Below are 126,510 nucleotides of genomic sequence, written 5' to 3'. Positions count from 1 at the left end.
AAAACCATTTTCTTTAATCAAATACACAAAAATCAAAATAATAAGAAACTAATAATATACAACTACATACATAAGTAAATTATTCACATTCAAATATACAACTACATATATACATAAGTAAATTATTCACATTCAATCTAATCTAAAATTCCTAATTAATTAAAATTATTCACATTCAAATGTTCAAGTACATGCATAAGTAAATTCACATTCAAATATAAAATACATACCTTGGTAATTAGATATGATAATTTTGTTTCTACAATAGGATTATGTAACCTACAATGAATAAAAAAAATCAAAATTAGTATTAAAAAGACTAAATCCTTAAAACACAATGAAGCTATTCTTGAAGAACTTAAACAAAGATTGAAAAATTTGTACCTTGAAGAAAAACAAGACTTAGCCCTAATTTCGTGGCTTTTGAATAAAAAACAACAATGGTGGGTTGAAGAACCTAAACAAAGATGGAGAAGGAAATTCGTGCAATGGGTGGTTATTGAAGCAACAAATTTCAACAACACAGTAACAATAGAGTTGTGGGGTTTGGAAGATGATGAACGAAATGAAGAGAAAAACACAGTAGAGTTGTGAGTTTTTGAAGAATTTGAAGATCTTGAAGAGATTTTTCGTGGATTTTTGGAGAAATTTTTGAAAAAATTTTCTGAAATTGAAGAGCTAGAAGATAGTCGTCGTTGTGGGTTTTAGGAATACAACAGTTATATGAGGGTTTTAAGCAATTGAACGTTGACACGCGGGTTTTAAATTTTTTGGACTGACTATTTGTTGCGGGCGTGATAAAAACCGCAACATATACGTGTTTGGAATCACTATTTGCTGCAGGCGTTCCAAAAACCGCAACATTTGTATTACATTTTTTTTTTTGCTTTTTTTTTTTTGCTATTTAATGCTGCGTCTAAGGAAAACCGCAACAGATACGTTTTTGTACAAATAGAAATTCAACTTTTTTTTTTGTTTTGAACACTAATGTGTTTTTTTTTATAGTTAATATTTTTACTAAGGATCTTTTCGGCTCAAGATAGATTATTAAGTAAGTTGTTACTTGTTAGTCATCTAACTAGATGTGGGTAGTTGTATGTATAATTGTAATTGATAGTCGTAGTTGTCTAATCACTTGTGCAACGTTTAGCGTTCGATAAAAGTAATTATTAGAATATGAATTGTTATTTTATTTCATTCTAAAAACGTAATTATTTAGTTGAATATGCTCAAGATTATTTGATCTAATATATTAATCAAATAACATCAATTCACAAAATATAATAAATACTATCCGAATATAAAATATTAAATGTTAAATAATAGTGGAATCGTCCAACTCAAAATAAATAATGATAAATCAAAGCAAAGAATAATACAATCACCTTAATAATATTTGAATAATAATACAATCACCTAAAAAAAGTATGAAATAAATTTTGTTTAGTAGTAAAAGAATTTAAATTGTTTAGAAAGCTACTTTTGAATTAGAAAATTTAAACTTTAAACTTTTAATGTTTTACAAACCCCTACTAATACACAACCCAATTATTAATCAGTATAAATTGCTACTTTATCAAACACTAATGTTTTTTGTAAGGTAATTATTTATAGTGGTGAGATATTTAGCTATCTAATTAACCATATAAATTATTTTTGTTGGGTAACGGTTGTGATAGTGATTTGAACATAATTCATTAAAAAAAAATCTTAAACAATTACTTTTAATTTGGAATGCTATATGTTATAACATTCTGAAAACATATATCTTCACCACTCAATAATTGCTATGTTATCGTTTTAATATATTCTTTTCAGATAGAATTTATGAATTTTATTGTCAAACTTTGATTGTGATTTTTCAACGATCTATGTAAAAAAACATATTCATGTGATATTTTGATAGATTCATCTCAATATATACTTTCTAAATATTTGTAAAATTATTTAACTTTAAAGTTTATATTGAATCCCTGAAAAAAAAAAATGAATAAGAAGAACAAATCAAAATAGCGACAGTATCAATTCATCTCAATATCCATTCACCCTTCAAGGAACAACTACTCTTAGAGTATATAGTATATCCCGGAGACTTAACCATCAGCTTAAGCTTTTAATTGAGATGGTTCCTTGACATGGTATCAGAAGCCAGCGTGACAAAATGTTACAGGTTCGAATCTCAACCACCCCTCATTTAGAGTGGAATATTCAGCGTCAGCGCCAGGTAGGAGGAGCGTATGTATTGCATCCACATTTCAAGCCCACAAGATTCTCGTGTGAGGCTTATTGTGAGAGATCGTCTCTCTAAAAATCAACCTCAAAATAAGAATTTCACATTATTATTTTCTCTTTAATTTGTATTAATTTAATTCCATAAATATGCCTTTCTCACAAATAGTGTCCCTCACGATAATTTGTGAAGCGGTTAAAAAGACAAACTTGAAGTTTGTTGACTGATGTGTTCTGCGGCCGCAAGTTTAACTCCGCAGCCAACATTTTCTATTTCTCCCCAAATTCAATCATCATTCCTCATTTAATCATCGTCCTTCCGGAAATTCATACCCAAATTAAAGTTACTGATTTTGTTGATTGATTTTAACGATGTGGTACCCAAGATCAAAACTATTGAGGAATTCACTTCATTGCAATTGTTGGGTTACCTTCAGGTAATGCCTAAAATGCTTACTAGTTCATGTGTTTGTTTGAAATGTGGGAAAAAAGCAATGTTATTTTGGGTCTTTTTTGTTTAAAGTTTGATTCTTGTTTAATGGATGCTAGCAGAAAGAATCGTACTGTGTTTGGAAAAAAAAAAATGTGGTTCTGGAACCAAAAAAGCAATAAAGAAATATATTGATTCTCTGATTCTGATTTAAATCTTGATTTTCCTAAGATTTTTTAACTTTGGACTTTGAATTTGGCAATCATGGCTTTTAAGATGGCTTATTTCAAATTATGGGTCATATTTCTAAGTTGCAAATGTGAACTTTTAGGGGGTGTTTGTTTGAGAAACTTGGGGAAGGGGAAGGGGAATGGGAATGGGAATTTATTAAAGAAAGTCCTAAATCCTTGTTTGTTTTCAAGGGGATTAGAGAAGGTACTTAAATTTGATCAAAATCCTCAAGAAAATTGTCTTTAGGGGCCACAAAGTCTCAAGTATATGGGCAACCTAACAAGGCATAAAGTTTCATCTAAGTCTCAATTTCACAAATTCCCATTTCCATATGCCAAACACCCGAATTTTAAGGGTTTACTTTATATTTGGAGGTGTTCGAAACAGACACGATGATCCGATATTCACCCAACCTTGGAACCGAACCCGACTTCAAAATAAATTTAAAATAATGTAAAAATCAATGTGTATACAAAACTCGATTTTAAATTGACCCAAAACACTCAAACAACTGACCGAAACTGACCCAATAAACCGAATAAACACGTCTATCTATATTGATGGTTCACTTAAGAACTCAGTATTTTCAACTTCTAGTTTTAACACATGGTACTACTTGGGTCTTTGATCTTTCTAATTTTTTGTTTTGTCAAGTGTATAGGGCTTGTTTTTCCCAACTTATCTTAAGTTTACTTCATTTTTCTATCATTTTTGTTCTCATAATGAGTAATGTGAGGTTGATACCCGCGCGAATTGGGCCGCCCCACTCATAGTCTCAATTTGAGACGGTCTCGGCCAAGACCAGCTGTAGTTTTTTTACACCTTTACAACGCGGGAAATATCAGTTCGTTTATTCTGGAAACCTTTAAAACGCGGTCGATTCGATACATGCGGCCTTGATTTTACTCTATGGTCTTGATTTTACTCTATGGTACAGATTTGTACACTTGGATGTCCCTAGGACCTGTTAATTTCCCTTGTCTTGATTATGATGTTCGGTTGTTATTGTATATTGCAAGTTAAAATTGAGATGATATGCATAATGTGTTAATGCTTAGTTGCTTCATGTTACATTCTGCTTGACTAGGTTATCACTTATCACTTGTTTCCTTACTCATTTGACAATGTAGTACTTTGTTCGTAGCACTACCCATTGATTAATTGCGCCTTCTTTGAAATAGGTTTTAAGGCGTTGAATATGTATGCTATCAGTTCAATGGTCTTGACAATTCATATTGAAACATCTAGTTTAAGGTCATTTAATATTTACGAGTTAGAATATATATTTATTACACGTCCCTGGGAGCAGTGGTTTGAGCACGAGATTCAAAGGAAAATTTACAGAGCTTGATTTAGGTTATCTTGTTTGCGGGTCTAAAATGTAATCTATGTCATGGAGATTAACACTGTGTTTGGATAGAGAAGAATGGAGGGAAAGGAAGGGGAGAGATTTAGAAGGATGGAAGATTCCTTGTTTGGATAACAAAATGGATGGGGAGGGATTTGGAGGGGAGGAATTTGAAGGGAAAATATGAACAAATTTTGTTACGAATACACTCATTTCCTTCCTTTTCCCTTCCCTTCCTTCTAAACAAACAAGGTGTACTCTCCCTCCTTACCTCTCCCCTTCCTTTCCCTTCCTTTCCTTCCCCGTCCATTCCTTTCTTTTCTCTCCTATTTTGCTATCCAAACACAGTGTAATTGTTGATGATGAAGTGATTAATGCGAGGAAGATGTGCAATGTACTTGTGTGTAAAAATGTGTACTTTTTCTAGTCACTGTTGTTCATAAAGCTACCCTTCCATTGCTTGTAATGGAAACTGGAATATTGACAGAATATACATAGACATTATTTGATTAAATTACATGATTATATGCAAGCCTTTTTTGACATTGTTCAAATTATTGCCAAAATAGAACTTTTTGCTATTAGAAGGTATCATCTTTACTTTGTTCAGGTTTTCTTTCAAACACTTCATGGTTTCTTTATGCTGCAGGTCTTGCAATAAGTGGGTATCAAAGACTTGGAAACCTCCCTGAGTTGGATACACATTGGGGCATCTGATTCGATCGACTTTACAACATGCGTGTTGGTTCATTAGATCTACCTGGAGATCATAAAAGTATGTTGCTTTCGTCTTCCATGTTAACTGTTCTGCAAACGAATAAATGAGGTTCGTCTTGTCATCTCTATGCTCGACTAATACTTTGACAGCATGGCCATCCAATTTCTGATTGGAGCCATACTGTTGGAGGAAATGCTAAGTTATGATTGGCTTTGAAGTTAAGATTCGATAAATAAGTTCCTCGCTTTATGCCCTTTAAATCTCATTATAATCATCATCATACCCAGTGTATCCCGCTCATAGGAACTATGATCAGGGTCTGGGGAGGAAAGAAAGGCGGCAATTCATATCCATAAAGGAGGGTGCAGCCAAAGAGTCCCTCAGCTCGAGAAAGATGCACAAAGTCCTTTAAATTTGTTAGCATATACTTCTATTGTTTTCATTATTTGGGCTTCCGAGCTTAGAATGGACGGAATAATTATCCAATGTACACATTGTAGGTTAGAGCATTTTATAACCAAGAGAACTAATTATCTTTATTGCTTGAGATGCCATTCCCTAATTCCTACACAAACAAAATTTTTGAAGAACACAAGTCAGAAACATACTCAGTTGCAAAACATCAAGAATTCAAGTCTAACCAATTGCACGTTCGAAAATAGCAGCCTCTACGGCATTTCTGGGTCATCTGAATACAAGTCGTACCCTAGAGGCATCTCTGTAGTTAGGCCAAAAACTACTTTTGCATTTTTGAATGCATGCCCAAGAGGCATCTCTGCGGCTAGGCCAGGGAAGCGAGCACTTATATGTGGCGTGAGCTATAAGAATCAAAAATACAAGCTGAAAGGAACTCTTACGGATGTCTATAATATAAAGCAACTTCTTACAAATCGATATCATTTTCCGGAGCAGGCAATTAGAGTCCTTACAGGTAATTTGAAATTATGCTACCGTAATTTTGTATAAATTCGGCAGCTGAACCAAACATCGTTTATGTCTTTCTGTTAAAAGCAGTGCTTTAACTTTGAGAAACTAACTGATTTTTTTTGGTGCTATTATCATATGAATACACATTAGAGGAGAATGACCCAGATCGAGTTCCGACCAAAGCAAATATGGAAGAAGGATTGAGATGGCTTGTTGACGGATGCAAATCAGGGGATTCACTGGTGTTTTACTTTTCTGGACATGGGTTCCGCCAGCATGATTTGAATAATGATGAACTTGATGGTTTTGATGAAACGTTGTGTCCTGTTGATTTCAAGACCGAAGGAATGATCATCGATAATGATATTAACACCATGATAGTTAAGCCTCTGATAAAGGGCGTTAGACTTCATGCAATCATCGATGCTTGTTATAGTGGAACCATCCTCGATCTTGAATACTTGTACAGCCTGAAAGAGTAAGAATCTAGCATCTTCCTCCTTTCCACAACCAATAATGTTTTATTTACGTCGTACAAACGGATCTATATACTGTAGTTTAGTGCTATCAACATGTGCTCTAAACATTTGGCCCAGCTGGTAAAATTCTATTATTCTGATCCCGTACTAGATGTTAGCTGCCTAGCTTTACAGCACACATGGACTTTAAGTCTATAGTAAATGCTTCAATCTTCATTGTTAATAATAAACAACCTCTTTGTTTTTAGTTTTTACAAGGATAAAGATGCATACATCAAATTCCCTAAACCCCTTAGGTACTAGGATCTGCTAGGTAGGAGCCACTTAACGACGTTGAGCGATGAAATTTTGTGATTCTTAGCAAGTGGTAAGTACTTAATGGCTTGTTCTTAGGAGAATATTTATGGTATACATTAGTTTTCTTTACATTGTGAAACAAATGTGTTGATAAACTGTTATGGTCCATTGCAAGGTATGAGACTTGACCCACATCGGTTGTGTATGCAATTGGTGTGGGGTTTATAGGTAATTAGACTCTCTCACTTAATAGGTTAGTTTTTTGGGTGAGCTCTCCTGCTTGTCCTATAAAATAAACTCAAAGGTCAAGATGAAAAATTGATGTCAACTAATATCGGCAAGTCTTATATATCTGTCTTAACCTCTTACATGTAAGCAGGAGGAAATGGTTGGACAACAGACCTCCTTCCGGTGCAAGGAAGTGTACAGGGGGTGGTCGTGCCATCTGTTTTAGTGCTTGTCGTGATGATGAACAGGCCACTGACAGCAATGTAAGGATTATATCTTGTTTTATGTTATTGTTTTGGAAACCTTGATTTCATTTGAAAATCTCAATTTGGTTCAAATCTAGTTTTTGGCGAATTAAAAAATTTAAATTTGGATTTAAGTCAATTTCACCTTTACTTTATAAAAGTAGTAAAGGTTGAGATTTTGAGAATGATTACTCAAATCTTATCTACTTCAAATTCTTCATTTATGATTTTATAACTTAAATTTATAATTTGAAATGATGTATTTATTCCTAAACACAAACTAAAAGTCATTTGAGTTTGATGTTCTTGATGAAACGTGAAAGTATATGTAACAGCTGTTTTAGATTCTTCAATTCATAATGTTTTCGGTTTCCGAAGTACATTTGAGATGTGCTGATTGTAAATCACCATCTTGATGGTTGATTGATTTATAATCCCAACACTATGGGTTGGAGTATAATAATAATTCCAATGACAAAATCTTAATCCCCAATAATGCCGATATACCAGAGTATATAATATAAAATAATTTGCGAATTACAATCTTAAAATTTAGGAGTTTTGCAAACGACAGCCTTAATACTTAGTTTTTGCGAATTACAGCAACCAAAGTATCAAAGTCTACAGCGCTTCCGACAACTTAACCTAAAATTGCGACCACTAAAATGGTCTGAATTATATGATTTGGCCTAAACGATGTAGACTTCGATACTTTGATGACCGTAATTTGCAAAAAATAAACATTTAGACTGTAATTCGCAAAAGTCCAAAACTTTAAGACTGTAATTTGCTAATTGTTTTAGAATTATATCTCTTCAGTATGTACCGATTTGAACATGCAATGCTGAACTTTGCTGTTGAGTCTTGTTTTGAAAAAATTTTCTTTAACATTCCGAATCAATCGGTTTCAAATTGCTTTCTTTCTTCTTCTCCGCATAGTTCCTATAAGTCTATTGTTGTTAAGTGCAGGTTTTTACACACAAGGGCATGAGTGGCGTGATGACACATTGTTTCATCCAAACCATTCTGAACAAACCAAAGTTGACGTACTTTGAACTATTAAACTCGGTTCGAGAGACCATTCTGAAGACCTCTCCATCAAAATGCATCAGTTCTAAGATCATTGATAAGTTGTTAAAACGTAAAATATCACAGGCATGTTTTTGTTTCTTTCCAACTCGAGTTTTGGCAGTTTCATTTGATGGAAGTCTCTTCTATGTTTCCAAATCTATTCCAAAACTTAATGTATATTTTCCGTTTTCTTCATCTCCAGGAGCCGCAACTATCTTCTTCCGAAGTGTTTGATATTGAAAATACAACGTTCCTTTTGTGATCAACTCAATAACAAAGTAAGCTTTGGTCAATTTTTTACATGGCTGGAAATTCTGCTGATTAGAAATGTTGTGTATTATACTTTATTATTTGGAATATGTCTACTTTTATCGTCTATTTTGTCGATAAATATTCGTTGTATCATGTCGAAGTTACCCACTAATCATTCATTAATCCTACTTAGTTGTTTGAACAACTTGCCAATCCTTACTTTCCCTCTCTCCTTCGAATGACTTATGAAACTACATTGTTCTAATTGTATTTGGCCAAAGATTCATAGCTCTTTGGTTTTGTAATATAATCACTAGTGGAAAAAAGCTATCTACCTTGTTATATATGCTGTGATTTTTTTGTTATGCAGCTGACTGAAAAAATTAGGCGAAGTTGTAATGATATTTGTTACCAAGGGTCAATCAAAGACAACCTATTTGTTATTACTAGCAACGGTATGGTTGCGTACATCCTGACTAGAGATGTTTAACGGGTCGGATTGGGGCGGGATGGGACAAGGGCCAGGTTGGGGCGGGTTATGTCAATTGTTAAAGGGGCGGGGCAAGTCAAAGTCTGCTTAAATCCGATCCACTTTGACCCGTTTTTAAAAAGTTTATAAAGTAGTTTTTTCATTCTACTTTATGGCCTATTGGGTCGACCGACCTATGTATATATAATATCATAAAAATATTTAAAAATGATAAAAAAAATTTTACAACTAATTCCTATAATTATCAAGTCTGACCCGCCCCAACACACCAAAGCCTGTTAATGACCCGCCTTGTTAATGACCCGATTCGCGAATAATCTGTTAAAATGTGATCCGACCTTTGATCCATTGGATCGACCTGACTCCCAAACTCCCCTATGGAGTATTTAAGAAAAAGAAAAACAATATTGCCGTAGAATTATGAATGTTTCGCGTACTCCTAGTACACATTCTTGAGGAAAATTAATAATACAATTACATTTGAGAGAAAAAATCTAGACTATCCTCTGCGAGCAGATGCTTGCGAGCTCTACTGCACCACCGTAAGTAGCATCCATGGAGATTAGGCCAATCTGAGGAAGGACACTGAGCAAAGTGATGGAGCCACAGAGATAGCAGTTTTTCTCTGTTTTCATTATTCTCAATCATGTCTATTATTTCTTCCAATGCTCTCTCGATTTCTCCTCGTTCGCTGGTGCTTAGGGTCGGTGCATCAGTCCCATTGCTGGCTCGACACAGCAAAGGAAGCCATGTTGTTAACAAATTCATTTTAGTTTCCTTTTGCTGTTGTGTTTTACCCAAATCCTTGGCATGCTTGATCAGGAAGGCTGCAATTTTGAAAATATTTCAGATCATGCTTAACAGTTCTTCTCTGCAACTTAAATCACAGTAGGATAATATTGCATTGTAAAAAGTGTGTTGAGGTTTTCATGCTTAACTGTTCAATGTATGTTATAACTCCATTCAATCCAAATGTGTATGTTTTTTTTGTGTCAAATGAGGATCATAACTAAGAATTTTGAAGGTCAAGGGTTTGATTCTAGTTCAAAGCAAAATTTCAAAATTTTGTCAGAATGTTGGACTTTTGGACAGAATCATATTAGGAAGATGGGAATAGCGGAAATACGAATGCTTCGATGGACGAGTTTGCATACCTTGACGGATAGAATTCTAAATGAAGATATAATAAAGGGTTTAAGAGTTGCGAATATTGAGAAAAAGATGAAAGGAAATCATTTAAGATGGTTTGGGCATGTACAAGACGGGGTATAAGCGAACATGTACGGATGATTGAAAGTTGAAGCTTGTGAGACTTGAAAAGAGGGCGAGGTAGACCATTTACGACTTGGTGTACAAGAGTGGAAAATGATATGAAGGATCTACAAATTGAGATGGTAGAAAATCGAAACAAATGGAGAAGAAGAATCCATGTGAACAAGCATTAAAACTAATATATTGGTTCATTTAGCCGACCTAATCTTTTGAGATTATGACTCTGACATTGTTGTTGTGTGTTAAATGAGGATAAAAACTTGGAATCAAAACTCGTCTATATCAAGTCCCTTTATGGCTCTATATACCCATAAGTGATTAGACAACGAAAGACCTTTCGACCTGACCACCTGTCATGATTTTGATCACATATAAAATGGACCACAAAATACTTGAAAATTCAAGCCAATTAGACATAATATCAACCAAGAAACAAAAGGAATATTCTTAGAATGAAAACGGTGCAAAGGAAAAAAGAGTGTTCTTACCTGTAAGCTTGACCAGTGAAGTTTGGACCCTTGGCTCAGCCGCCAGAGCCGCCAAACCCAAATTCCTAGCATAACCCCATTTCTCTACCACCACCTCTCCGCCACCACTTTCCTCCAACTTCTGAGCCAACCACAGCAGCTCAACCGCCATCTTTTCTACAGTCGGCTCACCACTCTCCTTCACTTGATACCATCCCTTAGCCACCCTCATTACTCGGCCCAAACCAAAACTAGAACTTACTTCCCTTTGATCAAGTGCAGATGTATTTTCTTGGTCCAACAAGGCGGTTTCTATCTGTAAAAGCGTACTAGCAAAGGCTTTAGACATAACAACACAATTGACTTGTCTGAGGAGTTCAGACCCTTCTTGGAGGTTTTCGTCGATCAGATTCTCAGCCAAGGAACGCACGACTTCATATTTCCTTGAGCTGGTTGGGATGCTGTTCATAAGAGAAAGCAGCTGGTATATGGTGCGAGCAATGGCTGTGTCCAAGGTTATGCCGCTGTTTATCAGCTGCTCATGATCATATATACCATTATCATGATGTTTACGAACTTTAGAGAAGAAAGGAAGGTGAAAGGCAAGGGAATGAACGAGGTGGAAGATGATCAAAAAGATGGAGACAAACAGATAACGGATGATATGGAGAATCTTGGATTTACGAGGGAGGAAGATATGGGATTTGTTTGTTGACATAAGCAGCGGCATGATGAGGTTGCGAAGTAGTAAGAAAGGAGATGAAGGGTTCTCCATTGTTACTTCTTTGCATAAATTTTATTTTTATTTTTAATTTTATTATGGGAGATGAAATAAAGAAAGGTTGTCTTGGTTGAAGGGTTATATACTGATAATGTTTTAAGGAGAAAATGCGGAAGATAACAGGGTTGGCTTATAGTTGGTGGGCTATAAAAGATAACTAATTTCTTGGAAATCCCATTAAAGCTAGTTTTAATATCTAACTTGTTGAATTTGTAGCTTCCAACAATACATATTTCATAAAAATTTGTCTATCCAAGGTTTTTTTTACTGTGCAAACTACGTTTAGTAGGCTTTCTCCATATAGAAACTGAGCCCTATGGACTATGAGGTATTTGAGCTTAAACATTTTTTTTTATTATAGGGTAGATCGAGGAAAACTGAGGATTAGATGAAAATTAAATCCTTGAACTTATATAAGAAAGTGTTATTTGTTTCAACTTAGACATGATTCGATTATCAGATGTAAATATAATTAGAAACACAAATAAAGCTTTAGACAAAAATTCTGGAAAACTCATTACTCAGTCTGTTCGAGTTAATTTATACTCAATTTTTGTTTATTGTTGATGCTTTTAAGAAGAAAATTTTGAAAATATAAAAATACGTTGTGCTCATGCTAATTGATATTTAAAAAATATCAAATTGGTTATTAATGTTTTTGATAGTAAGATGATTGAGGTGTTTGATAATTAATTGTTGGTTGATTCAATTTGACTTATTAAGTGATATGCTAACAATAACCTTTTTATTAGGAGTAGCTATGAACTTAGTTATATAAGCTAAATGTTAAGGAGATGATAAATAAATATTAGTTATTGACTTTTATTAGAGAAAAAGGGAGTCTTATACTGTATTTAAGTATTTATCCAATTAACAAGCTAAAAGTTAAAAGAGTCTACCAAAAATATCTAGTCAAAAAGCAACTTCACATACACCATGCACAAGTGTACATTTTAGTTTCAACAAGTCTTTTGGGATTAAGGGAATGATATCATAAGACTATAAACTCTAAATTGTACTCCCTCCATTTGTTAAAGAAGTTCTTATTTGTCATTATAAAGTGTTTAATTTGTTGTTCCCATAAAGAATTTTTTTATTTATATCACAAATATTAGACAAGAATAACATTGTTCATCATTATTAAATAATAATGTTTATAGTCCCTACATATTTTCCACTAATTTCATCTTAACATTTTTATATTCTTTATCTTTGTAACACCCCTGAATTTCCAACCCCTTAACGAAACCAAAACCGTAAAGGATAGGAGGAAATTCGGGTGTTACATAAAAGAAAAGGAAAAGAATTTAGATAAACGTTAAACATTAACTTTAAAAGGGTGAGTGGAAATTTCGGCAACATCTCTTCTAAAAATTGCACATGTGGTAGAGCAATCAACACAATAAAACATTAAACTAATCTACGACATCATTGCCTTTAAAATCTCACACCATGGCGGAATGATTCGTCGCCGGTTTCTTAAATCAACATGCCAAGCATGGATCGTGGTTCCGGTGTCGACGTTTGCGTTTAAAAAGACTTAACTCCTTAAAACCATACAGAGTTATAAACTACGCAACAGAAATACAAATATACAAGGGAGGACACCAGGCCTCATAACAAAACACATACAACTAAAGTTTACAACAATAACAAGAGCTACAAAATCGAAAGATAGCGGTATGACACAGGTTATGCTTCGCCCTTATCACTCTCCCTATGATCCTCCTGCTGCTCGACATTAGACCAAAGGCCAATGTGTCATAGCAGGACAATCATAGAAAGTCATCAACAATCAAACATAAACACAAACACGTACACGTCAGTAACTAGCATCAAATATAATAAGGCCAACTACTAGATAACATTATATTATAAAACAACATAAGATGATTTCATAAGACGCAAGCACAGATTGTAACCGTTTATCGTTTCTTCACATTAACTAATTTTGAGCATATTGGCTCGCGTTACCCAAAAATAACTAATCACAACTAAATCTTACAATTTTAATATAACATTAATATAACGATAAGGCAAATCTTAGAGTTATCATATCGGGATATCATTTGTTACATTCTCCAAAGCTATTAAGAACTATAGTCAAACCAACACGACAAATAACTTTAGGAACCATCGACGATAAGTTGACATTATGCTCTTGGCTTACTAATATCATGTATCTATAACTTCAATAACAACCTAATAAGGGTATTTGTAATTCACAACAATCAAACCACAACAATTACTAACTATTATTCCCAATTTAATCAATTAAAATCACTTTCATAGTCAACTAACATCATCACCATTACTAATTATTCACAACAATAACCAATCGACCAAATCTTAAAACAACTTTTAAAGTTATTTAATCAATCATCACCAAAATATAGTATAAAACACACATTATTAGTAATTTCATCTCTAAATCCAAGCCCTAATCATTTCGTGTTCAAAGATAACATATTTAATTACTACCCATACTAAGATTCAAAGAAACTAATACAAAATCAACACACAACCTATAGTTTCAAATCGCACTTCAAACCCTAAGTCATAAACATGTTTAATTCATCAATCAAATTCTTACCCACAAAAAGATTCAACGAAATTAACACAAAACCAACATCAAACTCTATACACTTAATAAAACTCCAATTAGAGATGGCTTACTAAGATGAAACAAGAGAAGGGTGAAGAAGGGAGGAGTTGGTATGGTGGTGTTGGGCTGCTACTGCCGGGAAAACCACCACGAAGGTGGCTGCCGCTGCTTGGAGACTCACACTGCTGCAGGGGGGGAGGAAGAGAACAAAGCAGCCACTGCTGCTGGGTGTCGTGAGGGAGGAAGGCGGAGTGCTGCTACGGTGACTGCTCATCTGTGGAGGAAGAATATGTGGCTGGTGGTGGTGTGTCGCAGTGGAGGGATGAGAGAAGGGAAGAGAAGAGGAGAGGGAAAGGGGAGGCGTGTTTTGAGTGAGGGAAGGAGTACTCACAATCCTAACCCATCCTTTTATATTATTTATACATTTATTTATTTATTTATTTTCCTAGGTTCATCTTCTTGCGAGGCCCAACTAAGAAACTCACCTTCGTGAGCTCACACATTTTAATAAAATAATTATTTTGATTCAAACCTCTTTATTTAGAAATCGTAATTGAATTTTTAATATAAATATATGTTAATACTTAAATTCGTATATGAAAGGAATTTATTAAAACTACTTCAAAATTAATTTAATATAATTACAAAATACCCAAAAGTTATTAAAATATTAATTAATAACGTCAGAAAATCTTCAGGTGTTACAATCTTCTTCACTTGTTTTCCACCAACTTTATTTTTTAGTCCTTAATTTTCCTCCATCAAATTTATTATTCAATAAAATAATATATCTACTATCTAAAAAATATTTTTCTTAATTTTCGTGAACATCCTTGTGGGAACATTATTAGGGAATTGAAGAAGCACTATTTATCCTGCCCATTTTGTTACCATATAAAAGTTTTTTTCTCTTAAATGATTCAAAATGAGTGAAGCCGAGGAGTAAAAAGAAAAGCCTTTATCACCAGATGCATCACTTACACGATTATCCTCTTGAAAAGTATGCTTTAGCTTTGAGTAATTTTTCATGCAATGATCTTCTTTAGAGAGAAGGTAATTTCTATTTAACAACTAACGAAAGTTAAAAAATCTTTTTACTTGTCTCGAGAAAATGATGGCATTGAAAGTGAAATCAGGTACAAAATACATTATTAATTGAATTAAAATATGTGTTTAATTCCACCATTCAATAGTAGTAGGATCCTTAGCAAGAGGTTTAGGAGGAGGATCAATCAGAAAAACTTTCAAATGCTTTACAAACTCCCTTGATTTTTCTAAGTTTACAGCATGTCCTGCATTCTTGATCACCACTAACTGAGCATTACTCCCCACGTGCCTGTACAAATATGAATTTCATCATCATATTTAATAGGTGGTGACAATTTAACCACGTTACCAAGCTTAAATTTGCAAAACAAATTCATGTTAATGACAACAATCAACAGTGTCAGAACCTTAATTACTATAGAATGAAATCGCCAATAAGAACCAATGTATCCATCCATATGAATTCTTTTCTATTTATTTTGATTTATATCCTTTTCAATTTGTAAGTCTAAAAGTCTCTCATATTCCTTTCAACTTCTTCATACATATCATTTTCAGTCTTCTTCGTCCTCTTTTTTAAATATTTTAAATTTCAACTTTTTTACTTCCTCATTCGCTTACCCGTCTATAAATAAACTTTAATTATTTATGTGTTTTTCTTTTTTGACTTTTATAGTGGAAGTTTTTGACTAAAGAAGAAAAAGTTTAGGGGTAAGATAAGAAACGGAGGGGATTGAGGAGTTATAATTTTGTGCATGTAAATGTCTAATATTGATGAGATTTATTATCAAAGTCCTCTCACCCCAACAATATTGAAGCTAACTATTACCTGAAATTATATCTTTTACTAATTTGCTTGTTTAAAATGCTACGTTTATATATGTCATTAATTTAATAAAAAATACAAATATTGAATTTAATTTAACGATAACAAATAATCATTTATAATTTAAAAGGGAAGACGGGTATATATACCGTTGCAATCGATAACCCAATTCTATTGGGAATATTTGATCTTGCTCTCCCCATATAATCATCGTGCGCTGCATTAACATTGGATTAGTAACTAATATAATTACTATCATTATACAGTTATATTATTCCTAAAAGAAAACGAACGCTGGTCAATTAGCACTTGAAAGATTATTTTATGTGTTAATTATTCAACAATGACTTTTTAATTTTCTCATTTTCACTATATAATATAGGTCATGTTAAATTCACCTTTAAAAAAAATTGTAAAAATAAGTTTTAATTCGTGAAAATTAGTTATAATCAATAGACGATTAATCCACAACTTTATATTTTCTCTGATTTTTATTAGTTGCTACAATTTTATTTTCCATGCTATCATTATGCACAATTTTATTTTTTATATCTTTAACTTAATATAATAAAAGAATCTAAAAAGTTAATATTATAAAGAACATGCATCAAAACGAATCAAATAAAAATTTATTTGACTATATTTTATATTATACATAAAAAAAATCAAATAAGATTAGTTGATGAATAGTAGTTGTTATGGTGATTGTAGCAAGTGATTAGAGGAAGTATATTTTGGTTATGATTAAAATAAGAAAATTCCACGTGGTAGCATCGAACTTTCATGAAACACCAGTAGTAGCACTTTTGTAAGATTTTTCCACATTGTACCATTCAATTTATGCCTTATCTAACTGCCGTAACATTTTCCGTTAAATTCTTGTCAATTTTCACGTTTCTACCCCTAAACATTTGAGAGCGTTGATGAATTAAACGTCAAAATGGCAAATTAACATTTGAGAGCATAAAAATGGTTTAGGGCAAATTATAAAGACAACAATAACACTTAATAAAGTTAGAAACTTCAAAATGGTAAAATAAACGAAAATTGACAAGAATTTAACGGAAAATGCTACGGCAGTTAGATAAGGCATAAATTGGATGCTACCATGTGGAAAAATCTTACAAAAATATTACCACTGGCGTTTCATGAAAATTCAATGCTACTGTGTAGAATTTCCCAATAAAATAATATAAGTTTTTCATTTATACATAAGAGATCCTTTATCTATTAGGAGTATTTTACCTTGAATACAAAAAACGACCATGTTATGTTACTTTAAGAAAAATAAACAACTAAGTCGTGACACAATACGTTATTGTAATGGTATTTAGTAAACACATTAATAATGACATTATATAGCTTTACTCGATAGTCAATTCATTAATAAACACGAAACCACTTACGTGAGAGATCTTTGGTAAAGTTGACAGTTGCCGATTTTTGAGTATTTCTTCAATCAATTCTCTCTTCTCCTTCACATATTTTTTGCACATAATCTGCATTAAATTTGAACATCATACATCTTAAGCCACCTTTTACACATTAAATGATACTTCTATATGTCAACATTATAATTAAATAGAAAAATACTATCTTTTTGAAATTTGATCATGAGAAAATTCTATCTTCTTCACATCATTATAATCTTTACAATTTTAGTTCTTTTTCTATAATTAACCACTCAATTAACCAACTTTAACTGTACAGTTATTAAAAATATTTAACAAGGTTGACGGCATTATAATTTTAATTGACGGCATTTAATAAGGTTGCATTCGCCCCTGTCAAGAACAATACTCTCCACGTCCCATTGAGTTTGCAATATATCTCTTGTAAAGCTCTCACATAGAGATCTTAAATATTGCATCCTTTAAGGACATATGGGGTATCTCTTTGCGAAACTATGAGGAAACATCAATGGTGATCCTTCTCATATAAACTTTATCCTTGACATATGCTATGGCACATAAAAAGAGCACGCAAAAGTGAATTTCAATAAACAAATTGTAGCAAACTCAAAAGACAAAAGATGAGTAAACTAAAAATACTCACATTTATGAAATCGGTCAAAATCCAATCAGGAACAGCCTTGGGAGGTTTAACAAAGGAAAGCTTCATCAATTCCCTCAACATATCAGGAGTTTGAGGCATTAAGATCTTGCCTGCTTCCTCCAAGTCCCTGACCTTAAACAAACCTTCCTGTAAATCCTTCTCTTCGAGGCATACACCTGTACAACAGAACACCGCCTTCTCCACTGCCTCCGGAAACTGAACAGCCATGCTGTAGCATACAAACCCGCCATAGCTTATTCCTACAAAGCTCAATTTGTGGACTCCATGAATGTTCATTAGCTTCATCAAGCACTTTGCTTGGAATGTTTCTGTTCTTTCGTTTAGAGTGGTGTAAGACCTTCCAAAGAATAAGAGATCTGGCACATATACCTACACCAATATTAGCAATGAGCCAATGATAGGTTGAGACGTTGAGTGTTCAATAATGAGGACATTTCCGATTGATCTTTAACAAACAATGATTTAATGATTCAATAAGCATTTTAATAAGGTGCACATGATTGAAGAGTAGAGAAAAGTTTATTTTCCCTCTCACAATTTCCGATTTAATTCCCGTCCTTGTAAAATCAAACAACGAAAAATGTTATATTCCACAAACCAAACAATATGCATTTTACAGAATCTATTGCAACTATTCTTACATAAACATTTGGAAATCCAGTAATAATACAAAAGAAAAAAATAAATGATTGCTTACATTGTATTTGGGAATAAATTGATCAAGAATATCACAATATTGCCACATAGCATTGGCTCCAAAACCATGCACCAAAATTAGGTTAGGTTTAGTTTGCTGGTGCACCTTTGGAATCCAACAATGCATGGTTGTTCCATCGCCCAGATCCGACGAGACTGATTGAAGACCGGCGATCGAAAATCGTATTCGGTACCACCAATCTCTAGAAGCAGTGAAGCTTAAGGTTTTTATGATATTAGGACTAAGCATTTTGTTGGAATCAAGATTATCAGAACAATTTTTTCCCCAAATCTTTCGATAAAAACCCTAAATTGATTGTTTTTATTGATGATTCAATATTGTTCTAATAAAACCTGTTTCCAACATTTGCTAAGATTTTTTTGCAAGATAATAATAATTTGGATTTTTGTGGGAAATATGTTTTGACAGTTTGAGTAAGATGGCTGTTTTTGTTTTATTCTTTGCGGTTAATAGCAAATGCCGGGATAAAATGGAGCGGTATATATATATATATATATATATATATATATATATATATATATATATATATATATTCTTCAAAATGAGAAAATGGTACTTTTTTTTCTTTTTCAAATGTTTCATTTAATTGAGCACATTTATCAATGTACTAATACCATCCATACCTCTAAATCTAATAATGCATGATTAAAATTATAAAAACTAAATATTAATAAATTTTATATTAGGACAAATCAAATAAGATTTCATTTAATTATGTTTTAACTTATAGATTAAAAATAAAATACAAATTAAGAGTGAATGATAAATAATGTAAAAAAAACAAATAGGATGTTCTATAAGAATCAAAAAGAGTATTAATTATCAATTTAGGTATTTAGTAAAAAAAAATTATTTTTATTTACTCCTCACTTCAAAAAAACTTTACTCCTAGAGTTATTAATGTTGAAATATATTTAAAAATTTAATATTTTATTTAGGAATATAAAATATTTTGTATTATTGATATTGTAGATGAATAAATTCATTAATTTTTAGAATAATTTCTCATTTATCATTTTCAATGTTGAATAAATTAGATGTAAGTACATTTTATTTTTACATTATAAAGTCCAAAACTTGTATTTATAACTTTATTAATTATTACTATTCTCCATAGTTAAAATTAAATTAATAATTTGCATTACTTAAATTATTTCTAGTTAATTATCTTAAATGAGTTATTCAAAAGAAAAGAGTAGGTTAGCATGAGGCGCAAAACAAGCACAGCAAAACATATACTCCCTCCGTTCCTTTTTGATCTTCCACATTACTATAACGGGTAGTTTCAAAAGTTCTTCCACTTTAGAATACTTTCTATTTTTAGAAAGTTTTTATCTCACTTTTACCCCTTAAAATCCCCCTTTTCTTTTAATGTACCCATTTTCTTTTATTTATAATTATTTTCTCTCTCATACTTCCAATACAATCATTACTTTACACTACTATTTAATTAAAATAATACCCACTACAACCTCATACTTCCAATACAATCATTACTTCCCACTATTATATAATTAAAATAATACCCACTACCACCAAAGATTCTTTTTTTCTTAATCTTTGTGAAATACCCAAATAGGAAGAACAAATAGGAACGGAGGGAGTAACTTTTCAAGGGTTTGTGGCATATGGACCGCTCTACTTTTACACAACACTACAAATCTACAAAAGTATCTCCATTGATGTACCATTTTATGAAATCTGCTTAAAATTTGAGTACAGTTCTCCGAAATATACAGAAATTCAAAAGAACGGAAAATATATCTCGAATCCAATGCTATGTTTGTATAAAAAGAATAGAGAAAAAGAATGAAACCGAGATGAACGATACCATTTCCTTGATTTAGGTACCAAAAGGGGAGAATTAGAAAATAGAAGGGAATTAGAGGGGAGAAAAATCCCGATTCGGAAGGATCATACATTGATCTTCCCTCCACTCCCCTTTCTTTCTTTCGTAAAATGTTATTCAAACACACTCTAAATGTATTTCTATAAACACCGTGTTCTTTTCATATTCGACTATTTTGTCCAGTAAAATTATATCGCCTTCTCAAGTGGCTTCCTTCCGTGCGTAGAGTAAGCGAAAGATGATCAACTCATAAGCTTCCTCAACCGCTTTTCTCCATTACTCGCAACCTTGTTATGTGGCTCAAGAACAAGAGCGTGCTTGAAATCTGCAAATTAAAAAGTTTAATTTAAGCTAAGCTGCACAAACTCTTCATTTTACATCAAATACCGGTGTTGAAAGATTATAAAGAGTAAAGACTCGTACAAATAAGCATTAGCAATATTGATAGATCTAAAAGCATCGAGTAGAAGTAGAACCTGCAAAAGCTTCTTTGTATCGCATAAGCGACTCTCTAGCAGTTCCTCTTCGTAAATATGCCTTGACATTCTGTAACACATATTACTAATCAAAAATGGTGTTCACATTAATGGAAAATAAACTGAACAATGTCACTATTTCACATATTAATATGATAGCTTTCCTTTTTCGAAAAGAAAATATCTCCCATATGATAAATACTAACACTATATTTTGTTTCGGATTACAATAGACTATATTGAAATGACTCTTTATAACATTGCACTTCTTATTTATGTGAAGTGGCTGATGATGTTTGCTACCAAGGGTCAATCGAAACCAATCTCTTTAGCCCGTGTTTGACTAGGCAAGCAGACAAACGACCCTGCATCTTGTTTATATCTCCTTCCTTTTTTTTGACTTTTAACGATATGATGAGATTTTTCAAAATTTACTTGCTGCTTACAATTCCAAAAACAATTAAAAAGAATCCTACTAATTCACTAATCTTGAGGAATCTCAGAAGTAGATTAAATTTTATATTATAAAACAATTCTTGATCATAATTTCCGGTATGTTATCACTAACAAGGTTAAAGTTGCGCGCATCCCACTCCTTCCCCCGACCCTGCCTTAGTGGGAAACCAATTAATGGCGTTAGGATAATGGAATGTTGTTGTGCTAATGTTATATCATGTCTTTCAATAGAATGGACCAATTGAGTTAATTTGAACTACCAAAACAACAATCAGAGTAGTTGCAGATAAAATTGTGAACAAATAAAAAGCATTTGTAAAGAAAAAAAAATTGTTACCTTTTTATCAAGTGATATAGCTTTCGTGCAATCCTCCTCGGCTTGCAAGAAGCTTCATTAACGAGCATAAAAAATATTCAGTAACTCATTTCACAAGTAGCTTTCGGGGAAGTACAGAAAGTAATGGCCATCAATGCTTTTAGCCATGGAATCTAAAAGTTAAGTTTTTCAATTATTGATGATAGAGGATATATTATACTCCATAACATTATAAAAGAACAAGACAAAATGGAGATAGCCCTCCTGCAATGATACCGAAATCAACAGTTGACCATTGAAAGGAGCTCCATACACCGGGGATGCTCAGACTCGTCACTTTGTCTCAAGTACCCTTGTCGCATCCTAGGCGCTTAAAGATGAGTAAGACACTTGGACACTTCAAATTGGTTCAAAATCTTGGAATTTTTTCATTAAATAGTCGTCGTAAATACACTATTACACTTCTACACATGTGTTCAACATGGGTATACGACCGAGTCAAATAACATACCCATTCATTAATCACCACATCATCGTTCTTTTTCTCTCTTTTACCTTCCTTTGTAATCTAATCATTTTCTTGTTGATATGAAAATTAACACGTGGGAAACCAAAATAGAAAGAAATATTACTTACCATGCCTGTTCCAAGTATGCAGCTGCTCGGTTGCAATAGTAAGTTGAATTAGCCCCGTTCAATTTGATAGCTTCAGTGTAGTAGCTGACAGCCTTGTTCCATTGTTTTCCCTTGTATGCAGCATTTCCCTGCCAGCAGGTTTGACAAAAGACTGTAAGCATAATACAAACAGATTGAAATTATTGTAATAGAAATCCCAACATAAAACATGTGAAAGTGCAAGATTTGGATACTAGCTTGTGTGATATGGTATCGCCGTGCAGTTCATCCGAGTTCAAATGTGCAAAATTCACTTCAGTGACCCAATTTGTTTATCTTTTGAATTCTAGCTTTTAATTGTTGTCATCAAGGGCCTAGATTAGAAGCTAGGATTTCGTTTCATGCTTTGTAGTTCAACAATCACACTTAGCTAAGTGAAACAATTAAGAACTTGAAGATTGAGTGGTCTCCTTACACAAGGTCATTTGAAGATCATCCTCACGAAAACTTACTCCATCGTGAATTCAATCTTCAACTATACAACATGAGTGAAGTTCATGTCTCTTGTTTATTAATTATCCAAAACCCTAAAAATTAGTGATTTGTCCTCGGAATTGCTCAAAAATCGAAAAGGATTGGAAAACTCCATCATTGATCATGATCTCCGGCTTCCATAAGTTCATTATACGTTAGTGCACAGGAAAAGCAATATAATCTCATCACAATCAGCAACCATGTCTCTTATTGGAAAAAAGTCTACTCTCAAAAAAATTCCAATATATCGAAAGGACTAAGATATGCAGAACATACCCACATCCAGAGAGGAAAGAGATGATCATCAATTTCCTTCGTTATGAATGTAATGAATTTTCAACTGGCATGTTGATTGAGCATACAGAGAACAAGATTATCATAAATCTAATTTACTTTACACAAACCTCGCATTACCAACGTTATAAAAAACTAACCTTCTCTTTCAGCAGTTCAGAAGCATCCAAATGACCGTCAGCATCGGGCAATGGCATATGCTCGGAGGCAAGTTTCACTTGCTCTTGTAGTGTTGAGTAGCAATCCAACATAGTATCAAGCAGAAATTTGTCAGCTCCATGAAAAGCCATAAATGAAATAGAAGTTGGAAAGCCATCCTGCTCTCCCAATGGAACCGTGATCTGGAAAAACAACAAACATGTAATTTTCCACAAATATAAGCAAACTTTTTTAGTAAGTCAAAAAAAAAATAATTTGAACCAATTTTGTACCCGAATGCCTACTCCCACAACCTACAAAAAGAAAGGAAGCTTATTATTCAATACCTGACAGCAGCCGGACATGCTTGATATGCTGGATAAGACTAGTGATCTATCATAAAACTCTGTAGACAAAGCTTTTCTTGAGTTGCGTTTAATTGGATTATCGGCTATTGTGGGAAGAACCAGCAGCCCGTCTCCCTAAAAAAAAATACAAATCATAAGATAAACGATGAAGCTGGAGGGTGACCGAGTCAATAGAATCAAAATTATCAGGAATTTGCTCAAATATGAAAAGACCCCCGTAAAGAAAATAAAAAGGAACAACTCAACGAATAAGATAAGTGTGAGCTGAGTAACATAAGGCCATCTCAGACTACAAAGTTATCATATCAGTGTGAAGAAACCTAACAGCACATAAACGTACAAATTGCAACTGAGAAATATATTAGAATCCTTCACCTACAACTAGAACACAGACGTGAATCAGGGTAACAGAAACACTTTTCCAGTAGAAAGTAGCAGGGCCGGATCTTAGCATATTCCGGGTAGCCGACCGCCTACGCCCCCAAAAATAAGGGGCTTCAAGTATTAAATAGTGTTATTCAGGCCCGGTACTGAGCAATAATTTTTGAGCGATTGTTTATAAACTTTTTTTTTATATTTGAAGTAATTTTAGAATATAATGTTACAATACATTTTATATACCTTTAAGAGGTTCTGTAATGCTGCACGCAATTCGGTCCTCACTTTATACAGTATCTTCACATCATCAGGTATTGAATTAATTGCTGTACGGATACGTCCACTTACATCAGCCCCCAACTTTGGTCTGGTTGATGTAATCCATTCTTCGTGATTTGTTTTGAACTCATATCTGATATGCATTCAAAAGCTGATCAGCACAAAATAGAAGCATCAAAAATAGCACCTAGAACAATAAAAAAAACGGACCTTAAAAACCAAAAAATCAATGATGAGAAAAAGGAACAGAACAGAACAAGATGAAGAACGAGTTTAATTCTACAGCCCAATAAGACTACCAATGCTCAATGTAAAATAGACTTTTAGAAATTCATTAACCATGCATTGCGCATGTAGACCAATAATAGTCGGATAGTTTCATGGTTTATAAATTTTGTTTTTCCAATATCTGATGATATCCACATTGTACAACCGCAGGCTTTCTATAAGTTGGTATATGGTATCTGGGGGTCTCAATTAGGCAACAAGGGTATTTGTCAGCCACAAAACAAAGATAGCAGACCAGTTGTGATAATCTGCTCCAATAGTCCAACATTAATAGTAATTCTTGTTACTTGAACATTGGCTCTAGGCATTACACATTTTCAAGGAATTGGATTCTCAGGTCTCACTGATGTTTGCATCACTCAGTTCGAAATTGCACTACCGGTCCGCGTTGATGCTTTCTTCTAACATAGAACGGATCTTACAGATGTTATTTATATCTCACGGCTTCAGCATATCACTTACCCCAATTGATCTTAGGTGCAAGAGAGCTCGGTGAGTGAGCTGCTATGCTCCCTTTCAAGGGTGGCTGCCCATAGGCAAGCCTCCTAGCTATCTCTTGCACTCCGTATCCCATTTATCATAGAGTAGTCATTCAGCGGCATTGGCTAAATCTAGGTTGTTCCCTTCTCAACGATGAAGGTTATCCCCCACCATTATACATGCAATTTCGACCATTTTATTTTGAACGTTATATATAGTTTTGTATTCTGCCTAAATTTGATGATGACAATGCTTTTGTGGGTGCTAAGTTCAAATTTCGCTAGCACCCAACACCTCATGCTATTACCTATTCCCTTTCCTCCAAAAATAAACTCCATGGTCGACTTTAGCATAGATTGTAATTCTTACTTCATCCATGAAAGCTTCATTTTGTGATTGGTTGTTCCAATAGAGAGAAACGAGGAATTATGAACAATAATAGCCACGAGTGGCTACAATTCGAATCCATTAGCGTTTAGAAGCAACCCAATTTCTTTATAATTTGATGACAGATCAATGATCTAAAATAACAATTTCAACCACGTAAATTAAACACATATTTATAAGATGATACCTATGAAGTAAAACCATAAGAGACGAAAGAGCACGAAGAGCTCCTACTCCACTTTTCATATTTGAAGACTCTTCACGAAATGCTTTCAAACTAGGCACATTAGAAGCAATATACTGGCCGATATTTACATGCTGGGGGCTTTGGTCTGCAAAATTAATGAATTAGAAGTCGCCTATTATAACCCAAAAAACACCCTACAATGTAGCGCACCTCTATATCAAATCATAAGATTCTTGTCAGCATGCATAATATTCTAAGCATTCAAACTTAACCAATTACAACAATAAAGAAAACTTTACAAATATAAATGAATAATCCCACTTACACCCAGATAAATTTTCTGTCGTCTTTTTCAAAAAACGTGTTGTTTTAGGTTTTGAAGCATTTGAAATTTCAAAAAGATCATCTGCAACTACAAAGCGCCTTGACCTCCTAGGCTCAGCCTTCAACTGCAGCAACACATGCCCAACACAATGTAAAACTTTGAGATCCCGAGCAAACCATCCTGAACAATAAAATTGAACAAAGCCATAAGCATTGGTAAATATTTACAGTTCATACTACGGAAAGCATTTTGAGAGAGAAAGACAAGGAATCAAGGATATATCAATAAATAGCAAGACCTTTGAAACCTGATACTCATCAATAAGATCAACAGAAATACGGAAAACATTTTAACAGAATGGTTCTTACCAATAGTATCTAGACTCTGAGAACTTGGCAGGACTCCATCCATAGAAACAACCCCATGAGAAGGTCGAAATCCAAAAATACCACAAAACGATGCTGGAATTCTTACGCATCCAATTGTATCAGTGCCTGGAAGATTATATTTTTGGTCAGAAAATCTAACCAGAAGAAATTCATGTTATTACATCAAAAAGAAAACCTAAATGGCTAAATAGTTGTTTCAAGTCAAAGCCAACTTATGCTAAGCAAAATTCAGATTGCATGCTTAGAAAGCTCAATGACACTCCACACTTCACATTAATGTTACTGTGAATTGAACAGCCAAATAAAAAAGCATTCAGACATAGTGAAATATTCCTAAAAATGTGAAATATATACAACATGCTAAGACTAAGAGATTAAACAAACCAAAAAATAGACAAAACATAAGAAATGATGAAGTAGACGGAATGAAAAAATAAGCAAGTATATTTATGAACAACATAATTCTCTTTATGTAATGCATTTGAGTAGCTATTTTGTAACAAATTTTGGCTACCTAATAATATCCATCTTTCCATTAATAAAAAGATAACTTACTGATACAGACACTAAGAAAGAGACTCATACCAAGTGCAAAATCAACAAGCTGAGCAGCAACAGCTACAGCCGAGCCACTTGAAGACCCCCCAGGAATATGATGTGGTGTCGACGGATTAGTAGGAGTACCATAATGCAAATTTTCACCGGTTATCCTGAAAAAGCAACACTACTTCATGTCAGCAAACCTTTTCAGTCATAGAAGAAAAAGGCAGCAAGGTAGAGTAACTAGTTACTTCACAAAAAACATCAAGCAAGCAGAAAGCAAACATTGATATTAAGCTAAACGAATTCAATATTAATTTCATCACTTGAACTGGTAAATTGCACATGATGTTTGCTAACATGTGACAATCGGAAATAACCTATGTTAGTTTTATCATCAACAAGGTAAGGTTGCATACATACGACCCTCCCAAACCTGACCCTAGGTGAGAGCTACTTAATGGCATTGAGGTAATGAAATGTTGTGTTGTTGTTGAACTGCATCCCAAAACCAAGCGCAAGAATGTTACCAATTCCATTCCATAACCTCAATTCCATTAAACAGCTCCCACCAGGGATTTTAGAAGTCGGATATGCATAATGTTACCCAAATAAAGAGGTTGTTTCTAATTGATCCTTGATAGCAAAGACTACAACCTCACGTGAATAAATATGATTTAATGAGCCACAAACTCCAAAAAAATATCAACCACACTATAGCTTAAAATCACAACTTGGCATGTTTGATCACTACTCTCGAAATAGAACATGATCCCAAGACAAATTTCGACCTAGTATCTACAATCAAACTAGGGCAAATGCATAAGAAAAGGGTCAAAATTTGAGAAACCATCAACCACAACACAACATATTATAACATTGAATGCAAAATTTCCATATACAAACAAACTAATAGGAGTACTAAATAAACAAAATACATGAAATTTTGAACAAAATGAAATGGGTTACCCAAATGAAAGCTCATCCAAAACAGTTGACCCGACACAAGTAGCCCCTTTCTTCAGCAAATTAATAATAACCTCAGCTGTCTTCTCTCCCTCTTCATGAGTCTTCTTCCAATCCGGGCACCCAAAACCGGTTACCCGACCCTTAATCTCAAATCTACAACAAAAACACAACTTTCCGATCAAAACCCATTTAAAATTCATCAAAAAGAAAAACTTTGAAATTGGGAAATGACAAACATGTCTTTGATTGCAAATGAGAGCCCATTGAGAGGCAAAGGAGCAGCAGGAGGTGGCGGTTGAGAAAAAGGGAAAAGTTCAAAACGTTCAACAAAGGCTCCAAAATCCTCTCTTTCTAGAAACTTCTTCTCATTCCACCTCTTTCTCTCTTTATAAACAACAACCGCAAGCCCTGCAACTCCTGCACCAATCAAAATCCAAACTTTTGGGTTATTTGCTAGGGTAATTTTTAAGGAATCTGACATGATCAGACGAAAATATCGATTGAATTTGGTTAAAAATCTTGACTTTTTGTGTTTTTGAAATGGAAGAATGGAGATGGTCTTTAAAAGTTGCCGAGTTTGATCATTGCATTTGTTATGTCCAAACTCCAAGGTTTAACGAGGGTTTTAGAAAGAGGAGAGAGAAGGGAACTGACAAGTTTGAGGGTTTGGTGAGTGGGAGATTTACGGCTTCTAATTAGATCCGAATCCGACCACAATCACACATTCAGACACAGTCCGAGGAAAATATGAGCAAAAAAAATGGACTTGGAGGCCGATAATATAATCTATCTTTGAATCAAAATCAAATCGAAGGTGAATCTCATAAAAAAATCAGTAATTTAACTCTGACTCTACTCCAATTCTGATTCGATTTAATATCTAATTTTAACTCAAATTTTATCTCAATATTTAAGTGCATAGTTTATTTTATGTAAATTTTTATATCTTAGGGATGACAGAGACAGAGACGCATTCATGTGTTTATGTTATGCAAAATTTTTTATTCTAAGATTTTACCTAGATTGGCCAATCAATTAGAGTCTCAAACTTTTGATTGATCAAGTTTGATCCATCAATTAACACAAAAATTAATTTTAAAATAAGGTTAGATCAATCAAGTAAAATAATTCATAATTAATTATTGAAAGGATTGATAGTCTAAAATCAACATAAGCTAAACCTATTTAGCATATAAATAAAGTTTTAATGGATGACTCTTTAAATATTATCTTGTGTATAATCAGATTCACGAAATATTTGAATAGTTTATTGTGTCTGGAAACCAAGTTGGAAATGTTAACTCCATCATCCATGTAGTTCAAATTGCATAACATATTAGTAAATAAATGATCATAATGGTACACTAGTACTTATCGTAAATTATAAATTTTTGTATGAGACGATATTATCAAGAGACGCATCGCGTCTTATAAATGAGCTGAATTAATTAGTTTATCTAATATACAATATGAGAATATGAGCTTAATTTTTTAAATCGTCTCACTGAAAATAATCTCTTATAAAAATAATTCAATTTGTGGTGCACATTCATAGTAGTAAAGATATTAGCCGAGTAAGAGCATGTCCTAATGAAACATCCACATTGTTCTTCCAACACCTATACTTCCCTAGCAATATATGGTAAGGGTTCGTGTCACTTAAACCCACGTAGTACCAAATGATTTTTTTGCACTTCGATGTAATTTACACTACATATTTAAAAACTCATGCACAATTAATATCGACCTAAGTTGTTACACCTAAATTTCATAAAGTCAATTGACTATACATAAATATTATAGATTGTTGAATCAAGAGCCAATTCCCATAACCTTGGTGATGGATTTGATTACTTGATTGCTCATGCTTTATATTGCATTCTTGAGAGTGAAGATGTTGAGCTATAGAGGATTAAAATTTGGATCACTTGATGAAGTGATCAAGGTGAATGATTTGGGGTGTCTTAATGAAGACAAGGCACGAAGATTGGGAGGTCTCGAAGACTGCTTGAGTGGTTGAGCTAGAAGGGCTCGATCGAGCCAAGTTGAAGCATCAAGGCAGTGAGTTCTAGTCACTCGCTCGACCAGGTGAGCAGAGGCGCTTGACCCGAGTGGAGATCAGCACACACGAAACAATAGCATTTTGTTTTGTATTCGGTTTTGTGGGTCTTTTAAGCCTTTTGCCTTAAGGCTCCCAAACATGTCATGAGACTATATAAGGGGTCTTAGGAGTTCATTAAGGTTTAAGAGAGAGTCTAATATTAAAAGTTAACTAGGGTTTTAGCCAAGAGAGTTTACTCCACATGTATCAAGGCATTTGAGAGAGATTGACATTAAAGGTTCAATCTTTTGCTTTGAGAGGTTGTTCTTGAAGCTTGTAAGGTGAGTCATTAATGTATTGTTGAGTATATTAATGATAAAATACTTTTTTTGAGGGGGAGGTATCCTTATAGATACCTCATATATTGTGTGTTTTTGTGTTCTTTATTATTGTGCGCTATTTTGGTTGTTTTTCTTTGCACTTATTTTTGTTATTGTTTCTTCACCATTACTATAGTCCATTCACAACATAGATTGATTCCACAAATTAATATAAATCATTATTTACACATTTTATTTTCAATTGCAAACACATTAAAATCTTTCCAATAGATTACTCATCCTAAGCATATTATAAGACAAACACACTAACCAATTGAGTTTTCATTAAATAAGATTCCTTGAAAATATGCATCTGGTTGATATGTATAATATAGTAATAAAGTTAATCATTTTAAAGCTTCTGTATTGTTTTCGTAATTCAACTCAGAATATTACATGACAAATACACTTAATAATTGAGTTTTCATAAATAAAATTTCTTTGGAGTAAGAGATTCTATAGTCACCACCAAATAAAAAATAAGAAAATTTTATATGGAAATCCTAAATTCATAGCAATGAAAAAAATATATCGCGAAGGCCCATAATTTAAGTTTCACTCTAGGCCCTTAAAAACTCAAGGCCGGCCCTAACCTTATAAACATATTTTTTCGAAAGCATTTAATTCAACTTTTTTATCTGCTACATGAAAAAATTAATAAGTCAAAATTACTATATAAATTAAAAAAATTCATCTACGATATAAAAAAATTTAAAAACTTAAAATTACCACGTAAAATTTCCCAAACTTCCCAAACGAAATAAACCCATGCCACTAACCCTGTTACCACTTACCTCCACCGCCATACTAGTACAGTAGTACTGTTTTGTAAGCAAAAATAAAACAGAATAAAATCGGGCAAATCACATATACCCAAAATTTTTGAACAGAGAATACAATAAAAAGAGAATCACTCTCAAGTGATGAAGTGATCGAAAAATGAGCGGCACCGTGGGCTACCCAAATACCGAATGTCTCTCTAACCTAACAACACAATGTGCGATTTTGCATGGTGGTGCAATTTTCATGGCTACCAAACAATCTTCGAAATTGCATGATGGAAGGCAAGTTAGAATTCTATTAATTCCTTTTAGTAATGTTTTGTGTCGTTTGTTGTCTTGGAATTTGATGCAATTGCTATAATTTGTTGTCAATACTCAGTAGTGTCTTTATTTTATTTGACGTTGAGCCGTTGATCAGATACTTATAGGTTTTGTAATGGATATAGTATTTCTGAAATGGAAATGATTTTGTTTTATATTGATTTGGAATTTAGTATAAGGATACATGAATACACTCTAAAATTGGGTTTTGAAATTAGGTTTTCCCATTATGGGCTGATATGAAGTGTTGATGATCTTTTTTTGTATATAAGAAGTGGGTTTGCTGGTGATTATGCCATGTTATTGGGGTTTGGAGTTTCACAAATTTTTGTGAGAGACCATCTCTAATTGGGTGAGCTCATTATATATTTAAAAGTAGGCATTAAGGATACGGTAAGTAAGCATTAATAATAATGTAAGTAGACATTAAGAATACGGTAAGTAGACATTAATCTTAATGGGTTGGGTTTGTGATATGTCTCTCAACGAGACTAGCCGTTGGAGTTTTTGTTTCGGGTTTTGGTTGATGTTAGAGTGATGTGAAATGTGTTCCTTGAAATTGATCTAATATTAGACAAAGAAAAATTGAAAATTGGAAGGGTGAGGCCATTTTTACTTTGTATATTCAACAATTTTTATAACTTTTCTTAAGAAATTAAGTACAATTTATAATGTATGGTGGGCACGTGCAATCCCAGGCTTCTGCCAGCTATTGTGGGTTTCCTTGTAAGGTTTGTGGGTTATTGACTCATTGTTTACTTATCCTTCGAGAAAAACTTAGGACTTTTAATAGAAATACAAAATGTATTTGTGAGTAGATGTAGTTAAATTCTTACACTTTAGCTTCATATTCTTCAAAGCCACATTCACCTCTGATTTTTGTATTCTTAAGATATTTCTCTATTTTTATTTAAGGGATTGATTGTCATGTCTCCAAGACGAAGTATTGGTTGAATTAGATTTGTTTTTAAACGCACTAAACCAACTATTCACGCATCTAAATTATTAGGTAAAGCGTCATTATTGATATTTTTATAATAAAGGATAAAAGATTACTTAGACAAATACTCTTAATCCAATGAAATACATGATTGTTTTTAATGATTACTCATATATCTAGCACTGTTCTAAAAAAAACCTCAAGATAAATTGGCCTACAAATTTGTATGCACCTTTTGAATTTTATATGTGATAAATAATGCTTATTATATTTTTGTGACTGTTGAAATAGAAGCGTATGATTGCCTGAGGAAATGAGTAGAAAATAAAGTACTATTATTTTTGTCTCATCTCAGAGACTATAATAGTGATTCCCAAATCTTTAAACACCGCAATCCTTTTCATTTTATTGCCACCCCTTTAAATGAAATTACGAATTTGCTCCTGGACTTTTAAAAATTACAACTTTGCCACCACCCTTAAAATTTCTTATTTATACTACTAATAATAATAATAATAATAATAATAACAATAATAATATTTTAAAAAATAAATTAAATATAATAATTAAAACAAAAATGAAAATTTAATAATAATAATAATAATAATAATAATAATAACAATCACAATAATAATAATAATAATAATAATAATAATAATAATAATAATAATAGCAGCAACAATTTTTTTTTAAAAAAAGTTATTATTAATTTTATTTATATTATTATTGTTATTATTATTATTATTATTATTATTATTATTATTGTTGTTGTTGTTGTTGTTGTTGTTATTATTATTATTGTGATTGTTATTATTATTTTTTTTTGTTTAAATTATTAGTAAAAAATTAAAAATTAATTAACAACTAAATTTTAATTAATATATTATTATTATATTAAAAAATAATTAAACATTCAAATAAATTATTAAATTCAAAACTAATTATTATAATTCATAATATAATAATATATTAAAATAAAATAATTTATTACAACATTTATTAAATGACAATAACTTAAAAAATAAATTAATTAAACAAAAGAAATTTTATAATTCGAAATTCAAATAAAAAAAAAAAATAAAAAGAAAAGGCAGTCGCAGGAAAAACCGCGAGCCAATCGCACTTAATAACACTATTATCATTTTAAAAACATTAAATTTAAAGAAGAATATAAAAAAGTTAATAATAATAATAATAATAATAATGATAATAATGATAATAATAATAATAATAATAATAATAATAATAATAATAATAATAATAATATTTAAAAAAATAAATTAAATATAAAAATTTAATAATAATAATAATAACAATCACAATAATAATAATAATAATAATAATAATAATAATAGTAATAATGATAATGATAATAATAATAATAATAATAATAATAATAATAATAATAATAATAATAATAAAAACAATAATAATAATAATAATAATAATAACAATAATAATATAAATGAAATTAATAATAATTTTAAAAAAACGAAAAAAAAAACCCAGTCGCAGGCGCGGTCCAGCCGCGGTTTTCCTGCGACTGGGTAATTTTTTTTTTTCGTTTTTTCAAAAATTATTTTTAATTTCATTTATATCATTTTTTTAAAAATTGTTATATTTAATTTATTTTTTAATTATTATTATTATTATTAGTATAAATAAGAAATTTTAAGGGGATGGCAAAGTTGTAATTTTTTAAAGTCTAGGGGCAAATTCGTAATTTTATTTTGGGTGATGATAAAATGAAAATGGGTGGCGAAGTTTAATAACACCCATTATCTTAGCTATTATTCACTTTTAATTGGTTATTTAAAAAGGAAAAAGGCAATATGATCACTGACCAAGATCAGTCACTTATATCAATCCTTGAGATGAATATAACACTACTAAATATTGCTAGTGTTTCCTCTTCTTTTTGTCAATCAAGCTGTAGTATAATAAAAGAATAAGAATAACATTTAATGTTCTTGCTGGAAATTTGAAATTAGCTGACATAACTTCAGAAAGCTAATGCTTTTTGATTGATTTTCTCAAATACCCTTTCTTGGAATTTGTTTTGTGTAATAATGATAAGTAATATTCAATCTTTTCTTGTGAGTTTGTGCAACTTATCATTTTGGGTTATTTATGTGAAGGCCGAATGGGGCTCGCCCCCCCCTCAAAATTTTTTAGTTATTATATAAAAGCAAAATGTTGTATGATTGTTTCAATAAAATTATGTGGCTTTAGTGGTTAAGAGTATATTCTTTTAACGAGAGGTTGAGGGGGTTCAAATCTTTGCCCCCCTAATTTTTTTTGAAGGATAACTTCGACCCCCTCTAAGGGCAAAATCCGTCACTGAAAGCAAGTAATCTCAAAGGAACGGTGAAGTATCTATTGCGGAGAGCAGGGTACAATCCAACTTCTGAAAGGTCGTTTTAGTAACTTTGTTTCATGTTTGTTTTCTCCTTGAGACTTGAAAGTTTTTTCTAGACCAAAGGAAGTATTAGTTACACATGGAATTATGGAATATTTCACACCTGAATCAGACATACATCCTTTTCCTTCTGTATTCACAGTTTCTGTAACCGACAAAATATCTCAAAAATCCTGTACCATATAATGTAAAAATAAGACTTTAGGTAGTAGTAGTAGTTGTGGACGCAGAACCAAAGTCTTTGCCTTGAAATATTAAAAAACGTTGAAAAGCAAGTTGTCTGGCCACACTAAGACTAATCAGCATGATTTTGCTACAGCTGCTTCCGTTGCAAACTTGTAATCTCAGGTTGTCACATTCTATAACCATAATTAGTACCTTAAGACTGAAACATTTCATGCTTATAAAAACATTAATTTTGTATAATAAAGCATGTAGAAGAATTTGGCTTACGTATAACACATTTCTCTCTATAAAGAACAATGGCTTGCTGTTTCTTTTTCCTATACATTGCCTTCCTTTCCTTCATCGTCTTCTTAACTATTCCACTCTCAAATGGCGAGGATACAAAATTTAAAGCTTGCAATACTCTATATTCATGTGGAAAAATGAAAAACTTAGGGTACCCTTTTTGGGGAGACGATAGACCGAAATTCTGTGGGATCCCTGATCTTAAGCTTAGCTGTAATGATCCAGATCATCTGCCTACTATGATCGTACTTCATACTGAATATGTACAGGTACCATTAGATGTGTTGGGGATCAATAAATCTTCCAACACCATTGTCTTTTCCCTGAATAAGCTGCTCAACACTTGTCATTTAGAGCCTTATAAAAATTTGACCATGCTTCCTACTTTGAAACTAGACGGCAATTATAGGAACATAACCGTATTCTATGGTTGCCATGGCACTAATAGTAGTTTCTTCAGGTATCATCCCAAGAAGTCATTTAACTGCAACAAATATGATGGTACAAAGGATTTTGCATATTATTTTGATCAACAATCAGACATCAACAAGATACCTGAGAGGTCACAGTTGTGTAAGAACAACATTACTTTTCTCGTAAATAAGAGAGGGTTGGATGAAGTGGGAGCGAATTGGCTTGTTACTGCAGAATACAAGGTGAACTTCTCAACTTGTTCCCAGTGTGAGATGTCTGGTGGCAGATGTGGGTCATCAGACGATCAGTCTTCAGATAATTTTTGGTGTCATTGCCGTGACGGATCTCACCCACTAGTGTGTCCTAGAAACGGTATGTTATATCTTCAAGTTTTCCTATATTTTTTAATCTGGAGTATACTGTATCTAACTATTATATGTTGGTAATACTGTGAGAAAAGGGGCTCCCCCAATATTTGAAATTAAGAATAATTAAGAGTAATACTAAAATTCAATCTATTGATCATCCCTATTCAGTTTGAGTATGATTTTAAAGGCTAGAATTCTGTATGACTGTATCCCTTGGTTCTTTGTTGATTCAGCCATCACACACCTTTTTATGAAAAATGGGGCTTTATCTTAAAAACTATGTAGCAGGAGTGGTTGCAGTCTAGTAGCTACTGGGAGAATAATCACATTTTACACCAATGTTTGCAGGGTTTTAGCTTCTGCACTTACATATGCTGCCATGTTATTCTCTAACAACTTATCAAATCTGACTTAGATTTTTCTTTGCAGTAAAGAAGAAGTTAATCCTGGGACTAGGTAATCAATTACATAATTTTCTCATTTATCCTAAATCCATCTGTTTGAGTTACAAATTTAGTTTTTTAGCTGACACAAGCCTTGACAACAGGTGTTGGAGGAGCTGCGTTTGTTGTTATAGCAGTCATAGTCTTTTGCCACCGTGAAAAGCTAAAATTTAGTCGCTCAGAGCTCACAACTAAGAGTGTTTCGTTCGATTCTAGTGCATCAGACCTCGAAAATGGATGCATGTACTTCAGTGTGACACTCTTTTCCTATAAGGAACTCTTGGAAGCCACTGACAATTTCAATCAATCTAACGAACTTGGCAATGGCGGCTTTGGGACAGTGTATTATGGTAACAACATGAATTGTATCACTTTTGGATAAAACATCTCCTTTTCAGTATCACTGCAACTTTATAGTTTTTGTTTTTGAGGTTTTGAAAAGTTATCTGACAAGTTGTATGAAAATTAACTTGAGTCAAAACACTAATCCTATGTATTCTGTAAACTGACAGTAACATATTATTAGAAACTACTTTTTCTCTATTTTGAGTAAAACTGCTAATTTTAATGACCAACCATAGCCTGCTTTTTCTTCTTAGGAGAACTAAAAGATGGAAGAGAAGTAGCAGTGAAACGCCTGTATGAGAAGAGCTACAAAAGGGTGGAACAGTTCATGAACGAGGTTCAAATACTTACCCGTTTGAGACACCAAAACCTAGTGTCTCTCTACGGCTGCACTTCCCACCACTGCAGGGAACTTCTCCTAGTGTATGAGTTCGTGAAAAATGGAACAGTGGCTGATCATCTTTATGGTGAAAAAGCAAAATCAGGATCACTTCCATGGTCTATTCGTCTGAGAATTGCTACTGAAACAGCTTCTGCACTTTCTTACCTTCACGCTTCTGGCATCATACACCGTGATGTCAAAACTAATAACCTTCTCCTTGACTGCAACTTCAGTGTAAAAGTGGCTGATTTTGGGCTTTCGAGACTCTTCCCCAACGTTGTAACTCATGTTTCAACGGCTCCACAGGGAACTCCTGGTTACGTAGACCCAGAGTATAACCAGTGTTATCAGCTGACAGTCAAGAGTGATGTTTACAGTTTTGGTGTTGTTCTCATTGAGCTCATTTCTGCTATGCCAGCAGTTGACATCAACAGGCATAGGCATGAGATCAACTTATCTAGCTATGCAATGAAACGGATCCAACGGTGTGCATTTGATGAGTTGGTGGAACCCCAACTTGGGTTCGCATCAGATTTCAAGGTTAGGAGGATGACTACATTGGTGGCAGAGCTTGCATTCAGGTGTCTACAACATGACAAGGACTTCAGGCCCTCAATGGACGAGGTTTTGGAGGCTCTTAAGAGGATTGAAGGCGCTGATTATGAAGCATTAAAAGAAGAAGAAATGGCCAAAAAATCTACAGTTGGAGGATTCTGAAACGCTGCAAGCAGAAGTGATGGCTAAAAATGCAGGGGTGGAGGTGGTCAAAATGCTTTCTTGTAAAACACTATGTTTTCCTGCCGAGGATGATCCTGCACAACCTTTGAGTAATCATAGGAAGTATTCATCTTCCCCAATTTCTGTGACGGAGAATTGGGTTAGTGGATCCACGGTGTCTAGCATCGGCAAATAAGGTAATAATTTTTTTTCTCTACTTGACTACTTGTATAGTTGTATTCTTCCCCTTTTTGTCTGCTGTGTACATAATTTTTAAGATTTCGTATAAGATATGTTAAGATGTCATTAAAGCTTGTTCATACTACATAGTTGCTCTGTTCTACATCTTTTCTTGATAATGAAGATCTGTGTGTTTATTACACTTTCGCAAGAGTTATATTAATTCTTCTTGAAGTACATACCTATTTTTTGAAATTTATGATGATTGTTTTCAGTTGCTGGAAGATATCATGCTCAGAATATAAATGTGTATAGGTCTTCTGCATGAGACTCATCTAAGTAAAACAACTCGAATTCCGAACATTTTTTGTAAACAAAACGAAAACCTGAGATGGGGTTGTAAAGCCCTTGCACAAAATAACCAAATGCCAATAACTTTTTGAAAGGTCTAGGATAGTAGTAGGGTCTAACCATTTAATGTATATAGATCAGGTCATTTTTGTTTTATGTCAGGTTTTTCGAAAAAGTGATGGATTGATCAGAATTTAGGATATTAATGAGCTTGCTAGATCCATCCACCGGGTACCCACAACTAATAGGTATCAAGAGGTAGTGAGATCCAACTCATCAATAACAAATATATTTTATTTTTCTATTGATAGTGGGTACTGGGTAGTTTACCCTCCGGGTTATTTAAGTTTTTTTTCTAATAATAATAGAAGGTGGGTTGTAAAAAAGAAATAGCGTTAGAAGTTGTTGGATCTCTAACCGGAAAGGTCAAGGAAATTGGTAGGATTTAATGTATAGACCAGGTCATTATTGATTTATGATAGGTTTTTCAAAAGGGTGATGGATTATAATTAGGGAATTTAGGATATTAGTATAAGGTGAGTCAAAATAGAAGAGAAAAAAATAACATTAACAATTGTTGGATCTCTAACTTGAACTCAAGGCTCTTTGAAATAGTCACCTTTGCAAGTATATTGAACTAACTCAAACTCTTTTTTTGTCTTATATGTTACACAGTTTAATATAAATAGAGTTTTTGACAATTTAATATGGTGCAAACTTAAAAGGGGCATAGGGCGAAGATTGATGTTTATTCATCAACTTATTTAGATCACATTAGTTTCGATCATTGTGTTCAGTCCCACATTTTCTTTTTCAGGCGAGTTCAGTTCGGTTCCATTAAGTTGGGAAGAACCGGCTCTTGAAGCAGGGAATATACCAATTATTTGATTGGGTCTTTTTCAAACAACCTTATGTCTAGACCAAAGTATTACTGTAGTTAGGACTTAGGAGTCAGGGGTATCACACAGGTCCCCCATCAATCTAAAACAGACCATCCTATTGGTTGATATTTTTCTATAGCTGTCAAAATGGCCTCAGATACCGTACCTTACACTTCTCTATAGAATTGTGCAATATGAAGATAAAACCTTGGGTAAGACTCAGCATGAATTGTGGACCATATTGTTCTTGAATTTTCAATGACCCTAAATAAAATACTTCCTCTGGTTCAAATTAGAGTCTGCACTTCTTGTTTTCACACTATTTAATGCAAAATGCATTGATAGGATTCAAACAAGATCTTATCCGACTATTTATAATATTGAACAAACACAAAGTTTTGGGTTATATCCAGCATATAAAATAGTCTACCCCATTCTATTTAAAATGACTTTGTAAAGTCAAGTTTTTGTCTCGGCCACTCCGATGATTAAGCCACCGTTGCTTAACATTATTAGTCTACCCCATTGCGCGTTAAGAATGTGTTTGAAAAGTCTTCTATTTTGTATATGAATTATGCACTCCTAGTCTACATGAACTTTAGCTCGCAAGATTTTAATCATTCATTAAGAAATATGGTATCCTGCTTGTTTGCTTTGCACTTTCCCTTCATAACCTTCTTCATGTTCTTATCTATTTCCCTCTCAAACGGCGAGGATGCGAACTACACAGCATGTTCTAGAACATACTCGTGTGGTAAACTCCAAAACATAGGGTACCCCTTTTGGGGGGACAACAGGCCTAAGTACTGTGGAATCCCAGAGCTAATGCTCAATTGTTATGCAGGTGAAGGTCCCCCTCATACTATTATGAATGTTATTCGGAATTATAATAAATATGTTTCATACTCTGCATTAACTGTGCTTTGGATTAATACACATTCCTACACCATGAGTTTTTCGTTACAAAACCGGTTGAACACATGTTATGTGCAGAGTTCTAAAGGCGTAGCCTTGCTTCAGACTCTGAAGCCAGACACCAATACCCGGAATATTACCTTATTCTATAGTTGCAATCGCAGTCTAATTGATATAAGTTTTTCCAGGAATCAGCACTTCTATGCTTTTAACTGCTCCAACATTGATTATACCAATGGTTCTGCTTATTACTTTGTTCAACAATCAGATATCAGCAAGATGGCTAAGTTGGCCTTGTGTGGGAACAATGTTACTTTTCTGGTAAATAAGAGAGGGTTGGATGAACTGAAACGCACAAATTACTCAAGTTTGAGTGTCTTGACAGAATGGCCCGTTACAATGAACTACACGACACACTTCTCAGCCTGTTCTGAGTGTAAGAAGTCTGGTGGCAGATGCGGGTCATCTGGAGATCTTGTTTCATATTCTTCTACGTTTCTATGTTATTGCCGTGATGGACAGCAACCATCTGTATGTCAAAATAACAGTGAGTTTTTTTTACATGGAGTTCTTGTTATTTTATATATTAATGCTGTGTTTGGAAATGATAATTTCATTTGGAAATCTAAAATTGGCTTAAATTTAGTCTTTGGCTGATCAAAAAGAATTCATATGTGGATTTGAGCTAATTTTTACCATTGTTTTAAAAATAGTTGAAGTTGAGAATGACTTTCCGAACCTTAGCGTTCTCACATTCATCATTTATGATTTTAATAATTGAAATCTCAATTTGAAATGAAATACTTGTTCCCAAACACAACATTGTTGAATTTTCAAGTTTTGGTATACCTATTGTTCATTCTCGATGAAGCCAAAAATTTTAATTCTTTGATTTTGGATTGTAATGGAATATTCTAAAATGGCTCATACAATCAACTTGAACTGATATTATCTAAAGTTGTACATTATGTTTGCAATAGAAAGTCTAATATAAACTACCTTTTTATCATCACAAATTCTTGTGAGACACTTTTTTTTTCTTTTTTTCTTTTCTTTTTTTTGGGGGGGGAGGGGGTTGCATAGAGCTATCGCTCTCCTGTTTTTGTGTCTGACCGTAGGCTCGCTTGGGGGTCTCTTGTTGGAGTTACTTTCTAACATGAGCTTTTGTTCCTCTTTTCCTTTTGGTATATAATACAAATTAATTGCAAAACAAAAAACCTATTGTGAGAGATGGTCTCTTTGAGAGACAATCTCTAATTGGGCCGGACCATAAAGGAAAATGTAGAGTAAGTTACTCGGTGGGCATTAAGGATATTGTAACTAGGCATTTAAGATTTTAAGTACTGTACGCTTACTCGATGGACATTAAGGATATTGTAAGTAGGCATCAAGGATACATTAAGAATGATGTCAGTAGGCATTAAGGATGATGTAGGTAGACATTAAGGATACTGTAAGGAGGCATTTAAAGATACTATAAGACATTAAGGATATTGTAAGTAGGCATTAAGGATATGGTAAGTAGGGAATAAAGATGATAAAAGTAGGCATTTCGGATGAAGTAAGTAGGCAATAAGGATATAGTAAGTAGGCATTAAGGTTTAATGAGTTAGGCTTGATAGATGTCTCTCAGCCCTCAGGAGACTGGTTGTTTTATTATTATATGTAAGGATAAAGTTCCGTACATTTAACACTCCGAGCCCTTCTAATTTATAAAGTTTTTAACGAAGTTGGAAGGCCTTGGCCAAAGTGAAGCTACAAGTCTGAAGCTATGTATTAGATTATATCCTCACCTCAACCAACAACTGATAATTAGTTTACTACATGTGTTTTCTTCATCAACAATTGAATATTAGTTTACATGTGTGTTCTCCATGTGAAAAAATAACTGACAGTCTACGCGTCTCTTTGCAGGGAATAAAATGTCAGTATTGTTAATTCTGGTACCAGGTACTTCTATATATTCATCTAATCAAATTCATTTAGTTGTGTGGTTTACTTCATACCTCAAGAATTTACTTGTCAAACTGAAACCTGACCTTAATCTACCATCAGGCACTGGAGTTCTAGTTGGAGTTGTAGCTATCATAGTCTTCTGGCAACATAAGAAGAGAAAAGTTGGTCATCCAAATTTAATGACTGAGAATGATTCTTTCGACTGTAGTCCATCAGAAGTTGAAGAGGGAAGCATTTACCTTGACGTACCACTCTTCTCCTACAGTGAACTCATTGAAGCCACCGACAATTTTGATCAATCAAAAGTACTTGGCACTGGTGGCCACGGGATAGTATATTATGGTAATAATCTTGAATTCTTATCACCCTCAAACAAAACATTTTAATTTAATGACCGTCAGGTTTTAGTTGTAGGTTTTGAGATTTTAGAAAGTAATATAGTAGAAGTATTTAAAAACGGGATTAAACGTGTTTTTAATGAGACTAATCATGAAGGTTTTTTGAGGACTGATGACTGAATACTAGAAGTGGCAACGGTGAAGCATAGGTGACTTTTGACAACTAACAGAAGTTGATTTGTGCTTCTTAGGCAGACTAACAGATGGAAGGGAAGTAGCTGTAAAACGTCTGTGTGAGAAGAACTGTGAAAGGGTTCAACAGTTCATGAACGAAGTTCAGATACTTACTCGTATGAAACACCCAAACCTTGTGACTCTTTACGGCTGCTCTTCCCGGCACTGCAGGGAACTACTCCTTGTGTACGAGTATGTGAAAAACGGCACAGTAGCCGATCACTTGTCTGGTAAAAATGCAAAATCAGGATCTCTTCCATGGCCAGTTCGCCTGAGGATTGCAATTGAAACTGCTGCTGCACTTTCTTACCTTCACGCTTCTGGCATCATACACCGTGATGTCAAAACTAATAACCTTCTCCTTGACTGCAACTTCAGTGTAAAAGTGGCTGATTTTGGGCTTTCGAGACTCTTCCCCGACCTTGTAACTCATGTTTCAACGGCTCCACAGGGAACTCCTGGTTACGTAGACCCAGAGTATAGCCAGTGTTATCAGCTGACAGACAAGAGTGATGTTTACAGTTTTGGTGTTGTTCTCATTGAGCTCATTTCTTCTATGCCAGCAGTTGACATCAACAGGCATAGGCATGAGATCAACTTATCTAGCTATGCAATGAAACGGATCCAACGGTGTGCATTTGATGAGTTGGTGGAACCCCAACTTGGGTTCGCATCAGATTTCAAGGTTAGGAGGATGACTATATTGGTGGCAGAGCTTGCATTCAGGTGTCTACAACATGACAAGGACTTCAGGCCCTCAATGGACGAGGTTTTGGAGGCTCTTAAGAGGATTGAATCCATTGATTATGAAGAATTAGAGGCCGAAGAGATGGCCAATTCTGAAACACTGCGAGCTGAAGAGACGTATCAAAATGCTCAGACGGAGGATTGTGAAGTATTGCAGACAAAAGAGACAGCTAAATATGCCGTGGTAGAGGGGGTGGAAACGCTTTTTAGTGATTCTACTTACACACGAACTTCTGCGGAGGATGATCATGCACTTCTGTTGCGTAATTTTCGACAATATTCATCTTCCCCAAGTTTAATGGAAAATTGGGTTAGTGGATCCAGTACATCTAGCATATGCAAATAAGGTAATCTATTTGTTTCTCTACTTGTAGACTGTAGTGTATTCTTAATTTGACAGTAGTACATAATTATATATATATATATATATATATATATATATATATATATAGATATAAGGTAAATGTAAAGAGGTCATAAAAGCCTGTACATAGATCAACTCAAATATATAAAGCTTTATAAATTATATGTTGTGAAATTTGATTATTTGAAAGAAGGCGGATCATAAACCATGGTCCGTTCCATACTCGTCGTGACCCAAATGTACTCGCGTGCATCTAAGATCGGTGTATTACAAATACATCAGTCGGACTTGTGCAAGAACAACGTCATTAATAGGGTAAACTAAGAAAAGGTTGGATGACCTGAAACACACAAATTATTCATTTGAATGTGCTTACGAAATGTCCAATTACAGCGGGATACAAGGCCAACTTCACATCGGTATCCTGGTGCCAGATGCGGGTCAACTGAGGATTCATCTTCACTCTTCAGATAAGTTTCGGTGTCATCGCCGTGATGGACCTCAGGCTCACGCTCAGTCAAGTTTGTCCTATAAGCCCCTGTATTATACTTTGCTGTTTGCTTATTTTACTACTTTTTCTGTATTGTTCATATCCTCTTTGTTAAATCATATTCCCTCCTGTTATGAATGGTATGTGTGACTTGAGTGCACAAGTTAATGTGTGTAATCATGTGTGTGACTCTTGGTTTGTGGAATGCAAATGGATGTAATTATGTGGAGAGTATTCATGATGAATTATGGGTGTTAATGAAGATTAATGAAAAAGAAGAAGGGACTTGATTTATGGTAGCTCGATCAGAATTCTGACAGAAGGATCAGAAAGGTCGCTCGACCTACCCGCTCGACCGAGCGAGTCATATTGGTAGGTCGAGCGGTCAGACAGAATGCTCTAGAAAGTAGCTCATGTTCGCTCAACCGAGCCGCTCGACCGAGCGAGCTCCCTGTTTCGGTCGAGCGGATCTTCTGATATGCATGGGATGCTGATTTTCGACCTTTCAAGTTCTTGGAGTTATTTCATATTATTCATTACTTAATATTAACTATGTATTCAAGTGAGCTATTGATATTCTAGTACCTAGTACTATATATAGGGCTCTCATACTCACACATCAAATACATCAAACACAACCCCTAAGCCAAACACATAGCCTTTTGTTTTTTATCTCTTACTCAATTGTAATTCTTCATTTAGAAGTGTTGTTTATACTCATTCTTGATATAATATAAACATATTCTACACACCACGGAGGACGTAACCATCATTGGGTGAACCTCCTTAAATCCTTGTGTCTTTTTGATTAGCTTACATTGTTAAACGTTGTTTTGTTCATTGTTGTTTGTATTGTTCTTAGCATCGTAATGGTTTTGGCAAACGTTTTCAATTGGTATCAGAGCCAAGTTGATTTTACGGTGTCTTAAGAAGTTGTTATTTGAGAATCATGACTACAATGAAGCTTGACATAGAGAAATTTGATAGAAATGTAAATTTTGGCTTATGGCAAGTCAAAATGAGAGCCATTTTAATCCAAAATGGTGTGCATAAGGCCATTGATGGTGTAGATAAGATGCCGGAAGGAATGACCGCATCAAGGGGGGAAGATATAGACTCAAAGGCATTGTCGGCAATTCAATTATGCCTTTCCAACGAAGTACTAAGAGAGGTTGTTAAAGAAACAACAACCAAGGATATATGGGAGAAGTTGGAATCACTCTATATGGCCAAGAGTGTTACCAATAGGCTACTTTTGAAAAGTAGACTTTACGATCTACGCTTGGAGGAAGGTAAATCCTTGAAACCTCACTTAGATGAATTTTATTCCATTGTTATGGATTTGCAAAACATTGATGTCAAGCTTGATGATGAAGACTTGACAATTTACCTCTTATGTTCTCTACTGATCCAAGATCAAATACGTTATCTCATGAGCCGATTGCTTTAGTTCTTGAAGTACTTGGTTTTAATCCTTTTAAATCTGAATTTGTTACATGTCTAACTTGGGTTGAAGATTAAGTGAAGCTACATATATATTGGTTGGACGTCACTTTGATAGGTCCAAGTTTAGCTATGTTTTTTAAAGTCTTTTTACCACTTAAATCTGATTAATTAGCTACTGCATGCTTAGGGAACAACTTAAATCAGCCTAATGCATGCTTTGAAGGCTATTTAATGTTGTTTTGTGAGTTCCAATGCTTGTTCCCCATGCTTGGACGTCCCACCTTAATTTCTCTTGCTTTTTAGCTTCCTTTTGCTGTTGTAACTCTATTTAAAGAGAGCTATTCATGAATGAAAGTTCAGACTTGTTTTATGAATCAACCTTTGTGTTTTCTTCTTGCCTATCTTTGTGTTTGTCCAAGGTTAACAAGAGTTCTTTAATACTTTGAGTGTGTTCTTGAGTATTAAACTAGGGGAGATTGAGTTTGTCTTGTCTCTAGCCTAAATACTATTGCATTGAGTTTGTTCTTGTGCTTTGGTTGTCCTATTTTCATTCAAATATACATTCTGTCCAAATTACTTCTTCTTTCTTTTCTTTTGTCCTTCTCCTTCCTTAATCATTTAGGAAGTCTTGAATTAGCATTTACATCATTTGGTATCAGAGCTTTGGTATTTTAAAGAGTGTTTCAAAGTGTTAATTCATTCAAAATAAACACAAAATATCAGACTTGCTGTTGTGTTGCTTTCGGTTTTTCGTTTTAAAAAAAAAAAAAAAAAAAAAAAAAAAAAAAAAAAAAAAAACTATGGCTGAAGAAAACCTCGCTGAGCTATTGAGATCAATCAATTTGAGGTTAGAAAGAATGGAGAAAAAAAATGAAGAGCGTGAGATTGAAAAACAAAAGCAAGATACAAGAATGGATGCTATGGCTGATATGCTTTTAAAAGCTACAAGAAAAATTGGTGAGATTGAAAATGAGGATTCTAGTAGTGGAAATAATTATAAATCTTTTGATGAAGATAGGGGGCTTAGAATTGATCTTCCAGAATTCGATGGAGGTCATGATAGCGAATCATTTCTTGATTGGCTAAGGCAAATTGAAACCGTGTTTGAATATAAGGAGTATGATGATAAAAAGAAGTTTAAGCTTGTTGTTCTTAAACTCACTAAACTTGCTGCCTTATGGTACGAAAATGTTAAAGCAAATAGAAGAAGAGAAGGAAAAAATAAAATGGACTCTTGGGAAAAATTTAAAAAAAAGATGAGGGATAAATGGGTGAGTAAGGAGTATGAGCAGGAGCAATACTTGAAACTTACACATCTTTCACAAGAAAATGAGATGAGTGTGGAAGAATACATTAGAGAGTTTGAAAAACTATGTTTGATTTGTGATTTGCAAGAGAAGGAAGCCTTTAAAATTGCTCGTTTCATTAAAGGGCTGTCCAAAAATATTTGTAGAAAAGTGGAAGTTACTCATTATGCTTCTTTTAGTGATGTTTGCAAATTGGCTTTGAAATATGAAGCACAATCCAAGGAAGAGAAAGAGAAGGAAAAGCCTAAGTTTCCTTACAAAGGTACTTCGAAGTTTACTCCTTCCAACTCAAAAGGGAGTACTTTTCAAAGTAAGGCTTTCCCATCTAGTTTTATAAGCGAAAAATCGAAAGAAAAGGCTGTTGTGTCGCCTAGTGAACTTGCAACAAGGAGGAAATGTTTTAAATGTCATGGAAGAGGACATATTGCTAGTGAATGTCCTAGCAAGGCTGTTTTAACATCTACTCAGTGTGCTATTATGGATGAAGAGGAAAAAATGTATAATTTTGTGGCAAATGAAGTGGAAGATTTGGAGGATGATTATGAGGAGGAAATACAACCAGAAGATGAGTACAATATGATGGTGGTTCGAAAAGTGCTATTTAGTGAGCCACAAGCTGATTTGAAGCAACGCCACAATTTGTTTCATACTAGATGCAAAATTGGAGAGAAGACTTGCAATGTTATAGTTGATAGCGGTGCACAAACTGATGTAGTATCATCTGAAGTTGTGAGTAAGCTGAAGTTAGCTACTAGAGATCATGAAGAACCTTACAAGTTGAATTGGTTGAATGATAGCACTGGAATAAGGGTGAGGAAGCAAGCTTTGGTTTCTTATTCTATTGGAGGCTTTGAAGATGAAAGATGGTGCGATGTAATTCCCATGGATGCTTGTCACTTGCTGCTTGGAAGACCATGGCAATTTGATCACAATTCGGAGCATAGAGGAAAAAGTAATGAGTATATTGTAACAAAAAAAGATGGTAGAAAAGTCAAATTAATTCCCTTACCCCCTAAAGTTGCTAAGAAAGAAAAAGACAAAAGCAACTATCTTGTAACATGTAATGAGTTTGAAAAAATAGTGGATGAATATGGTGGTGGTTATGCTTTGGTTCTAAGGACCAAAGATCAGATTAGTACTTCTTGTGATAACTCATCTTCCTTAAATGAGTTATTAGAAGAGTACAAAGATGTATTTCCAAATGACTTGCCCAAGGGCCTCCCACCAATAAGAGGCATTGAGCACGCCATTGACTTGATTCCTGGAGCACCTTTGCCAAATAAAGCTGCTTATAGATGTAACCCCGAGGAAAGTAAAGAGCTTGAGAGGCAAGTGAGTAAGTTGATTGAAAGGGGCTACGTGAGAGAAAGTCTTAGTCCTTGTGCTGTCCCTGCCCTTTTAGTGCCTAAGAAAGATGGCACTTGGAGAATGTGTGTAGATAGTAGATCCATAAATAACATAACCATCAAATACCGTTTTCCTATGCCTAGGTTGCAAGATATGCTTGATGAATTAAGTGGAGCCTTAGTCTTTTCAAAAATAGATTTAAGGAGTGGTTATCATCAAATGAGAATAAGGGAAGGGGATGAATGGAAAACTGCTTTTAAAACAAAACAAGGGTTATATGAGTGGTTAGTGATGCCATTTGGGCTTTGCAATGCTCCAAGTTCTTTCATGAGGTTAATGAATGAGGTTCTCCGTCCTTTTCTTAATAATTTTGTTGTTGTTTACTTGGATGATATTCTAGTGTATAGTAAAAACAATGAAGACCATATGGTGCATTTGAAGAGGTTGTTTGAAAAATTGAGGGAAGTAAAGTTGTATGGAAAGCTTGAGAAGTGTTTTTTCATGACCCCTAGTGTGTCATTTTTGGGATACATTGTGACTAGAGAAGGAGTGCAAGTAGATCCAGAAAAGGTTAAGGCAGTTAAGTCTTGGTTGGCTCCAACCAATGTGCATGAGGTAAGGAGTTTTCATGGGCTTGCTTCTTTCTATAGGCGGTTCATTAGAAACTTCTCTTCTATTATGGCTCCCATTACCGAGTTAACAAAAAAGGGTGAATTTGAATGGACTGAAAATGCTCAAAGGGCTTTTGATAAAGTCAAATACATGCTTTGCAATGCACCTATACTTGTTCTCCCTGATTTTAACAACGTGTTTGAAGTAGAGTGTGATGCAAGTGGGGTTGGAATAGGGGCTGTCCTTATTCAAGAAAAGAAGCCAGTAAGTTTCTTTAGTGAGAAGTTAAGTGAGGCTAAATTGAATTACTCTACTTATGATCGTGAATTTTATGCCATCGTTAGAGCTCTTGATCATTGGTCTCATTACCTTAGACCAAAACCCTTTGTTCTTCATTCTGATCATGAGGCTTTAAAATTCATAAATGGGCAACAAAAACTTAATAAAAGACATGCAAAGTGGGTAGAATTTCTTCAATCATTTACCTTTAGCTCCAAATATAAAGATGGAAAAAGTAATATTGTAGCTGATGCTTTATCTCGAAGAGCATACTTGCTTTCTATGGTGGATGCTAAGGTTTTGGGTTTTGAACAACTCAAGGAGTATTACAAAGATGATCCTGATTTTGCTAATGAATTTCCAAAGCCATCGAAAGATTACGTTGATCAAGATGGTTATCTTTTTAAAGGTAACAAGTTGTGTGTTCCTAAAGGTGGCATTCGTGAATTGTTGGTAAGAGAAGTTCATAGTGGTGGATTGGCTGGTCATTTTGGCATTCAAAAGACTCTTGATATTCTTGGTGAGCATTTCTATTGGCCAAGGATGATCAGGGATGTTACTTTAGTTGTGGAGAGATGTGCTACATGTCAAAAGTCAAAAGGGCATTTCACAAAGGGGCTTTATACTCCATTACCTGTTCCAGATTCTCCTTGGGAAAGTGTTAGCATGGATTTCATTGTTGGGCTACCGCGGACTCAAAGGGGTAGAGATAGCATTATGGTGGTGGTAGATAGATTTTCCAAAATGGCTCATTTTGTAGCTTGTAATAAAACAGATGATGCAGTAAAAGTGGCTGAATTGTACTTCAAGGAAATTGTCAAACTACATGGCATTCCTCGAAGTATAGTTTCGGATAGGGACTCCAAGTTTTTAAGTCACTTTTGGAGGACCCTATGGAAGTTGGTTGGTACCAAGTTACTATTTAGCACCTCTCATCATCCCCAAACTGATGGGCAAACAGAGGTGACAAATAGAACTTTGGGTGCTTTGTTACGTGGTCTTGTGAGCAAAACGCAGAAAGATTGGGACACGAAACTAGCCCATGCGGAGTTTGCTTACAATAGGGCTCATTCTTTAACTACTTCTCGTTCTCCTTTTGAAGTAGTGTATGGAGTGAATCCATTTGTGCCTGTTGATTTGATTCCCTTGCTGAAAACTAATATGGTAGAAAAAGATGCAAAAAAGAGGGTGGAAACCTTTCAAAAAACCTGTGAGCAAGTAAAGAAAAGAATTGAGGAGATGAATAAAAAATACCAAGAGAGAGCAAACAAAAAAAGGAAACAACCCATATTTAACCCTGGGGATTTGGTTTGGCTTCATTTGAGAAAAGAGAGATTTCCGAAGCTTCGCAAAAACAAGCTCATGCCTCGTTCTGATGGTCCGTTTAAAGTACTTGAGAGGGTAAATGATAATGCATACAAGATTGAACTTCCTGATGAGTTGATGGGTGTTAGTGCTACTTTTAATGTGGGCGATTTGTCACCGTACTTGGATGATTCAAGTTTGAGGACAAACTCTTCAAAAGAAGGAGAGAATGATCCAAGATCAAATACGTTATCTCATGAGCCGATTGCTTTAGTTCTTGAAGTACTTGGTTTTAATCCTTTTAAATCTGAATTTGTTACATGTCTAACTTGGGTTGAAGATTAAGTGAAGCTACATATATATTGGTTGGACGTCACTTTGATAGGTCCAAGTTTAGCTATGTTTTTTAAAGTCTTTTTACCACTTAAATCTGATTAATTAGCTACTGCATGCTTAGGGAACAACTTAAATCAGCCTAATGCATGCTTTGGAGGCTATTTAATGTTGTTTTGTGAGTTCCAATGCTTGTTCCCCATGCTTGGACGTCCCACCTTAATTTCTCTTGCTTTTTAGCTTCCTTTTGCTGTTGTAACTCTATTTAAAGAGAGCTATTCATGAATGAAAGTTCAGACTTGTTTTATGAATCAACCTTTGTGTTTTCTTCTTGCCTATCTTTGTGTTTGTCCAAGGTTAACAAGAGTTCTTTAATACTTTGAGTGTGTTCTTGAGTATTAAACTAGGGGAGATTGAGTTTGTCTTGTCTCTAGCCTAAATACTATTGCATTGAGTTTGTTCTTGTGCTTTGGTTGTCCTATTTTCATTCAAATATACATTCTGTCCAAATTACTTCTTCTTTCTTTTCTTTTGTCCTTCTCCTTCCTTAATCATTTAGGAAGTCTTGAATTAGCATTTACATCATTTGGTATCAGAGCTTTGGTATTTTAAAGAGTGTTTCAAAGTGTTAATTCATTCAAAATAAACACAAAATATCAGACTTGCTGTTGTGTTGCTTTCGGTTTTTCGTTTTAAAAAAAAAAAAAAAAAAAAAAAAAAAAAAAAAAAAAAAAAAAAAACTATGGCTGAAGAAAACCTCGCTGAGCTATTGAGATCAATCAATTTGAGGTTAGAAAGAATGGAGAAAAAAAATGAAGAGCGTGAGATTGAAAAACAAAAGCAAGATACAAGAATGGATGCTATGGCTGATATGCTTTTAAAAGCTACAAGAAAAATTGGTGAGATTGAAAATGAGGATTCTAGTAGTGGAAATAATTATAAATCTTTTGATGAAGATAGGGGGCTTAGAATTGATCTTCCAGAATTCGATGGAGGTCATGATAGCGAATCATTTCTTGATTGGCTAAGGCAAATTGAAACCGTGTTTGAATATAAGGAGTATGATGATAAAAAGAAGTTTAAGCTTGCTGTTCTTAAACTCACTAAACTTGCTGCCTTATGGTACGAAAATGTTAAAGCAAATAGAAGAAGAGAAGGAAAAAATAAAATGGACTCTTGGGAAAAATTTAAAAAAAAGATGAGGGATAAATGGGTGAGTAAGGAGTATGAGCAGGAGCAATACTTGAAACTTACACATCTTTCACAAGAAAATGAGATGAGTGTGGAAGAATACATTAGAGAGTTTGAAAAACTATGTTTGATTTGTGATTTGCAAGAGAAGGAAGCCTTTAAAATTGCTCGTTTCATTAAAGGGCTGTCCAAAAATATTTGTAGAAAAGTGGAAGTTACTCATTATGCTTCTTTTAGTGATGTTTGCAAATTGGCTTTGAAATATGAAGCACAATCCAAGGAAGAGAAAGAGAAGGAAAAGCCTAAGTTTCCTTACAAAGGTACTTCGAAGTTTACTCCTTCCAACTCAAAAGGGAGTAGTTTTCAAAGTAAGGCTTTCCCATCTAGTTTTATAAGCGAAAAATCGAAAGAAAAGGCTGTTGTGTCGCCTAGTGAACTTGCAACAAGGAGGAAATGTTTTAAATGTCATGGAAGAGGACATATTGCTAGTGAATGTCCTAGCAAGGCTGTTTTAACATCTACTCAGTGTGCTATTATGGATGAAGAGGAAAAAATGTATAATTTTGTGGCAAATGAAGTGGAAGATTTGGAGGATGATTATGAGGAGGAAATACAACCAGAAGATGAGTACAATATGATGGTGGTTCGAAAAGTGCTATTTAGTGAGCCACAAGCTGATTTGAAGCAACGCCACAATTTGTTTCATACTAGATGCAAAATTGGAGAGAAGACTTGCAATGTTATAGTTGATAGCGGTGCACAAACTGATGTAGTATCATCTGAAGTTGTGAGTAAGCTGAAGTTAGCTACTAGAGATCATGAAGAACCTTACAAGTTGAATTGGTTGAATGATAGCACTGGAATAAGGGTGAGGAAGCAAGCTTTGGTTTCTTATTCTATTGGAGGCTTTGAAGATGAAAGATGGTGCGATGTAATTCCCATGGATGCTTGTCACTTGCTGCTTGGAAGACCATGGCAATTTGATCACAATTCGGAGCATAGAGGAAAAAGTAATGAGTATATTGTAACAAAAAAAGATGGTAGAAAAGTCAAATTAATTCCCTTACCCCCTAAAGTTGCTAAGAAAGAAAAAGACAAAAGCAACTATCTTGTAACATGTAATGAGTTTGAAAAAATAGTGGATGAATATGGTGGTGGTTATGCTTTGGTTCTAAGGACCAAAGATCAGATTAGTACTTCTTGTGATAACTCATCTTCCTTAAATGAGTTATTAGAAGAGTACAAAGATGTATTTCCAAATGACTTGCCCAAGGGCCTCCCACCAATAAGAGGCATTGAGCACGCCATTGACTTGATTCCTGGAGCACCTTTGCCAAATAAAGCTGCTTATAGATGTAACCCCGAGGAAAGTAAAGAGCTTGAGAGGCAAGTGAGTAAGTTGATTGAAAGGGGCTACGTGAGAGAAAGTCTTAGTCCTTGTGCTGTCCCTGCCCTTTTAGTGCCTAAGAAAGATGGCACTTGGAGAATGTGTGTAGATAGTAGATCCATAAATAACATAACCATCAAATACCGTTTTCCTATGCCTAGGTTGCAAGATATGCTTGATGAATTAAGTGGAGCCTTAGTCTTTTCAAAAATAGATTTAAGGAGTGGTTATCATCAAATGAGAATAAGGGAAGGGGATGAATGGAAAACTGCTTTTAAAACAAAACAAGGGTTATATGAGTGGTTAGTGATGCCATTTGGGCTTTGCAATGCTCCAAGTTCTTTCATGAGGTTAATGAATGAGGTTCTCCGTCCTTTTCTTAATAATTTTGTTGTTGTTTACTTGGATGATATTCTAGTGTATAGTAAAAACAATGAAGACCATATGGTGCATTTGAAGAGGTTGTTTGAAAAATTGAGGGAAGTAAAGTTGTATGGAAAGCTTGAGAAGTGTTTTTTCATGACCCCTAGTGTGTCATTTTTGGGATACATTGTGACTAGAGAAGGAGTGCAAGTAGATCCAGAAAAGGTTAAGGCAGTTAAGTCTTGGTTGGCTCCAACCAATGTGCATGAGGTAAGGAGTTTTCATGGGCTTGCTTCTTTCTATAGGCGGTTCATTAGAAACTTCTCTTCTATTATGGCTCCCATTACCGAGTTAACAAAAAAGGGTGAATTTGAATGGACTGAAAATGCTCAAAGGGCTTTTGATAAAGTCAAATACATGCTTTGCAATGCACCTATACTTGTTCTCCCTGATTTTAACAACGTGTTTGAAGTAGAGTGTGATGCAAGTGGGGTTGGAATAGGGGCTGTCCTTATTCAAGAAAAGAAGCCAGTAAGTTTCTTTAGTGAGAAGTTAAGTGAGGCTAAATTGAATTACTCTACTTATGATCGTGAATTTTATGCCATCGTTAGAGCTCTTGATCATTGGTCTCATTACCTTAGACCAAAACCCTTTGTTCTTCATTCTGATCATGAGGCTTTAAAATTCATAAATGGGCAACAAAAACTTAATAAAAGACATGCAAAGTGGGTAGAATTTCTTCAATCATTTACCTTTAGCTCCAAATATAAAGATGGAAAAAGTAATATTGTAGCTGATGCTTTATCTCGAAGAGCATACTTGCTTTCTATGGTGGATGCTAAGGTTTTGGGTTTTGAACAACTCAAGGAGTATTACAAAGATGATCCTGATTTTGCTAATGAATTTCCAAAGCCATCGAAAGATTACGTTGATCAAGATGGTTATCTTTTTAAAGGTAACAAGTTGTGTGTTCCTAAAGGTGGCATTCGTGAATTGTTGGTAAGAGAAGTTCATAGTGGTGGATTGGCTGGTCATTTTGGCATTCAAAAGACTCTTGATATTCTTGGTGAGCATTTCTATTGGCCAAGGATGATCAGGGATGTTACTTTAGTTGTGGAGAGATGTGCTACATGTCAAAAGTCAAAAGGGCATTTCACAAAGGGGCTTTATACTCCATTACCTGTTCCAGATTCTCCTTGGGAAAGTGTTAGCATGGATTTTATTGTTGGGCTACCGCGGACTCAAAGGGGTAGAGATAGCATTATGGTGGTGGTAGATAGATTTTCCAAAATGGCTCATTTTGTAGCTTGTAATAAAACAGATGATGCAGTAAAAGTGGCTGAATTGTACTTCAAGGAAATTGTCAAACTACATGGCATTCCTCGAAGTATAGTTTCGGATAGGGACTCCAAGTTTTTAAGTCACTTTTGGAGGACCCTATGGAAGTTGGTTGGTACCAAGTTACTATTTAGCACCTCTCATCATCCCCAAACTGATGGGCAAACAGAGGTGACAAATAGAACTTTGGGTGCTTTGTTACGTGGTCTTGTGAGCAAAACGCAGAAAGATTGGGACACGAAACTAGCCCATGCGGAGTTTGCTTACAATAGGGCTCATTCTTTAACTACTTCTCGTTCTCCTTTTGAAGTAGTGTATGGAGTGAATCCATTTGTGCCTGTTGATTTGATTCCCTTGCTGAAAACTAATATGGTAGAAAAAGATGCAAAAAAGAGGGTGGAAACCTTTCAAAAAACCTGTGAGCAAGTAAAGAAAAGAATTGAGGAGATGAATAAAAAATACCAAGAGAGAGCAAACAAAAAAAGGAAACAACCCATATTTAACCCTGGGGATTTGGTTTGGCTTCATTTGAGAAAAGAGAGATTTCCGAAGCTTCGCAAAAACAAGCTCATGCCTCGTTCTGATGGTCCGTTTAAAGTACTTGAGAGGGTAAATGATAATGCATACAAGATTGAACTTCCTGATGAGTTGATGGGTGTTAGTGCTACTTTTAATGTGGGCGATTTGTCACCGTACTTGGATGATTCAAGTTTGAGGACAAACTCTTCAAAAGAAGGAGAGAATGATCCAAGATCAAATACGTTATCTCATGAGCCGATTGCTTTAGTTCTTGAAGTACTTGGTTTTAATCCTTTTAAATCTGAATTTGTTACATGTCTAACTTGGGTTGAAGATTAAGTGAAGCTACATATATATTGGTTGGACGTCACTTTGATAGGTCCAAGTTTAGCTATGTTTTTTAAAGTCTTTTTACCACTTAAATCTGATTAATTAGCTACTGCATGCTTAGGGAACAACTTAAATCAGCCTAATGCATGCTTTGGAGGCTATTTAATGTTGTTTTGTGAGTTCCAATGCTTGTTCCCCATGCTTGGACGTCCCACCTTAATTTCTCTTGCTTTTTAGCTTCCTTTTGCTGTTGTAACTCTATTTAAAGAGAGCTATTCATGAATGAAAGTTCAGACTTGTTTTATGAATCAACCTTTGTGTTTTCTTCTTGCCTATCTTTGTGTTTGTCCAAGGTTAACAAGAGTTCTTTAATACTTTGAGTGTGTTCTTGAGTATTAAACTAGGGGAGATTGAGTTTGTCTTGTCTCTAGCCTAAATACTATTGCATTGAGTTTGTTCTTGTGCTTTGGTTGTCCTATTTTCATTCAAATATACATTCTGTCCAAATTACTTCTTCTTTCTTTTCTTTTGTCCTTCTCCTTCCTTAATCATTTAGGAAGTCTTGAATTAGCATTTACATCATTTGGTATCAGAGCTTTGGTATTTTAAAGAGTGTTTCAAAGTGTTAATTCATTCAAAATAAACACAAAATATCAGACTTGCTGTTGTGTTGCTTTCGGTTTTTCGTTTTAAAAAAAAAAAAAAAAAAAAAAAAAAAAAAAAAAAAAAAAAACTATGGCTGAAGAAAACCTCGCTGAGCTATTGAGATCAATCAATTTGAGGTTAGAAAGAATGGAGAAAAAAAATGAAGAGCGTGAGATTGAAAAACAAAAGCAAGATACAAGAATGGATGCTATGGCTGATATGCTTTTAAAAGCTACAAGAAAAATTGGTGAGATTGAAAATGAGGATTCTAGTAGTGGAAATAATTATAAATCTTTTGATGAAGATAGGGGGCTTAGAATTGATCTTCCAGAATTCGATGGAGGTCATGATAGCGAATCATTTCTTGATTGGCTAAGGCAAATTGAAACCGTGTTTGAATATAAGGAGTATGATGATAAAAAGAAGTTTAAGCTTGCTGTTCTTAAACTCACTAAACTTGCTGCCTTATGGTACGAAAATGTTAAAGCAAATAGAAGAAGAGAAGGAAAAAATAAAATGGACTCTTGGGAAAAATTTAAAAAAAAGATGAGGGATAAATGGGTGAGTAAGGAGTATGAGCAGGAGCAATACTTGAAACTTACACATCTTTCACAAGAAAATGAGATGAGTGTGGAAGAATACATTAGAGAGTTTGAAAAACTATGTTTGATTTGTGATTTGCAAGAGAAGGAAGCCTTTAAAATTGCTCGTTTCATTAAAGGGCTGTCCAAAAATATTTGTAGAAAAGTGGAAGTTACTCATTATGCTTCTTTTAGTGATGTTTGCAAATTGGCTTTGAAATATGAAGCACAATCCAAGGAAGAGAAAGAGAAGGAAAAGCCTAAGTTTCCTTACAAAGGTACTTCGAAGTTTACTCCTTCCAACTCAAAAGGGAGTAGTTTTCAAAGTAAGGCTTTCCCATCTAGTTTTATAAGCGAAAAATCGAAAGAAAAGGCTGTTGTGTCGCCTAGTGAACTTGCAACAAGGAGGAAATGTTTTAAATGTCATGGAAGAGGACATATTGCTAGTGAATGTCCTAGCAAGGCTGTTTTAACATCTACTCAGTGTGCTATTATGGATGAAGAGGAAAAAATGTATAATTTTGTGGCAAATGAAGTGGAAGATTTGGAGGATGATTATGAGGAGGAAATACAACCAGAAGATGAGTACAATATGATGGTGGTTCGAAAAGTGCTATTTAGTGAGCCACAAGCTGATTTGAAGCAACGCCACAATTTGTTTCATACTAGATGCAAAATTGGAGAGAAGACTTGCAATGTTATAGTTGATAGCGGTGCACAAACTGATGTAGTATCATCTGAAGTTGTGAGTAAGCTGAAGTTAGCTACTAGAGATCATGAAGAACCTTACAAGTTGAATTGGTTGAATGATAGCACTGGAATAAGGGTGAGGAAGCAAGCTTTGGTTTCTTATTCTATTGGAGGCTTTGAAGATGAAAGATGGTGCGATGTAATTCCCATGGATGCTTGTCACTTGCTGCTTGGAAGACCATGGCAATTTGATCACAATTCGGAGCATAGAGGAAAAAGTAATGAGTATATTGTAACAAAAAAAGATGGTAGAAAAGTCAAATTAATTCCCTTACCCCCTAAAGTTGCTAAGAAAGAAAAAGACAAAAGCAACTATCTTGTAACATGTAATGAGTTTGAAAAAATAGTGGATGAATATGGTGGTGGTTATGCTTTGGTTCTAAGGACCAAAGATCAGATTAGTACTTCTTGTGATAACTCATCTTCCTTAAATGAGTTATTAGAAGAGTACAAAGATGTATTTCCAAATGACTTGCCCAAGGGCCTCCCACCAATAAGAGGCATTGAGCACGCCATTGACTTGATTCCTGGAGCACCTTTGCCAAATAAAGCTGCTTATAGATGTAACCCCGAGGAAAGTAAAGAGCTTGAGAGGCAAGTGAGTAAGTTGATTGAAAGGGGCTACGTGAGAGAAAGTCTTAGTCCTTGTGCTGTCCCTGCCCTTTTAGTGCCTAAGAAAGATGGCACTTGGAGAATGTGTGTAGATAGTAGATCCATAAATAACATAACCATCAAATACCGTTTTCCTATGCCTAGGTTGCAAGATATGCTTGATGAATTAAGTGGAGCCTTAGTCTTTTCAAAAATAGATTTAAGGAGTGGTTATCATCAAATGAGAATAAGGGAAGGGGATGAATGGAAAACTGCTTTTAAAACAAAACAAGGGTTATATGAGTGGTTAGTGATGCCATTTGGGCTTTGCAATGCTCCAAGTTCTTTCATGAGGTTAATGAATGAGGTTCTCCGTCCTTTTCTTAATAATTTTGTTGTTGTTTACTTGGATGATATTCTAGTGTATAGTAAAAACAATGAAGACCATATGGTGCATTTGAAGAGGTTGTTTGAAAAATTGAGGGAAGTAAAGTTGTATGGAAAGCTTGAGAAGTGTTTTTTCATGACCCCTAGTGTGTCATTTTTGGGATACATTGTGACTAGAGAAGGAGTGCAAGTAGATCCAGAAAAGGTTAAGGCAGTTAAGTCTTGGTTGGCTCCAACCAATGTGCATGAGGTAAGGAGTTTTCATGGGCTTGCTTCTTTCTATAGGCGGTTCATTAGAAACTTCTCTTCTATTATGGCTCCCATTACCGAGTTAACAAAAAAGGGTGAATTTGAATGGACTGAAAATGCTCAAAGGGCTTTTGATAAAGTCAAATACATGCTTTGCAATGCACCTATACTTGTTCTCCCTGATTTTAACAACGTGTTTGAAGTAGAGTGTGATGCAAGTGGGGTTGGAATAGGGGCTGTCCTTATTCAAGAAAAGAAGCCAGTAAGTTTCTTTAGTGAGAAGTTAAGTGAGGCTAAATTGAATTACTCTACTTATGATCGTGAATTTTATGCCATCGTTAGAGCTCTTGATCATTGGTCTCATTACCTTAGACCAAAACCCTTTGTTCTTCATTCTGATCATGAGGCTTTAAAATTCATAAATGGGCAACAAAAACTTAATAAAAGACATGCAAAGTGGGTAGAATTTCTTCAATCATTTACCTTTAGCTCCAAATATAAAGATGGAAAAAGTAATATTGTAGCTGATGCTTTATCTCGAAGAGCATACTTGCTTTCTATGGTGGATGCTAAGGGAGGTCACAAGAGAAACTCTACTCTATGGTAGAGATAATTTGAGTAGTGATGAAGTGAAGAGTGCCTTGACACAAAGGGATCCTATCGATTCACAATTATCACAAAAGTCACAAAGCAATGCTAGTGATGGTTTGTTTGTGAAAGGGAGGTCACAAGAGAAAGGTTCCACTAGTGGGAGTGGAAACAAGGGTAAAGGGAGGTCCAAGTCTATTAGGCCAAATAAATAAAACTTGTAATTATTGCAAGCTTAAAGGCACATCAAGAAGGATTGTTGGAAGTTGAAAAAGAAAAATGAGGAGGCTAGGGAAGGAACTAGTAATGCAAATGCTAGTTATGTGAATGATAGTGATGATGGTGATGTGTTAATTGCCACACATAAGTACAAAGATAATGATGAGTGGATTCTTGACTTGGGGTGCACATTCCACATGACTCCCAACAAAACTTTCTTCCATACATTTGAAAGTGTTGATGGGGGAAATGTTACCATGGGGAACAACACGATTTGTAAGGTTGTTGGGATTGGGAGCATTAGAGTGAAGATGTTTGATGGAATTGTGAGGACCTTAACCGATGTTAGGTATGTTCCGGGTTTAAAAAAGAATCTTTTGTCTTTGGGTACTCTTGATAAGATCGGGTGTAGAATCACTTGTGAAGGTGGAGTTATGAAGGTTGCTAGAGGTTCACTAGTTGTGATGAAGGGTAAGTTGAATGGGAGTTTGTATGCTCTTCAAGGTTCAACCATCCTTGGCTCGGCAAATATTTCCACAAGCACAATGTCCGATCATGACACCAAACTTTGGCATTTGAGGCTTGGTCACATGGGAGAAAGAGGTATGTTTGAACTCTCTAAACAAGGTTTATTTAATGGGAAGAAATTTGGGAACCTTGGTTTTTGTGAACATGTGTTTATGGGAAACACAAAAGAGTTAGTTTCAAACCCGCCATTCACAACACTAAGGGAATTTTAGACTACGTCCATTCCGATTTGTGGGGGCCTTCACGAATGCCCTCTCTTAGTGGTTGTAATTACTTGTTGACCTTTATTGATGATTTTTCAAGAAAAGTATGGTGTTATTTTATAAAACATAAAAATGAAGTTTTTGATGTCTTCTTGGAATGGAAGAAGATGATTGAAAAGAAGACCGGTAGGAACATCAAGACCTTAAGAACCGATAATGGTCTTGAATTTGTTGATAATAATTTTCTTAAATATTGTTCTAATGAAGGCATTGTTAGACATAGAACTTGTGCAGGTCGTCCTCAACAAAATGGTGTTGCGGAGAGGATGAATAAAACATTGTTAGAGAGGGCGCGGTGTATGCTAAAACAAGAGAATTTGGGGAAGCAATTTTGGGCCGAAGCGGTGGCTACGGCATGTTATTTGATCAACCGCTCACCTCATACCGCCTTAAAATTCAAGTCGCCACAAGAAGTGTGGTACAACACTCCGGTATATTATTCTAGTCTTAGAATCTTTGGTTGTCCAGCTTATATTCATGTAAATGATGGTAAGTTAGAACCTAGGGCTAGAAGATGTATTTTTGTGGGATATGGAGTGGGTGTAAAGGGGTATAGGGTGTGGTGTAATGAATCAAAGAGAATAATTGTTTCTAGAGATGTTGTTTTTGATGAAAATAGCATGTTTGTATCTAGTATAGAAAAGTCCACTGATAATAATGTAAATGATGATGCACAAGTGGAGGGTTAACCTCCCAATATTGAAGATGAGAAAAATGATGATGATGTTCAACAAAGGTCTCCTTCTTTGTCCACAACTAGGCAAAGAAGGAAGATCGTGGCTCCAAGGAGGTACATTGAAGAGTGTGATTATGTGGTATATGCTCTCAACATTGCTAGCGAAGTTGAAGGGTTACATGAACCAAGTACGTACAAGGAGGCTATGGCCTCAAATGACTCAAGCAAGTGGTTGATGGCTATGAAGCAAGAGATGGAGTCTCTTGCAAAGAACGGGACTTGGGATATCATTGAAGCATCAAAGAAAAAGAAAATTGTTGGGTGCAAGTGGATATTCAAGAGGAAGGAGGGTCCTTCAAGTGACATTCCTCCCATCTACAAAGCAAGGGTAGTTGCAAAGGGATACTCTCAAATTGAGGGTGTTGATTTTCATGAAGTTTTCTCACCGGTGGTGAAACACTCTTCTATAAGGGCATTGCTTGCTTTGGTGGAGATGGAGGATTTGGAGTTACATCAATTGGATGTAAAAACGACTTTTCTTCATGGTGAGCTTGAAGAGGAAATTTTTATGAAGCAACCTGAAGGTTTTGAGGTAGCCGGTAAGGAAAATCATGTGTGTAGATTGAAGAGGTCATTGTATGGGTTAAAGCAATCTCCGAGGCAATGGTACAAAAGGTTTGATTCCTTTATGATTTCACATGATTTTATTAGAAGTTCTTATGATAGTTGTGTCTATCTTAAGAAATTTGAAGATGGTTCTTTGTTATATTTGCTCTTATATGTTGATGACATGCTAGTAGCATGTAGCTCTTTGTTTAAGGTGGAGAACTTGAAAGAGTTGCTTTCAAGTGAATTTGATATGAAGGATCTTGGTGAAGCCAAAAAGATTCTTAGGATGGAGATTTTGAGAGATCGGGCTAAGGGTATATTATACCTTAGTCAAAGGAAGTACATCGAGAAAGTTGCGCAACGTTTCTCTATGGATGACGCTAAAGGTGTGTCTACTCCTCTTGCTTCTCATTTTAAATTATCCAAAAAGTTGTGTCCACAGACAAAGGCGGAAGAAGAGCAAATGGTAAGAATCCCATACACTAGTGCCGTTGGTAGTGTTATGTATGCCATGGTATGTTCTAGACCCGACATTGCTCATGCGGTGAGTTTGGTGAGTAGATATATGTCTAATCTGGGGAAGGGACATTGGGAGGAACTAAAATGGTTATTAAGGTATTTAAAAGATACTTCTAATGTTTGTCTTATGTATGGGAAGAATTCAAGCGAGCTAACCGGGTATTGTGACTCGGATTATGGTGGTGATCTAGATAATAGAAAGTTCACAAGTGGGTTCGTGTTTACTTTGGGTGGTTCGGCGATAAGTTGGCAATCATCTTTACAAGATGTGGTTGCTCTCTCAACAACCGAAGCGGAATACATAGCCGTGGCCGAGTCATTCAAGGAGGCAAAATGGCTTAAAGGTCTTGTTGGTGAAATGTGCAATAAGGTGTGTGAGGTAAGTGTGCATTGTGATAGTCAAAGTGCAATTCATTTGGCTAGGAATCAAAACACATTTCATAGAAGGTCCAAACACATTGATATTAAGTATAATTTCATCCGGGATGAAGTTGTGCACAAGAGGGTGATATTAAAGAAAATTAACACTACGGAAAATCCGGCCGACATGATGACAAAGTCATTACCTACAACCAAGTTTGAATTATGTGTTGACTTGGTTGGTTTAGCTCCTTGCTTGAAATAATGTCTTTGGGGCATTTGAGGTGTGTATGTTTTTCTTTTATTCATGAAGTGGATTGATGAATGTTTTTGACTTGGGTGAACTCAAGTCAAGGTGGAGATTGTTATGAATGGTATGTGTGACTTGAGTGCACAAGTTAATGAATTATGCATGGGATCTTCTGATATGCATGGGATGTTGATTTTCGACCTTTCAAGTTCTTGGAGTTATTTCATATTATTCATTACTTAATATTAACTATGTATTCAAGTGAGCTATTGATATTCTAGTACCTAGTACTATATATAGGGCTCTCATACTCACACATCAAATACATCAAACACAACCCCTAAGCCAAACACATAGCCTTTTGTTTTTTATCTCTTACTCAATTGTAATTCTTCAGTTAGAAGTGTTGTTTATACTCATTCTTGATATAATATAAACAGAAACTACACACCACGGAGGACGTAACCATCATTGGGTGAACCTCCTTAAATCCTTTTGTCTTTTTGATTAGCTTACATTGTCAAACGTTGTTTTGTTCATTGTTGTTTGTATTGTTCTTAGCATCGTAACGGTTTTGGCAAACGTTTTCACCTCCTATTCATTATTATAATAGTCAATTAAGATTTTGTTTGATTTGTCTTGATATTTTATAATTTATAATTTTTAATTAAACGCAATTTGAGATATTTGCGATTTATTACGTGCATTGACAAACGTCTAAAAATCTAATGGGACAATAATACTCCCCCTGTTTTCAAATGTTCTTCTCATTCATTTTTTCCGCAAATCTCAATACAAGCTTTAAAATCAAATAATTTTAATTGTGAGTTTTTAAAAATTCTAAAAAGTTGATATTTAGAAAATACATACTGAGACGAATCTAACAAGATTCCACGTGAATATGTTTTTTATGGATCGATGAGAAATCGTAGTCAAAGCTTGATACTAAAATTTGTAAATTCTCTTTGAGAAGAACATACGAAAATGAAGGGAGTAGTATTATAGGCATTTCATCTTTATCCATTTTAAGTTGATAATGATGTTTGTTATTATAAATCAATCAAAATTAACCTCTTGATCAAATATTTTCGTCTGATAATGATTTTTAATCAGTCAAAAAGTTTTTTTGGTCAAATTGAAAGTGCTGGTCTATGAAACTTTTTACATTAGTTTTTCGGCTTGGTGACTTTCTTTTATCTTTCTAATAAACAACTTACAATTAATATATATTTTATCAAACATTTATGTTAACATATAACTTATTCAAAAAACTTTAACAATCTATAATAGCAGCTAATGCTAATAGCTAATAAAATAAGCTAACTATATATATAAAACAACTAATTGTCAACAATTAAATAATTTTCAAATACCAATTTTTTACGTACACTCAATACATAAACGTAAAATATTATCTCAAATACATCATATCTTAATATTTGCCCCATGAAACCTACATTTTTCGCTGTGTTAACATTTTTAAGAGATTGAAGAGTGATACTTCAAATTAAGAACAAATAACCCAGTAAATACTCATTAGTTATTTTGATTATTTATATATTTAACTATATATATCAAAGAATTATAAAAAGTTAATATTATAAAAATATGTAATTAGATGATTCAAATAAGATCTCATTTGATTATAATTTTTCTTACACATTAGTCACTAAATATAATAAATGCTTGAACGATTTAATAGTGTTATAAACCGTATAGACTCATCACATTCTACTAATGACTATTTCAGAACGGAAAAAGTAGTAATTTTTCCTTTTTTGACTTGCATTCAAATTGATTTTCCACAGTTTGTCATTCTATGGTGTTTTATGTACATCTTCATATAAAATATAATTATATAAAATTTTATTTATTCATCTTATTATATATTTTTATAATATAAATTAATTTTTAATCATATATAACTCTACACCATATAATCATTAGAATGTGAAAAGATGTTGACTGGACTAAAAAAACAGCGAAAGTAGCTTCCTAGCAGGAATTCAATGTTACATGAAGACTAGTCAATTTTTGCATCATAGTCGTGGCTAAATTTGGCTCTATAAAATAATTTTTTCTCTAATTTGTTCTTTGTTTTATTTGTTCTAATAATTCTAATTTTTATTTTAAGATATTTTCTCCTTTATTTCTAAATAAATACACTATTATCTTAATTCATTAAATTTAATTTTTTAAACTTCGTGCCAAATATAAATAAGGCTAATTCATTGAGATCTAGAAGAACATAATACTCCCTCCTATTCACCTTAAGAGTCTCATTTGACTTTTCACGGATTTTAAGAAAAGTTAAAAGTGGGACCCTAAGGTAAGAAAGAGAGTGGTATTATGGGTTTTTAATGTAAGGGAGGAAAATTAGTATGGGTAATGGAGGGTATAACTGAAAATAGAATAAAGAAAATAAAAATAGGACAATTAAAATGACTTGACCATAAAAGAAAATGGAACACATAAACTGAATGGGAGGGAGTACTAATTTAACGGCCAGAGATATAGAAGAAAAGAATTAATCCTTAATTTTGTTAATAAACAACAAATCTATTGAATGATATCTTTTCCTTATTTCCTATACAAAGGAAAGGAGTAAGAGATATATATTTCCTGTAGTATTTACTCCATTTCCATTCCCTTTCTTTTTTTTTTTTCTTCAAAAAATATTATCCAAATGAGGTGTAAAATCTTTATTATTAGTCATTACTTAATAAAGTACGGTGTGTATGTAATTATCAATAACAAGTATAAGGTTTTTTTAATAGTATTGTTTATTGTCAAAGATTAACAAAAAATAATCTCATTGATTATCACTAACAAGATTAAAATTATATGTATTAAATCATTTAAATAAATCATTTGACAATGCAGCATTAAGATAGAAGAAGGCGATGATATTTTTTAAAAATTGTTTTAACATAGGATATCAATTTAATCTTTTCCTATCAATTAAAATGATGCTGACGATGATAATTTGGGTCAAATAAATGTCATTGTCATAGTAATTTTGATTATGGGACATTGAACAATTCCAACATGGATTAAAAAGGTATTTGTTTTATCTTTAAAGTTAAAATATGTTATAATTATCTTTTTTTATCCTTTGAGTTTGCTACTAAAATCAGTATTTTTCCTCACAACATGTCATTGTTATTAATTACGATCACCCAATAATAAAACGAAAAATGTAATTTAGAGTTTTTATGAGTAAATTATGTTCGATATTAACACTGTTCATTTATATCTGACAGGAATTTTGTTGCTCGGACTTGAGCTAGGTAGGGATGGAGCAAGGCCACAGCTCAAAGGGAGGGGTGGTGTGCGGGTAGGGTAAGGGCTGATCCGGGCTCAAAAAATTGGGCTCAAATAGGCTGGGCCCTTTCAACCCGCTCCAACCCGACTTGACCTGTTTATAGTTGAGATGTCTTATAATTTAATTACTTGTATTTGTCATTTATAAACAGAGTATTGAACTATTGTAAATCTTTAATAATGTATCATAATACAAACAACAAATGATTATAAAATCTCGTTTAAGATCGGCATAGAGTTTATTTTTAGTCTATTTTATTTATATAAATAAAAAGGCCATTTAAACCCGATCTGTTAAACAACTCTAATCATGACCCATCAATTTATGAATGTTCCTTCTTTGGACAATATGCTACTTTTCTTCCCTTTTTCACCTAAGATACAAACAAATGAACAATAGTCTGATTTTCAAACTCTTACCTAAAATCATGTCTTGGTCTCTAGGATGCATTTAATTAAGAATATTACTATTTGAAGTACTGAAAGTCTTTGGTTTGAAATGTTTAAGTCTTTATATATAGGCTACCAATTAAAGTTACGCCATTCTAAGCACGCCAAGAATAATATAATCACATATCTGTCTTGACCATTTTTATTATACTATTCCAATGTAAATTTACTTTTTTTTAAGTGATCACTTATAATCTTAAAGTGATCACAAATTCTTAAATAATAGGGTCTCATATCTTGTGGTGAAACTATCTCTATTAAGCTGATCCATGTATATTTACTTATTTAGTCTATTGAAATGATCATTTATAATTTTACAGTGATCAAATAGAGAAATAGATTAATAATATGGGTCCGTGAGAGTTGTTCAAAACAAACCTGATGACCTGAAATTTACCCGATCTACTAATAGAAATCGATTTGACCCGACTTCCAAAATAATTTACAGTTATGTAAGAAACAATATGAACACAAAATCCGATTTTAAACCGACCTAAAACACCTAACTCAAAATCAACCCGTGACCCAAACGAACACCTCTAGGTTCGTCAAATGGTGAGACCCTCTCACGTTAAACGAGTTGTAAAGTGATCACTTACAGGTTTAAAGTCATAACATTTTATTGCCTTAGAGTGATTAACAACAATTTAAAATAATTAGTTAGAGAAATTGACTAATTATATAAATCCGTCTTATAGTGAGACGGCAATATAATATCATGGTCAAGAAAAACTGAAATTTCTGCATATTATTAAGTACAGATACAAATACAAGAACGTGTTCTTGACGTCCATCAACCAAAATGCCTTCCTATTCCATTTCCCTACACTTCCCTTTTATAACCTTCATCATCCTCTTATCTCTTTCGATTTCGAATGGCGAGATTAATGCAAACTACTCAACATGCTTGATTCCATACTCATGTGGGAAGATCAAAAACATAAGGTACCCCTTTTGGGGGGATGACAGACCCAAATTCTGTGGGATCTCAGAGCTAAAACTTAGTTGTCAGCAGGATCATACTACTTCTATGAATGTATTACGCAATGGAAGTTTCGATTTCACTGTTCTCGATATCAATACATCTGATCATTCCTTGGTTATTTCAAAAGAAAAACTGTTTAAGTATTGTTTTGTGAAAAATACTACTGAATCTTTTCTGCACAGTCTGAAAACAGATACTAGTATGGAGACTATACATATATACTATAATTGTGTTCATTGTAGCGCCATAAATAACTTCAATAATAGTTTTATCTGCACGAGTGAATACGATCAAGTCGATTATACTGCTTATTATTTTGGTAATCCACCGAATCTGAGCAAGTTCGGGAAGTCGTGTGTGTGTAATGGCAGTGTTGATATACTGATGGATAAGCGAGGGTTAGGCGAGTTTAATAGGCCGAATAATTCACTTGACAATGTGTTAAGACATTGGCCTAATGCTACGTTGAAGTATTTCGCGAACTTTACAGCATGTTTCGAGTGTGAGAACTCTGGTGGGCGCTGCGGATCATCAGGAGATATGGATTCAGAACAGTTTTTGTGTCATTGCCGGGATGGATCTCAGTCATGGAAGTGTCTGCCTTCTAAAAGGGGTATGCTATATACTGCTTATGTCTCTTAGATTTTTGGTTTATGGATGGTTTTATCTGTTTGGAGCTGAGTTTATTGTAGTGTGTTCTCTTGTTTTTGCTGTCAAGAAAAGTAATACAGAAACAGAACAATCCTGTATTCATAGTGCATATAGCAGGCATTGTTGATCATACGAAAAAGAGAAATATAGATGACATAAGTAAGAACCTGTTAGAGTATATAACATATCATGGGGCCTCAACCATCAGCTTAAGCTTTTGGTTGAGTTAGTTCCTTAACATGGTATTCAGCGCATGTGTGCATCCACACTTCTGGCCCAATTGGCTCTCATGTGAGAAGGCGTGTTAGAGTATATAGCATATCGTGGGCCTCTACCATCAACTTAAGCTTTTGGTGGATATGGTACCTTGACAAGACCTTTATTCGTGTTCAAGCTTTTATTGAGATTAGTTAAGGTTTGAGCTTGCTCGAGTCTGACTGAGCTAGGCCAACCTTAAATAAGAAATCTAGAAGTTGTAATCTATTGTCAATTAAAAACTAAGGGATGGTGTGAAGGAACCAACTCAATTGAAGCTTAAGTTGATGGTTGAAGTCTTATGATATGTTAAATACTTTATCACGCCCTCTTACACTAGAGCCACCTCCTCAAACCTGCCGCTAAATATTTCACTTTTAATAAGGGATGTATGAGATTTGAGTCCGTGATCATTTTGTCAATAAACCAACTCAAGTCTAGGGGTGTTCAATGGGCCGAGCCCCCATTTTGAGCCCTTATCCGGCCCGTTTCTAGAAGGGCTTTGTAAGGGTCAGACCGAAAACGGGCTATACTATTAAAATGAAGCGGATTATAAAAGAGCTTAATAAGAGCCGAAAACGAACCCTTGTAAATAGTATACTTAATGTATAATTTAAATATTATAAATGACAATGTCGGTGAAATTATTAATATTTTTTCAATCTAATTTTTATAAATGATAATTTAATTGTTATAAATTGATAAATGAGGATTAAAATAATTTTTAGTAGTAAAAATGGGCCAAGTTGGGCTGGACCGGGCTTGAAAGCCCGACCTATTTAAAGCCCATATTAATTTTAAAAGGGCCTTATTCGATCCATTGAACACCCTTAAATTCAACCAAAAATTTAAATTAATGGGTATGATATATACCCAATGAGCGGGATAATGGAACACATGTATGTTACTAATCATTACCTGGGATCATAGGTATTGGATAACTTCCATGCTTTAAGTGACATTAGGCCTGCTAAACAGATCAGGTTGGGTCGGGTTCAAGTTTGAGTCATATATAAACAGGTCAGAAAACCCTTAACCCAAACTCAACCCATTTAGTTAATTGGGTCGAAAATAACAACCTTGACCCGTCCTGCAACAGATCAGGTTGACCTGATTTCGACCCACTAAACCTGTTTATAATTTTTTTGTTTTCATTTTAAGGTTTTTAACGTTAATTAAATCTAATTTTTTAGGCTTTAATTTTAACTTTAAGTTTTTTATTGTTTATTTTGTGTTTACTATGAAAAATATGAAAATATTAAATGAACTATATTTAGCTTAAACTTATTGATGTAACTCGGAATTAACACATTTAATTAAATGGCTTATATAAGTTTTTTTCAGATTTAAAATTTTGACCTGAACCTAACCCATTTAATAAACAAATCAGGTTGGATCGATCCACTTAATTAATTGGGTCAAAGACTCAACCCAAACCCACTTATTTCGTATTCAACTTTTTTGCAAGCCCTAAGCGACATACTGTAAATGTGATATTGCTCAGCTTCATCTAGCATATAAGAAAATTAAGCTTAAGCGAACTTTTTAGGCCGATCATTACACTATAAGCAGCAGCAGAATTCATCTTTCCTTGTAACGGAACTGACTGTTCATTTGTGTTCCTTTGCAGAAAAGAAAAAAGTAATCGTGGGACTAGGTAATAACCATCTTGTAATCAAGTTCTTACATAGAACACCTCCAATTTTGTTGTTAGACTGAAACGATTGATATTGATCATCAGGCATAGGAGGATTAGTTCTTGTGGTTGTAGCTATCACGGTCTTCTGGCTGTGTAAGAAGCTAAAACCTGGTGACTCACAGCTAGTAACGCGAAATGTTTCTGACAGTGGTGCTTTAGACCGTGATGAAAAGGGAAGCATGTACTTTGCAGTGCCGCTCTTCTCCTACACTGAACTCAAAGAGGCGACTCAAAATTTTGATCGATCAAAAGAACTTGGCGAAGGTGGCTTTGGAATAGTTTATTATGGTAATAAGTTAGAATTCACATCATTCTCCAATTATACATACTTATAAAATTAAGGAAAAATTATCTAGAATAATCTAACCTTATACTGATTTTTTTATAATAATCTCAATTTTTTATTAACCAAAAATAATCCTAACTATGAATAAATCATTTTGCATAAAAAAAAATTAATTGAAAAATTTTTTAAAATAAAAAGGAATCAAGTAAGTTAACTTTTTGATTTTAACTTTAATTTTAAATATATTTTTTTTTATTTATTTTTTCTTTTTTTTTGTAATTAACCTAAATCGGTCCCATTTAGACAAAAATATTCTTTGATACGTGATATTAAGATTCAGATTATTTATAGTTAATTAAAAGTTAGAATTATTATAGAAAATAAAAAATTAAATTATTCTCGACAAATTTTCATAAAATCAATAACTAAATAGTTTCTTTCGGTTTTGATTCGCAGGAAAACTAAAAGACGGAAGGGAAGTAGCAGTAAAATGTCTGTATGAGAAGAATTACAAAAGGGTGGAACAATTTATTAATGAAGTTAAAATTTTGACCACTTTGAGACACCAAAACCTTGTATCCATTTACGGCAGCACCTCCCATAACTGCAGGGAACTCCTCCTTGTGTACGAGTATGTGAAAAACGGCACATTGGCCGATCGTCTTTACGGTAAAAACTCGAAATCAGGCTCACTTCCATGGCATATTCGTCTAAGAATCGCAACCGAAACCGCCAATGCGCTCTCGTACCTTCATGCTTCTGACATCATACACCGTGATGTAAAAACTAACAACATTCTCCTCGACAGCAAATTCACAGTAAAAGTCGCTGATTTTGGGCTATCGAGACTTTTTCCTAACAATGCAACTCATATATCGACAGCGCCACAAGGGACTCCCGGATATTTAGATCCCGAATATTACGAGTGCTATCATCTTACCGACAAAAGTGATGTCTACAGTTTTGGGGTAGTACTTCTCGAGCTAATTTCTTCTATGCCTGCAGTAGACATGAATAGACATACACACGAGATCAATTTGTCGCACTATGGAATGCACCGGATCCAAAAGAGTGCATACGATGAGTTGGTGGATCCGAATCTTGGATTCGCGTCAGATTTTAGGGTTAGGAGGATGATTACCTTAGTGGCCGAGCTTGCGTTCTGGTGTCTGCAACCGTACAAGGACTTTAGACCGTCTATGGATGAGGTTTTGGAGACGCTCAAGAAGATCGAAAGCACTGATTATGAAGCATTACAGGCAGAAGAGATGGCGCAAGATCAGCAGATGAAGGATTGTGACACGCTGCTAACAGACGCGAAGGCTAAAAATGGTGCGGTAGAAGTGGCCAAAATGCGTAGTCGTATGGCACTTTCGCTTCCTATGGAGAATGATTATTCCAAACCGGTGAGTAATCACTGGAAATATGAATCTTCTCCGATTTCTGTGATGGAGAATTGGGTTAGCGGATCTACTATAGGTAGCACAAGTAAATAATGTGGTAGTTTGTTTCTTTACATGGTTCTGGTTCTATGTGGCTGCTATGTGCATAATTGTAGAGTGTTGACTTATTTTACTTGGACTCGGGTACTAATGTTAGATTTTGATATGTGTTCAAGTGTTATGTACGTCTAAATATTCAATTTCACGCTTAAAATAAAGCGTCTAAGTGTCATAACAATGTCTGAGGATCAAGGATCGGACATGGGTACATGAAGCAAAATGAATAATCCGAGTAACATAGGTTTTGACTTTTAATATAGAATATGTTAAAGAGCTTGATAATCATATGTTCATACTTCATATATTTTTTCGTTTTTATTTAAAGGTTGGAACTTAAAAGAATAAACGAAAAATTGACCCATAAATCTTCAGATGACTAACATATTGATTTTTTCAATGTATTTTCTTCTTCAATCAATGAGTATTCAACCACTTACTAAGAACAATTTAAAAGATCTAAAAAAACTCATTTAATACTTCTTAATAGTAATTCTAATCAAAGGTGCAATTTGATTTTGCTATCCTAAATATTAAAATTCTAAGTATTTTTAGTTGTGTTTGGTTGAAAATTAACATTTTCTCTCAAATGAAATTTTTAGTTCGATTTTCATCTAGAATTTTCTTTTCCTCAGTTTACTATGTAATTAAATATATATTAATAAAATCTACATTTAGATAAATCAAATATACTCCAATTTAACTATATTTTAACTTATAAATTAATAATAAAATACTAACTAATAGTAATTAGTAAATAATGTAAAAAGCAAATAAAAACTTTAATAGGAATAAGAGGGTGTGTCTCTTCAATTTACATTATAAGAGGGTGTGTTCCTTCAATTTACATTAATTGTCCCTTTTATGCAATTCACTAATTCAATATTAAAATCTTTAATTTTGTACAATAAAAAATCTAAAAAATTGATGTTAGTAAAATTTAAATTAAGACAAATCAAATAATATTTCACTTGACTATATTTTAATGTCTAAATAAAAATAAAATATAATTAAAAGTTATAAATATATAGTGCTCTAAATTAGAGAAAAGAATAATCATACGGGGCATTTTAATAAAAATCTTAGAAAATAATACATGTCATGTTATAAAATAGTTTGCCAAGTGTAATAAAATTAGTGAACTTAATTTGTTTACATGTTTTATTACTTAATTTCTCTTTTAATACCTAAAATAAAATGTTCAAGAATACATAATTTTATGTATTTAAATGACAAAAAATCTGTAAAATAACTTAATTCTAAAATAGAAGATTTGTATAAATTATAGAGAGTTATTAATTGATTAATTAAAATAATAAATTAACTAAGTAATTAATTAATTATTTAATTAATTACAATAAAAAATCATGATTTATAAAAAGAACTAATTTAAAAATTAATTTAACATAAAGATTAACTTGGCAAATCAAATTAATTATTTCAAATTAAAATATATACAAATGATGAAATCACATGAACGGTTAGTACTAATATTCTCTTAAAATTTTATTTAAGTACTCCCTCCGTTCTTATTGAAAGTATGAAGTTGTAGTGGGTATTATTTTAATTAAATAATAGTATGAAGTAATGATTGTATTGAAAGTATGAGAGAGAAAATAATTATAAATAAAAGAAAAGGGGTACATTAAAAGAAAAGAGGGGTTTTAAGGGGCAAAAGTGAGATAAAAATTTTCTAAAAATAAAAAGTATTCTAAAATGGAAGAACTTTTAAAACTGCCGTTATAATATTGGAAGATAAAAAAATCGGGGTATATGTTTTTAATAATAACTTCGTGTATGACAGTATGAGATATGAGTTTTATACGACTAGAGTAGGCATAAAAACATAGTATTACCGACGTTCGAACTGGCGATTAGGTTTTCCAATTTTGTTTTGTTTCCTCTTCCCGCGTTTTCTCTCTTTGCGTAATTTTAACAAATTCTAAAGATTTAATCTTAATCACGATTTCATATCAATAGATAGATAGCCCATTTAATCTTAATAAGGTTGAAGAATTCATTGACCCAACCTAAGTAAATTTTCAACTTGTGGGAAGTTAAGTTCCTAATAAAAAAAAAATTTATGAAATTGGGTAAATTTGAATATGCTCGGAAACTGTTCGATGAAATGCCCTGAACAATGTGGGGTTTCGGACCAATGTGATTTCTTGGTATGTCACTGCCTCAAACTATGATGAAGCTTTGCTTTGGTTGACTTATGTATTAGTCTGGATTCTTTTGATTTTAGTTTAGGTTTAGAGATTGTGCAGTTGATAATTGTTTGATTCATAAGAAATCGCTGTAAAGCATTTGTGTTAAGAATGATCTTCTAATTTTGTGTTTGTTGGAAGCGCACTTGTAGACAAGTATGCTAAATGTGGTGATATTTTGGATTGTTGTGCAGGTGTTTGCTGAGAGGCCGAATGGGAATATACTCTACCTTCGTCCCATTCAATATGCTACGTTCTCATCTAAAAGATATTAGAAAAGAGAATGTAGCAAAATGGGTTGGATGGGATAGTAGCCATTATAATTGGATTGATTATGACTGGTACTGCAAGGAAGGATTGTTTTATTTTTCTGAAATGTGGCTCTAATTTACATCATGATGCATATAGTTTCTCCATGGCATTGAAGTTTTATGTTGATTTGTGTGATCTAAGACACGGTTTGACCTCTTATGTGGCGAAAACTCTTGCTAAATGTACATAAAAATCTTGGAAGTTGGACTATGGGATTTACTTGTTTGCAAGAATGATCCCTGATGTGTGAGATGGACCTCGCTTGTTACTATATGTTCAGATGGGCGAAGAAGAGATTTATGATCAACAGTTTTTTTGATTGCGAGGATCTTAGGTGAGGCTACTGAATACACTCTTGTTAAAATCACTTGGGGAGAACAATTACATTTTCATGTCACGAGAGTTGGTTCTGTAAATGCACTATCAGTCGAACTTATGTCATGACATTGCGTTGGTTGGCAAAGGGCTGGTAGCTGATTGCAGTGGCTAATTTGACTAGCTAATTTCAATCCCGCTGCTATTAGCAGCTTGTTCAAAAACAGTTTATTCATAACATTAAGCTGTTTCAACCAGCTAATTTACCAAACATTAGCATTTGCTGGTTTGACCACCCAACCCTCTAATTGCATCAAAATAAGCTACAATTGCCGAATAAGCTATTTTGCAATAAACTCCCATTGAATTCTAGTTATCGCCAATTGAAATCAGCGTCTTTGGTTTATAAGTCGGTAAATAGGAAAGATGCTATTCTATGAAACCTCGAAATTACAGAGAAATTGCAAGAGATGTTTGAGTTATTCTCCACGAAGAGGAGGGAAGGGCCAAAAGACCCCAAATTTGCTTATGCTAGTGTGCTGAATGTCACCTTTGGGGAAAGTACTTCAATGCCAGTTTTCCTTGAGATATTCTACATGGAACCAAACACTTCATTGTTACTTTTAATTACATTGCTTCTATGACTAATGCAACTTTCATGTACCTATTTTGCAGATGCTAGTGAAGAAATGTAGAATGTGATTTCGATGGCTAGGATGCAGTGCATTATGAGGACTATTGGGACCATATATAATGACAATTGAAGATGCCAGGGAGCTGCAAGAGGTCCTACGGAAGGTCTAAAGGAATGTCAAACTATTCAAGCCTCAAGAAATGAGAAATGGCTGGCAATGGCATGTATCATGTATGTGCTCTCTATCAACTATAAAAGTAATGTAGCATATAGGTTGGAATTTATCTTTTGGAATCAAATTGCTACTTAAGTTTTCTTTTAAGATATTATGGTGGGACAAGCTTTGAGGTCATAGGATTATTAGGTCAGCTGCTACTCTAGGGTTTTTCGTTTCACCAAACTAATAGAGGTTTGATTCTTACCACCTATATAAAGGTTTAATTACACTCCCCTTATTTTTAAATTTTATAGTGCTGTTTTTAAATCATAGTTCATTCAACATTTGATTTTGTATGCCAAATTTGACAGATAGTGTTTTATGTGTGTTATTGTTGATAACCATGTCTAGAAGAAGTCTATTTGATTGGATGATTTCACCTTCCCAACAGTTGATGGTTTCATTCTTATGGGTTGATTTTTGAGGAACTTATGTTTCTCTGCATAACTAACATTTGTATTTGGATGAGGGACTAGAGGGAAACCAAGTGGTAATGAAGTTGGTGATCTATTTTTTTTAGTTGAATATGAAAATTTATATTAGTAATATACCATACTCTTGTTACCTTGACTTTCAAATATAGTCTAAAAATTAGGAGTATTTATTATCAGTCCGTCACCATGAGACAGACTCATATAATTAGCCAATTTTTTTAATTGTTTACTTTAAGATCATAAATAATTGTTTTAAAGTTATAAGTAATCACTCTAAGACTATAAAAATTATTATTTTAAAATTATAAGTGATCACTTTAAGACAAATTGTTTATATTAGGCCAGCTCAATAGAGATGGTCTCACCGTGAGACCGTATCATTTAAGAATTAGTGATCTATTATTACTCCATTTATTTTTTATTTGTCCATTTTGCTTTTTTCATACTTTCCTAAGTAAATTTTAAATTTCAAATATCTTTAATAGCACATCATAAAATAACATCTATAAAAAGAGTAGAATAAAAAACTACTCTATGTAACTCTAAGAGATTATTGTACTTTCTTTTTTAGTTTGTCTCTTTTATTTTGATATAATATCATTTTATGGAAATATTGCATTACTTTCTTCTATTCTCATCTACATATTTTGACTCTCCAATAATATCATCTATACAATTTAATGATCCCACTATTTTTTAATCTTTGTGTAATTTGCAAATGTGATAACTTCTTGAGGACGGAAAAAGTTATAGACTAACGATCTATTTGGTAGTTGTTACTAAATGGTGAGAATTATAATGTAATGTTAGTGCAATTATAGTAGAGAAATTCATTGACAATTTGATGGACATACTTGTTCTATTTTAATTATCTCATTTCCTTCATTAGAAAATGTGTTATTAAGTGGTAATGAAAAATTATGAAGAAAATTACCTGATTTAAGTTTCATTTTCACGGGAATTATACATGACATGATGCATTTCACGAAAATTTACACAACAAATCATTTATATTACCACCATGTAGTACCAATAATCAAATTAGTCAATCTCACGTCAATATATTACATATATCTATCAAAAATCTTATTTAAATTTCTCTCATCAAAATAAAATATTCAAAGTATAAAAACAAAATGAGACGAATTAGTATTTTCATTTTGCGTAAGAATAACGCTTTCACAAATTAATTCATACAAATTTATCTGAGCTAAGTTGGGTAATGGCTAATGGGTACGTCTAAAGAAGCGACGGCCGACGTGTGGTTCATCAATCACCATATTTTAGTATCAACTATTTGCAAAAAATGGAACTTTTGCTCATCTCGTTAGATTTTTCCCCTTTTACTTGTGAATTTTCGCTTTTTTTAATATTCCATTTAAATTTATAAGAATGGAAGGAATCTTTACGTTGTGGTGCATATACCTTCATCTTCTTTTGACATAATTATAAGTACTTTCATTGGTTTGAGTACTCCTATAAACTAAGACCGAGTCATATACTCTAATTATGAATATGGTATGGAATTTGATTGAGTATTTCCTATTAAACTACCGGAAGCTTATCGTTTTGCTAGGTCATGACAAACATGTGATCATAGTGAAAAATTCCATTGTCAAAAGGATAAGAGTGGACATTTTTATTTCACAAGTCAATGATTAATTATAACAAACATTCAAGGAACTTTGACTTGTGTCCCTTTTGTATTAGTGATTTTGCTGTGATCTTGTTTTGCATTATACTTTTTCAGGTACATTACTTGCTACATTTGACTTTTTACGCAGTTCAATATGTTTATATATTGAACTATGTACATCTAATAATTATAAAAAGTTAATATTTTAAAAGTATGTAATTAGACAATTAAACAATATCCCATTTGACTATATTTTTCTTACACATTAGCAGCAATGTATAAAATAAGCTTGAACGATGAATAATGCTAATAACCGTAATGTAGCAAGTATTTCAGAATGGAGTAAGTACAATAAACTTCGGTTCATAGAATAAAATTTGGACTTTAAAAGGTATTACCTTTATCTTTTCGGGTTTGTTTAAAATTGGGTTTTATGTCATGTTGGTTTTTACGTTATGGTAAATCCATTTTAGAAATCGGGTTCGGTTACAAAGTCAGATAAATGTTGTATCGTCGGATCTGTTTTGAACACCTTTAGTTGTAATTTAGTGAAAACTGACATGTGTTCTGCCATTTACAAGCAATGTGAAACCAGAGTTAGTTGGGTTCTGGAGGGCGGCATTCAAAGGTTTGAATGAAAGTTGATAAGACTGGCAAAAGCAAGTCAAGTTTCATAGTTCTGTAGCTTCTTATACAACATCCTGGCTATAGTAATTTTCATAAAAAAAACATGTTTTCCTGTTTATTTGGCCTACACTTTCTCTTCACAACCTTCACCATCATCCTCTTTTCTATTCCAATATCAAATGGTGAGAATATACAATATGGAGCTTGCTTCGCTAACTATTCTTGCGGAAAGATCCATAACATAGGGTATCCGTTTTGGGGAGGCAATAGGCCTGAATACTGTGGGATATTAGATTTCAAGCTAAATTGTAAAGATAACAGCAACTCTTTTATGAATGTACTTGGTGCTAATAGTAGTGGATATGCTGGAGTACGAGTCCTTGACATCGATACTTCTTTACACACTATGATTGTTTCCCCCGATAAAATCTTTGATCATTGTTTTCTTCGAGATTCAAGTAAACCTTTCCTTTCTTCATTGAAGCTTGATTCAACTAATAAGACCATATCCTTATTCTATGGTTGCAATAAAAATTGTGAGTCCATGTATAAGTTCAAGTCTTCTAGGTGCATTTCTGATGGTACCTATAGCACTTTTTATTATTTCGGTAATTTACCAGACATCGGTAAGGTAAATAAGCCGTGCTCATGTAAGAACAATATTACTTTTCCGGTTGATATGAGAGAGCTAATTAAGCTCAGAAGTAATGTTTCACTTCAGAGTATATTAATGAAGTGGCCGAATATTAGGATGGAGTACATGACAAACTTTAAAGCCTGTTCCAAGTGCGAGGAGTCTGGCGGCAGATGCGGATCAATTTCAGATCATTTTGTATGTTTTTGCCAAGATGGACAACAGCCAGTAATATGCCCTGAAACAGGTCAGTTACTTTAGTTTTCTTAGAAAATATGGCATGACTTAGAAAACTTTGTACTCATCAACAAAAATACCAGTCTATTGTATATAAAACTTAGACTCTTAGAGTCCGTATCCCAAACCATATATCGTAGTTTGTTTTGACAAAACATTAGGTAAGTTTTAACAACATTTCATTATCCTAATGCCATTGACCCTTGATAGCAAATATCATATGCAACTTCACATAAATAAGAAGTTTACAAAAGTCAAGCATACATACCCTAAACTGCACACCGCGCACTGCACACGCATCTTCTGACCTGGAAACAAAGGTGTGCGAAGTACATTTTTCCGAGTTGAATAAGCATCATACACCTCGTTTGTAAAACGACATTAATATAATATACTTAACCGAGAGTAGATTAATCAACGGGACAGTTTAGGACCAGCGCAGGGAATGGGTTGTGTTGGGAATGAGACTTAACGGGTAGGGTCAAGCCAAGAACTTGTTTCAATCATCCCTACCCTGCTCCTTATGGTGTTGGATGGAAGGAAATGGAGGGAAAGAAAGGGGAATGATTTGGAGGGACAAAGAATCTCTTATTTGGATAATAAAATGGGAAGGAAGGAATTTGGAGGGATTAAATGAATAATTTTTGTTAAGGTTTTAATTTCTCCTAAGTTGGAAAGATTTGAAGGAAAAACTCTCATTTCTTTTCATTTGCCTTCCCTTCCCTCCTAAACAAACAAGTGTTCCTTTCCTTCCCTTTCTCTTCCCTTCCTTTTCTTCCCCCCTCCCTTCCCGTCCTTTCTTTCTCTCCAAAACTGTTATCCAAACAGTGTTAAAGTCAAACCGCCTATTTTTTTTGCTTGCTGCTAAACTAACAATCCATTTTTCTCTGCAGTAAAAAAGAGGAAACTATTTCTGGGATTAGGTAATTAAATTATTTATTGACTTAAGTTGTTCTTAAGACCTATCTGCTACAACCTGCAAACTAACACAACCTTACCAACCATTAGGCATCGGAGGAAGTATTATTTTTCTTGTAGCAATCATAGCCATCTGCTACCTTTGGAAGATAAAACATGCTCGCTCAAAGTTTGTACCTAGGACTGCTTCCCTTGATAGTAGTGCTTCAGACCTTGAAGAGGGAAGCAAATACTTTGGTTTGCCACTCTTCTCCTACAGTGAACTTGCAGCAGCTACCCACAATTTTGATCAATCTAATGAACTTGGCAGTGGAGGCTTCGGAATAGTCTATTATGGTAAGAAGTTTAAATTTGTATCACTCAAACATAACATGTCCAAACTTGAATGAGCTAGTCAGAAGTTTTGATTTCCGTCTTAGGGAAGCTAAAAGATGGAAGGGAAGTCGCAGTAAAGCGCCTTTTTGAGAAGAACTTCAGGAGGGTTAAACAGTTTATGAATGAAGTTCTGATTCTCACGGGTCTGAGACACCAAAATCTCGTGTCTCTTCATGGTTGCACGTCTCAGAACTGCAGAGAATTACTTCTTGTGTACGAGTACATAAAAAATGGCACAGTGGCTGATCACCTCTATGGTAAAAACTCAATATCAGGTTCACTTCCATGGTCTTTACGCATGAGAATTGCAATAGAGACGGCCACTGCTCTTTCGTACCTCCATGCTTCTGATATCATACACCGTGATGTTAAAACTAGTAACATTCTACTTGATAGCAAATTTGTTGTGAAAGTGGCTGATTTCGGGCTGTCTAGACTCTTTCCAACGAATGTAACTCATGTGTCAACAGCCCCACAGGGAACTCCTGGGTACCTAGACCCCGATTACCACTTGTGTTATAAGCTGACAGATAAGAGTGATGTCTACAGTTTCGGGGTAGTCCTCCTTGAGCTCATTTCTTCTTTGCCTGCCATTGACATGGAGAGGCAAAAACTTGAGATCAACTTGTCGAATTATGCAATTCAACGGATCCAAAAATGTGCGTATGATGAATTGGTGGACCCTCAACTTGGGTTTGCATTTGATTTCAAGGTAAGGAAGATGACTATCTCAGTGGCAGAACTTGCATTCCGTTGCCTGCAACATGACCAGGAATTTAGGCCGTCAATGGACGAGGTTTTAGAGATTCTAAAGAGGATTGACGGTGTTGATTATGAAGTATTGCAGGAAGAAGAGACTGCTAGTAATGGCGGGAAGGGAAATGGTGAAAATGCACATAAGTAATCTGCCACCTCTTTCCGTGAGAGAGGATGATAATGCACAGCTGTTAAGTAGTTATCAGCTATCTCCACCTTCCCTAACCTCTGTTATGAATGATTGGATTAGCAGATCTACTGCATCAAACAGCAGCATCAACTAAGGTGATTTTTTTTCTTTTTTTTTTCTTCTGTTTTTTGTACTAGATAGAATAATTAATTGATGAAACTGTGTAAATGTTAAAGCTGTGTAATTTGATGCAACTGGGTATTCCTTGAAAGAAATTCACAAGTCATTTCTCATTTTTTCACTTCCATTCAACAAGCCAGAAATTTATAACATTGTATTTACCCAATGTCATTAATACCTCCCATCTTAGACTTAATTTGGAGTCGCATGTCGGCATTATCATATCCAACATCTATCGCTCATATCATTATCTGGAGGCCAGATGTATGCCATCTTAATCTTGTTAAACCGAGGTTGTTTACTATTGATTTTAATAGCAAACATCATATGCAATTATACAAATTCACGTAACTAAAAAGTGCATTTGAATCAAAAATAATTAAATTGCCAGATTTCTTTATCTTCACATACGGTAGGTTTATTCCTTTTTGCTATACGAGTTGTTGAGCGATGACTCAATCATCGCTATTCGCCCTTGGATGTTGAAATTGTAGCTAGGTAGTAGTATACAGTTGCATTGGAAGAAGCTTGGTGGTGTGTAATATATGTATAATGGATTACCTTACAACGAAGCATGGACAAACTTAGAGCTTTGTATTTCATAAGCATGGAGCAATGATACTCATTGGCTTCAGGGTTGCTTTGCTCAAACGACCACAACTAAGACTTAGGCGAGCAATCTCCACAAAATGGGCGAGCAAGCTAGTAAAACATTCAGGAAGCTACCAAAGGAGGGTCGTTCATCTGTTTGGGCGAGCACTCCTTGGCTTGGGAGATTGGTCTTCTAATTAAGCCTATGTGATGTTTGATTGTTAGTGTTCTTGTGCCTTGTCACTCGAGCGAGCACACGATATGTTATGTTTGGAAGAGCCCTCCTTGGCCGGAGCGAGTAGTCTTCCGAAGAATCAGTTGTAATATTTGTGTACTTGTGTTCGGACCAGTGTAATATGATTCACTAGTTAATTCATTTTTTGAATTCACAATTCGCTCAAAATAACCCTAAGATAGCCCAAAACCAACCATAATTCGTTTTTTTTTATTCGCAATTCGCAAGGAGATTAGTGAATTATATGACAGTGATTTGGACGAGCTCAAGCCCTGGTTCACACGAATTTATCAAATGCTTCATTTCAAATCTCTTGTATGGGAGGAGGATTGAATGCCATAAAAGAGAGTTTGTGTGAGATTAAATACTCTTGGGTTTTTGTGACTGAGAATCTCACTTGTATTCTCTTGTACTTGTTAGGATTATTGATGACTTTTGTTTACCAAATAATCAAAATAAGATTAAGATAATTAATCTAGCTTGTTAGTGTAAATAAGAAGAGGACAAAGTACCTTTCTTGTGATTGGTTGGATGAGAATCAAGAAGTATTGTAGTAAATTGTACTATGGTAGTTGAGACTTGGGATGCAAGTGTTTAAGGTTTGTTGCACATCCCATTTCAAAAGCAAGGACATAGTACTAACGGTCCGTTTGGTTGATGGTAATGAAGTAATGGGAATGAAATGTTGTAATGGCAATAGTAATGAAGGAATAGATATGAGAATTGTTAATGAACATTCTTTTGTTTGGTGTGCATGACTAAAGAATGGTAATGGAAGATAATATTCCATTGATTGCATTTGGTTGTTAGTAATAAAAAATGGTAATGACTCTTAGTTTTATTATTGTATATTTGTATCTAAAAGCATTATTGTATCTAAATTATTCTATCTAATGATTTTTTTTAATAATAATATTTTTTTGGATAATTATATATATTACTTTTTTTTTCTTCATTATTTTTTTTCTTCAGCTCGAAACAACATTACCTTATTTTATTACCACAGTAATACTTCATTACCATACAGCCTAATACCAGGTTGTTTAATGGTAATAAAAATGGCCTTTTTTTGATAATTTCATTACCTTATTTTATTATCATCCATTACCATTGAAGGCATCCAAACAACCAAATTTTTTATTACTTAATTTTATTACCATTACCGCCCTCTACTACCATGTACCAAATGGGCCGTAAGTGCAAAGAGTGTAGGAGACCAAGGGAACAAGAGAACGCATTGCCACTGACGAGCTGCAGGTAGCTCGACCAAGCCCAAGTCGAGCCATGGTCAAGCGAAGGCTTTTGACCCCAGTTCGTGACCTATTTCTTGTATACAACTGCTTGTATAAATACTAGTGTCCTAGGTTCTTAGTACTTGCACCAAAGTCTCATTGTAATAGAACAACCTTCTAGCTTATTTCTCACGCTATTAGCTCCTCTTTTCCTTACACTAAACCTCCATTGTAATACCTATCAAATTTTTTATTTCTCCTTTAAACACATAATATAATCCTAGGCTAGATGATGGATGTTGCTCATTAATTGTTGAACCACCTTAAATACTTGTCTTGATTATTTACTTTATTTTTGCCATTCATCACTAACTTGCATTATTTGTTTCCAACACTTAAGACACATCATAAACATCAACTTAACTTCATATTTTTGATCCTTGAGTGAGGTAATAGCCTCTCCTTTCAGTACTCATGGATCATAAATACAATTGGCTTCCCCTTATTTTGCTGAGTTTTATATTTTAATGACAAATTCTTGTGAGAGACGGTCTTTTTGAGAAATCATTTTAATTTGGCCGACTCATTATATATTTTTAAAATTTAGTAAATAGGCATTAAGAATGATAAAAGTAGACATTTACAATATTGAAAGGAGGCAATAAGAATACGGTAAATAAGCATTAAAAATACAGTAAGAAGATATTAATCTTTAATGGATTAGGCTTAAGATACGTCTAAGACAGTCACTCAAGAGACTAGCTATACAAAAAGTCCATATGATTTTCCCACCTTCCAAATGGTCTTCTGTTCTTCCCTTGCTTCTTTTTTGTTCTTCAATTTCAGGTTATATTATTCATGTAAAACCCTAGATTATTAGTCCTAACATGAATTGCAAAGATTTGATGCAATCAATACAATTGGTTCCAGCAATCAGCTACGATAATTCCTGCTTTGATACACATCATGTCCATGTAATGGAATTCATCAATTTCAGGTAATCTCGTTCCTTTCGTTTACTTTGCTCCTCAGTTTCTCGATTGCTTGATTTTGCTTTTATGTTTTGATTTGAATATTGATTGTTAGTAGATTTGATCGATACATTGAAAGTGGTTTAGTACGTTATAGTATTTGGCATTGAGTTAGTAATTTTGTATAAAACTCTGGTTTCATCTTTCCAACAATTTAATGTCTTTCAAGTCGAGCCTTAGTTTAGTATGATACTGATAATTTTCTGTTTCCTTGATAGATAAACCATACCCGTTTATTTGCTCACAAGATTGGGATGTTAACAGTCTTATATACCACTAAGGGGCCGTTTGGTTCGCACAAGGGAATCGGAATGGAATCAGGAAAGGGAATGAAGGAGAAAGAAATGGATTCCCCTAATTTAGCCTAGTTGTTTGGTTGTGTTCAGGAAACGGAATGAACTGCTGAATGATTCCCTTTGTGACTGTTTGGTTCAAGCTAAGGAATCAAAATTTGATTTTTTAAATTCTTTTATATTTTCTCCAAAAATAAGTAGTTGTTATATGATAAACTTGAAAAAATTATTTTTTGAAAAAACATAACTCTAAATAATAACAACGTAGCTCGATTAATTACATATAATGACTTGTTTGTAGATCAAAATACATACGAAAAGTGTTCTAGTCCTTTTCAAAATCATTCATGGAACCACAACATTAGATCTAAGCATTACTATTTCCTCCAAGAAGACTCTTAACATAATCACTTTTCAAAGCGTCGGGACACTTTGAAAATATGAGGAGCTTGTTTGGTTGTGAGGTTAGAATGTTAGCCACTTCAAAAACTTGGTTAGGAGTTACACCTTCTAAATTAAAAGATAGTAGTTCCTCTAACACTTTCTCAGTCTGTTCAACTACTTTTTGCTCACGATCATCAGTGCGGGCCATCACATTTGCCATAGTTGAAAGATGAACATTCATGTCTTTCATGAATGCTTGTAAGCTAGCCAACTCATTAGAACTACCTTCACCAGCATTTCCTCTCTTACTTCTTTTATTAGAAGTTTTTTCAGTTTTCATTTTTTTAGCAGGAGGAGAAGTAACAGTTTGAGTGGCATTACCACTAGCATCAATTCCCTCATCATCACTTGAATCAAGTGTAACTTGTGGAGGGGCAACGTTTTGCAAATTCTGTATTGCTTCAACATAATCTTCAGCTGGTTTTCCGGTAGCGTAATCCTTGCCGTAAACATTCATTAGTTCATGAAAGTGCGGAAATGAAACTCCAAACAGGTTTTTGCAATTCGGATGATTCTGAACCAAACATTCAAATGTACAACATCATCAAAAAATCTCAAACATAATTGAACCATACTGTTCAAAGTAAACAATGTCAAATGTACAAAGGTTGGCATACCTTGCAATACTCGTCATAAACAGCCCGATCTACAGAAATCATTTTTTTTTCATCATCCCAGACGAATCCACTTGTATTTAACATTTGAGAAATAGCCCTAAACTTGGCTACAAGTGTCTTAAGTCGAGAATCAATGTGTGGCAGAGCCTTCAAACCACAACCAGGAAGAGCCTTACCTATGAGCTCCTCTAAGCGAACCATGTAGCCGCTTCTAAATCCATTTTCACACCTCCAGTGAGGATCAACAGCTAACTCTGACAAGGCTTCCACAAGAGCCTTATCTTCTTGGGCAGTCCAAAATCGTTTGTTTTTTCCCCTTCCACCTCCACTAGCACTACTTTCATCCATCCTCTATAACATTCAATACAAATAAACAAAATTGAACTATACTGATCATAGTAAACAAAATTGCATGTATATAAAAATGGAATGAACCAACAAATATTCAATACAAGAAATAAACATACAAGTCTGAAAATCAAATACAAGAAATGGAGGTTTTAAATAAAAATGAATAACATCACAAAGTAAGTCTGCGTTGTCTAGCCCTCCAATCATTGAACATATGTTGGGCCATTGTATTTCGGAAATTCGTCCATGGATCGGTTACAGCAATGGAGGTTATGTACTCCACATCATCTTCCTCATTAACATCACCATCATTATCATCACCATCATTATCATCACTATCATTTTCCTCAAACAAGTCCTCATCATCAAATTCTGCAAGCATGTATCTCTTTACCAAATTATGTAATAAAGCACAAGCAAGTACAATTCGACCATGTGTTTGTAAACTAAACCAAGAAGGACTTCTAAGAATCCCCCATCTTCCCTTGAGTAATCCAAAGCATCTCTCAATCACATTTCTAGCTTTTGCATGCCTTAAGTTGAAATATTCTTCGGCGGTTTGGGGTTGTCGGGGGCCATTATTCCATTCTCTAAGATGATAAAGATGCCCTCTATAGGGTGCAAGGAATCCTTCTCCATTAGTATATCCTCCATCACATAGATAATAACAACCTTGACAAATTAAAAAAAAAATATTACTCTCTTACTAAGTTAATCTCAAATAAAATCTAGTACGTCAATCAAATTACCTTTTGGAACTTTCAACCCATTAGGCCTAGAAATAGCATCTCGAAGAATCCGACCATCGTGTGCCGACCCCTCCCAACCAGGTAAGACATATATAAATTCCATCTCGGGTGAACATACTCCTAATACATTCATAGCAAGGGTACCTTTTCTAGTCCGATATTTGGATCGCTCATCACAAGGAACATTCACTAGAATCATTGTACCATCAAGGGCACCTAATGAATTCTACAAAACAAACAATATCACTTTACAATATGTAATAGTATCTCCATTTTATCTCAAATTAAAGTGTTGGTTTTTATTTACCTTGAAATATTTCCATCTTTCATCGTTGCAATCCTCTTGTATTGGTGTTGGTTTCTTAAGAAGAATATCATGTAACTTTAAGATTGCTAACAAACAAGCATGAAATTGTCTACTAATAGTTTCACCACTTCTATAAAAATGTGCACCCATCATTCTATTTTTCTTATGGTGAGCTAATGTGTATAAGAAACCCGCAACCATCTCTTCCAAACATGTGTTTCTTGTTTCATTTAATCCACCAATATCTCTAACCATCTCTAAAAGAACACCAAATGTGTATCGATTTATACGAAGATAGTTCCTACACAAAGTGTCACTTTCTCTAATCATTCTATTCAAGTTGTGCAATCTCATTTTTCTCCTAGTTTTTTTATCAAGCTTAACATAATGGGAATCGTATATAGTTTTTCTCATCGAGTACAACATCAAATGTAGCAACACAACACAATTAATCATAGTAATTATGAACCGAATACAATCCCAATTTCTCTTCCTTTTCAAAGAAGTACCAATGCTAGCCATTTTCTGTACAAATGAACATCAATAAGAACATCAAAGAATTACCAAGCACCTTGTTTCCATGTATTCTTGAAAACCAAACAAACAAACAAACAATGATACATAATCAAGTTTCTAAAATCCCAATTTTTAATCATACTAAAACAACATCAATAATCCCAATTTCTAAAATCCCAAGTTTCTAAAACAACATCAATTTGGATATCAACAATCAACAAGATTCAACAATCAACAGCAACACGATATAGTTAATGATACAGCAACAAGATTCATCAATTTAATCATACACCAATACTGCTTCAACAATCAACACCATACAAGATTCAAACATCAATTTAAATGGGAAATCAACAAGCATCAACAAGCATCAACACAGTGAACTCAAATTTGGTTTCAACAGCAACAAGATTCAAGCAACTGAAAACGAAGATTCAACTTTTAATGGAACAATACTGTTAATGAAAACGAAGATTCAAGCAACAAGATTCAAGCAACTGAAAACGAAGATTCAACTGTTAATGGAACAACACTGTTAATGAAAACGAAGAATCAAGCAACAAGATTCAAGCAACAGCATCAATAGCTAAATCTAAAACGAACGATTTCAACAGCATCAACAACATCAATGGAACTCAAATGGGAAAACGAACGAAGGAGCAGAAAACGAAATCTAAAACCTAAAATTGGAGATTCCGTTAATGGAGAAAGAAGAAAAAGCAACAAAAAAGCAAACGAAAACAGCAGCAGAAATCTAAAAAAGGAGAAAGAAGAAAAAGGAAGACTCACCTGTTAATGGAGATTCCGTTAATGGAGGCGCAGCAGCAGCAGCAAGGAGGCGCGAGGAGGGAGGCGCGAGGAAGGAGGCAGCAGCAGCAGTAGGGAGGCGAGGAAGGAAGCAGGAGCTGAATGGGGAAGGGAATGGAATGGGAAAGTGGAGGGGGAGGTGGGGAATGGGGATTACGTGATTTAGGTTAACCAAAACCTAAAATTGGGTAAACGGAATGATTCAAAATGCGAACCAAACAACATCAAAGGGAATGGGGTATTTTCATTCCCTTTCCCTTTCCTTAATACCCCCAACCAAACGCCCCCTAAATACATACTCCCTTATCTCATAAACTAGAGTTTACATTATTATTATTTTTGAACATGACTACATTTCTAATACCCTACTAAACAGTGGCGGACCTTCATTAAGGACCAATAGGGCTCCACGGCTTGACCCTTTGAAATTTTTGCATTATCATATAAAAGCAAAATGTTGTATGATTAATTACAATTAAAAATATGGCTTAACGGTTGAGTGTATTGTTGCTATATAGATAAGAAAAATTACCGTGCATAATACAATTTTTTATAATTTTTCTATAATAATACAAATTTTTGATCAATCATAATATCATCTTAAGGGGTTTTTTCCTAAAATAATACTAACTTCAGTTTATTAACTAATTTACCAATTTTTTTGTTATATAATCTTCTATAATTTGATTTTTAGCATGTTAGGGATATGCTCGGGAAATACCCTTTAAGTTGGTATTATTCCTGGTTAATCAAAAGTTGGTATTATTGTAGGAAAATAAGCAAAAGGTTGTATTATTTATGGTAATTTTTCCTACTAGATTTTCGGAGTTCAAAACTTAGTTTTTTAATTTTAATGTTAAAATAATAATTTTGACCTTTTCTAACTTATGGGTCAAGATCCGTCACTGCTTCTAAAACCTATAAATTATTCAAAAATTCTCATTTAACAATTTATATCTATGATTATCTAACTAAAGGATATATCTCACTTACAATATCACATTAAAATACTTAATTATCTACTTTTCTTAATCCTTGTGCCATTTTCTAAAAAGCAATCTCAATGGGATTGAAGGGTAATAAAAACTTTCTTGGTGACATTCTGTATCAGGTCAGATAATTGACTAGCTGACAATTTTTGAAATCAGAGTTCTGAAGGCAATTTCAACCATACATTATGCGGAAAATCTTGGCGTAAGAGCTGGGTAGAATTTAATGTTCAATTTGAGGGGCAATAGGGTGGACTCAGCCACTCCGCTAGTTCATAACATGTCAATATTCATTGCTATGCCTATGAATTTGATTTATTGAATGAATTTTGGCTTGGAGTTAAAATAATTGGTTGCCAGAACCTTTTTCCTTTCCTTTTTTGACTATCCTATGAAAGAAAATGGCGTGTTTTCTACACCAAAATGTTCCAGACCAGAATAAGGCCGGAGCTCAGTTTGAATTCAGCGTTGAAAGACTTGTAAAAGCAAGTCAATTTTCTTGTCTTTTACATAGCTTCTGATAAGGAAGTCTTGTTATAGATAAGGATTCCTAGAGAAAGAGGTCTTAGAGTATGGGGGAAATTATTTCATGGTAAATTAATTACTAATTTCCTCTTAAATTAGTTGCAACGCTAGATTTTGTGCTCTTTTTTGGATTTTAGGATTAGGATTAGGATTAAGGGAATAAAATTATGATTGGATAGTCTGAATGCACTAAAATAGAAAACACTCTTATGTAGACTTAGCGCACATTAAAATAATACGTCAACCTTCCATGCTGGTTGTCTAGTAGAGTAAAAAGTAAGGAGTGTGAATTAGTAAAATGGATAAGTAATGTGGGTTAGAAAAGTGAAGACTGAAAAAATAATGCACAATAAAAATAGTGTGCACTAAATCTATATTAGACTTTTATGTAAGAATAGAGAATATTGAATCAAATTGTAAATGCTTAAAAGTAGGCTTGAATGAATCATAGTAGTATTAAGGTTAATTCTAAAATTTGACAAGTAAAATTTACTATATAAGGAAATATGGTAAAACAAAAATATGTTGCAAATACTAATTTGGGACAAAAAAGTATCTGTATAATTGATCAACTGATGACTTAGTATATGATTTATTTTTTATCAAAATAGCATGCACTTTTTTCAATTTGTATACTGCTACTGTAGGCTGTGGGTATGGATGGCAATGGGTGGGACTCGGCTCGGATTATACATTCTCCGACTTTGCTCCGGATTTTAGTCGAACTTTTTTTTTCAGTTCACCTCCACTCGGAGTCAGATTATGCATACTCCAAGTTTGCCCCGACTCGGACTCTCGGACCTCCAACGAAATCGGATTATTATCAAACTTTATATTTGTTATATTATACTAATGATTTAAAGCATACGAAGTTAACAAAATATATATTTTAAATACAATTTAACAAAAAAATATGTACTCTGAATTCAAGTTTAACATGAGAAATATTCCTAATACTACAATTTAACAAAATTTTCTCGCATTTTGATTTGGCGTATTTTATTTCTCTTGATCTGATTTGTCGTATTTTGATTCATTGATCTAAATAAAAATACCACGTAGTTTTTCAAAATCGAAAATTATAATTAGTATGAGAGAGAGCTTGAATTGGTCACGTCTAGAGTTTTAAAGGAAACAAAATATTGGGTTAAAAGTCAAATTTAAAGTCGGATTTCCTTCAGGGTCGGAGTCGAGTCGGAGTGTAAGATTTTTAATAAGGTCCAACTCTGATCCGTCTCTAACTCGGATTCTGATCATGAAGTTGGAGTTGGAGTCGGATAACCTTTTCCTCGGACTCGAATCGGATGATTTTTTTCTCGGATCGAGTCGGACTAGGGTCAGATTCAAACTGAATTGTCTTCCCTATCTGTGCGGCCTCTTTGGAGTCTGGTTTCCTCTTTCATGTTTAACACGCTAAGAAAGCAACATTCTATGGTTAATAAATAGATATATTAGTTTGTACTTGAGTAAATAAACAAGAAACTCATATTTCCTTGAAAACTTAAACATGGCTTCCTATTCCTTTATCCTACACTTCCCCATCATAACCCTTTTTTTTTTCTTATTAACCATTGTAGAGTCCAATGGAGACTATGACACTACACAATGCTCTATTCCATATTCATGCGGGTCATTAAAAAATGTCACGTACCCATTTTGGGGAGTTAACAGGCCCATGTTCTGTGGGATTTCAGCATTTAAGCTTAGCTGTCTCAATGATTCAGGATTTTCTACTAGAATGAACATATTTAGTGACGAACACCCAAGTACAAGAGTGCTTAGCATCAATACATCTTCACACAAATTGGTTTTAGAGCATAACTTAGACTGGTCAGAACATTATCACACTAATCATAATACAACGTTGCTTCCTTTTTTAAAGCCAGATGTTGGATATACGAGTATAAGCTTATTATGTGGTTGTAATAACTCTTGTTCTAGATATTACAAGTCTTTTAACTGTACCAACTTTTGTGTTTCCAATAGTACTACTGTTTATTACTCTGATGAGCACTCAGATATCAGCAGGACAGATAAATCTTGCTCATGTGAGAGCAATAGGACTTATGTGGTGAATAAGAGAGCTTTGTCTGAGCTTGGAAAAAATGTCTCGTTTACGATGCTCTTGAAGAAGTGGCCAAAATTTGGCTTGAAGATTGTGTTGAACTTCACTGCTTGTTCCATGTGTGAGGATTCTGGCGGCAGCTGCGGATCAAAAATAGATACAATTCCAGATCGTTTTCTATGCTATTGCCAAGATGGACAACAGCCACTACCGTGTCATACCATTCGCGGTGAGTTAATCATTTTTTTTTTAATGATTGGGGGGTGAGGAGAATCTCCTAACGACAAGAGGGAAGGGGAATTTATCGTTCTATAAATGGTGAGAATTGAACCTCTATCACTAGGTCAACCCATGATTCTCTGTCGTCAGTTAATCCTCCTAAACACCTTCCACCAGTGGAACATTAAATTTTGCAGTTTAGATTGTATTTAAACTATTAAGCATATATAGACCTATCAAAACATTTAATTGGATAGGTTTAAAGCTGGGTTGTTTTTGGATTAACTGAGTTTAGATCAACCCAAGGAATCAATGGTTTTTTTATAGAAAAGTTATTGATCAAAAACATAAAATTTGAAGAGAAATATAGTGAGTACAACTCAAAACTCGAAAGGTTGACCGAATTCAAAATTAGATCAATCATGCCACTTATTTGTGTGTGTGTGTAGGGGGGGTTGGTTGGATCTTTTTGAGTCACAATTGATATTTTGGCTTATGACTCATTCATTTCAATCGAGTCCCAGTTTGATTTTGGATCAGATCAAAATTTGATGGTTCATTCATGAAATGATTCAGAAAATTCACATGATCCCTCGGTTCAATCATAAAAAGTTACTCAACATGTAGGGTATCTGTGTATTTTTGACCTTAAGTCTCGTAAAGGCGAATACATACACATTGGCACCTTCTCTTGATTAAAAGAATACATTAATACCTAATACCTCTTATATGAGATAACTGTTCTCAATCAGTCCTGCTGCAGGCTTACATATATTAGCTTCTGACTTATTACTCTAGCTTAGTAGAACTATTCAATGAGCACATATGTTTTTTGTTGCTAGACTTACAACAATTCATTGTTTCTTTTGCAGAGAAAAAAATTGGAATATATCTGGGATTAGGTAATCAAATATCATTGCTGTGTACCTAGTTGTAGTGGCTAGAACTCGCAACTTAACTGACATAACCTTGACTAACCATCAGGAATTGGAGGAGGCACAGTTATTCTTGTAGCCATCATAGCCATTTGCTACCTGAGGAAGATGAAACTTGGGTGCTTTGCCAGTAGTCCATCAGACCTTGAACGTGAAAGCAGACACTTCGGTTTGCCACTCTTTTCTTACAGTGAACTTGTAGCTGCTACTCGCAGCTTTGATCAATCAAATGAACTTGGTAGTGGAGGCTTTGGAACAGTTTATTACGGTAAGATCTTTAATTAGGTTCACATACGAACAAGAAAATTTTCAAATTTGATCACTAATCAGATGTTTCAATGTTTTGATATTAGGAAAGCTAAAAGATGGAAGAGAAGTAGCAGTAAAGCGCCTTTTCGAAAAGAGCTACGGAAGGGTTCAACACTTTATGAACGAAGTAAAAATTCTTACCAAATTAAGACACCAAAACCTTGTGTCCCTCTATGGCTGTACTTCCCTAAACAGCATAGAACTAATCCTTGTATATGAGTATGTTAAAAATGGCACAGTGGCTGATCATTTGTTCGGAAAATTCTCAAAATCCGGATTACTTCCCTGGTCTGTTCGCCTCAAAATTGCAATAGAAACAGCCACTGCACTCTCCTACCTACACGCTTCTGAGATTGTACACCGTGATGTTAAAACTAACAACATTCTCCTTGACAGCAACTTTAGTGTTAAAGTGGCTGATTTCGGGCTTTCTAGACTTTTTCCGACTGATGTAACTCATGTTTTAACAGCCCCGCAAGGGACTCCTGGGTACTTAGACCCTGAGTATCACCTGTGCTATAAGCTAACTGATAAGAGTGATGTTTACAGTTTCGGGGTAGTCCTCATCGAGCTGATATCTTCTATGCCTGCAATTAACATGGACAGGGAAAAACTTGAGATCAACTTGTCCAACTATGCAATGAGCAGAATCCAACGGTGTGAATTTGATGAGTTAGTGGACCGAGAACTTGGGTTTGCAAAGGATTTCAAGGTTAGGAGAATGACAATATCAGTGGCAGAGCTCGCATTTCAGTGCCTACAACATGACAACGAATTCAGGCCATCAATGAATGAAGTTCTGGAAAATCTCAAGAGGATTGAGTGTGTTGATTATGAAGCATTGCAGGCAGAAGAGATGGCTAAAAATGGTGGGGAAGAAATGGTTAAAATGCATAGAAATAAAGTACCGCCGCGTTCCCCTACAGAGGATGATCAAGCACAACTGTTAAGCAATCATCAGCTATATCCACCTTCCCCAATCTCCTTGATGGATAAATGTTTTAGTATGTCCACTGCATCAAACAACAGCAAGTAAGTTCTGTGAGTCTATAATCTATATACATAGTAATTAGTTGATACTCTTTCTGTCCCTTTGAGTTTGACACAATTATGTGTATTTTTGAGTCAAAAACTAAATAAGCTATCACAAATTTTTGTGATAGACGGTTTCTTTGAGTAATCATCTCTAATTGGCTGGCCCCCTTATATATTTTTTAAAATATTGTAAGTAGGCATTTAAAATAATATAAGTAAACATTTTGAATATTGTAAGTAGGCATTAAGGATAATGTAAGTAGGCATTAAGGATAATGTAAGTAGGCGTTAAGATACGTCTCACAAGAGACTAGCTGATCATCTATTGATGATGAGGTGTATGAGCACTTGGTGGGGCCAGCAATGGCTTGCATGGATGAGCAAGCTAAGGATCATACATGTCAAGAGTTTGAATCAAGGAAGTGGGAAAATGTGATAAAATCGAGGATGAACGATGGATACATGGGCTGCTCGATCGAGCAAAACATCAGCAAGCAGCCAATGAGTTCTTTGATTGTATGCTCGATCGAAAAGTGATAAAGACAGATAGAGAATATTTCATTATACTGGTCTTTTAGAAAAAAAAATTGTTACGTTAAATGTATTTCTATGTTACTTTCTTCCTGAGGAATACTTGCAATTGTATGATGCAACAGGGTAGACTTTAATTCATAAATAGTTAACGATTACTTTCCAAATATTCATTGGAAAAACTCCTTCATATAACTCAAATTTCTTGACTCCTGACCATTACACAAATGTTAGATGACATAATTTTGTTTAATCTATACCCCATTGATTTGAAACGTAAGGAGTATATAATATTGGCGCTCAAACGATTTTGAATTGAAATTAATTGGAAGGATTATTTGACTAAGATAATGTATTGATTCATATAATTGACTTTTTGAGGTTAAGATCCCGACATTATTATTGTTGTTATGTTAAATTTGACCAAATATATGTTTGATAAATGAATTTAGATTGGTTTTTTAGTTAACTCTAACTTTAAATTTTTCGTTTGGTTAAACCATCAAAAAAATATTTGATAAATAATTTTTAAGTGTTGAAAAATTAGCTTTTAGGTCAAAATCATAAAATTGCTATGAAAAACTTTTTTAATTAGATTTTGGTTTTTAAACTACTTTTCTCTAATAAATAATCACCAACTCATTTTTGTTAAGCATTTTCTTAACAATTAATTTTCGCTAATTTAACTAGCCAACAACTTCAACAAATTATTTGTCAAACATACTCTTTGTCTAATAACTCTTTTAAATTCCGTGGTTACCAATTTCCACATAGTTGAAAACACATGAACTTGTGTGTATAACTTGTACCCAAAAATGAATTACCATTTTTTTACACTTAAAACCAAAAATGTTTTTTTATATATTTCTCTCCTACAATTCTCCTTACCCTTCATCTTCTCTTACTTTTACCAATATCAAACTGTCAAAATTCACAATATTCAGCATGTTCTTTCCAATACTCCTGTGGGAACATCAAAAACATAGTGTACCCATTTGGGGAGGTAACAGACCCAAATTCTGTGGGATACCAAACTTTAAACTAAACTATAAGCCAAACCCACATCAAAATGACACTAAAATGAAGGTATTTGGGATGAAAAAAGTGGGTTAACTGTATTTAACATCAACACTTCTTTCCATATCATAGTTCTTTCCCAAAAAAAATTACTTTAACTTTGTCATCTAGAAGATTCTAGAAATATAAAATGGCTTCCAACATTAATTCCAGAAGGTTCTTATACAAATATAAGTTTATTCTATGGTTGTAATACTAATTGTTCAGTAAGAGATAATTCCAAGTTTATTATTTTGATAATTGGTTAAAAATGAGCAAAATGGATGATATGTGTAGGTGTAGTAATAATGTTAGTTTGATGGTGAATAAAAGGGGATTTGATGAGATTAGAAGGTTTTTAGATGTTTTAATGAAAGGTCAAATATTAGGATGAAGTATTGGGTGAATTTTACAACTTGTTCTAAGTGTGAGGATTCTGGTGGCAGATGTGGGTCACCTGAGGATGTTTCTTCTGATCAGTTTGTGTGTTATTGCCGAGAAGGTCCGAGGCAACTAATGTGCCCTCCTCAATCAAGTAAGTTTTTATTTTAAATTATTAGTCGAGTCGGTTTTATGGGATGATCATAATAGATGTGAATTGTGATCAATAAGGGGTCATAGAAAAGAGGTCTCAAAATATTAGAAATAAGTCACTTTTATTATAAATAAAGTTTTTGTTCTTGTAGCAGTCGTAGCCATCTGTTTTATTAAGCTAAAACATGGTCACTCAAAGCTGGAAACACGGACTGCTTCTTTTGACAGCAATGAATCAGACCTCGAAAATGAACAAGTAAACTTCGATGTGCCACTCTTCTCCTCCACAGAACTTTCTGACGCTTCTGACAATTTCGATCAATCTAAAGAGCTTGGCAAAGGGGGCTTTGGAACGGTTTATTATGGTATTTTTGAACACGTTAGCATGATCATTTCCATTCTAAAACCAATTTTTTCGTATGTGGAGTAACTCGTTTATATTTATTCGTAGGGAAATTAAACGATGGAAGAGAACTAGCAATAAAACGCCTCAACGAAAAGAGCTTGAAAAGAGTGGCACCATTCATGAATGAAGTTCAAATCCTCGCCCGTTTAAGACACCAAAATCTCATGTCTTTTTACGGTTGTACTTCCAAACACAGCCAGGAACTCATCCTTGTATACGATGTATATAAGAAATGGCATGGTGGCTGATCATTTATATGGGGATAGCTCAAAAACCGGAGTACTTCCCTGGCCTGTTCGTTTGAGAATTGCAATAGAAACAGCGGCTGCACTATCCTACCTGCACGCCTCTGATATCATACACCGCGATGTCAAAACTAATAACATTCTCCTAGACTGGAATTTTGGTGTGAAAGTGGCTGATTTCGGGCTTTCTAAATTCTTCCCGACTGATGTAACTCATGTCTCAACTGGCCCCACAAGGAGACTCCTGGATACCTAGATCCCGAGTATCATCTGTGTTATCGGTTGACAGATAAAAGTGATGTTTATAGTTTTGGGGTAGTCCTAATCGAGCTGATATCGTCTGTGCCTGCAATTAACATGGACAGGGAAAAACTCGAGATCAACTTGTCACACTATGCTATGAACAGGATCCAACGGTGTGCATTTGATGAGTTAGTTGATCCACAACTTGGGTTCGCGTTGGATTTTAAGGTTACGCGAATGACTATTGCAGTGGCAGAGCTCGCGTTTTTGTGCCTGCGTTATGATATGGAGTTTAGACCGTCGATAGATGAGGTGTTAGAGGGTTTGAAGAGGATTGAACGCGATGACTATGAAGCATTACGGCAGAAGAGATAGGTAAATCCGGTAATGAAGAGATGATGAAAATGTGTGAAAGTGATATGCCTCTCTTGCTGTGAACGATCACTCGCTGTCGCAGCTGTTGCGTAATCCACAGGTTTATCCGCCTTCTCCGAGCTCTGTCATAGATAAATGGCATAGTAGATCCACTGTATCCAGCAGCAGCAAGTGAGATGGTTTAGTTTTTGAGTATATATAGATTGAAGATGAAGAATTTTTCTTTCACTCTTGTGATAGGGTATTCTATTCTCACCGCCTACAAGAAGATGCATCCTCCCCTCTTGCTTGTGCAATGGCTATAATTGTTTAATACTTTTATGAAAGAATAAAGTTGTTGTGATAAAAATCATTTGAGTACATAACATATTTTAGGATTTTAATTATTAGTTGAGTTGATTTCTTAAATGGTATTAGAAGCTAATGTAACAAAAGGTTTAAGAACATGCATATCTCTATAAAGGAGAAAAGTGAGTGATAGACAATCAACTCAATAAATCTTAGTCACATTCTATGGTCAACTCCAATCTTTTGGGATTAAAACTCTAACATTGTTATTGTTGTTGCATAAATTTATCAGAGCTAAATCATAAAAATAACTTAACATAACATGGAGCAAGATTTAGATTTAAGAAACAATTTAAGATAACATGCAATCCTAGCAATATTTAGTTTCAAGGAACAACTTGAGATAACATGTTGCAAGATTTGGATTTAAGAAAAAGGCTAAGTAACAAAGAATAGACTCAATCCCTAAATTTATGGATCTTTCAACGCATAGAAATGTCAAACCTTTTATTTACAATACATATTCAAATAAGACAGGCTTTGGGTCCCCTAAAACATGCCTATGATCAAGTGTATCTCGTGCAATTTTGGGACTCTTGTGTCATGAGAAAGCAAGTAGTAGGAATCTTTATACCCCATTTTCTATTTTAATTTGTCTTATAAACTTTTATTTTTATTTTTGATTATGACTCATATTTTTTTTTATCAACACATTTAACTTATTTTATCATCTCATTCACACGTTCTTTACACTTTTTTATGTAATATTATTTTACCCATTTTTGTATTTTTCCCACCAATTGTCAATTGGGCAAAATCTGTAAGATATAGAGAGTAAGTTTAAACATGAGTAGCCAATTAAGATCTTGTAAAAATCGTCTTAACATAAATTTTATTATTATCAATTTATTATAATTTTAAATTATATACAATTAGATATATTTAGAATTTAATATATTTATTAATAAACCCAGAAGAACCAAAACGAGATGATAATAATAATAAATAGGAGGTAATAGTTAATTAGTAAACATCTCACTAAATCACTAATATAATATCATATGTAAATATTTTCTCATGAGCTTTTTTGGGATTTTAATATATTATAGTAAGAGTTTATCTCGAAGAATTGAAAATTAAAAATAAGCAAATTTATCTCATTTATCTCTTTCAATTGGGTTTGGGTTTGGATTTGGGTTTTAGTCGAATTTGAACTAATTTTTTCCATATTTTTAAGTCATATTATTTTTGAATTATAGATTAAATTTTCGTAATATAACACTAATTTTCAATTGAGTTTCGAGTCCACGTTTAGGTTGGAAAGTTTTTGACATGTTTGCTGAGAATTGACAATAAATGGGTCTATAAAGTGGTCTTACTTGTTTATTTTGCTAAATTTTCATTGGTTCTTATGGTCAAATATTAATTAGCTTTGTTTGAATGTTCAACTAAACTTTTTTGATAACTATAGCCTTTCAAATGAGTCAAATAAATAGTAAATAAAATGGTTAACACAAATTCTTACTTGAGACCGTCTTTATAAAAGACGCGTCTTAAATGAACCGGCTCATTATTAACAAAAAATAATTACCAGAAAAATGTGCGCTGTGCAATCCTATTTGAAGTTGGTGTTATAACCTATTGAAGTTGGTATTATAACATATTAGAGTTGCTATTATAACCTATTAAAGTTGGTATCTTCAAATATGTTATAATACCAACTTTAATAGGTTATAACACCAACTTCAATACTACTCTTAATAGATTATAATACCAACTTCGATAGGTTATAACACCAACTTCAATAGGTTATAACATCAACTCCAAATAGGATCAAATGCGCGCGTCAGTTTTTAGATTTTTCTCTTTTTTATTGGTTGTGCCTGGTCCTAAAGAGTCGTCTCTTATAATAACGGTCTCTCAAGAAATGCGCTAAATGGTTAATCAAATTTTCAGATGTGCACATCTGTCAGTATATAGTAAATAGCAATTGCAATCATTGGATGAAACCTCCAAAATCAAAAGTTTTTGGTTTATTTATTTATTATTATATAATAGATAATAGATTGAAGATGGAACGATGAGAATTAAACTTGTGATTTTACTCAGAAAAAATAATAAATATTTTAATTAAGATAAAATTTGATTATTAAAACTCAAAAGTATGTGATTTAAAATTATTAAAGTCGGATTTCCTTAGTGAAAAAGTGACAACTCTATAGTTTAAAAATAATTGACAATTTTTATTTCGATTTTGTTAGTTACATTGTGATAAAAATAAAATCTATTACACTTTTAGTTTAAGTGTAGAAAATAAAGACTGTAGTAGTTAAAAGCAATGGAAGAGTAATAAATTCTAACCCTTTGATGATGCTACGAAAAACAATATTTTTCTTTATAACATAATAATTTTTAATTGACGCATGGAAAAACCCAACCAATCTAACCTAATCAAATAATAAGTAGAAGTATCTTCAACAAGTCTCGTGTGATATCTTCTAACCTAAGACGAGCTCATATAATTAGCTTTTTTTAATTATTCATTATAAGATTATAATTGATCATTTCAAAATTATAAGTTATCATTTTAAAATTATAAAAAATTACTTTAAAATAATAAATTCACAATAAATTAGCTCAATAGAAATAATTTCACCGTTAGACATATTATAAGAATTGGGAAGTATTTAAAGGGGTGTAGAGCAAGTAGGGGTGTAACTAATTTGGTGAAAAAACAAACACCGAACCGAACCAAACCGAATAAGAAATTTGGTTTGGTGATATTTTAAATATGATTTGGTTTGGACAAAAATTCTAAAAAAATTTTTGGTTTGGTTTGATTTCGGTTTAGAGTCCCAAAAAATTCTAAGGGATTGAGTAGGCCCAAGCCCAAAAAGAATAAAACCCTAGCAGCAAAATATAAATAAAACTTAAAAAATCAGAATTCATTTGGAACCCTAGGAACTCACTGACGGTGCTCACTATTCTCTGACTCCCTCTTCTTTTCACCATTCCTGAATCTGAGTATGAGAGTATCTGACCATTCCTTCTCATCTCATCTCTTTCATTTAACCATTCGACCATTCTTGATAATTGATACCATTCATCTTCTCAGTTCTCATCTCTTTCATTCGACCATTCTTGATACCTTCTCAATTCTCATCTCAACTTTTCTCAATGGAAGACCAAAAGTAATATCCTTTATTTGCATTCGTTTATTAGGTTTTAGATTTAGATTTATTTGTTATTTTTCGTTTACTTATTCAGATTTATCTCTTATTTTTCGTTTATTTTTTCCTCTTTTATTTTAGATTTAGATTTATTTGTTGTAATTTGTTATTTTAGATGTATTTGTTATTTTTTTCGTCTTCTGTTTAGTGTTTATCGTCTTTTGTTATTTTAGACTTATCTCTGTTTTGTTTTTTTTTCGTCTTTAGTTCACCGTATTCTGTTTAGTGTTTATTATCTTCTGTTGTATATTAGATATTAGTTCTTATTTTGTTTTTGTTTTCTTTTTTGTTTTAGTACTGGGGAAGTTAATGCCCAATCTACTGCTTCTTCTAAGAAACTTGTGAGGAAAAGGATGAAAAATAGATCTCCAATATGGGATCACTATGATAAAGAAGAAACTAGTGAAGAAGTTTGAGCTTCTTGCGAATATTGTAAGATTAAATACAATTGTGAAACAAAAAAGAATGAAACTAGTACTTTGTGGGCTCACATTAACAAGTGCCGTAAGTATCCCTACAATACCCCTAAAGATTCAAAGCAAAGTTTACTTTCCTTTCAATATGATGGTAAAGATAAGCAAGCTGGTAATATTAGTATTACTTATAACAAATTTGATGCAATGAGTTGTAGAAAAGCCTTGTCTTTTATGATAGTAGTTTATGAGCTTCCATTTAAGTTTGTTGAAGGTCTAGGTTTTTTGCATTATTCAAGTGTTTTAGAGCCTAGGTTTCGTGTGCCTTCTAGAGTGACTATTGCTAAAGATTGTTATGAGATTTTTATATCTGAAAAAAGAAAGCTTAAGAGTTACTTAAAAAAGATTGATGCTAGAATTTCTTTAACTACTAATACATGGACTTCTATTCAACAAATCAATTACATGAGTTTGATTGCTCATTTTATTGATAATGATTGGAAGTTATAAAAGAGAGTTTTAAATTTTTGTCCAGTTTCTAGTCACAAGGGTGATGATACTAGTAAAGCTGTAGAAAAATGTTTGCTTGAATGGGGGCTTGATAAAATATTTCGTATCACAGTTGACAATGCTTCCGCTAATGACACTACTATTGTTTATTTGAAAAAAAAAAAAGATAAACAGTTGGAAAACAGGGGTTCTTAAGTGTCAATTCTTACATATGCGTTGTGTAGCTCATATAATTAATTTGGTGGTTGGTGATGGAATGAAACTTGTTAATGATTCAATTCAACGCGTGAGGCAAGCTGTTAGATTCATTAAGCAGTCACCTGCAAGATTACAAAGATTTAAAAAATGTGTTTTAGATGAGAAAATTAGTTCTAAAAAATTGTTGTTGTCTTGATGTGATTACTAGGTGGAATTCTACCTTTTTGATGTTGAGTGCGCTATTGATCTCGTACTTGCATTTGAGAGGTATGCAGAGGAGGATCCTCATTATGAGGCTGAGTTGAAAGAAAGAGATAAGAAATTAGGCAAGCCTGAACATGATGATTGGGAGAATGTTAAAAGATTTTGTGAATTCTTAGGAAGTTTTTATGAGTTGACTTTGCGTGTTTCTGGATCTAAGTATGTTACCGCTAATTTGTTTTTTCATGAACTTGTGAATGTTTCTGCACTTTTGAAAGTGCTGAGTGTTGGTGATGACTTGGATATGTTAATGATGGCTAATAAAATGAAAGAGAAATATGATAAGTATTGGGGTGTTCCTGAAAAAATAAACTTGGTCATTTTAATTGTTGTAGTATTTGATCGTCGCTATAAGATTGATTATGTGGAGTGAATGTTGACTAAAATTTATGAGGAAAAGAAAGCAAAGTCAATTGCTTTGAAATTAAGGGAGAGGTTTGAATGCTTTGTTTGAGGAGTATCGAGGTTCGTCATCAAGTGAATCGAATAAGGAAAAAGTGTCATCTTCTACTAAGGATGAGAATGTTTCGTTTGCACAAAAGAAAATTGAGTATTTGAAGAACAAAAATAAGAAACGAAAGTGTGAGAAAGAGGGAGAATTAAAGGCTGAGTTGGATAAGTATTTGGATGAAGATACTGAAGAAGATTTTGACAATTTTGATATTCTAAGTTGGTGGAAGTTTAATAGTCTTAGGTTTCCTACCATGGCAAAAATAGCACGTGATGTGTTGGTCGTCCCAATCTCCACTGTGGCTTCAGAAAGTGTATTTAGTACAGGTGGAAGGGTTCTTGATCCTTTTAGGAGTTCTCTTACTCCTAAAGTTGTGGAAAGTTTAATTTGTGCTCAAAATTAGCTTCGTTCATCCCCTATTCCTAATGTTGAAGAAGTTTTGAAAGATCTTGAACAACTTGAAGAAGGTAACTTATTTACAAATTACATTATTTTGCAATATAGACAAAATTGAGTTTATTAATTCTTTTTTGTGTTTTTTTTGCAAGATTTGAGTAAAATGGTGTTGGAAGATCTTGGTGATGATGGCTCAACATATCTCAACAACATTGAAATTGAAGATTGATGAACTTTATATTTTGTAAATTGTGATATGGAATTTGTATTTTGTAATGAACTTTTAAATTTGTTTGAATGTTTGATGAACATTTTAAGTTGTTTTAGTCTATTTTTAATGAACACTTTAAGTTGTAATGATTAATGAATTGACCGATTGTTGAAAATTTTCTATTGGAATCGCTTCGGCCAAACTGGACTAGTTCGGTTCTATTCGGTTAATTCGGTGCGATTTGGACTGACATTTTCAAATTCGATTTAGTTCAATTTGGATTGTAAAAACTATGATTTAAATTTAGACTGAAAATTTCAACACTGAATTTAATTTGATTTGATTTATATTTATGTATATAATCCAAATCAAACACCGAACTTTGACCTCTAAAAGCAACTAGGTTGAGCAAATGGTGGTTAAATGATAAAATGGGTCCATTCCATTGTTGACCAAATCAAAGTAAAGTGCGTGCGCCCACACGAGTGAGGTAATAATCAACATAACTCAAAAACTCATCTCATAATTTCTTGTGCAAATTCAAAAAGGGGCATTATTATTTGTCGCCACCCTTTTCATTTTATCGTCACCCCCTCCTAATGAAATTACGAATTTGCCCCTGATTTTTAAAAATTTACAAATTTGCCATTGAGTTAATAAATTTTCATTTTCATTTTTTTTTAATTTTTTTTAATTATTTTTATTTATATTTTTATTGTTATTATTATTATCATAGTTATTATTATTATTATTATTATTATTACGGTTATTATTATTATTATTATTATTATTACGGTTATTATTATTATTATTATTATTATGGTTATTATTATTATTATAACGGTTATTATTATTACGGTTATTAATAATAATAATAATAATAATAATAATAATAATAATAATAATACTAATAATAATAATAATAATAATAATAACATTAATAATAAAAATAATAATAATAAAAAAAAATTAAAAAAAAAAAATATTAGTCGCACAAAACATGCGACTGACAGTCGCACAAAGCAGTCGCACGTTTTGTGCGACTGATATTTTTTTTATTTTTTTTTTTTATTATTAATTTTATTATTATTATTATTATTATTATTATTATTATTACGGTTATTATTATTAATTTTATTATTATTATTATTATTATTAATATTGTTGTTGTTATTATTATTATTATTAAATTATTATTTTTGTTTTAATTATTATTGTTATAACTGATGTAAGAAAGAAAGCATAAAAATTGACAAACACAAAATACACAGAATTTACGTGGTTCACTGACAATGTGTTGACTAAGTCCACATGCAGAGGAGAGAAAAATTTTATTACTAGAAGAAACCTAAAATACAAATATTGGCTAGATTATAGAAAATAAGAGTTTATAAATTACTCCAATACATAAAACCTTAGCCAAAACAGATTTTTTTGGGATGATGCAAAACTAATGCCCAAGACTCCTTTTATAAGGAGAAGAATAACAAGCCTTTGTTATTCTTCCGATGTGGGATAATGATAAACATTAATCTTCCAATGTGGGATAATGAAAAACATTAATCTTCCAATGTGGGATAATGACAAACATCAATCTTCCAATGTAAGGTTATGTCTTGAATCCCACATTGGAAGATTGATGTTTGTCATTATCCCACATTGAAAGATTAATGTTTTTCATTATCCCACATTGGAAGATTAATGTTTATCATTATCCCACATCGGAAGAATAACTTATAAAAGGAGTCTTGGGCATTAGTTTTGCATCATCCCAAAAAAATTTGTTTTTGGCTAAGGTTTTTTGTATTGGAGTAATTTATAAACTCCTAATTTCTATAATCTAGCCAATATTTGTATTTTGGGTTTTCTTTAATAATAAAATTTTACGCTTTCTTTCTTACATCAATTATAACAATAATAATTAAAACAAAAATAATAATTTAATAATAATAATAATAAAAACCACAATATTAATAATAATAATTATAATAAAAAAAAAATTAAATAAAAAATACAAGTCGCACAAAACGTGCGACAAAACGTGCGACTGACAGTCGCACGTTTTGTGCGACTGGTATTTTTTTTTAATTTTTTTTTATTATTATTATTTTTATTATTAATTTTATTATTATTATTATTATTATTATTATTATTATTATTATTAATAACCGTAATAATAATAACCGTTATAATAATAATAATAATAATAATAATAATAATAATAATAATATAAATAAGAATAATTAAAAAAAATTAAAAAAAAAATGAAAATGAAAAGTTATTAACTCAATGGCAAATTTGTAAATTTTTAAAGATCAGTGGCAAATTCGTAATTTCATTAGGAGGGGGGTGGCGATAAAATGAAAAGGGTGGCGACAAATAAGAATCGGGTTCAAAAAGTTCCTCTTTTATTCTTTCATCTTACTTCACTCCACTTCCTCTCCTCTTAACTTTTATTCTCTATTTTTTTAACTTGCGTGGCTGCATCATTTGCTTTTAATGTCATCTTATACTCAAATTTAATCTTCAATATTTCTAATTATACATATCAAAAAATTTGTAAAAATTTAAAATTTTATAAACTTTGAATCAACATAAATAAAATTAGTTATCTTGATATATTCAATTGTAAAAATTTAAAATTATTATATTTAAGAAAATTCTCGAAATTTGTATATAGGTAGTCATCTTGAATCTCGATATATACAATATTGAATTCAACTTTCATTATTACTTTGATACACAAATAATTAATTAAGATTAAATTTAAATATAGTAGTTTAGTTTAAAGATTAGTTAGAGAGATAATATTTCGAAGCAGAAAAAAATAAAAAAAATACCAATACAATGCTAAATGATACTCCTTATGTCCCTTTCAATTGCTCTCTTTTTATTTTTAGTTTGTCTCACTCATTTTACACATTTTTTTTTTAGCATTAACCACTTATTTCTTTTAATCTTATCCACAAACTTGTTATCTCTCATCATCTTAATCACTTATTTCTATCATGTATTTATTTTTAATTATTCTTCAACTCAATTTCACATTTTCACTAAATTTATCCAAAATAATTTAAGTGCATTTTTATATTTACAGAAGGAGTAACATTTAATAATGCACCTTTTAAAAAGTCTTTACTACAAACAAAAATAAAATAAATTGTAAAAGATTCGTCTCTCGATGAATCTATATGTAAAATGCATGTTTTGATAAAATTGTCTTATACGATACTTTTACTAAGAGGATAAATAAACCCATTAAAAAATCAATCACCAACTTCGAATTCTATTTTTTATTTCATAAAATGAAAATCTTGAAAAAGTCAAAGTATTGGGCAAGTACCCGCATCTTTCCTTCAGACTTTTCCTTTTAGTACTATTTTTTTCTCTCTCCTGACTTAGCCAGCAAATTTCTCTCTCTTCACGAAATTCTGAAGCCACTTACAGTTTATACTTTTTTTGGTGCAAAACCCTTTGGCTTTTGCCAACTTTTTATTTCTTGGTGAAGCAAAGTTTTGCTGATCTCTAAAAAAATTGTAATCTTTGCTGTATTTGTTGGATTTTTAGGAACTTGTTAGTTCGGTAAGTGAATTTCTTAATCACCCTTTTGTTTTTGCTTATATTGATATATATAGTTTTGTTTTTTCAATTAATTAGGTGCTTTCAGATGTGGGTATGATTTAACTTTTGTTCTTGGGTATTTAGTATAACCTATTGCACTAAAAAAGCTGTAATCTTTGCTGTATTTGTTGGGTTTTTAGGAATTTATTGGTTTGGTAAGTGAATTTTTTAATTTCCCTTTTTTTTTTTGCTTATATTGATATATATATATATATATATATATATATATATATATATATATATATATATATATATATATTTCTATTTTTTCAGTTAATTAGGTGATTTTTAGATGTGGGTATGATTAAGTTTTGTTCTCGACTATTTAGTATAACCTATTGCTCTAATAAAGCTGTAATCTTTGCTGTATTTGTTGGGTTTCTGGGAAATTTCTATTATGGTAAAAGAATTTCTTGAATCTTGATTACCTACTGTTGCTTATTTTCATTGACTTTTTTATTTTTAGTTTATTTGGGTGTTTTTGAGATGTAAGTTAAATTTTGTTCTTGGGTATTTATTTTACTTATTGATCTATTGGTGATCAGAATTGAGTTATTATTGAAATTTTGCAGTTTTTGGAGGGTTTTTGTTGGTGGAAGTGTTTGGGGGAATAGATGTTGATTTATAGATATAGGAGGTGAAGCTGTAGCTAGAATTTATGGATAACTTATGCTGCTTCAATTCAGTCTCTCAGGTAAGAGATTACTTTGCTTTTTTTAAAAAAAATAAAATAAAATTCATGGGTTTCCTTGATTGTTACTCTAACTGTATTTTACTAAATCTAATGTCTTAATTGAGTAGTTGTTGGTTAAATGTTGTAATCAACTCAGTAATTGATGTGATGTGGTGCATAAATCACTCTGTGCTTTAAGTTGGTTACATTGTTAATAAGCTTGTCAAGGAACAACTTAACCAAAAGCTTAAGCTGACGGTGGTTGAGGCTTGATGACATGTTACACTCTAACATGCCTTCTCACATGAGAGCCCTTTGGGCTAGAAGTGTGGATGCAACACGGGCCCTCCTTATACCTAGCGGCTAGCGCTAAATATTTCACTATAAATGAGGGGTGGCTGAGATTAAACCCGTAACCTCTTATCACCCTGGCCTCTGATACCATGTCAAGGAAACACTTTCAACCAAAATTTTAAGCTAATGATTGAGGCTGCAAGATATAATATATACCCTAACAAAGTTTAAAATATTGTATGTTTATCAGATGAAAGCAAACTGGTAAGGATGGGGATAAGTAAGAAAAGATGGACATTTTTTCGAGACCATGAGTTGTATAGAACTGAATTGGTTTGTATAGGATCGAGTATTGTGCATATTTACTTGTGTAGAGTTGCACATGATGTTTGCTACCAAATATCAACTGGAAACAATCTCTTTGTTATCACTAATAAGGGTAAGGTCTTGCGTGCATCTAGCCCTACAAACTCGCCTAGGTGAGAGCCACTAATGGCATTGGGGTGATGATGTATAGAATGTATATATCTTTTAGTAATTTTTGTTAATATTAGTAATTATAATCTTGTAGAACTAGTCTATGATTCCTGCATGATCATTGTCACATTTTAAATCTGTGAAGGTTTATAAAAATCAGTAGTCAAAGATACCAATCTTTTGACCCCATATTCAAACCACAGCCTATCTTTTGGGTAGATTGAAAGGATGCTATTAGCCAAGTTCTCATCTTCTGTCTCCCTTATCTGTTGCTTTCCATGTAGACTCGTTATGTTCATACTGTTACAGTTTTGCTCAATTCCCCGACATGTGGTAGCATTTTTTTTACATCTATATCCTGACTCCGTCATATGAAATTAAGGATGGATGAAACCTTTTGAGGGCTTATCAGCTTAGACAGTGTGCGAAATATTGAGCCCCACTTTTCTTATTGTTGGAGATGGTGTGACTTGAGTGCACCATGACATGTGAAGGGGTTGATGTATGGATGTGTATATTGTGAGTGTGTATGGTGTTCAATGTACATGCTTGAATGGTGATTGAGGAGGCTACACATGAAGGTGATTCAAAGCAGGAGTTTCATGCAGGTTAAAAGGTTACTGACCTTCACGCTCGACCCAGCAGCTCCTTGCTCGACCAGAGCGACTTGGCTCGACCAAGTCATTAAGTTTCTGCCTCCTCCGCTCGACCAAGACATGCAGCCGCTCGACTAGGCTTATTTAGCTCGACCAGTTGAGCGACGTCCAGCTCCAGCCCCTATTTCTTCTGCGATAAGTTATTGCGGGATTGTAGCATTATGGGCTTTTGCCCCATCACTTGTTTATGACTTCTAATATAAATAGAAATCCCTACAAACACTCCTATGATGATTCTAACCCTAAGCCAAATACAAACCCTTCTCTTTCTCTTCTCTTCTTCTCTAAAGTGTACTCTCTCCATTGTATGAGTTCTTGAGAACTCCATTGATTATTCTCATAATACAAGCAAGCTAACCACTAACCACCACCGAGGACGTAGCCCACATTGGGTGAACCTCGTAAATCTTTGTGTCTTTGTTTATTACATTGTTTCTTATTGTTTTTCATTTCTAGTTTATTGAAGTGTTTGTTTCATTTAGAACACTCATTCCATTGTTCTTGGGTGTTTTAGGGATAAAGTTTGAATCTTTAGACCCTAGAGTGCATAATATTTCACTTACGAATTTTTCACTCACAAACAAGTGAACCCAATTATACTAAATAATATTTGCCTCTTATCTCGTAAGTTCATTGTTTTGCCAACGAATTTTCTTTGCGAGTTTGTATTGCACTCAGGGTTTTAAAAATTCTATTTATTATTCTTCCGCTGAGGTGCTGATAAATATTTCTTCATATCTAAGATTGTAGGAGGACATTCTTCTGTTGGTTCTGGCAAGGGCAGAAGTCATCAAAGTTCCGCTAAGTATGGCTTTACTTTAGTGAAAGGAAAAGCAAACCATCCCATGGAGGATTATCATGTTGCCAAGTTTGTGCAGCTCGATAAACATGAACTTGGTCTCTTTGCCATATACGACGGCCATCTAGGTGATAGTGTGCCTGCTTATCTGCAAACACATTTATTTGCCAACATTTTGAAAGAGGTTGGTTCTTTGTTTTTCGATCCATGAGCCCATGCTACCTGAGCCCATAATGATCATGTCTGTACTTTAGTACTTGCTTCTAAACCAGTCAGTTTTGGGTCAGTTGGGTTTGACCCAACGGGTTATAGAATTTTCATTGTTTTTTCTTATCTATAAGATAGCTACAGATTTTAACATGGAAATTTTTTTTGTTAAAATTAAAAAAATAGTTTTTACTTTATACATGGGCAAAAACATCTTTTCTAGTCATAGTTGCGGAATGTTGACTCAATAAGAAACACTAACAAACAAATAGATTATAACAGGAAAATATTGATGTAAAACTCAATTTTTACCGAAATTTAGGAAAATTTGGTCAAGTCAATCGGGTGTCGGTCGGGTTGATATTTGACCGGTCTACTTGCTTCTCCATTCTTTTTTGGGGAGGGATTGTTTGTTGGATAGCTTACTCTAGTGTAAATAGTATTCAAGATGATGACAGCTCCAGTTTTATGATATTGGTTGCCAATAAACAGGAAGACTTTTGGACTGATTCAACTCGGTCGATTACAAAAGCCTACGAGAGAACTGATCAAGCTATTCTTAACCACAACCCCGACCTTGGAAGAGGTGGTTCAACTGCTGTTACTGCTATTCTTATTGATGGACAGAAGTTATTGGTAGCCAATGTAGGAGATTCACGAGCAGTCCTTTCTAGAAAAGCTCAAGCAGTACAGATGTCCACTGACCATGAACCTAATACAGAGCGCGTCAGCATTGAGGACAGAGGCGGCTTTGTCTCAAATATGCCAGGTACACTGGCTTTAGCATTTACTCTTACTTCAGTTTTTCTAATGATAATTTGTTGGTAGTTTGGCTGGGAGGAGGACGCTATGGGCCTTTTTTTGGACGATATTACCATATGCTTTCAGAGAATGTATGTTTTTCATTTCTGGGCATCATTGTTCCTATACTTAGTTTCCTTTAGTTATATAGTAGACGATGGGGAACTTGTATGTGTTCTTGGATTGAGGATGCCGTCTTTATGGCATCTTTTAGTCTTGTGTGGCTAATATGTCGCTCAAATTGTATTTTTGACTCGGTATGCGTTGACCACTTGACATGAGAAGCAACTAATATGAACCCTTGTTCCTTTTGTATAACTAAGGGAAGGGAAATGGAGTGCATACCAAATAATTTCACGGTTCTACTTTTGTAGCTTAGAATAGTGTCATGATAATGCGGACAACATTCCTTGAGTATAGTTCCTCAAATGGTATGGCCCTTGGAAGTAGGGGCGGAGCCATGAATTTAAATGTAAAGGGGCCGATACAATAAAAAAAATATTATAGTTGTATGACGGATACGCTTGCGAAAAAATTATAGTCGAATGGCTCAAATGACTGATACCCTAGTAAAAAATTATAGTCGAATAACCGATACAATAGTTAAAAATTATTGTTAAATGATCGATACACTAATAAAAAATTTATAATTAAATGACTGATACACTAGTTAAAAGTATTGTCAAATGACTCGTACACTAGCAAAATAATCATATAAAACAAATTTTAAGTCTAAATTTTTGTCTTTAAATAGAAAAATTTTATATTTTGTGACTGGAGAAGTTTGGAGAACACAAAAATTCTCTTATATTAATAGCTCAAAAATTATTACAATATGAAGATTTGAACCGCAGACCTCAAGTTTTATTTCTACTAAACGTTTATTGAACTTTACTTGATTTATTTAACTAGCCCTTTTATAATATATAGTAAAATAGTAAGGGTGGCTGAGTTTAATTACAATGATTCGCGTGTGTAGACTAGGGAGGCCTGGCCTCTCCCGGCCCCAATGTAGCCTTGCCCCAGCGTGGACGAGAGACAAATTCATGTTCCATTTCCCTATTGCGTTCCTTTTTATTTCTGTATTACATCTAGCATCCGTGTGTATGGCTCAAATGATTGGCTTCTGCCTGCTGATCAAACCTCGTAAACTGAATTTTTTTTCCGTCTCGTCATTTCATTAGGAGATGTTGCTCGGGTTAATGGGCAACTTGCAGTTTCCCGAGCCTTTGGGGACAAGAACCTCAAATCGCACTTACGATCGGATCCTGATATAAAGACTACCAATATTGGCCCCGACACTGATCTTATGATCCTTGCGAGCGATGGCCTTTGGAAGGTATGATCCATCTCTATTTTTTCTTGTTGTTTTCTTTATCCCCCGAACTCGGGAAATGATAGTAAACTAGAGGAAGGAAATCGTACACTTTCAATTTTTTCACTTCTCGGGAGGTGCTGATCAGTGGTTATGTGCCCTGGTTACAGTAAAACTGCTTATAAGTTGATGGTAATACCTTGCAAACAACTCAGGTAATGTCAAATCAAGAGGCAGTTGACATTGCAACAAAGATCAAAGATCCACTCAAGGGTGCCAAGCAACTAGCCATGGAAGCTCTTAATCGAGATAGCAAAGACGACATCTCTTGTATTGTAGTCCGTTTCAGGCTGGGATAAAGCTTTTACGCCTAACGAAAGAAAATATTTGTATATTCTCGGGGGCTTCATATAATTTAAAAAAACGAAGGAAAAAACATGGTAACCAGTTCTAAGGATCAATCAACTTTCGGGTTGAGAGGTTCACTCGAAATATGTATTACCTTTGAGGTTATTTACGAGTCGATTTAATTATTAGTTTTTGCCTTGTATAAAGAAGGGTAAAAAAATGCTTTATGTTGTGTTTGATATATGTAGTTTATAGTCCTCTTATAATGTACTATTATTATTCATTGGTAGTAGGCTAGTAGCACTTGTGTTGATATTTTGTACTAATAATTATGAACAAAGTAATGCATTTTCTTTTGTTTGGAGATGTATCTCCTTTTTTCTATTAATAGCCCTATACTCTCTTTGTCTCACTCATCTAGTGTTAACTTCATTTAGTTCGTTTCATTCATTTTGCATTATATTTATTTTGGATAGTGACCTATCACGTTTTTTAATCTCGTCTATACATTTTAACTCTCTTTTAATTTCATCTACATAATTTGTTATTTCTCTTTATTTATTACTAATATTTATTATTTTTCGTGAAAATATCTTATTTTTCTTTTATGTAAACCTATCTGGACAGAGGGAGTATACCAAAAAAAAATAAAATACTTCTAGTTGAACCTCTTCTCCATGAAAAAGCATCATTAACTATTTTTAATTGGAATATTTAATCTACTATAAGACAGAAGGAGTATGAGATTATTTCATTATGAAACAAATTCATATAATTAATTTATTTTTATAATTAATCATTTTAAAATTATAAGTCATGACTTTAACGTACTAAATATATATGAGTTAGTCTAATAATAATAATTTATGATTCCTCAATAAAATTAGTTAATAAACCATAGAATAATAATTGAGAGCAATATCATCATCGTTATTCATACCTAGTACTACAAATAGAGAAAACAAAAAGAAACATAAAGTAAAGCCGTAACACGAGACAAGAAAGATTGACACGTGGCAAGAGTACCAACGACGTGGCGAACTATAAATGACATCACGTGCAAGTACACATAACCAATTTCTACTCTATATTTCATCGGTGTATATGCATGTTTTAACGTTTCCTGACCTTTTTCTCTGATCTTCTCTAATTCTACTTCTCTAACAAATTAAATTAAGAGACAAATCTTGAAATTTTGACAATCATCCCACACTAATTTGGAGATTGAAGAGGTATAATGATGCGAAAAATGAAGGATTTGATTTGGGGAATGGAAGGGAATGAGATTAATGTATTGGCAAATGAATGGTGGAATGAGATGATGATGGTTGAAGGCAGTCATAATAAGAATACAAATGACACTGTCTATTATACCCTTTGTGCTTCCTATGCTTTGCTTGCCATTGTTGCTTTGGTATGATTTCTCCCTTTTCTTTTCTTTTTAATCTATTATACCCTTTTCTTTTTTTTATCGATTAGAATGATCTATGGGTTTTTTTGGGTTATAGGATAGGCCGGGAAAAGGGAGGGGTTAGGGAGAAATAATTGAACCTGGGCTGGTTCTGGGGAAGTTGTACATGAGACAAGAGATAAAAATTAGGTGAAGTTAAGATCTATGGATGTTACGGCCCGTTATTAGTGGTGATAATAGGAATAAATTATAGCGTAAAATTTCACCTAATACCATTCTCTTTCAATTGTAATGTATTGGAATGAATTTTATGAAGAAAATAAGATAATTAAAATTGGACTTGATTTTTCAATCAAAATACCCTAGTTTTCATTTTCATTACTAACCATTTATTACCACCTGGCCGTTAGGGTAGTGTACCAGTGTACCGGTGGCAGTTACGGTAGTGTACTATATTCAGGGTTGTTGTGACATCAATTTTAAAAAAAGGAACAATTTGTCCATAGTGATTGTTTTTATTTTCATGTTTTGACTTCTTGTCATGTAAGTAGAAATTGAGTGTAGGTTCATCTAGTCGACTCTAATTTAATAATTTAATAAGATTATCTAATTTAATAAGATTAAAGTTTTGACACTGTGAGTGTTGTTATCTTATTACTCTCTTAGTACTAAAAATATATAATTATGCATAATTAAATATTATAAAAAATTTATATTAATAAAATCTATATTGAGAAGAAGCAAATCAACAAGATGTCACTTGACTATTTATTAACTTATTCTTATAGTTTAAGAATGATATACATGTTTAAACTTATGTATGAAAAACTAAATGCGACGATAATAGTGAATAGGAGGAGTATGTTTTAGTTGACCACATTTTGTGCAATCATTTTTATCTTAAAGACATTATTATCTCCCTTAAATTCTTTGCATTTTGAACATAGTCTACAATAATAATGGGTAATATTTTGTTGTTTTGTTGATGATGGGTTCATGGGTTTCTTTGACTAATTAGTACTATTAGTTGTTTGTACTGAATGTTCTGAAGATATTAGTGAAATAGCTTTGCTACATGTTGGGTTTAACTTTTAATTAAACATATTCTATCTTCCATTTCCTTTTAATAGCTACACTTCAAAAAAACAAAGGATAGTATGCTTTTTGCTATTTAACCAACCAGCAAGCTAAAAATCGATGAATAACCTAGTCAATAAGCTAGTGGCCCCATTTGGTTTATCATTGTGAGATGATGGATTATTTGTTCGAGTACTACCTTGAGAGACCTCATGGCTAGGAGAGTGTTGTTTTAGGTAATAAACATTGCTTGAATGGCTTAGAGCACATTAGAAAGGTTTTAAGGTGTCCAAATCGTACGTATGTGCTTAGTATTTGGTACTTCTATGAAGCAAAATGTAGAGAAGATTCAAATCAAAATGCCACATTTTTTATCGAGTGATACCAACACATACGGCCATACAGGTTTCATAGGTCTTCTCAATTTATTATAGCTTGGAGGAGCATGATGGTTTCAAAGATAGTTAATTCTGATACAAAAATAATGTTATGTTAATGTGATGAAAGGGTAAGGTTGCCTAAACTCGGTCTAGTTAGGAGCCACATAGTGGCATTTCGGGTTTTGAAATGGAATCATAAAGAGTTAATCTTGTCTAAACATGGTAAAAATTACATTATCCAAGCAGTTGTATAAAAGAATACAAAAGGACTGAAATGTGAATCAATTTCTAACTTCTACAACAATGTTAAAAGCCTCGATCCCAACATTGGGGAATCGATTTCGGCTCATGACGTAAGATGTGATCAACGGCGTATTACACTGATAGTCACTAACTTAACACAACCTTTCTTCTTTACCAGAGACTCGGACAAATAATGAATGTAGGAGAAATTAAGCTAGTTCAAAACATTATCATCAATTGAACGAAATTTTTGCTGTAAATTTTCTCTCAAGGTGTATATATTGACCTTTTCCAACTTCTGAAGGTGCAAATTGTTCGCATACAAAGGAGAGTACCCGAATACGGATGGACGACACAAAAGGCTTTCCACTTGATGAACTTTATTGTAAATGGGTGTAAGCACATAAAATATTCTGCTTCTTTCGTTATTAATCAAAAAATCTTGAATTATTTCTGATTTTTGTCTAAGAACTGATTATTCTTTCGACAGTAAGAGCCATTCTTTTTGGATTCTACAAGAAAGTGTTTCGGATTAGGCCCCTTGTAAGCTAAGATTTTCTCTTGATAGCTAATGTTCGCCTCCTATGGTATCAAGCCGATATCATTTAATCGTTTTTGTTACAGGCTGTTGAAATAATGCTACTTGATCTTCCTGGGCTTCTCTTCTTTTCGACTTATACATTGCTCGTGTTATTTTGGGCCGAGATCTATCACCAGGTTCTTTTGATTTTCATGTTAAGCTGTGACAATTCATCACATAATCACCCCATATGGGCCCAGTCGTGTGGACACACCCGCAGGGAGCACCCTTGGGAACGGGCCCACAAACCTACGGGGTAAAAAGTGTTGACTTCAACACTTGCATACACACTTGATGAGTTTCACTCTTTCCCAAAACCATATGGTGTTAGGAGGATTACCCATCAAGCGTTATATGCAAGTCCACAACCCAATATTTTAGCAATATGGATCTTCCTCTCAGGCCGATTGTGTTTACCTCATTTACTCTGTAATTTCGGTTTTAAGTAAGTGTGATTCATGCAGGCCAGAAGCCTTCCTACCGATAGGCTTCGACCAGGATATTACTTTGTGAATTGTATAGTGTACTTGGTTCAGGTGATAAAATATTGTTGATCACTTTTTCTTAATTTTTCTTGTTTTATTAAATTTTTAAATATCATTGTTGATGGTTCTGCGGGTTCTGATTTGTTACGTGATCACTTAGATAATCATCTGGATTTGTATGTGGATCAGCAACGGCCATTCGGCTCTCAGGGCAGCAAAACTTTTGTTCTCAAGTAACAAAATTTCACTTAGACATTTTGTGCAATTGTGCAGTAATACTAACAAAGTATAAGCTTTCGGAAAATGTTTTTGACGGATTGTAGTTTGGTGTGATTGCAGTTATTTCGTTTGGTGCGGCTTTTGGATTCTTGGTATACGGTGGAAGGTAAAAATCCAACGAATTTTCCGATAATTTTTGAGCAGTAAGAGCTAACATTAATATGTATTGGGTACAAAATATCTGCAGATTGTTCTTAATGCTCAAGCGTTTTCCTATCGAATCTAGTGGACGACAAAAGAAGATCTATGAAGTAATGTCTCGAGCCTGCTATATTAGTTCATTTTCTTATAATTTTGTTTTAAAATATATCATCTTAAATTTTTGTGCTTGATATTGTAGGTTGGAATCATAACGACGATATGCTGTACTTGTTTCATAATAAGATGTATTGTGGTGAGTAATTATGTTCAACTTAGTCTATTAACTATAACCGATTAGAGCTAATCGGAACTGCTCTTGCCTTCTCGAGGGCATTTGGGCTGATTTCTGGGACAAATGTGTCTCCATAAGCTGATCAGACCATCGTGATCTTAGGCCCACAATTTGATATTTGCAATCAAGTCAAACGGAACTAGCTGCAATCTCCTTATCTCCTTTGATAAGGGTGTGGTCTGTCGTCCTTTAATCCTCTTTGGTTATCATAGCTTATATGAGTGGAATACACTGGATATGATGACAATGATGAATTGCTCAATTGGATACCACCTCTTTGCTATTTGAGAATGATGTCTTGTATATCTGACCCCTTTTAAACCCTAGACGGACATTACTTACCTTTGGGATAAATTTGAAAAAATGAGGTCATACGACATTTGATTAGCTACGATCTTTATAGTTTTCGTTATTTTCTTGTTCGTGGAAAATTTACAAACAACCAAAATAATTGTTTTGTATTTAGGTGGCTATTTCTGCCTTCGACGAGGACATCGACGTGGATATTATCGATCATCCCTTTGGCAATTTTCTTTATTACATGGTAGGTAGTTTTACACCCCAACTCTCTTAGCTTTCTCGACAATAAGAAGAAAATGTCCAACGGGTCAATTTAACATGATGTAGTACTAAACCGCTCACCTTCGTCATTTCTCTGACTTTTTCAATTCAGGTGGTTGAAATTATTCCTTCAGCTCTAGTTCTATTTGTCCTTCGAAAGCTCCCTTCAAGACGCGTTTCCGATCATTATCAAGCCATCCAATGAAGCCAACTGCAGCAATGGTTATTTTTTTTGGCACGACTAATGGAAATACGAAGTCGATGATAGAATGCAGATGTTATGCATTGATCACAACGTCTAACGAAACAAGGTTAATTACATTATAGTAGTGATCATATGGTTGTTAAAGAGTCTTGGCTTGGCAATGTTAGCATAAGATTGTTCAATAAAATTTATATAGATAGGAATAATATAATTCAAAACATACAGTTAGGGTTGAAATTGAGATTCTAATAATTCAACAATGCGGATTCTTTTCTTAATGATTGGTAAGGAAATAGAAGTATGAAATCAAGGCTTTTCATTTATTTTCTGATTTCAGATTGAAATATAAAAAAGTACCTGAAAACGCGTATATATTTGTATTTATTGTTAATATTTGAACTACTGTATTATTAAAAGAGCAAAATAATGATACTCTCTTGATAGAGGTAGCAACTGGTAGTGTACTTTGTATTGCTGATCGATCAGTTGAGTTTTGAGTGGATTATTTGCGGAGTTCGACTAAATATTTAAGGTTTTTTAGGTCGACTCAATGAATTGAGATTATTTAGAATTTACGTTAACTCGTTATTTTTCAGTTAGAATTTGATTTTTTCTTTGGGTTAGTTGTTAGAAATGAAGTTGATTTTCTCTATTTTTTTAGGCCATTTTTATTTTTAAAAAACTATTTTTTATTTATTCTAAGAAAAGAATCTATAGTGTTTGTAAACATCATTCTATCTATATAAATAAGAATAAAATATAAAAATGTATGTTAATTAAGTATTAATTTGTTGGTCAAATTTAGTTAACTTTAAAATCTATCTGGTCAATTGTAATAAATATCTAAATGAAACAATGTTGATGTATATAAGTAGACATACATAATTTTACAAACTATATTGATGATTTGATTCCGAGAAAAGGCTCGAGAATCCCATGAGAAAAATGTGGAAAAAAATAAAATAGAAAGCTCACAATCACTAGTCATTCTGTATTGATGATTTGATGTATGTAAGGAAAAAAATTACTATTGAAGGACTTAAGCGAATATAAATGAATTCTTTTTGCATCTCTATTTTCTATAGTATTGCATTGCTCCCTCCTATTTCTTCTATCCTTATATATTTTTTTCCATATTATAACAAAAAGTTACTCATTAATTTATATCTAAGAAAATTATGTGGATGATATTAGAATAAGGAAAGAATTTGTCGATGAGATTAGTAGATAAAAAATGAAATTACTGTCAAAACTAAAAAATATAGCAAAGTTAAAAAAACTGATTCAAAATTGAATGTGTATTAGGTATTACACTTAAAAAACGCAACTTCTCGAACTTACCTTTCTAAGAAAGATCATCGTTGTTTTAGCTGCATCGTGTTCGATGAGGATCAAATCAAAACAGATGAAAAGAAGAGAGTCAACAACTAAGACTCAAAGAGAGGAAACCAATCACTTTCACCACTTAACTCAAGTTATTCAACAAGAGTAAATGAAGCAGACAAAAAATAGTTAAAGCAACACTTACAGAAGTACATGAGTACTAAATTTGAATATAAGCACAAACTAGATGATTTTAAGTTTTGATTGGGAGTTATTTACAAGGTTCCTGTTGAATGAGGCAAGTCTGTAACATTACCAAAACAAGTCTTTCAAGTGGCCGGTGTGCGACTCCTCAGCATTTCCGACCTTTTACTTCTTTCCATTGCATTAACAAGCCAGTCTACACTCCCCTTGATCCCTCTTCTGCAAACAGAGTACAACCAGTTTTGTGTTAACATACAGAGCGACATGATAAATTATAAAGAAAACTTGGTTAACTCCAAACATCCTGAATAAGTAGAAAAATGAAGAACGAAAAGCTACATTTTCATCCAGAACTTCCGGCCAAACATAACTAGACCCATTTATAGAACAAAGTTGTTCATCCCCCAAAAAATTAGAGAACATAGACTTTCCTTTGCCCTTTATTGGAATCGAAGAGACCATGGAACATCAATCAAGTTGAAATAATCAAGGTGAAAGATATTAGAATATGAATTTACCCGTCAAATCCTGAAACCGCTTCAAACATATAAAGCCTTTCATCCAACTTTTTAAGATCCAAATAACGAGCTACTTCTTCAGCTGAAACTGCGGAAGAAAGGTCCTGTTGGTTGGTGAAGCCAAGATCAAAGAGACAATATTAGCATTTGAGAAATCAGACAAGTAATGAAAATAGAAATCACAAGCTTGAACCACCTTTGCTAAAGTTCCTATCACAATCCCTGTATTATACAATGTACACAATGGCCATCTCTGCTTCAAAAAGCCGAATAAATCTAAGGTCTGGAGAAAGTTTAATACATAGGTCACGACTCAGTGTAATAGTGTCCTGTTTATAGATTAAGATATTCTACAGGTATATAGGAGAGGGACCTACGCAGACCATCAAGAAAGAAAGTTGTGGGCCTGTAGCAATTAGGTAAAATTTTCAGGGACTGCACGGAAGTCACTTAAATCTCACACATCTCAGTCTATCAAACATACAAAAAGGGGTTACCAAAAAAAAGTATAATTAGTTTCAACTTTTAACGCATAATCCCATTTATTTTCCTCCCAAAAAAATTACAACTTCACAATCCCAAAGCCTTATTAAACCCGACATACGAGGTTAGCTACATGAACCAAAAAATTGTAATTTCACTTCCAAAGACACGCAAGCTGTTAATTAAGATATCAAACAGAAAGTCAATGTATACCTGCTTGTTAGCTAGTATCAAAAGCGGAGCACCTTGCAAATCCTGATGCCGGAGAACCTTCTCTGCAAAAAAAAGAATCACCAAAAGGTAATACTTTATTCCAGCATTTATAAAACGAGACCTGATAGCATAATGGGAACAACTTACCTAGCGCAGATTTTGAATCTTCAAAACGCGATGGAGTATTAGCATCAACAACATAAATGACAGCATGCGCTTCTTCATAATATTTCTCCCATATTGAACGGAGGCCAGGCTGCCATAATAAGTGATAGTCTGATAAACAACAGAACCTAATTTTTTTGGCCAATCGACACCTTAAAGCTTATTGAGACTTTTGAGGTGCAATGCTAGATGCAAGAAAACTGAATATCCAGTAAACAACGATATGGTGCTCAGTAGAAAATTAACTGGTGATTAGGATCATCATCACAAGTGCATCGAAATGTACATGCATCTCATCCATCAATTTTCTCTGAAAACTTTTACATGTGAAACCATAAAATAATGGTCCATAGAAATTGGAACTATGTCCATTCGCACAAGGGGCTAAGGAAAAAAAAAAAAAAGAAAGGAAAAGAACTGTCTTCTAATGACTCAAGCCAAAACTGAAACTATTAAGCTCGAAAAGGTTTGCCGTTCGACCTAAGCTTGATTGAAGATCAAGTTTTTACTTCAGCAGCTCATTAGACAAGTGTGGCAGTTTTTCAATAGAGAACAAGCTTTTTGGTAGATAAACTTCTCTCATTACCATATACTTCCTATTATGAATTACTCCTACAATCAACCTTACGTATCCAAGGCAACACTTCCACATCAATTGAACTATGTATTTTAATAACTTACCTTGCCGGCATCCTCTAATGCCAAATATTACCAAAAACAGGGATAAAAAAAGAAAGAATAATTCCAAGATCGAGAGCTGTGTAGAGTTGAGCCATGACAAACCAAATAGGAACCTTTAGATAAGGTTAATTTGTTCAACCTCCGCCTCTAATTTCTCTTCTTTTGGGTTGTGAGTAGATATACAGGTACATCTCCATCAATGTTATAATCAAACTAGCAAAAGGTAGGATTTTAGATTCAAGTTTCCAATATTTTACTAAGGTGTTGATTCAAGAGGAGATATAGGGAGTGTTATACAAACACATAAATACCTTATCACATTACAAAAAAATTGCATTACCCTAATGCCAATAATTAATTCCCACCTAAATAAGGTTAGAGAGATTAGAAAGAGTAAAATAATTTATCTACCATATTACCACTTTTAGCCTCTAAGTTCTACTAAACATCTCTACATCATAATATTTATATATGTCTTAAGTATATGAGAAGAAACCTCTGGTAGAAGTTTATGTTGAACCAAAAATACTTGAAAGTTAATGAAGTTCCTTTCCAACCCAAACAACATCTTCAAATATACAAGAGAGCTATAGTTCATTTTTGGAGCTAAATACACAAAACAGTAAACTATACAAACTGTTAATAGAAAATTGGAAATAGTGAACAAAAATTTTTTAATGCAAACTAGTACAATATTTGGCATTTGCAATGTCCATACCTGACCACCCAAGTCCCAGAACACAAGTTTGGTGTTTCCAACTTCAATACGACCAATATTGAGCCCCACAGTTGGAACAATACGGTCTGGTGGTAGACCTTCCAAATTTAAGTATAGTTCTTTTAACTTTTCCAGTAATGTCTGCAAGAGTTGTTAGCATTATTAACTAGCCAGTAACTCATTAAATTGCTTGTGTTAATTCAATCAATGAAGATGATTTTTAAGATGCAAAAAGAAATGAAAGAACATATGAGAAACGTATAGCAGATAAAGTAACACATAGAATTCACCTGCTAAAAGGGTAGTAAAGAAGAGAATCAAAATAAATAGCCTAAAAAAGTATAGCACTTCTAGTCTATATATTAGTGTATGCCAAAGAAAGCTCAATCATACTTATCCACCCCTCCAATTAGGTTTTTATTACAGCTGACCAAACTTGACATAGCATTGATGCTTTGGTCTGTTCATGCATTTGGGGTCGTTTTATCTCCTTCACCCAACACTCTAAGCCCATATCCTTTCTTTCGGATTAGGTGAAGGGAAGAAATTTTACAACGGTATCTCAAAAACTTTGGGGAGATGGAGTTTTAAAACAAGAACATGTTTCAAGTCCAGTGCTAAAGTAGCTCAACAAGATAGAATATACACAATACATCAAGCAACTCTTTCACGGGACAAGAATTTAAAACATCACTGTTGTGATCATCAATCAAACATATTCTACTAACAATTTAAGGTGATTATCACCAAGCCAAATAATCCATAAATAGAAATTTAAGAAATATCACAAGTTATAGTGGAGAAGTAACTACCGTCTTTCCAGCCTTGTCGATACCAAGAATAAGAACATGAAATTCCATTTTGCTAAACATGTGCTTATAAAAGCCATAAATAAGAGAGAACATCTCCGCTGCGTTACTTTGATAGCTAGCTTGCAACTTCTCTTACACCAGTAAGAGCTTTAAAAAGCTCTAATGACCACCATATCCCTCTTCCACACTCAAACCCTAGGGAAAAAAAGAAAAAAAAAAAGCAGCAAAAATGAATACTTGATAGAAATCGAATCAAAAATCACATAGCTGATAGCTATGACAGAAACGAAGAAAAAGCATTAAGACAAACTACTTGTGTATAAAACATATGTACCAATATTTCAGTAAAGTTTTGTAGTTATTAGTTACAAAAGCATAGAGTTTAATACATTCTAAGTCGATATTTAAAAACATTTGTGAACGATTAACATATCATAAAAGATAATCATGGCTAAGCCTAGGCTCCTAGCGGTTGTTGGCTTTCCCTTTCACCCTTATGACAAAGTTCGATTTTCACCACCTTCAAAAAAATTATTTCCCGTTCTTCCTTTCTTTTCTCTAACCTACGCTCGAATCAAAATATAATAATAAACATCCAATTAACAAGGGTGAGGTTGAATACATTCAACCCTATACCCCACCTAGACCAGAGCTACTTCAGTGGTGCCGCATCCGGGCAATGTAATGTTGCAGCCTTAATCAACAAACTACTGCCCTGCTAAGAAATTTAATAGTCTGCATTGGAGCTTAAAAACCCTAATTTGAATATGCGATCCACACTAACAAATCAAAATTCATGAACACCAAGCAACATTAACCCATTTCGCATCTAGAAATCAATACAATTAACTAACTCTTCAAATCAGTAATCGGATATTAATCTAAAAACAAAGGAAGAAACTTGACATTAAATCATATAGGCCCAATTCATTATAACCTAGCAAAAGACTCAATAAACAGCAATTAACGCCCAAAAAGACGTATAATACGTCGGTTAAGATTACAATTTGAAGCATTCAACGCCAATTTTTATACGCGGCAACGATAATCTAATCAAACTCATGGATCGTCAAAACTATAGCAAATTGAAATCTAAAATTTCAATTAAAGCATACATCGGTCTTCAAAATTCCTACATAATACAGTTATAAACCAAAATATACACGATCTAAATAAGATGGGATAGAAGAGAGAAAATTACTGGAGAAAGAAGCATGGAAATTGGTGATGACAATAAACAGCTACTGCTGAAATGAGTCTTTTCTCTGTAATGAGAAATTAGTACTTAGAAGGTAGAGTATGAATGTATGGTCCACCAGTATGATTATATCGAATATGATATACATTTGCAATATATATGTAATAAACTACAATATAGATGTAAAAATCATACAATCTATTAAAAAAGACCGAAAAATTTCACGTGTAATCTTTATGGAACTTGATAAGTCATACAATCTATTAAAGAGATTTAAGAATTTCATATATTACCCTCATGGCGCTCGACAAGATGAAATTATTTTATTGGTTAATATTGGCTTACATGGTGAGTAAAATTTATCATCTTGTAATTTTTAGTTATTCTAAAAATTAATTAAATTGAGTTTTCACCATTTTGAAAAACAAAATAAACTGAATAATTATGACTTAAATTAAGCTATATTTTAATTTTAATTTTAATTTTAATTTTTTATACACCGTAAATTACCATCTTTATAAAGTAAATAATT

General features: G+C 33.6%; 11 protein-coding genes, 1 long non-coding RNA gene and 3 pseudogenes across 16 annotated transcripts; 10 read left to right on the top strand and 5 right to left on the bottom strand.

Moving 5' to 3' along the window:
• Positions 1-2,415: 2,415 nt before the first annotated feature.
• Positions 2,416-8,782, top strand: LOC130799417 (metacaspase-1-like). The gene is made up of 7 exons (XM_057662512.1): positions 2,416-2,666; positions 4,888-5,064; positions 5,244-5,887; positions 6,034-6,361; positions 7,039-7,150; positions 8,102-8,287; positions 8,406-8,782. The coding sequence occupies exons 3-7, from the start codon at positions 5,422-5,424 to the stop codon at positions 8,463-8,465; spliced, it is 1,152 nt and encodes a 383-aa protein (XP_057518495.1). The 5' UTR covers positions 2,416-2,666; positions 4,888-5,064; positions 5,244-5,421; the 3' UTR covers positions 8,466-8,782.
• A 492-nt stretch (positions 8,783-9,274) lies between these two features.
• On the bottom strand, positions 9,275-11,608 carry LOC130799421 (uncharacterized). Its single transcript, XM_057662518.1, has 2 exons — positions 10,706-11,608; positions 9,275-9,772 (listed from the first exon to the last, which is right to left on the bottom strand). Exons 1-2 carry the CDS (start codon positions 11,457-11,459, stop codon positions 9,420-9,422), a joined length of 1,107 nt encoding a protein of 368 aa, XP_057518501.1. The 5' UTR covers positions 11,460-11,608; the 3' UTR covers positions 9,275-9,419.
• A 3,553-nt stretch (positions 11,609-15,161) lies between these two features.
• LOC130799413 (uncharacterized) lies at positions 15,162-19,191 on the bottom strand. The gene is made up of 5 exons (XM_057662509.1): positions 18,717-19,191; positions 17,999-18,388; positions 17,350-17,442; positions 16,093-16,160; positions 15,162-15,406 (listed from the first exon to the last, which is right to left on the bottom strand). The coding sequence occupies exons 1-5, from the start codon at positions 18,963-18,965 to the stop codon at positions 15,244-15,246; spliced, it is 963 nt and encodes a 320-aa protein (XP_057518492.1). The 5' UTR covers positions 18,966-19,191; the 3' UTR covers positions 15,162-15,243.
• A 1,207-nt stretch (positions 19,192-20,398) lies between these two features.
• LOC130799408 (outer envelope protein 64, mitochondrial) lies at positions 20,399-28,883 on the bottom strand. The gene is made up of 13 exons (XM_057662504.1): positions 28,242-28,883; positions 28,006-28,158; positions 27,082-27,206; positions 26,476-26,601; positions 26,108-26,287; positions 25,783-25,927; positions 24,405-24,573; positions 23,763-23,897; positions 23,418-23,618; positions 22,471-22,598; positions 21,856-21,907; positions 21,063-21,132; positions 20,399-20,911 (listed from the first exon to the last, which is right to left on the bottom strand). The coding sequence occupies exons 1-13, from the start codon at positions 28,484-28,486 to the stop codon at positions 20,829-20,831; spliced, it is 1,812 nt and encodes a 603-aa protein (XP_057518487.1). The 5' UTR covers positions 28,487-28,883; the 3' UTR covers positions 20,399-20,828.
• Positions 28,884-35,305: 6,422 nt separating this feature from the next.
• On the top strand, positions 35,306-40,748 carry LOC130799404 (LEAF RUST 10 DISEASE-RESISTANCE LOCUS RECEPTOR-LIKE PROTEIN KINASE-like 1.1; annotated as a pseudogene).
• LOC130799392 (LEAF RUST 10 DISEASE-RESISTANCE LOCUS RECEPTOR-LIKE PROTEIN KINASE-like 1.2) lies at positions 38,290-66,988 on the top strand. 2 transcript variants are annotated; one of them, XR_009039260.1, is made up of 6 exons: positions 38,290-40,902; positions 42,270-42,305; positions 42,411-42,653; positions 42,901-43,977; positions 44,388-44,515; positions 66,720-66,988. XR_009039260.1 is itself a non-coding variant. In XM_057662493.1 (5 exons), the coding sequence occupies exons 1-4, from the start codon at positions 40,008-40,010 to the stop codon at positions 43,974-43,976; spliced, it is 2,250 nt and encodes a 749-aa protein (XP_057518476.1). In that variant the 5' UTR covers positions 38,290-40,007; the 3' UTR covers position 43,977; positions 44,388-44,729. The 2 variants fall into 2 exon arrangements, 1 of the variants encoding a protein (XP_057518476.1); XM_057662493.1 differs by lacking the exon at positions 66,720-66,988 and having other exon boundaries at positions 44,388-44,729.
• A 1,007-nt stretch (positions 66,989-67,995) lies between these two features.
• LOC130799380 (LEAF RUST 10 DISEASE-RESISTANCE LOCUS RECEPTOR-LIKE PROTEIN KINASE-like 1.2) lies at positions 67,996-72,904 on the top strand. The gene is made up of 4 exons (XM_057662480.1): positions 67,996-68,828; positions 70,752-70,778; positions 70,863-71,108; positions 71,563-72,904. Exons 1-4 carry the CDS (start codon positions 68,033-68,035, stop codon positions 72,600-72,602), a joined length of 2,109 nt encoding a protein of 702 aa, XP_057518463.1. The 5' UTR covers positions 67,996-68,032; the 3' UTR covers positions 72,603-72,904.
• A 5,907-nt stretch (positions 72,905-78,811) lies between these two features.
• LOC130799385 (LEAF RUST 10 DISEASE-RESISTANCE LOCUS RECEPTOR-LIKE PROTEIN KINASE-like 1.1) lies at positions 78,812-83,799 on the top strand (annotated as a pseudogene).
• A 947-nt stretch (positions 83,800-84,746) lies between these two features.
• Positions 84,747-85,773, top strand: LOC130799376 (uncharacterized). The gene is made up of 2 exons (XR_009039259.1): positions 84,747-85,275; positions 85,528-85,773. It is a non-coding gene; the product is annotated as an uncharacterized LOC130799376 (long non-coding RNA).
• On the bottom strand, positions 85,641-89,805 carry LOC130799364 (protein ANTAGONIST OF LIKE HETEROCHROMATIN PROTEIN 1-like). 2 transcript variants are annotated; one of them, XM_057662467.1, is made up of 4 exons: positions 89,376-89,701; positions 88,071-88,595; positions 87,764-87,989; positions 87,054-87,686 (listed from the first exon to the last, which is right to left on the bottom strand). In XM_057662467.1, the coding sequence occupies exons 2-4, from the start codon at positions 88,590-88,592 to the stop codon at positions 87,184-87,186; spliced, it is 1,251 nt and encodes a 416-aa protein (XP_057518450.1). In that variant the 5' UTR covers positions 88,593-88,595; positions 89,376-89,701; the 3' UTR covers positions 87,054-87,183. The 2 variants fall into 2 exon arrangements, with proteins under 2 accessions (XP_057518455.1, XP_057518450.1); XM_057662472.1 differs by lacking the exons at positions 87,054-87,686; positions 87,764-87,989; positions 88,071-88,595 and adding exons at positions 85,641-86,560; positions 86,664-87,014 and having other exon boundaries at positions 89,376-89,805.
• A 2,047-nt stretch (positions 89,806-91,852) lies between these two features.
• LOC130799356 (LEAF RUST 10 DISEASE-RESISTANCE LOCUS RECEPTOR-LIKE PROTEIN KINASE-like 1.1) lies at positions 91,853-96,390 on the top strand. Its single transcript, XM_057662459.1, has 4 exons — positions 91,853-93,201; positions 94,064-94,093; positions 94,176-94,394; positions 94,480-96,390. The coding sequence occupies exons 1-4, from the start codon at positions 92,415-92,417 to the stop codon at positions 95,469-95,471; spliced, it is 2,028 nt and encodes a 675-aa protein (XP_057518442.1). The 5' UTR covers positions 91,853-92,414; the 3' UTR covers positions 95,472-96,390.
• A 286-nt stretch (positions 96,391-96,676) lies between these two features.
• LOC130799352 (LEAF RUST 10 DISEASE-RESISTANCE LOCUS RECEPTOR-LIKE PROTEIN KINASE-like 1.1) lies at positions 96,677-99,283 on the top strand (annotated as a pseudogene).
• Positions 99,284-108,111: 8,828 nt separating this feature from the next.
• Positions 108,112-114,397, top strand: LOC130799334 (probable protein phosphatase 2C 10). Of its 3 annotated transcripts, none has more exons than XM_057662434.1 (6): positions 108,112-108,400; positions 109,012-109,133; positions 111,283-111,522; positions 112,038-112,314; positions 113,531-113,685; positions 113,877-114,397. In XM_057662434.1, exons 2-6 carry the CDS (start codon positions 109,098-109,100, stop codon positions 114,018-114,020), a joined length of 852 nt encoding a protein of 283 aa, XP_057518417.1. In that variant the 5' UTR covers positions 108,112-108,400; positions 109,012-109,097; the 3' UTR covers positions 114,021-114,397. The 3 variants fall into 3 exon arrangements, with proteins under 3 accessions (XP_057518417.1, XP_057518423.1, XP_057518419.1); XM_057662440.1 differs by having other exon boundaries at positions 108,169-108,400; positions 113,832-114,397; XM_057662436.1 differs by lacking the exon at positions 109,012-109,133 and having other exon boundaries at positions 108,172-108,400.
• Positions 114,398-114,862: 465 nt separating this feature from the next.
• On the top strand, positions 114,863-120,196 carry LOC130799326 (tobamovirus multiplication protein 1-like). Its single transcript, XM_057662432.1, has 11 exons — positions 114,863-115,423; positions 117,425-117,515; positions 117,611-117,663; positions 117,745-117,837; positions 118,165-118,236; positions 118,346-118,418; positions 118,525-118,570; positions 118,652-118,715; positions 118,805-118,858; positions 119,364-119,441; positions 119,571-120,196. Exons 1-11 carry the CDS (start codon positions 115,247-115,249, stop codon positions 119,661-119,663), a joined length of 894 nt encoding a protein of 297 aa, XP_057518415.1. The 5' UTR covers positions 114,863-115,246; the 3' UTR covers positions 119,664-120,196.
• An 895-nt stretch (positions 120,197-121,091) lies between these two features.
• On the bottom strand, positions 121,092-126,100 carry LOC130799343 (uncharacterized). Its single transcript, XM_057662447.1, has 7 exons — positions 125,982-126,100; positions 124,781-124,975; positions 123,969-124,109; positions 122,552-122,660; positions 122,405-122,466; positions 121,709-121,812; positions 121,092-121,409 (listed from the first exon to the last, which is right to left on the bottom strand). The coding sequence occupies exons 2-7, from the start codon at positions 124,871-124,873 to the stop codon at positions 121,316-121,318; spliced, it is 603 nt and encodes a 200-aa protein (XP_057518430.1). The 5' UTR covers positions 124,874-124,975; positions 125,982-126,100; the 3' UTR covers positions 121,092-121,315.
• Between the last annotated feature and the right edge of the window lie 410 nt (positions 126,101-126,510).

The sequence above is a fragment of the Amaranthus tricolor genome, chromosome 1, assembly GCF_026212465.1.
Source record: "Amaranthus tricolor cultivar Red isolate AtriRed21 chromosome 1, ASM2621246v1, whole genome shotgun sequence".
NCBI lineage: Eukaryota > Viridiplantae > Streptophyta > Magnoliopsida > Caryophyllales > Amaranthaceae > Amaranthus > Amaranthus tricolor.
This window is presented reverse-complemented; position numbering and strand designations above follow the sequence as displayed.

Bases quoted from the DNA above. Each gene is read 5' to 3' on its own strand.
- LOC130799417 (XM_057662512.1), top strand. From the start codon at position 5,422: ATGGACGGAATAATTATCCAATGTACACATTGTAGGTTAGAGCATTTT. The intron at 7,151-8,101 runs GTAAGGATTATA...TGTTAAGTGCAG, and splicing joins AACAGGCCACTGACAGCAAT to GTTTTTACACACAAGGGCAT. The intron at 8,288-8,405 runs GCATGTTTTTGT...CTTCATCTCCAG, and splicing joins TAAAACGTAAAATATCACAG to GAGCCGCAACTATCTTCTTC.
- LOC130799421 (XM_057662518.1), bottom strand. From the start codon at position 11,459: ATGGAGAACCCTTCATCTCCTTTCTTACTACTTCGCAACCTCATCATG. The intron at 9,773-10,705 runs GTAAGAACACTC...TCAAAATTGCAG, and splicing joins TTCACTGGTCAAGCTTACAG to CCTTCCTGATCAAGCATGCC.
- LOC130799413 (XM_057662509.1), bottom strand. From the start codon at position 18,965: ATGCTTAGTCCTAATATCATAAAAACCTTAAGCTTCACTGCTTCTAGA. The intron at 16,161-17,349 runs GTAAGTGGTTTC...ATGTTAATGCAG, and splicing joins CTTTACCAAAGATCTCTCAC to CGCACGATGATTATATGGGG. The intron at 15,407-16,092 runs GTATATATACCC...ATATTTGTACAG, and splicing joins TTGGGTTATCGATTGCAACG to GCACGTGGGGAGTAATGCTC.
- LOC130799408 (XM_057662504.1), bottom strand. From the start codon at position 28,486: ATGTCAGATTCCTTAAAAATTACCCTAGCAAATAACCCAAAAGTTTGG. The intron at 26,288-26,475 runs GTAAGAACCATT...TTTATTGTTCAG, and splicing joins TCAGAGTCTAGATACTATTG to GATGGTTTGCTCGGGATCTC. The intron at 23,619-23,762 runs GTATTGAATAAT...TTGTTTTTCCAG, and splicing joins GCATGTCCGGCTGCTGTCAG to ATCACGGTTCCATTGGGAGA.
- LOC130799392 (XM_057662493.1), top strand. From the start codon at position 40,008: ATGAATTATGCACTCCTAGTCTACATGAACTTTAGCTCGCAAGATTTT. The intron at 40,903-42,269 runs GTGAGTTTTTTT...GTCTCTTTGCAG, and splicing joins ATCTGTATGTCAAAATAACA to GGAATAAAATGTCAGTATTG. The intron at 42,306-42,410 runs GTACTTCTATAT...ATCTACCATCAG, and splicing joins ATTGTTAATTCTGGTACCAG to GCACTGGAGTTCTAGTTGGA.
- LOC130799380 (XM_057662480.1), top strand. From the start codon at position 68,033: ATGCCTTCCTATTCCATTTCCCTACACTTCCCTTTTATAACCTTCATC. The intron at 68,829-70,751 runs GTATGCTATATA...GTTCCTTTGCAG, and splicing joins GTGTCTGCCTTCTAAAAGGG to AAAAGAAAAAAGTAATCGTG. The intron at 71,109-71,562 runs GTAATAAGTTAG...TTTGATTCGCAG, and splicing joins CTTTGGAATAGTTTATTATG to GAAAACTAAAAGACGGAAGG.
- LOC130799364 (XM_057662467.1), bottom strand. From the start codon at position 88,592: ATGGCTAGCATTGGTACTTCTTTGAAAAGGAAGAGAAATTGGGATTGT. The intron at 87,990-88,070 runs GTAAATAAAAAC...TTTGTTTTGTAG, and splicing joins AAAGATGGAAATATTTCAAG to AATTCATTAGGTGCCCTTGA. The intron at 87,687-87,763 runs GTAATTTGATTG...TAATTTGTCAAG, and splicing joins TGGGTTGAAAGTTCCAAAAG to GTTGTTATTATCTATGTGAT.
- LOC130799356 (XM_057662459.1), top strand. From the start codon at position 92,415: ATGGCTTCCTATTCCTTTATCCTACACTTCCCCATCATAACCCTTTTT. The intron at 93,202-94,063 runs GTGAGTTAATCA...TTTCTTTTGCAG, and splicing joins ACCGTGTCATACCATTCGCG to AGAAAAAAATTGGAATATAT. The intron at 94,094-94,175 runs GTAATCAAATAT...ACTAACCATCAG, and splicing joins TGGAATATATCTGGGATTAG to GAATTGGAGGAGGCACAGTT.
- LOC130799334 (XM_057662434.1), top strand. From the start codon at position 109,098: ATGGATAACTTATGCTGCTTCAATTCAGTCTCTCAG. The intron at 111,523-112,037 runs GTTGGTTCTTTG...GCCAATAAACAG, and splicing joins TTGCCAACATTTTGAAAGAG to GAAGACTTTTGGACTGATTC. The intron at 113,686-113,876 runs GTATGATCCATC...CAAACAACTCAG, and splicing joins CGAGCGATGGCCTTTGGAAG to GTAATGTCAAATCAAGAGGC.
- LOC130799326 (XM_057662432.1), top strand. From the start codon at position 115,247: ATGATGCGAAAAATGAAGGATTTGATTTGGGGAATGGAAGGGAATGAG. The intron at 118,419-118,524 runs GTAACAAAATTT...GTGTGATTGCAG, and splicing joins AGCAAAACTTTTGTTCTCAA to TTATTTCGTTTGGTGCGGCT. The intron at 119,442-119,570 runs GTAGGTAGTTTT...TTTTCAATTCAG, and splicing joins GCAATTTTCTTTATTACATG to GTGGTTGAAATTATTCCTTC.
- LOC130799343 (XM_057662447.1), bottom strand. From the start codon at position 124,873: ATGTTCTCTCTTATTTATGGCTTTTATAAGCACATGTTTAGCAAAATG. The intron at 124,110-124,780 runs GTAGTTACTTCT...CAACTCTTGCAG, and splicing joins TCGACAAGGCTGGAAAGACG to ACATTACTGGAAAAGTTAAA. The intron at 121,813-122,404 runs GTATACATTGAC...ACCAACCAACAG, and splicing joins TGATACTAGCTAACAAGCAG to GACCTTTCTTCCGCAGTTTC.